The sequence below is a fragment of the Perissodus microlepis genome, chromosome 23 (assembly GCF_051167445.1).
Source record: "Perissodus microlepis isolate ML-2025 ecotype Zambia chromosome 23, ASM5116744v1, whole genome shotgun sequence".
Taxonomy (NCBI): Eukaryota; Metazoa; Chordata; class Actinopteri; order Cichliformes; family Cichlidae; genus Perissodus; species Perissodus microlepis.
The window spans coordinates 27,913,539-28,035,434 of record NC_140482.1 but is presented as its reverse complement, the minus strand read 5'-3'; the positions used below and the strand labels follow the sequence as shown (position 1 = coordinate 28,035,434).

Below are 121,896 nucleotides of genomic sequence, written 5' to 3'. Positions count from 1 at the left end.
CAATAAAAGTGTTGGCTGAGTGCTTTTTTTTTCTCTTGAGAGCTCCTCAGTCTGGCACTGGCTTGCTGACATGCTCACTCAATAGTCATCACTACGTCCGGAACCCAAGCTCTTGACAAATACCATTTAAAAAAAAAAAAAAAAAAAAAGAGAGAGAGAGAGAAATCCAAGTTTGCAAAGAGATTTTATGCAACATCACTATAACATATGTTAATACAAGATGCTTAATACACGGTATGGCCCTCTCTGAAAGCTTTGTGCATGGACTGCATAAGTCTCTGGATCTGAAACAGTCACAGGGCGGGGTATTGCAGCAAGGATGGCAAAAATACAGGCTGGAGTTCTTCATTTCAGTCAGATGATCACCAACAACAGATCAGAGATGGAGTTGTGATGGAGGTAGCAATGATGAGAGTGTTGTGCATACACTTTTTGTAGATGAAGCCACTAGCTTGAGAACGCAGTAAACAGAAAACAAAAATTCTGAGATGAACAATGAGTTAAATCAAATGAAAACAGATCCATCTTTTTCCACTTATTCCGGGCCGGGTCACAGGGGCAGCAGCCTAAGCTGAGAAGACCAGACCTCCCTCTCCCCGGCCACCTCCTCCAGCTTGTCTTGGGGAACACCAAGGCATTCTCAGGCCAGCTGAGAGATATAATCTCTCCAGCGTGTCCTGGGTCTGCGTCAGGGTCTCCTCCTGGTGGGACATGCCCAGAACACCTCACCCAGGAGGCATCCTTGTCAGATGCCCGAACCACCTCAACTGGCTCCTTTCGATGTGGAGGAGCAGCGGCTCCACTCTGAGCCCCTCCCAGATGGCAGAACTCCTCACCCTATCTCTGGGGGAGAAGACAGCCACCCTTTGGAGGAAGTTCTTTTCTGCCACTTGTATAAAACATCATGTGAAATACTCAAAGACGACAGCTAAATACAGCTTCTAGTTGCAGACAAAGGAGGATCAGAGATGAATTACAATGTAGAATATAACACCCCATAGCTATCGTCCATGTCTTTCTATTGCTGTGCTTTATTCTGCAGCTGTTCATCAGAGTGTTACATGAACTACACCTTTGCACCTGTATGCTCAGCTGTAAAAACTGTATTCCTACAGTCTCCTTTTCACTCAGCAACAAGATTTTCAGTTTCTTCTGTTCCTTATATAAACTGCCACATATCCATACAAGCTCAAACTGAATTACTACAGTGTATTTTATTATATCTCTTTGAAAATAAATTAGTTTTTGTCTTATTTATAACTTATTGTTCTCTCCACTACTTAATCACAGTATTTGACTGTACTGGACAGTCAAGTACCTGGACTGTGACAAGAACCACAGCTACAGCCAGGTCACGAAAAGCAGAACACTAAGCCAGAAAAAAGAGAAACAAAATGTGAATCAGACAAAAATTCCAAAATAATTATAAGCAGCGGGGCATTCATGTGTCACTGTGTCATTCCTTGAACTTCTCAAGCCACAAGAAACCAGAAGTGAGTCACTTTGTGAGCAAGATGTTGTCGGAATGATGAGGAGGAACAGGAAGACATCTGTACTGTGGCTTTTTTTTAAAATAATGAAGTATGATGTTATTCAGTCGTCATAAAACACAGATAAAAAGAAGTTGTATTTGTTCCCATCCATTGGTGAAGTGTGTAGCAGAGCATGATAATCCACTTTAAGTGTTGTAACATAACAAGTGAAGCAAGCAGCAATTGCTGGTGCTGAAAAATGAAATGCCAAAAGGTTTGGGGTTATTCAGCCACTTAAGGCCGACTCCAAAAGTGAGTCAATCTCCACATTTGCTACCATTCATACATCCAAATCTGATCACTTCTGGCCTCTCAAAAAAGAGGGTGATGTCCATGAACCAGTTAGTTACCTCATAATGGCTAAAATGTCCATCTTGTACATAGAGTCTGTGGAGTGAACATACAGAACAAACAGTCAGTGAGTGAAATGTGAAACTGTTGTATAGATTTGTATATATACTATAGTGTATAGTATACTCCTCAGTAGTGTACTATACAAGTAGGTGCACATTCCAATGTTCATTATTTTGTACATATATATATATACTTTAAGTGTTGTATTTTGCATAGTACAATGCAAAATACATTCAATACAATACAATGCATCACATGAACATTATCAAGCCGTCCTAAAAGAACTTCCACATTTTCTGACCTCTTGTTGTTTTCATTCACATCCTGTTACAAATCATCCTGAACCATCTCAGTTGGATTTCAGTGATTGTGGATGTCAGGTAATCTAGTGCAGTGCTCCATCACTCTGATTCTCTGTCAAACAGCCCTTACAGAGCCTGCAGGTGTGCTTTGACTCACTGATGAAGGGCCCACGAACTTTAAATGGGATGGCATATCGCTGCAAGATACTCTGGTAGCCCTGCTGGTCATGTGTTTTTCTGAAATCGGGAAAGAAATTTAACAAGGTCTCCCCGCCCCATAGCTCGCACATGTTGTGAAACTAAATCTGCTAGTTGTTCACAGCACTGAACAAGTGAACTTTCGCTTGTACTCCTTCACACAGCCACTGTGCTGCTCCTTTTTCTCATTATTGATTACAGTGAATTACTACAGCCCATAGAATCTGCTAGAATGAGGAGGGGGGTGAAACTGTATATGGGACTGATAACTACTGATAGTTGAAGTGGTTCAGGTCATTGTCCACTTTTAAAATGAACAATGATCCCACTGATGAGAGCAAAACCACTGGTGGTCAGGTGTGAACAACCGTGGGGATACTATGAAGGGAAACTAAGTTGAGTGAGCATGATTTTGAGGGGAGAAATACACAAAGAAGAGTTTTCTGATGTTATTTGGTGAACTTAATTAACTAAAGTTTGTCTTGAACACTGTTTTATGAGGAGAATAATAAAACAAAATTCAGAATCTATCAAATCTAAATGTAACAACATAGTCTTTGTGGAAGGAAGGTCAGAATAAATTTAAATCCCTTTTGAAGGTGAAAAATGTAAATACTGCAACATTTTCTCAAAGAAAGCCCCCACTGAGTTTTGTAGTCCCTCATTGCTTGATACTGCGCACAATAAACCAGTTCGAAGTTCAAAGTCAAACCCATCTAATGACTGCCATGAAGACAAAGGCAGGAAAAGAACTCTATGAATGCTTGAAAATAAGTGAAACATGCTCTAAGCCTGCAGCATGTATCCTCATTTACGTCATAACAAAACCGGTGATTCTCTTTCTTTTATTTTTATAACAGTGAATTTCTTTAACATCAAAACACCAAACACCATCAACCTTATCCACTTCGACTGTGTCAGCACATGGATGCAGCAAAATTTTGCCCTTTAGGTATGGTGCCCCCATCAGGATGATCAGTGTTATGAATACTGCCACAAAATGTTATCAGACCCTCTCACTGATTTGCTCTCTATATGGTAACGTTATTAATTCATTAAGTACTTTATTTCCATGACTTATGTAAAAGTTCCTGCATGATAACCAGTTTTAGGATTTTGAGGTGAGCGTTACTGATTTGAGCTAAACAGTGTAGGGACTGGAAACTGAATATTTTTATACGCTACTGAGGTCTCACCTATTCACAAAGGTTATTTGAAGACTGAGGACTTGATGTTATGTCAAAGACTATAATTATGCTGTTTGCCTACACTTACACAATAATTTTCCATGAGCTAAAGCATGAAAATGCAAACTGAAACCAAGTTTGAAACAAAATGATGGTATAATACTAGCAGACTGTTGCACAGAGTGCTGTGGCAGGGTCAGAGTAGCTGACTAGTTTACATACATAAAGCCAAATGCACAACAAAAATAAATATAGAAAATGTCATCATTGCTTAAAAGCCTTGGCTTTTCTCTGAACCTTTACCATTAGCACTGGCAGTACATCATATTTTGATCCAATGCTTTATGCGCCTGGGTCCTCGTGACATAAGACCAATCAATGCTCTTTTTAGACGTATTTTAGACATCAGAGCTTGGAGGTAGTAAAATTCTCAGATAAAGCAGAACAGCGGCAAAATTTTATTTACAGGTTCACAACAGACTAGAGAGCACAATTTACACAGTCGATGTCCTTTGTTAGTTGGTTGGCTGCCAATTGATTTTAAAGTTCTTTCACTTATTTTTAAACCCTGAGACGATCTAGTCTTTCACCATCTTTCATCAACTTGTCTGACATGTTTCAAATCAACTTTGCAGTCATTCACAAGTGTAGAACAAGAAGCTGAGGTAGCTTTTACCCTCTGAGAGGTACAAGCTGTCTACAAGCTGCAAGTGCTGATATCATTCAAATTGAAATGTATTTTTGTTTTCTGTTTTATTTTAATTTTTTTTATTTACCATTGTCTTTGATAATGACTGATTGCTTTTAGTTTAGTTCATGCCGTTCCTTTTTACTTTACATATTTTAGTCTTGTGGGGGTTCTCTTGCAGTTAGTTGCAGCCCTTGTTTGTACTATAATGGACCTTTGGGAAGCTGTACACTTCTCCTGTTCGAAACAAGTAGCTTCAGCTCATTTTTCTTTATGACACCTCTCCTTTTAGTTCAGCTTTCTTCTGATTGGCTGCCTCTTGAAAACAAAAGACTTAAACGCTAGGAAACTGGGCTGCTGTGTGCCAAGAGTAGCAAAAAAACAAACCCATTTTGGCTCAAAGGCATTACTTGTACATATGCTGACTCATTATTTAAAACTCTTAAAGCTAATTATCACACTATGTCAGTAAAAGAAAATATAGAAAAATCCATAAAGTTTGACCAGTTGATCGAGTTAAAAGTCATTTAATGAGTGTTTCACTGAGATTGTTACTTCAGAGGAGCATATATTAAGGAATGCAGTGCTCTTGAATTTGACAGGATCTTTCCTTTTATTCAGGTCCAAAAAATCTTAAGAGATCTTCTATTGTAATGTAGGCTAGACACATTTGTATAACAACTGTTATGATCCAATGTTGTCAGTGTTTTGTTTTATGCGTGACTCCTCCCACCAAAGGATGGCTGTGGGTTTTTTCCCCTTTTCTCTTTTAGGAGTTGGACACCTGGGCGTGCCTGCTGAGTAGTTGGGTGGAGTGTTTTCCTGTCCTTGGATTGGATAATTGGCTAATCACCTCCAGTATTTAGCTACCTGATGACAGCCACCTGGCCCCCTCTCTACTAGCCTCCACCATCCAACAAATAGCATGAGCTTTTGATTCGTTTTTTTGATAGAGTGTTTTTGCCCAGTGGGTGGGTGGGTGTGTGTGTGTGTTGGTATCTTAGTATCTTAGTGCTGTAAATAGATTTGTAAAGTAGCAATTGAGTATTTTGTTCACCTTGTATTAAGTTTTCTCCTGTTTTTCATGTAGAAAGGTAGGTAAGTGAGTTGTCTTTTGTTTGGTTTTCATTTTGTGTAGGAAAGCGTAGGGACCATTAGGGAGTTTTGTTTGTTATTTTTTGGCACTGCTCACTGCTGAAGCAAATAAATGGCTGCTTAGCATTTTAGAAGATACTATTGTTTGGGTTCTTGCTTTGGTGGAGCGGGAGTGGGCCAATGTCTTGTTGCGTTCAATACACGTCTAGACAAAGAACGTAACACAACTCTCATCAAAACAGTCTCTTACCCTCTTTCTGTCATCCAGTTGCAAGGAACCGTGATTTTTGACCGTGCTTTAAAATGTAATAAACAGATTAGCTCTGTAGTTAAGACAAACTTCTTTCAACTAAGGCTCCTCACTAAGGTCACATGACTTTGAGAGTAATACACACTTTTATTTCCTCTCGTTTAGACTATTGCAACTCTTTATATGTTGGCTGTGATCTAATATGACACCTGCAATCTGTTCAAAATGGTTCAAAATTCTTTGTTCACAGTTTTGCTTTTTGTTAGGTTCTGATTTTTTTCAGTAGTTCTATAGTATTCTTTGCCCTCTGTTCTGTTTGAGCATTATCTTGTATGTAAATTTGATGCTTCAGCATTTCCTTATTTGGTATCAGCGTGGCTGTGTCTCAGAAGGTAGAGTCACTAATCAGAAGGTTAGTGGTTCTATGCCAGTCTGTTCCAGTCTGTACCTACCACAGGTGTTGCTCAAGTATCCTCGAGCACTGAATGCCTAGTTTCTCATCGCAGTGGTAATGTTAGATAGAAAGCACTTAGGAATGGAAGAAAGTACTTGTATGAGTGAAAATGGCTGATTGAGGCTTTTAGTATGAATCACTTTGGGTGCTCAAGCAGAGAAATGTGATATAAAAGAAGCAATCAGTATTATCAATCATTTCTTTTTTTAATTTTGTGTTTTTCTTCCTGTCCCATTGTTTAGATCAGCCATCCCCAAAGTCAAGAGTGCTGTGGGCCACTCAAGAATCAGAAAGTCCCATGCGGCCCACCCAGTCTTAAATCTTCACTCTAATTAAAAGACAAGTGAAACTGATGTTTTGCCTTTTTTTTTATTCAAAAAACATAAACAACATAGGCTGTTGGCTATAAATTGCTAATGCTACCCAGGCCACTATGTGACCCGTCTGTTACTACACACAAACCTCAATATAACAGCAGCAAATTTAGAATTGGAGTAATGAGTAATATCACAAATTTTAACAGTTTTTGTTTAATTTTTATATCAATCAATACATATATTAATAGTAGATAAATATCTCACTGTGCATACTCGTGAGTCATTTTAAACTGAATTCCTGTTAGTACTGTGGCCCACCTACAGTAACTTTGCAGCCCACCAGGGGGCTCACTCTTTTGCAAACAAGTGGTCTTGATTAAATGCAGCTGTGTCTCCTTACCCTGCTGTCTCCATTTCCCTGATTACTCTCATATGTATAAATCATCCTGTTCTTCTCCTCACTCCTATTAGCATTTTGTTAAGCCCCCTTTTGTGTTTGTTAAAGGATTAAGAACTTAGTTGGATTTAATTTGTCTTTATCCTTACGGACTCCTCATAGTAGACTTCATATCAATCTTAAAAAGATGTGCTTTTTTCTGTCCTCCTTTTTTTTTTTTTTTTAGTTTTATATCTGGATTTAATTCCATGCACATCTTAACAAGTAGAAACCTGCCTTTGTTGTGATAAAGAGTGAACCTTGCTGTTTTGGAGCATGTTTTTAAAGTTAGTTTTCTTTCAGTATTTGTCTCTTAATTCTGAACAATCTGTCTGTACCTACCACAGAGAAAAGCCCCCATAACACATGGTGACAGTATGCTGTGCTTGACGCACATAGTTCTTTGTGTGTGTGTCTGTGTTTATGTTTTTTGAGTCCCTGAAATGATGTTTGGCAGACTTTGAGTGGGCTCTATATACTTTTTCTTGTCAACCTTCTGTCTGGCCATTAATTGATAAGTGCAGCTGAGTTGGTCGCCCATACAACAGGTTCTCCCTATAGAGATCTTCAATAACTGCTGGGTTCATAGAAAAGACTCAATATAAAAGATGGGTTTAGAAATTATGTTTAAAAATAAAGCCAATGGAGAAGTTTCATAAAACTGCAGTCTTTCTAATGGCAAAGAGTGGATGAGTCATCTCCCAAAATCAGTTGGATTGTATAAAAGTCTGAGGGTAAAACAAATAAATGCACCTCTTGACCATGTTTGTGCCTTTCCAATCATTTTGAAGGCAAATGCCTCAAGATAATGTGAGTTTTGCTGTATTAAAGGTTTATCACAGGAGTGTTCATTTAGCATTTGGTCACTAATGTTAAAAAAACAAACAAAAAATGTTGATCACAAAAGTATGAAGCTTACATAAAGTTCTAGTCATATAATTTTTCCAAAATACTGTCCAATGGTCTGGTAGATTGATGCAAATTTTGGACTTTACAATGTGTATTAATGATTAATTTAATCAGTCAAATGTATTTAAAGGTGAAGCGTTTGACTTGATTTCTAAAGGATTGTTCTGCTCGACGAGGAGGAAAAAAAGACTAAAGTGACTGAGCTGGAGCATTGGAGTGGTTTTCCTTTTTTATTCAGTGCAGAAATGACAGTTGCCTTACATCAGCAGGTCTTGGGTTTGAATCTAGCTTGGACGTTGCTGTGTTGAGTTTGCATGTTGTCCCTGTGCCTGCATGTGCTCTGTCTTCGGCTTCTTCCCACTCTCCAAAGATATGCTTGTTACGCTAATTTGTGATTTTTCTAAATTGACCATAGATGTGTATGTGAGAGCATTTCTGTCTTAAGTCCAATTACGGCTCCCATGACTCTGAATTAGATAAATAATGGAGTAAATGGACTGATGTGTGGATACTCATATCTATGCATAAAGCTCTCAATTTTCAGTGGCCAAAAGACATTCACTGTAGGTCAAACCACCTTTTTCAAGACTCTTTCACATTTGTGATGTCAATTCAGAACAATGTGAGGGCTTGATGATCAGGATGAGTGCACCAAGTGCCCTCTGAATGCCAGGTAAAGAAGCTTGTAGCTGTGAAAGAAATCACTTGCTGTCTCTCATGTCTCCATTCAGAGTGAAGAAGTGAAGAGGATAGATAGTAACAGCATTTAAATCAACTCAGGATGTAGAGTGGGACTGCAGTCCTTCCATTTTTTTTTCAAGTCATGGAGATTTTTATAAGGGATCATCAGTGTGACAGAATGAACCAACATTTTAGTCATGGCTCATACAGATCTGCTGAACTTTGAAGAGACAAAGAAAAAAAGTGAGACAAAAGGCAGGTTCAAATATAACACATAGTAAAACAAGAGACCACTGGGAAGCAAAGACGTAACAGTGACAATTTTGTATGGTGTGTTATGCCTAAAATCATCAGTTTTGTGGATTGTCAAGAAAAGGAAAGGTGACAGAGGTCATTGGAGATATGCCCAGACTGGTTGGAGCCGAGAGAAAGGTAAGTCCACTTTACAAAAGTGCTGAACAGAAAAGGTTCTCCACATGCAAAATCCATCCAGTCTTGTGAAGCATGGGCTTAAAAAACAAAAGACCATGTCAGCCACAAACAGAAGCCTGAGTCTGCAGTGGGCAGAGGCCAAATAAAAATGGACTTTAAAAGACTGCTGCAGATAGTAGGCTTGACAACACAGACAACAGCATCAATCCATGGACCAAACCCGCCCGGGGTCAACAATCCAGGCCGCTGATTGTGATGTGGGGAATATTTTTTTTTCTGCACACTTTGACGCCCCTTAATTGCAATGAATCATGGTTTGAAGGGCACAGTCTCAGTGTTGTTGTAACCATGTGCATCCTATTATGACCACAGTTTACCAGCTCATAATGGCTGCTTCCAGCTGGATAACACGCCATGTCACACAAGTCAGCACTTCAGTTTTAAAATATTAAATGTTCGATACAATTTAGCATTAGGTGACTTTTATAATGATATCAATTTTAATAGCAGGAAATAAACTAGACGTATAATTATTTTATTTTTCTCTTTTTTGCCACATTTTTCAAGTAACCTATATTTGACAGCAGCATAATAAAACTGGAAATTCCATTTTTATTAAACCACCATAATATTTGTAGGGGGCCCCATACCTGCACGCTTATAAACAAAATTCTGGAGGCACCCCTGTGACCTTGGTCTCTTTAGCACTTTTACAGAAGAGATTTTGGTATCGTAGCGCTATGCTTTACTTTCATGTTAAAATAATAAAACGATAGATTTAATTTGATTTAAAACGCTTTCACACGGCATTTCCTGACCAGGAAAGCCGTAAGAAGGAGATTGGTCATGATTGCCGCATCTTAAGGTACGTTAATGCATGTTTCCAATTCACCTAGCCCACCACTGTGCTTATGGTCGCAAGATGACAAGAGAAATGCATCTGGCACGTGCTTGGCGCACTTGATTGTCACCTGTGCCATGAGGGCAGAGCCCTCAGCTTCGAATTGTCTTTATATGTGGTCAACAGCTGCCTGCTTCCTGAATGCATACTGCAACTTAATTAGGTAAATCTTTCCAAATTTATCATTTAGGTAATGTAGTTGATCATTAACATAGATTAGTTAAATATATCGGGGATCGGATTATACGAATGTACTGTGTACCATGACGACAGGGTGGGGGAGATAGAGAGGGAGTGTGAGTGCGGTGCAGCTTCTGGATCACACTGTTTGACGGTGATGAGAAGTTGCGGCAGTGGGAAATGGACAGAATGAAACCGGGTTTTAATCACCGCGCATCTGGCTCTCCGAGTGCGCGCAGTTTACGTCTGACATGAGTTCGGACTGCGAAAGTTACTACACCGAAGAAAACGTGCTCGTGGAGAACTTCACGTGTCCGAAAGCGGACGGTGACACCACGGCACTCTACTGCTGCGGGTTCAGTGACTTGAAGTACTGCTGCGCTGACCCCAACAGCTTTTTCCCTTACGAATATGGATACATGTGGTGGCTGAGGTAAGAGCATGTAAACTCTTAAATCACTGATGAGTGTTTCATAGAATTTTCAGATTTATAGATGGTACATGACATTGATGTAAATCAACATGTATCAGGCAATCTCCAGAGCGCAGTGAGAGCAGGAAGCATGCGATGCCAGTTTTCTGGCATCTCTTGGATTAAACAGAACCGCAGAGGGAAATATAAGGTAAACGCGTGCATGGGTTGAAAAGCGCAGAATCATTTAGTGTTCCTATTAGTGCTTTGTATTTAAGAGCCAACTTGTTGATGACATTTTGCGTCTCGTGTCTGTTTAACTCCAATCGTGGTAATTGGCTGTTATAATGAGAGACTATAGACTAGAGGGAGTTTTGAGACAGAGAACACGGGTAACCTTTAGAACAATTTAATAGCGCAGAGACGAATTTCAATGAATCTGAAGTTTTAACTGCAATACGGTGCAGAGGAAATTATGGAGGTGTACCACAAACAAGCAAGCAAATGATGGAAGATAAATTAATGACGCTGCTTTCACGCATGCACGCGCATACTTTTCTATTAATCATTTAAAGTAAATGAATTGAAACTGAAATCAGAAACACGGAAGTAAAAATATAAGAAAAAAATGTAAATGTTCAAATCTGATGTAACTTCTGAAACAGTAAATTAGAACTGTTGAGTTTGTTTGTTTGTTGTTTTGTTTTGTTTTTTTGTGCTCAGGGGCCCCTCTATGCTTGATGTTCAAGAGATATGGTTAAACCAAAATTTGCCCCCAGGATTATTATACATAATTGGATCATTTCTGCAATTTGTGTTATCACTCATAAGCCACAACATAAAATGGATGCTGACCCTGAAGGAAAACAGGGGCTTTGTGTCAACTGCAAGTTAAAACCAAGAGAGCATGACTGGCATGGCATGGTGGCCATATTAAGTTGCCATAGGCAATTCAAGTTGTGGACAATTGTCAATTAAGCCCAAGCACCTAGACACTCTTGCAATGCCAGTAGGGGATGTAGAGGGGCCATGTCGTCATGTTTCAGTTTTCCTATTTTGGGTATTTAAGATTTGTGATTATGTTCTTATTTTGTTCTCAAAATTAATGTAACATATTTCATAGCCCATTTTTCTATTTCCTTTTTTAAAATATTTGACAGTAAAATATTACATTATCCTCCATTGTTCAACAGTGGGGAGATTCACATACCTAAACCTTGGAAAAGAACATCATCAAAAGAGAGTGCAACATCACCTATTCCGCACAAAAATCTCAGTAGCTGTGTATGTGTAAAATCTATCCTTGCTTTCATGTCTGTGGGAGTTAAGGTCAGTGAAACTAGCCAACAGCGGCCACCGTATGGCTACTCTGCATCATTATGTCATTATATGTAATAAGAATTTCAGTGAAACACTGGTGCTTTAACACTTTTAAGCCACAGAGTATGCATTCATGTCATCATGCAGGAAACAGAGAGCATAACTCGCATACTCTGCTGCTCATATCTGAATCATTCTACCAACTCAAAAATCTAATGTTTAGGACATCTTGTTCCTTCCTTTGAGAATGTAGTAAATGTGCTTGTAGTCTTTAGTGTGGGGGAGAGAACCGAGAATAATAATCAGGCTTCTATTCTGTGATTATTTTATTTTTTTATTTTTTACTTCAAGTACATTCTATACTCTGGATTCTCAGACAGTAAAGTAAAATTTTAATTAGGAAAGATGGTGATTTTCATCAGTTCTCACATTCTGCCTGCATATACACTGCATATATACATATACTGTCATTTTCATGATGCTGCAATTAATTATGTAAAGTGTTAATTAACTATAAATGTTCTGCATAAACAGTGTTTCCAACTGAGAGGCACCTTTTCAGGTTTCGAGGGGCACATCCAAAGATGTTTTTAAAGACGTGATTCAGTTGAAAAAGAAACGTTTTGAGAAGAGGTGTCAAACGTAAGGCCTGGGGGCCAGAAAAATCCTGGCCAAGATGCCCGCTGGACATCTTTGGAAAACGTGAAGGAGGGCATACATTTTTAACAATATTTTCACAAATTTTACAGCTTGTCCTGCTGACAAACACTTTCCATTTATACACACCAACAGTAATAAAGTAATAGATAAACAATTAACAAAAAACAATAGATACACATTGTTTACAGTGTATTCAAATTGAAACAAATAAATAAATAAAATATCTAAATATGTACGTAAATCATTTGCTTCAATAAATGAACTACCAGAACCTTTTCTCTACACATTGATTTCAGTTGAAGCCCAAAGAGTTGCACAGACAGATTAATTTTATCAACTAAAACAGCATTTCTTTATCATACGGTTGACACTGCACTTCTGTTGACTTCTTTTTCTTATATTGCGATGTCTCAGAGATTAAAGTGCAGTTAAACCTCCGTACACCGAGAGAAAGGGGAGTTTCCCTTTGATCTTAAGTCCAGCCCACCTAAGATCAAAGTGAGCTGTATGTGGGCCACAGTGTAAAATGAGTTTGACATCCTTGCTTTAGAGGCAGCTCTTTTTTAAAAAATTATTATTTCTATTTGACTTTGCATCAAAACCGGGTTTAACATGTGGATTTTGCATTAATACATTTTACATTAACATGGAAAATGCATCTCCCAAATATTAAATAAAATATCACTGCCACCTTCCAGTGGTGATTTGCTGCTAGAGCCTGGTGGGTGGGCAACACGTGCAATCCCACACATTTTGTGAGTTCCTGCTACGCCATTAACTAACATAAATAAAAACAAACTTAAAGGGGACATATGATGCTAATTTTCAACTCCACATTTTCATTCTTGCTCTCTTGGGTTTGATGCTGCCTTTCCGTTCGACGTTTGTCTGCAATGAGCCATTTTAGCTCCTCCCCCCTTTAAGGCCTTACTCTGACTGGCTGCTACTAATAAACAGACAGTTTGGACAAAAGGTGGGTGAGGCTTCTATGGATCGGCAGAGGTAAACATTAGAATCTTTCAGTTAATTATTTAATGCTCACTGACACGCTCTGCAGGGGTGGGGGCGGGGGGTAAGCCACAGAAGGTCATTGCTGAAAAGGCTAGCTGTTTGTGGAGTGCTGTATTGAAACACACTAATGGAACGTTGGTAGGAAAATGTACAAAAGCTACAGGAAAGACCGCAGCCTTGAGAATTGTCAAGAAAAATCTATTCAAGAATTTGGGCAGGCTGATTAAATTTGGAAATCCTAGAGTCTGGAGGAAAAGGCACTGAATCTAAGCTGTTTGAAGTCCAGTGTGACATTTCCAGCCATTGCTGACCATGTTATTACTGTGCTTGTGCATGGACCCTTTCGATTCTCTGTGGGGTATTGTTAAAAGGAAGATGAAAAACACCTGACTCATAAATGTAGACGAGCTGAAGGCTGGTACCTTATCAATTTAACCCGAGGTTCAGTAACACCTCAGAACTGCCACGAATAATTTGTGATAAAGAAGCCCAAGCGAAGTATTGCCTGTATAAATGCATATACATTTCTGATGTTGGACATTTTGGTCTTATGATCTTAAGGAATTATTCTAATAATTTAAGACATTGTATTTCTGATTTTCATGAGCTATAATGTCATATTTTCCATCAAAGTCAACGCCTCACGGCAGTTTTTACTGAAAAAACTTTAATTTTGAGGTCCAGACCTCAGTAACCTCATAACTGGTTTTAACAAGGGGCGACCATGGCTCAGGGGGTTGGGAAGCGCATCTCTAACCGGTTCGATCCCTGGGCTCTGTGTCCTGGTCGTTCTGTCAGTCTGCCCCAGGGCAGCTGTAGCTACAACTGTAGCTTGCCTCCACCGGTGTGTGTGAGAGTGAATGAATAGCGGCATTGTAAAGTGCTTTGGGTGCCTTGAAAAGTGCTATAGAAATCCAATCCATTATTATTAACCATGGTACTGATATTAACAGTGCTGTGAGGTTAAGTTTGAGATTCAGAATCACTGCTTTATAGCGTGCTTAAGCAGAGGCTACATGTATTCTGAATTAATGAATTTTATTGCATTTGCTGTTTCTCAGAATTAGTCCTTTTTTCACTGTGCTTGTGTCTCATAATAGGTTCAGATTCGTTCAATAAGTCCTTAACAGAATGCATTAAGAAGAAGGCCAAAAAAATAAAGGAAAAAAAGAAAATCACTCCATTCACTAAGAAAAACATCCTGTACTACTGGAAGTAGAGCACAAATAGAAAAGACAAAAGGGACAACACTGATTTACTTAAGGAGGATTGAAAAAAATTATGGGATATGTCAGTGGTGTAAGAGTTATGAACCATAGCGTTGAAGCCAAATGATTCATTCATGCTACCTGAAGTCCACTGGAGTGCAAGATAAGAAGTCTAAAAATGTAAAACTCAGGGTCTTAGACCCTCAGTCATGACATGGGGAGGCTATTATTGGCTTTTCTATTCAGGTAAGTTTCTATGGCGTTGGCAGTTGTTTGGGACCATTGTCACACTGAAAAAACAAGCCATTAGCAGTTAGATGCTTTTTGATATTTGATATTTTGATGCATGTTCAATCATCCAGTTAGTAAATCCCAAAAGTTGATTCTGTTTATCTGGACGTAACGTTTTCAATGGGAGAAACATCCAAGTGACGTATTCGGTCTCAGCTGACTGCAGGTTTCCCCAGTCTTATAAACAGTCCAAACTGTACTGTTGAAAATGTTACATTCAGATGAACAGAATCAACCATATGCTTTCCAGATAGTTTTGTATTGTGGATTTAAATCTAACAATTCTTTTCTGCATTCATAGTTACATACATTTTTAAAACAATTTGCAAATATTCAAAACTGCCAAATTCTGAACCCACAGTTTGACACTTAACAAAACCGTAGCACACGTAGCATCAGTGCCTAATAATAATGATCTGCTGCCAGGTTGGTATGAGAACTGAATGAGCTGAAAATGAGGCTGAGGAGTCTGCAGTGGTCCAAACTCAAATTTCTGACCTTCATGAGACTCCATCCAGGTGCTTAAAGCAAAACGCCTGTATCCATATTTGTGCGAAAGTAAAATAGCAGGTGTTCAAAATGCAGTGAAAAGAAGCAGGGATGATTGTGAAGGTGTACCCAAAATGATTACTACAACAACTGTCTGCTTATTTTTCTTAACTCTATCAATAATGCACAATTGGAACAAAGAAGAAAATATAAAAAAGAACAGACAGTGATAAATTTCAAGCAGTGACTCTTGATAAGGTGTACACATACCAGACAAGCAGAAATTTCCCCCATCACATTAGCCTCCATATTGATCTCTAAAAGAAATTAATGATTTGTACTTTGTTGTAGGGGAGCTCCTAGTAAATGATCCTTGTCCTCCTCTACATCTCAGCTTACTCAGTGTGCCAAGTGACATCAGTTTAGGAGTTTGTATTCTGTTTAACTTTCCTCACATATGAGCACAATGGCAACATTTGTAACCAGGACTGGCGAACAAAATAAGCAGTCCGGTAGTTTGTGTGAACTGGGTAACCATGGATGAGCCAAAATTGACAGCCTGATGTTGTTCATCCTGTACATTTCTAGCCATCAGCAATATTGTTACCTCTCTGAGCTACAGTAACCAGGAAGTGTTTTTCTGGTGTGTCTTTGTTCTGTGTCTTCTAGTCTCGGAGCCCTCATGGGTCTCTCAATAGCAGCTGTGGTTCTTCTCGCCTTCATCATCACTCTGTGTGTCCTCTGCTATCTGTTCATCACCACCAAACCCAGAGGTCTGGACAATGGACTGCCGCTGCGAGCACCAGGTACAGAGTGAAACATATCAACAAAATACACAGAGTTAAGTAGAACTGGGCCTCTGACAAAGTCAGAGCCAAAGGTGCTGAAATACATCAATTAGTATCTTCTCTATTTATGATTAAAATAATGCTCATTTCTTGCCTTGCCTTGGTTTATGGCCAGTCTTTTTATTTTATTATAGACATTATTAATCTACTTGATGAGCAAGAAAAAAATCCCAAAAGACTTCTGATGAACATATTCATAAGCACAAAAGTTATTACTACACAACCAATGAGAGATGCTTTGCTTTGGATCGTTTCTTGATCTGGAAACAAAACATTTTGCTATATTTCTTAATTAATGAAGCATTAAACTGTAGAATGCATCAGCCACAGAGTGTGGGTGGATGTTACAGTTGAATTTTCAAAAGTTTTATCTCAAATTTGTGCACCGAAATATGTCCTAATGTGTGACGGGAAAGCACAACTACTGTTATTTAAAAAAACCTGGAAAACCTTTGACAAGACAGCCGAACTTTGTTGCTGAGTGAAGAGGCAGCCTTGTACTAGATAAAAATGTTTGCAGAACTGTGGTATTTACATTTCTGTTGCATTAAATTTGGTGGAGCTGTGTTTGAAACGTTTTAGAGCAGGTGTTTTGTAACCGCTATCTCCAATTCAGTTTTGATTTGGCTCAAGTTTGTGTTTGGGCAATTAGAGGTTTTCTGCCTGGCTTTCTTTCCAAATGATTTTAAGTGTCAGTAAAACGGTTTCCATGTTGTGCCTGGACGACTCTGGGAGGGTTTGGGTGGATATTTGGGTGGATATTTTGAAAGATCTTTTTTTTTCATTTATGTGGGCTGTTTGAGAAATGGCCACAGTATAATAACAGAAACAACCTGGTACTGGTACAGTTTGTCATCACCTTTTTATTTGTGGGAGCAGACTTGTATGGAAAGTGGAAGTTGATGCAGTGACTACAGCTCTGCAGCTCTAGATTGCTTTTAAGTCTCACTGTGCACATTGTTTTGATTTTATGACTCACAGCTTTACCACGGTCACTCTCACTGCTATTTTTTTTGAAGAGCTTGTGCTGTCCTTAAGAGAGGTTCTGGTAAATCCATTTTTGCTATGTATGCAGGACCAGAAAACAGACAGTTAATTAATAATGACCTACATGTTCATCCCACTATTTATTAGACATAAAAACAAACTGAAAATAGAGTGAATAACAGACTTTATCGCCAAGACAGAAGTTAAGTTATTTTTTTCTTCTGTTCACATGCTTTATTAGACTTGTATGTTTTTGTGATGACTCCAGCTCATGTAGCTGGTGTTGTTATTGTAAATGTATTTGTTCAGCTTCAAGCCTTCCCTTCATATTCAGGAAATATGCAAAAAATCTTCTGACCAAACAATATATTGAAAAAAATTGGCATCATTCTGCTTCCAAGTTTGGAGACATGTTAATCAGTGTCTGCTGTGAATTAAAATATGCTGCTTAAACCAGATATCCATAATCACATGAATCACACTCCTCCATGCTTCAGGGTGGAAAATACACATGCAGGTATCAGGTTTTCACTAATCTAATATCTCTTTCCTGTTTTCCTTGGTCTTAGCACTTCTTTTCTACTTCTTGATAGTTTTGCATCTGTGCTTTTAGTTTCCTGAAATTTCCCAGATTAACTAATGTGCATGTATCTAATGTGCAAGCACTTATGGACTGTTTTTGTTTAAGATATGTCACACTTTTTCTTAAAAACTTTGTTTCCTATGTGTTATTTCATAGTTTTTAATGTCTTTTGTTTTGTTCTACTCAAAATGAGTTGATATGTTCATCGTTGTTTCAACCCTGTTGTTGATTTGGCAGGTCTAAGATTCTTAGTTTGAACTTTTTGTGTGCATTATAGCAGTCCCTTTGAAGATTTAGTTGTGTGCGTGCTCAGATATTAAAGCTACCTGTCTCCAATCATATTTAAGGTCAGAAACTGAATCTGAACAAAGAACAATGGGGATGGAGTTCTGAATTTAAGAAAGAGACATGTTGTCATTCTAATAATTTGCCACAAACAAAGCTTTAATTCCACAAGCAGACACGAAGTGCACAAAGTGTGTAACCCCTGTCTCCTGTGCTGTTCGGCTTTGATCATGCATATAAATTATTAAATATCTTTAATGTTGTTTTCACTCGAGTTGCCTCATTAGATTTCTGCACAGGTCTTCACACACATCTACAACCTGCTCTTTCATTCACCCCGCTGTGCGGTTTGTTGCACCTGTTAGACACTGCTGTCATTATAATTGGTTGATGAAGTTTGGGGACATCATGTAATTCCAATCTTCCACTTGAATGGAGGTCCAGTCTGCCAGAGTAATTGACAGCACTGGTGTGGGTGTGCAGGGCATTCAAAATATCAGAAACTCTGTCCGTCCACTCACTTTACACAGGTGGCATTGCAGTCAGAAAAAGAAATATTTGCATTTTATAGTGATATCTGTAGAGGCCGTATAACCTAACTCAGTCGGAAAGCTCAATTTAAGGCTTAACGTTTCAAACAAGATTAACATTAAGGGGTGAGATGGGGGATTAAGATGTTCCCAATACTCTCTGGTAATTTATCATTAGCCAAGGTTGAAGTCCACAATTTGAAAAACAGCGTGTGAAAACAGATTTCTTTCTTTATTTTCTGTGAATTTGTAACTTGAAGATGTCACACTATGTAAACTCTTTGAATTACTGTGGTTTAGTAACAGTGCAAAGAGATAAATAGTAACTTGTAACACATTTGTAAATGATCAAACTTCTAATTACAAATGCCACTGGGTTATCAAGTCCACTGATCACAACTCACATAGTGTTAAAGTTGTCTGGCTGACTCAACAGGTTACTCCCCAAGATATGTGTGCCTGTGCTGAGCAGGGGAATATCTGAGACAAAATAATGTGCTGTTTATTTGCAGTTTATGCGTCATCAAGTGTTCAGTTAGCCATATTTTTCTGACATAGCTGTGAGAGTGATTGTGGACAGTGAAGTTGTTGCCAGTTTGGCACACTGCGTTAACACACAACGATCTCTACAGCAGCTGGGTAGCGTACTGGAAAGACTATACACTTTTTGAGTGGGAGTCACAAGTTAGATTCCCTGGGGGTCTTGGCTAGACCAAGCCCTGAGATGGCGTGGCCACGCCTGCAGCCTGTCTGCTTGGACAAGCATTTCACTGCATGTTGTACTGTGGATTGTGTATGTTTAAGTAAAATTTGAAGTTAGGATAACAAACATGTCTTTGGTTGGCTTTTCACATGCTGTGTCACATAAATAGCAAAGAAAACACATGAATTTGCAATATCCAACAAAAAACTCCACTTCTGTGTAAAGTTTGAATGTTCTCCCTCCCATGTCGGGTAATCTGGCATGAATGCTGGGTTAATGGGTGATTCTAAAGACTGCTGATCTGTCCTGGGCATCTTGCTCTTTGTAGGCTCCAGCACCCTCATGACCCTAAATTGGATCACTTAGAAAACTGATGCTTAAATAAAGATTGTCTAAATGATCATGCATTTTGGTCATTCTTGTTGACAGCCAGTATCCATGCAATATTATGGACAGTTACCTCATCATGCTGAAAGTGTGATCTTGTGTTAGTTTTTGTTTCCCTGGTGAACAGGTAATCTCTGATTTCACTTTACAGATATCATCAGCGTTATCAAAGTAAATGGTACTAAGTGGAACCACAAGCCTTATCTTTTCTTCTCTTGTCCGTGAACTTCTTCTTCCAGGTTCTACATCTAGCCCACAAGCACCAGGGCCCAGTAACAGCAGTGTCCCACCTGGTCCCCAAGGCCTCAGGAAACATTTCCTGAGAGGCAGGCTGGACTGTGACAACCAACCCCCGGACCCTGACCGCCTTTTCCAACGTTGTTTCTTGGCTACGGTTACGTCTGTCAAAGTGGAGGGTCCTGCTTAGCCAGAGTTATTTCTTGGTGTTTCTTGGCCGCCTACCTGTCACCACTTCACTATAGTTTTCTGCATTATAACAATCCAGGCTGAGCTGAAGTTTGATCTCCACATAATTACATTTTGTCATGTTTGATTCAACAGAACACAAATGCAAACATTTCTGTTTGAGCCCTGAGACAAATTTTTCCTGTTTTAGAAAAAGAACAAACTGAAAAGGTTTCAGCTGATTAAAAATGTAGCCAAAGATGCAAATGTGATTTTGATGGCGTACCCTTTTGCATGTATTACTTTTAGTTTGAAGAGTCACAACTATTATTTGTTGCACTGAAACCCAGAAGTTATTGTTCCACTTAATCAACAGAGACAGCAAAACCTCTGATTGGAAATCATTATTTTGCTGCCTGTCCCAAAAGGCGTTATAGTCGTCTTGAAGGAATACAACTAAACAGTGCAATTATAGGCTGCTACTTTATGGATAGTTGAATATTTATATGCTGGCAAATCACCAGCAGTGAGTATTCAAAAGAATATATTTACTGAAAAATGTTGATTGCACATTATTTAAAATCCACAGTTTGAAATGGCTTTAGATGGATGAGCTTACTTCTAATACATTTCTTTAAATGATAAGTAACCCCAACATGGACCTTGAGGGGAGAAAAAACAAACAAACTCATTGACTCGTTTAAATAACGGGGGGTTTGAGGTGGGGTGGGGGTGAGGGGCGCACTGAGTTTGCCCACATGCTGTGTGTTTGATTTATTTGAGCCATTTCTTCTGATTTAACACGGTGGCTCTAAACTCAGTGAGCACAGTGTGAAGAGACATTCAATAAAGAGAGGGCTTGAACTCTGAGTTAAAATGAACCCGAAGCATCTCACTGCTACCGAATCCTGTCGGCCTTTTTTTCTTTTACACATTTTAGACATTTTTTAATTTTAAGTCCCTTTAAGCATATGACAGGTAACATTATTGGCTTTGTCAATCTCTTAAAATGGTTTTTGTCTTTCACACATGGGTTACTTTTATGCCAATTTCTCTCATGGAACATTGACACACAACACTCATGACCCCGGCTATGAGAGCTAAAGTACATGTGCAATTCTTGCCAAACAGTATGTTCAAAAAACCTGTTGCACTTTTGCCAGTCAGCATTGTGTTTGTTTACTGTAGTGAAGCGTAACCGTTACAACCACCACACTTTTGAAAATGTTGTTGTCCCCAGCATTGTCACTAAAGAATGGCCGGGTGCGTATATGTTTGAACAGTGCAGCAGCAATAGCTGCTCCTGCCACTCCCAATCAGGCTTTCATAAAGACAGAGCTCTTTCAAAGAAAAAAAGATCATTTTTATTGAAAATGAGAAATTCCGTTTTTTGTTTGGCCTTTTTCTCCTTTTTTGTTGAATGATAGTGGACCAAGTTTATTTAAAAATAGGATAAGACAAAGCTAAGTGATAGGAAGTCATAAATAAATGATAAAATAATGGCGAAAAGAGAAAGAACCAAAGCGAGATGACAATGACTGAAGGAAACACACAGACTAAATGCACAAAAAGGAAAGTGACAATAAGACACAGGTGAAGTGAATCAAGACAGCTGAAAGAGACGCAAATAATTTGCACGAAGAAACAAAGTACAGACAAAGAGAACTGCAGGACAGCAAAGCGAGGAAAAAATAAGATGTAACAAAAAAATAACCATGACAGATTAACATTTGTGATTTTAAAGGAAATGTCTACAAAACTCCAAGATCGATCACCAGTATCAGGTCAAATGTTCACTCTGGGGGCTACATTGGTTTGTTTTGTATGCATATATTTAGTGCTAATTAACAAGCCAAACTAAAACAGTTGGTGATCATTATTCTTTCTTAGCAACTACACCTTAGCGTTGTCATTGTGAGCATGTTACAGTAGTATTAGCACCTGTCTCACAACAATGCTGTGCCTTAAATTCAGGCTCACAGAGCTGTTAGCATGGCTGCAGTCTCTTACTTTACTTTACTTTGTTGTATGAGAAACTATAGCCATCCATGCAGACCTGAAATACTGGAGTATAAAGTAGGCACCATGCATGTGGTTGATACTGGCACTCCAGCTCGAATGGCAGCAGTTTGTCTCTGGCAGCTGCCACTGCAGAGCAGAGCAGAGCAAGGGTGTGTTAAAACTGCATTTAAAGCAGTCCAACTGTACATTGTGCTTTGTTCAGCAACCACCAAATGAAAAGAAAGCTACGGATTTTTCTTTTTTTTTCTTATGTGCCTTTTTTGTTTGCTGTTTTTATTTGTTTTCAATCCAAAACATTTGGATTATGTGATTTGACTTTGTAATTTCAGTGTTTTTGAGTCAGCTGTAGGAATGAAAACTAGGTCTGGCCACACTTTAATCCATCAGTGTTGTTGTGCTTTGCTGAGTGTGAAAAGAATCTGGAGGAATTTCAAACCCACTTGTATATCTCCCGTTCACATTATGGAACAGTTTGTGTTTACTTTGCAAAGAAAGAAAGAAAGAAAGAAAAATAAATCAGCTTTATGTTGTAGTTGTGGGTTTTCATGTTAATGCAACTGCTCAGTTTATTTAAATGATAGATGTCAGGCTTATTAATGACCTCATTACAATAAATTGTTCTTATTGTTGAAATGTACTTACAGAAAAATGTTTGGCAGCTCAAGTGCCTATTACTGATAAATAAGTTATTAAAGATTATGAAGCTATATGTGTGTGTGTGTGTGTGCATACTGTTTGTTGCTTTTATTACATAGCTTTGAACTTACTACACTTTTTTTCAACATACTTTTTTTCAATGCTCATCGTGAATATTTTATAGTTTGAAGCACTGGAGCTGCTGTTGGAGTTTCACTGGTAATTTACTCCCTATTATAGGATGTTTTTATGAGTCATTCATATCAAACCACATGTCAGAAGAGAGCCCCGCTCTTTACATTTGCAACAGCACCATCAAGACTCCAAATGTCTTTCCAGCAAACTCTTGGTCCTCTGCAATCCAAGCGCATATTTTAGTAGTAGTTCATGGTTTCAAGTTATACCTAAATGTATGTGTATGAATATGAAATTTGTGCAAAACAGTTCAAATGTAGCCACAAATGTTTTTATTTTTAAAGCAGTCAAACTTGAACCTCTTCATCCAGGCTTCAATGCAAAAGCCACACTACCATCTTCATCCTCTCTGTGTCTTACAAATACAACAATTTCGGTTCATTAGACCATTTTCACTGGTGTAGTGTTCACCTCATGGTGTCCCTTTATTTTTTTTATTTATTTTGCCTGATTGCCACAGTCTATTCCAGACAATTAATGTTGATGTGTCTGCTGCTTATCTGCTTATCGACTCTTACCTGGAGTAAATTTAATTGGTGATTTCTGATGCTGGTAAAATGAAATGAATTTATCCTCTTATCTACAGCAAAAACGGAAAAAGGGAGACATTCAGATCTTTCTTTCCTGTAGTGATGTGAGAGCCAATTTTATCACACTGTTTGATGATTTTTGGAACTACTTTTAAAGAAACGTTCTTGAAATGGTTCAGACTTATTTACCTTTTGCTTACTTACCGTCTGATAGTAATCATGGTGCCATGAGTTTGGTGGTCTTACAAGACAGGCTATCATTTAGGCGAAATGAGGCACTTTTTCACGACCCACAACATCAATATATAAACATCTTATAGTTAAAATTCATTCTTGTAGGTTAGTCAAATAAGTGAAATTGAACAGGTGTTGAGCTAATCTGAGAGACCGGGACGATAGTAAGGAGCTGCAGCTCAAAGTAGTGAGATCAAAAACTGAGTGAGCAGGTGTTACAAATCTTTTGAGTGATGCCTCACTTAATGGTAATTTTTAGTTTATATGTGTTAATATAAGGCACAGCAGCTCGGTTTCATGCTTGTGCTTTGATCTTTTGGAGGCTTCCAGACAGTATGTGATGTTTAGTGGGGATGAAGGTTCAACCCTGTCATAAGTGTGCAGTGTAGTTTCACTAGTGGAATGAAAAGTGTTGCATGTGGAAGGTGATGCAGCCAAAGAACTGCAGTGAATTTCTTTTGAGATCACAATAATTAAAAGATGTTTCATTTTGAGGCTGTTTAAAAACACTCAGAAAATGAAGTATTTCATTTTGGGTACAACAGCTTGCCACTGAGGCAATACCCTCTAAGGTACTGCTGCTGTACACTTGACAGGTAGTGCTCATTTGTACTCTTGTAATTTGAAGCTACCGTACTGAGACCAGTCTGAAGCCTAGTTGGTTTGGAACAGCACTTAGCATGTCAGATCCTTCACTTGGATACATAATTAGCACCAAATGTAGGGAGAGGAAGTAGGTGGCAGATCTGAAATGAGTCATAGTGTACTCTTGTTCCTGAGGTTTACTCCTGCAGGAAGCGCTAGTTTGATCATTTACGCAGACTGCAAAACTACCAAGGGAAAAGGTTTCATATTCATCTTCAATCTTACTTAAGTAATAGCATTAACCTGAAGTGTTCCATAAAAATGATCTTTCTGCTTATTTCTCGAACAGTGTAAAATTTCAGTCTGACGGGGAATTCAAATTCAATCCATCACTGGTTTCATTGTTTCGAAACAGATGAGCCAATCATAGTGAATGATGACAACAAAATCTCAAGAAGTTGAAAGAGGCCTCTCCATCAAATTATATCGGTATTGGCAGTGTACAGAGACACGATTTGAACTCACAGCACTTTAAATTTCCAGCCACACGCAGATGGTTAAGTAATACAATGATGATGAAAATAAACAATGAAATGTGAAATTCTGCTTAAGCAAAAAGAAAGTTGGAAAGGAAGCAATAACGCAGGACTGAGGAGCTGCTGTATCAGATATAGAACACTGATTCATAAAGACAGTATGGTGTGTGTAGGACTGAATGAACTTACTTTATAGTGCCATGGTGTAATTTGTAAATGACTTGTGGCAGGTCAGCACACTGGATGGATGGATGTGTGGGATGGCACTGCTCTCTGGCATAGCACTTATCCAATAAGTGGGTCTAATGAATTTAAGGAGAGGCATGAGTCATTTCAATAAATGTTCTCCTAGTAACACCACAATGAAACAAACAAAGGAAGAGATTTGGGTTGACAAAATGCTGGGGAGACTATTTTTGTGTTCTGACCAGACAGTCAGTACTGCTCTTTTTCAGTCCTTTCCAGTGCTATAGGTATCCCATCATTACAACGACTTTCCAACAGCAAGTTCTGTTTTGTCCTGACGGCCATTCTTTGATTGAGGTTATAAAATGTGTGGCCTTTTAGACATAAGTAGTGACTTTGCTAACTGATTTAACACATAGAAGGACATGTGTAGGCAGAATTACAGGATGAAAAAAGTCTTCCACGTGTGTGCTGCATCAGTTTTGTGTGTTCTCAGTCTGCTTATGCAATGGGATTCAACTAATCTAAGTACTGAGAACAGCTCAACTGTAGAGCAGGGGTAATATCAATCACAGGGACTGATGTGAGTTAATCAGTAGCATTACTTGCTTTTAATTACTGTGATCCTGTCAGCCTGAAAATCAGCTCAGCTCAATGAACTGCTGAGTGGGAACAAGAGTTAGAAAAATCTCTACATTGTGATAAGAGAGAAACTCAAGCCGTAGAAGTCCAGCTACTGACTTTGCGCCTTGAACACTGGCATCCCGAAACTGGTGTTTGATCTCTCAAGAATTACCTATGCTGAGTACTCGCCACACATGAACTACGTTGGTCTTACACTAAGTAAAACGTGAGGGAAAAGTTATCATAATCATAGAGGCAGATAGAGCCACTGCTGAAATAAACTGGAATTAAAAAGCAAATGCAGGGTCCTTTTTTCCTCCAGTTTTTCACAGCTGAGTCAAGCATTGTTACAGACCTAGGGACAACCTCCACCTTCAAGACACCAGCACCCCGCAAACGTTGGCCTCTCTAAGCCACACTTGCAAAAACTGGTTAGAAATAGTTTAAGGACCGAAGAACAAGAGGTGTTGACCTTACCTGAGCTCACCAGCAAATTAAATGGCGACATTCAACTGCAATCCCAGCAGTTCACTTCAGTGCTATGTCACATAATTCCCTTCTAAACAGCTGGCAATTACAGGCTCATATAGGGTGTGATATTTTTAACTCTTTAGCCTACAATGCTGTTATGCTGTATCGGCAACCCACTTTAAAACCCAACTTTACCCCAGATCCTCCTTTTAATGTATGTACTCACTTCACTAAGGTTGAATCTGTCATCACTCCTGCCTGATTTGCTCTGTTGTCTTGCTTCTATGAGCATACAAAAATAGACTCCATTATCCAGAAACAGCTGTGCTCTCTGTAAGTCTCTGAATAAACCATTTCCAAATATAGATCACTGCAGATCAGATATAAAATATAGTCTTTTGAGTGCAGAAGTGCTGACTGAAATCAAATTGATTTCATGTATATTGTGGATTCTTTTGGCACTGTAACAATATCTCATCTCCTTTGTTGTCTAGCACTATCATCAGGTCAGAAATTCAATTTGTCCAGTGATTTTGTTTATGACAAAATACCTGCAAAACAAATGACATTCCCATTTGTCTAATCTGTATGTTATCATGCTAGATTCACTGCTGGGACTATGCCCAGTCTCACAGAGCTGCTAGTGTGACTGAAAACCCTTTCTTTCTTTTTTTAAAATTATGGAACACCCCCATGATGTTGAAACTCAAAAACAAGATTGAATGCTTGATTTGAGCTTCCTCACGGGAAACAAAATGTCCTGAAGGGGATTCTATTTTGTCATTAAAGAATCAGCAGCCTGATACAATAACAGGTGTTTTCTTAGCACACAGGCTGATAATAAATAATGTTGACTGGGTACATGCAGAGCTAGCCTGGCACAAGGACATGAAAAAACAACATAAACTCAATAATACAGAACAGCTCCAAGGCCGGGGCCATTGGTGACTCCAGCCCTGTGTGGGAACTAGAAACAGCATTTCCTGTCAGCTTATTGAAGACCAAGAATTGCTAAAATGAGGTCACGAATGTTGCACACAGCTGCAAACACAGAACTCTAAGACACTCACTTTGCCAGTCACCGGTCTCTGAAGGATCCAAGCAGCTTTTAATAGCTCTGTCACACCAAGCGACTGACTTTTATGCTGCCACAATCTGACACAGGGCGGAAAAAAGTGGAAAAAGACAGACTGTGTTTATCTCCGGGATGTGAGAAGCCAGAAGAAGGCAAAAAAAATAATGAAAAACCTGGAACATCTTAGTGTGATCTGCACTGAACCGCTGCAGGCAGCCAGATGCAGGTACTTCATATATGGATCTGTTTGTTTAGTTTATTTGCACAATTCAGCAGCATCTGTGAAGCTATTCCGAAATATCCATAGAAAAATGCGTGCATTTAATTGAATTCCTTTGTCTCATAATACAAAAAAGATTATCTCAAAACTTCTGATAGTGGCCTCACAACATTTGAAAATAATTAGTAGAAACTCAATAAACACAAAGCAGTTGTTAACGATTTTTTTGTCTTTGTCTTGCTGCTATTGATCGCTTGAAAACTCTGACATAAGAGCACGATGTAAAAAAATAAAAATCCATCTTTCATATTAGCAGCGAAAATATGTAATCATATATAGACAGAGAGACTATATATTTTCTTAATTAACAGCAATTCAGATCACACAATATACTTCAGCGTGTTAATATTGCTTAATCGGATCGTCACCTTCATAGCAGAGTGGCGCAGCGGAAGCGTGCTGGGCCCATAACCCAGAGGTCGATGGATCGAAACCATCCTCTGCTATCACATGTTTTAAAATCAGCGCATGTTAAATTTGGTGTAAAATTAAACATGCTCATCATAAAGACTCACATTTACCTGCTGCATCGCACAGGGCCAGGGTTACCTCTACAGTCTGTTTAAGATATATTACTATTTCCATTTTGCATTTTCTTGCCATTCTACCATGACTTTTGTAGTATTTGTGGAATTATAGAATAACTAAAATAGTTTAACTTACTATTATTACCAACAAAACAATACTAATGTGGAATGGGGGAATGGAGGGAAATGGGCGCATGCTTGGACACAGAGGTATAAACAGAATAGATCGCAAATTACGAACCTACTTTGATAATGAATAAAACATAGCAGCCAAATAGCTTTAAATATAATTAAAGTAAACATAAAATAGCAAAGCTATTTTGAGTAATGTACAGAGATAAAAATGGACTGAATGAAAAAAAAACCCCATAACGGTGCCCATTTAGGACACATACGCGTAGCATCTGTACTGAACTGTAGGTGGCGCTCCAAGGAGAACTTTCTTACTACCAAGAGGAAGAAGACGGAGGCGGAAGCTCTTCCATGGAAACAACAGACGCTTCTAACTCGTACTCGTTTATGTTTACGTAGTAGGTGGGATACGGAAATAATGTAGTTTAATTGGGAACTCCTGAATGTTGCATAATTGATTATTAACTATACTGACAGGAAAGACATCTAAATGAGTCTATGTCGAATTTTCTTTGTGCAGTTTGAAGTTTTAGCTTTAGCTACTTGCTAGTCAACAGTAGTCTCTCGTATGCAGGATAAATGGTGCCCAACATGGGTTAGCTACTGTGGAAATTGCGTACAAAACATGTGATATTACATATCGAACTGTATCAAGGAGCAGTTTGCCAGAAAGTGAGTGTTTTAAAAATGTGGAAACTAGGCGGCCGAAGCTCCGCTGTGGATCGAGCTCAGGCGTTGCTGTCCGCAAAGAGGAGCAACGGAGGAGACGCTCAGGGCTCCAGGCAAGAGTCCTCATCCAAAACACGGGTATGTACCGAGTTTTCTTTAGCTGTCGCCTTCCCCCCTTTTTAAGAGCTGTCTGTTCTTACACGGGAAAGTTACCTTGTCTGTGGTAAAATTAAATTTGAAATTCTTCAGCATCATAGTTAAAAGCGATGAAATAATTTAATTTGTTTTCTTGCGTTACGTTTGGTAACAATAATAAAAGAAACTTTATTGTAACTTTACTCTGATGCAATGAAATTTTGCATATAAGATAAGATAACCTTTATTAGTCCCACACGTGGGAAATTTGTTTTGTCACAGCAGGAAGTGGACAGTGCAAAACTTATATAGCAAAAATTAGAATACAATAAGAATAAAATACTGTACACAACTGTACAGAAGAGAATAAAATAAAATACTATATACAGTAGAATACATAGAATAAAATATACAATAGGATAAATATAGAATACAAATGCTGTATACAACAGTAAAAATACAACTTTGTCAGAAAATAGTATTGCACTTAGTCTTATTGCACATGTGTGGGTTTGTGTGTGTTTGATCAGCTGCAAAAGTCTTTGTTGTTGAGTCTGACAGCAGTGGGAAGGAAAGACCTGCAAAATCTCTCCGTCCCACACCATGGGTGCCGCAGCCTGCCACTGAAGGAGCTGCTCAGTGCTGTCAGAGTCTCCTGCATGGGGTGGGAGATGTTGTCCATCAGGGATGACAGCTTAGCCACCATTCTCCTGTCACTCACCACCTCCACTGGGTCTAGAGGGCATCCTAGAACAGAGCTAGCCCTGCGGATCAGCCTGTTCAGTCTCTTCCTGTCCCCGGCAGAGATGTTGCCACCCCAGCAGACCACACCGTAAAAGATAGCTGAGGCCACCACAGAGTCATAGAAGGTCTTCGGGAGTGGGCCCTTCACTCCAAACGACCTGAGTCTCCGCAGCAGGTACAGTCTGCTCTGCCCTTTCCTGTAGAGGGCTTCTGAATTATGAGTCCAGTCCAGTTTGTTGTCCAGATGAACACCAAGGTACCTGTAGCTGTCCACAGCCTCAATGTCCATACCTTGGATGTTCAGTGGTTGCAGTGGAGGATGTTTGTGCCTGCGGAAGTCTACCACCAGCTCCTTGGTTTTACTGGTGTTGATCTGGAGGTAGTTCAGCTGTCACCAGTCCACAAAGTCTTAGGTCAGTCCTCTGTACTCCTTGTCGTCCCCATCAGTGATGAGGCCGACTATTGCAGAGTCATCAGAGAACTTCTGCAGGAAGCACTGGGTGGAGTTGTGGGAGAAGTCTGCAGTGTAGATGGTGAAGAGGAACGGAGCCAGAATCGTTCCCTGTGGGCCCCCCGTACTGCAGATATGAATAAACAAATAAGTTAAATCTAGATAAAAATGTATAATTTTAATGAAAATGATCAAATAGAGGTTTTAAAGTGGTTTTGCATTGCAGTTCACATCTCTGAGGGCGGTATGTATGTAAATTGCAGATTCTGTGGGTGTAGTTCTACTCCTTACCAGTGCTTTAATGGAGCAGAAAAATGGAGTGTCATAGAGGTTGTTTCTCAGCTTGTTGATACTAGTTTACAGCAGTGGTTCAAACAGGCTGTGAACACGGTGGGTGGTATTTTTGGTCCTTCCTTTCAATAGCAACACTTCAATGTGACATTCTCAGTGGTGCTCTTGTAGAAATTTACCAGCAGATTTTCCATTTAAGCCTTCTAAAGAAGTATTTCTTGTGAGATACTATAAGTGCATTTGAGCTCTTTAAATAGTTATTTGATTTGTGTAATTTTAAGTCTTTCATATTTTGATGGAATCTTTAATCTTTCCTAAAGACCAGCTTTATTCTATGTATCTATCTATCTGTAAACAATGGATTATATAGTATTCGTATTAAAGGTATGATGCCTTCTCACTCTGCCTGGATGGACGCTGCTGGTGAGGCACCTGCTGCTTCGGTAGCTGCTAAGTAGGACCTTTGAAGCCTACATTACATCCTCTTGCTGCCTGGGCGGGTAGGTGGAGGCTGGCGTGGCGTGGTTTTATGGGGAAGCCAGAGGTCAAAAGCTTCACCCTGCTTCTTCCTCAGGTCGCTAACCTGCTGCATAGCGGTTAGTGCCTCCTCAAACGATCCCCTAGCTCGTGATGGCTTATACGGAGAATTCATAATGACCTTGTCTTGGCCAGGAAGGCTGGAGAGATTGAGCCTTGGGGTACCCTTATCCAGCAGGGAGCCCATGTCCTGAAACAGCTCAGCTTGGTAGGCTGAGAGCAGGATGACCACGTTCAGATTTTTTATTGACTGCGCTTGTGATTTATAAACCTTTTGGTACATGGAGGCTGTGAAATACTCCATCTTACCTGGAAGGTTTGGTCCCACCGACACAAGTGAACGTCTGTTCGGATAGAGATGAAATGCCACTGACTGCTCCACGCTAAAAAGTGAGCCCCAAAATTTCAAGAAAATGTTTAGTAATGGCTCATCTTCTTTATACACACTGGGACAGCAGTCATGAGCTGCTTGATGGGTGCCTGGCGAGTGGGCAATATTTTTCTGTCTTACAGATCCCTCTCCTCCCCCCTGATTGCCATACAGGCAATGCAGAGGGGATGGGGGTTTTTCTCCGAGGTCAAGGGAAAGTAGGTGACACCTGGGCAAGGGTGGGACACGACATCCTTAACCTTGCCGCCACTGGCGTTACCCTGAGAGGATCCAATATCCATAATTACTAAAGGTTAGATTTGACAACTAGCAATAGCCACAAACACAAACCACAAGCTACTTGTCTAGCTAGTTTTTTTTAACATGCAGTTTGCAGCAACACAACAGCTGCTATTATAACAAGATATTTCCTTGACAAAAATATATAATTACATTGTAAAAGATGTTCCTGAAAACCAGTAAAACCCACATTCGGACTACCTTAATGGCTGTGTCAATAAACAGATTAATTGAATTATCCTGGTCCAGGACTGCTGAGGAGCTCTTAGAGAATGAGAATGCTTGGTGTGGGGCCAGTTAAGGGGTCAGGGGACCCCGTATCCTTCAAGTGATTGGTCTGTCTTAGACAGATGTGGTAGTACTGGAGCTTCCATGACTGGTCATGCCAGAAGTTGCTTCCCAGTGAGATCCAGAGTGAGGTTTGATAGAGATGTCATTCAAGTCGTTGTGACTCTGAAGTATAATTCACATGTAAGAGCAGAATGAGGTACTACAGTAATTAAATCTTAAAGCACTTCTTACATAAATATAATCTGTTTCTTTGTAGGTTTCTGTAGGTGAATCTTTTAAACCCAGATCTGCTCCCCCCGAAACACACAAATTATTCTCAGATCTGAGCGACTTGTCCTCAGTCAGTTCAGCTCCTGAGTCTGGAGGGGATGTTAAAGCTACGGATGCTGAAAAGAACCATGGAAGAGAACTGGATTCAAACAAGGTAACTGCTAATTGTTGCTGTATCTCAATAATGGAACACTACACATTAGTGTTGTTGAACCCAGTAAATCCAACTTGACATGAATTGTATAAATTTTTTATTAATTAATTAATTTATAAGTTTTTGGTTAGGGTCTCAGGCCGCGGAGCTCTCTGGGAGGAGGAAGTAGGTTTTTGAAGAAGGCTCCACCACCAACAAACAGCAGCCAGTCACCCGTCAACAGGGACCAAATGCACCCTGAATCTGAATCAAGGTAAGATTCAACATATAAAAATGTGGTTATTAATTTGCACAAAGAATAAAACGTTTTCTGATGTGAAGTTACCTATTTTAATATCGCTGGTCAGAAATGCATCATCTTCACGGCGTGCCACTCAGACTGCATCCTTGACTAGACTGGCTGAAATTGAGAGTCGCATCCGGAGCCGCAAGCAGGCGCAGGAACAGGCCAGACAGGAGACAAAATCTGCCCTCATTCTGACTTCGGATTTGGGAGTGTCATCATCAGCACCAGCAAGAGTCACCCAAACCCCAGAGACATCTGTGCAACAGTCTGTACAGTCTAGCAGTGACCAGAGCCTGAGGGGAACCCATTTCCTTAAGAAGAAAGCAGCTGGAGCTCTTGAAAACACTAATACATCTCTTACTATGGCTCCAAAAATGGCTGTAGATGTTAGTGTGAGAGTCAGGTCCAGAGCAGCAGATCGTATAGCATCTTCAGAGCGTTTGGAGACAAAGTCAGTTAAACTAACAAGTGGTGTCAGTCTGGAAAGTGATGAAGAAGACATGAAGAAACTGCTTGGAGACTCGCTGGACTCGACAGACTATAGCTTCTTAAGACCTGGGAGACCTTCCTCCATGAAAAAGTCAGATAAGGTACACTTATCGGTTTTTTTGCTTGGTTCACTCTCATTACTTACAGCCTATAAACTGACAGCATCATTCTGATAGGCATGAAAACAGTTTTAATAAGAAAAAGAAACATTTTGAACCCAGTTTTAATAAAAGAAAAAGTTGTTTATTACAGGAAATTGGAAATTGTCTAAATTGAATGATTACGCAGGCAGAGCTAAATCATTTTAACATAATAGACAGACTTTTATGCATGACAGACTTTCATTGTGGAAATAATGACAAACCACATTCACACAGTGGTTGTTAATCATGCCAGACATGTATGTGGTTAAGACATCAGGCTGTTTTCCTGCAACCTGCACATTAAGGGTTAGAGTGAAAACCTGATAACGTTTTCACTTTGATGGCTCAGAGACACCGTTTTATCAGCTCAAAGCAGCTGTGCTTTCTACTCATACAGGTATTCCTCAAAAGCAGTCATGAAGTTCACTCCACTCCACTTACTGCCGAAGTAATTCCTTCACCACCCTCCAACACAGCACCACCTCGCTCCTCTGCTTCTCCTTCTAACCGGAGTTCTCCTTTCCGATTCGCTGGCCATGCCCAGGCCCACTTCAGCCCCTCTGTGCTCTCGTCTTCTTCCTCTCCACCCCGTGTCTCCTCCCCACATCCTCCGGAAAGACCAGGCACCTCCTATAGGCCAGAAAGCCCACAGCGATCCCTGTCCTCCCTCTCAGGACGCAGTGAAGTGCTCTCTCTGGATGAGCTTTTCCCTGTGGAGACGGGATCTGAACGCCCACTCAGTGAGATGAGTTCAGTTTCTTCTGAAGGTGAGAGGTGCTCATCAAATGCATTTAGTCCTAGTGTTCAAGAGTTGATTGGACTCAGCTGTGTTCTTTGTGTTTAACTATTAATAGCAATCTAGGAGTATGATGTATTGATCACTCCTATGAAAGAGAGGGCAACATGGCGCTCATTCCTTTGTACATTAATGACTTTATATAATAAAATCACTAATGTCCAAATGAACATCTCATTACTGCTCGTATAAAAGAGAAGGTTACAGTGTGGTCATTCTTCTGTTCAATAATGAAGTAATGTTATACTTGAAGAAAAATTATTAATGACAAAATGAACTCACAGGATGAATCTAATTTGTTTGGCAGTTCTTGGAAAGCTTTTCATGAAAGCAGAAAACAACATTTGTGCTTTCAGAGGGAAAAAGGGGAATAAAGCATGTATTATCAGTGTCTCGAGAACCTTTTTATTGTATCGAGCCACTGTGAGGTTTAACAAGCTGCTGCATTTGATAGTGGATTAATTTGATAACAACAGGAAAAGAATAGATTTTATCTTCTGATGCACAATGGCAAACACAGGTATTAGTTAAACCATCCATCTTTCAAGCATGCAAAGAATTAACTTAGTTTAGACTATCTGTGTTTTGGGATATTCTTTTTTAAAATTATATATGTATAGATAGTTCTTTTTTAACTATTCCTAGGTAGTGAAGTGCTTTGTAAAAGTACAAATAATGTAATAGTTTAGTTTAATAACTGTGATCTAGTGTCCCTGTCATTACCACATGGGAGGTACAACTTCTAGGCCCAAAGACATATTGATAATATTCATAATAAATGTACCTTTACCAGTAATTGATACTGTTGGAGCAGTATGCTACTGGCAGTCATAGTGACCTGAGCTTTATTTCTAGTACCCTGACGTGCATTGTGATAGACTCCGATATGTCCCAGTTTGTCACATAAACCAGTGTTATGAGATTGTCTCAATTTACAAGTTAGCCTCTTTTAATATTCAGTTTTCAGTTTTTAATCATCAGGTGTTTTTAGTGTCTTTTTGTAGCCTTGTGCATTGCACTGCTAGCAGCTATAAACTGAGTAACATGTTATAGTCGGCTACGTGAATATACACTCTAAATTCTGTCATTGTGGTTTTATGTTTCTGCAGACTTCAAGATTAATGTGATGACACTGGATGACCTTGCACCTGCTCGCCTTGAATTTACTGCAGAAACGCCAAGAAAACAGGTGGGAAATGACAGGAATTAGTTCCAAACAAGTATAAAGTGAAGAAGAAAGGAGAAAGTTTGCCATTCAGTGTAGCATAATTTAAAGAGGACCTATTAGTCTCATTTATAGCACCATATTTGTATTCTTAAACTCTGCCAGAGTAGCTTTGCATGATTCAGAGTTCAAAATAATCCATATTTATTTTCGACTCATCATATCTGTGCCTTGGTGCAGCCCCGTCCGTTCATACTCACTCTGAAAAAAACCCATCCAACCAACTCTGCTCTGACTGGCTACCCCTCATAAACTCATGATTTGAGCAGTAGGTGGCTTGGGCTTCTTCCACACAGAGTTGTGTGCCAGAGATGACCATATAAGACTACACTTGAGTTTTTGGCCCGCATAGATGACTTGCACATATGACCTGACTAAACTTTGAGCATTTTTAAAATGAATGTCAGCCACTGTAATGGTAAATGCATGAAGGAAAAGAGCATAGCAGGTCCACTTTAAAGGAAATATTTGTTGAATTGCACTCATTATATCTATGAAAACATGTTATACACAAAGTCAAAACAAGCTTTGAACACATCATCAAAATATCATCTTTTCAGATATGGGGAAACAGGTGTGTTTTGGACCACAAGACATAATTGTTGCAGTTAAAATTATTATAATTCTGATTTCCTCATCAGCTCCAAATGGAACATCCAGGTAGTTGGCTGCTAAATGCTTCACTATGATCCCTAGCTGTTGCTTACTTTGTGTGCTGTTGGGTTAGGACTGCTGCTGCCACCGACAAAGAGCAGCAATGATTACCAGAAGAATTTGGTTAAATAACATAAAATAAAAACAATGAGTTTAATGAGAAGGACTTCATTATAGACACTGGATTTGTTGTTTATATAACACGAATAGCTGGCCACCTAGGGAGCCACCAGCTAGAGTAGTGTCAAAGAAAAGGAAGAAATATTTTAAATTGCTCTTGATGTGATTTCACTGACTGCCTGATGTTCCTTACGGCATTAAATAGTGAGAAAGAAAGCGCAAGGAGCTGTGACTCAGGTATTAATCACAGGTTCCTGATGTTATGTGCAAACATTATTCCACAGTGCACACACTAAATAAATCCTAATCAGAAAAAGATAATAACTGTATGTATGCAAAGTTGTATCCTTGAGTCTGTGATAGTGATGAACGATAATCGACACCCTGAATTTAATGTAACGCCACTGATATTAATGCTGGAGACTCTAAATTCTGTCCACAAGGACATTTTCTCCTTGGCGTGGTGCACTGAAATTTGCATTAATAACGAAACCAAAAAATCTTACATCATAAAACAGCCATGTGTTAAAGCCTCACATTAATAACCACAAGCATTAAAACACATGTGCAGTAATCTGGATATTTACATGTGATATCCTAGGGGATATGATTATAAGTTTGTTTTCTGTCATATCCTAAATATGATTCTTTCTCTGCTCTAAAATGGTCAAAAAAAGTTCTAAAGATTTATTATAATAAACTAAATAAAAATAAACTAAATAGAAATAGAAATTTTATTCCACTGTGGCAGTGGAAAAATGAACCTTTGACTAAGTTTGAATTCTAAGAGGCCCACAGAAATGAGATGGTATAAATGTTGCTTCCTGGACTGAAGAGTGAGGCCAACACATTTTTACGTTTTAAATAGACTGAGTATAACATTAGCATTTGTAACTTTTTTAACAACGCTATCCTATACAATAAACCTATATCATAAGATACATTTATATAGAGGGAATCAAACAGATTCACTCTATATTCTAGAAGTATCTGCTAATTAGTGCTAAATAACCACACTAATTAGCTGTGCTAGAAAGTTCAGTCACCTACACTAGATTACAAACTTCTTCTTGTGTTGTACCGCACACCAAACCGTATTATTACCTGTATTATTATTAGTGGGGTGGCTGTAGCTCAGAGCAGGTAGAGCAGGTCATCCACCAATCAGAAGGTTGGTGGTTCGATCCCTGGCTGCTGCAGTCTGCTTGCCAAAGTATCCTTGGGCAAGATACTGAACCGCAATTTGAGTGGATGTGTGAATGTTAGATAGAAGCAGTTAGGCATAGAAAACATGCTGATGTAAATGAGTTGATAAGACATGTTGTATAAAGTGCGCAAGTAGAAAAAGTAGAAATGCTCCAAAAATGCTAACAACACAAATACTGTTGAGTGGTCCAGTTTACTGGTGGTACAGTTGACTTTAATTGAAGGAGGTGAACCAACTGACAGCTGTTCTGCTGAGATATATACAGCGAATTATAGTTATCCTGTCTCAAGGAGATAAATGGGGCAGTAGTAATGCTCCTATTCTTGAGAGGATGAACCTACATTTTGAGATACTCTTCAGCTGGAGAAAGCAACTGTTTACTGCATTTTATTGTGTTTGTCAAATTTCCTTGCATGCAGGTGAAGGCTGATTGTTAGTATACGTATAATATTCTTCAGGGGACCCTTTGTCTGAGATCTCTAAATTCTCTGAAGGACTCCCTAGACTGACATCTTTGCTTTCATGAAACAGGGTAGCCCTGTTCCAGGATCTCCAGACAGAAAGCAGCAGCTACACGAGGAGGAACAGCAACAAGACCAGCTGCTGGATTACCAAAGTGACTTTGAGAGTGAGAGCAAAACAGAGCCAGATTACAGTGCCAGTCAAGTGTCAGAGGATCTGCAGAGAAATGGAGGTGAAGAGAAGATGGTGTCAGAAGTCAGAGATGGGGGTTTGGATTCAGACATGTCTGATGGGAGGACAGAAGATGATTATTCGAGAGCTTTCTCAGAAGCAAGTCATTCCTCCACCTCACGGACCTCAGATCGCAGTCACACTTCCAAGTCAAACAGCCAAGGCAGAAGTGAGGACTCCAGATCGTCATTATTACTTGAGGGCCAGGCTTCATATCAACAGTCGAGGAGATGTACTTCAGCCAGAAAGGTTTTAAAAGAGACTGCAGTGCAGACCCATTCTGGTCCACTGGCTTCAACATGGCCAACAGGTTTGTCTGCTACACATAGTATTTGTCTATCTAAGATGTGAGAGAGACCACCATTTCTCACCAAAATTCCTTTAAATCATCTTATTAAGTAAAAGGAGATCTTGTTTGTATGAAGGCGCTAATCTGAACTTTATCTTGCATTGTTCTTTGGATCTAAGAGTAAAAGTAAGTAAAAATACTTATTTACTTTTTAAAATCCTGTAACTAAAATGCCAGAGTAAACTGATATGCCTGAAGCTGACTTAGAAAGTCCACAGAATCCACAAACTTCAGAGCATTTTAAAGGTCAGGCTCCGTGGCTTCAGGCATGTGCAGAGAACTAGGAATAATTTTGGGTTGTTGGACTTGAGTGAGCGAGATAAAGAGTGAACTTAGCTGTGCAATACTCTGTAGGTAGGTAGGAATTTTAAATTGGATCCTTAATGCAACAAGTGTCATGGGAGCAGCCATTTGGCATTTGCGTTGCCTGCGAGCACTGGAAGGCAGATTTAATGAGTGACGAAAGCAGTGAATTGCAGAAATCAGTACAAGTTAAGATGAATTCATGAGTGAATATCTGAAGCTTCTTTTCACAAAAGAAGAGAAGCTTGAAAGCTGTTTCACGTTGGTGTTGATTGACAGGGACTAACATAAATGAGTCCATGATTATGTATGCCGATGTGAAAGAGAGAGGTCCCCATTTTCTGAGTGGGCAACTAGAACTTATATCTTATCGCATTGACCTTTAATTTTTTTTTTCCAGATATTCCTGCTGTGGACCCTATGGTGAGCATGACCTACATAAATCCTTCTCCAGTGGTCACTCATACCCTCAATGCAGAAATGATAGAAGGTGAGAACCAATAAAACGAAATAAAATACAAAATAATTAAAAAAAACATTATACATTTTTTAACATATGTACTCTTCCCATGGTCGATGTTTAAAATTTTGCTCTTTCATGTGCTTTTTTACCCCTCAGCTGTAAAAGTCTGATTGGGTATTGTTGTCACCCTGCCAGGCGGGCAGGCAGGCATGCTGTAGGGGTTTTCAAACTGATACCATAGAATCACCTACAAAAAATTTTCAATCAGTTTGAATCTCAGTGACATTGACCTCAAAGTCAAGGTCAGAGGTCAAGTTTTCAGAAAATCTTATGAATGCAATAACATGAGAACAAAGCGATGTAGTATTTTAAAATTCATACCATAGGTGTACCTACTAAGAGCCTGGGGTGTACTAGTACATCAGGCCAATTATGCTCCTCATTGGTTAAAAAAAGTGATCATGATTTTCTCCAAAATGTTTCAAAAATAAGATTTTTGATGGCATTTTCCACATGATCTTGCTGACAGATTAACTAACAGACGGCTCTGAAAACACACTTTCACTGAGACTCTTCACTTTGTCAAGAAAACTAGAAAGTTGTCAAATTTTGGATTTGTCACACTGATAACAGAAAATCTTTTAAACCTGGATCCAGATGGTAATTCTCAGGGATTATTAGGGTTTGTACAAGGATGATGGCAAATTTCAAGTGAGTCATACTGATGGCTGTGGTGGGGCCATTTAAAAAAAATTTATGAAGCTGTAGCGCCATCTATAGGTGGTATACTGGGAGACAGTGCCTTCCAGATCAGTTAAATAGTTAACGACATTTTTTGTTACTGTCATTTAAACATTCAGAAATATTTCAATTTAACCCTGCAATGTGTATCCCTTGGTTCTCCATCAGCAATCAGCACCTTCAATCCAGCTGTATTTGTTCTCAATGAACTGCTAAAACAGCAGCTTGCCATGACAAGGCGGTTCATTGAAAGCAACCGCCACCTGCACTCCAGCCTGGTGCAGAGTCTGGAACCACCAAACTACAGATATACCACTCTCGAGGACACCAAGAAGGTAAAGTATACTCACGAACTGGCTGTGAATAACACTTATCTGTAGCTTTTTGGCTCAGTAATGGAAATAACAGACATTTAAAGTGTACTCATTGTACTAATTTTCAGCTCATTATTTTTATTTTTCATCTCCACAAAAGTAATTTCAAAACAATACTGGTCAAAGTGTGACTTAGTGAAACTTTCCCCTCTGTTTTCAGCTTATCCACATGCACAGATCTCCCAAACTGACAATGAAGGAAGCTTTAGAGGAGGTACTGCAGGAGATGAGAGAAGACCATTGTATGTGACCACTGTGATTGCAAGGACCAGAAGCTGGATCGTGTCTTTATTTTTAAAGACATTTTTATACACATTTAAAAACTTTTTTTTCCTTCTCAGTGGAAAATTACTTTATTATTCATAAAACACTGCGTGGAATTTTATATCAAGTGTCAAAATCAAGAGCTGGCAGCCAAATCCATCACTTTAGGTTCTTAATACTGGAGTGGACATTATAAGGCTGTGGTCTGCTAATGTAAAGATGGGCACACCTCCACAGCACCTGCAAGTTAAGGTAACTAACACAGAATGCAACAAAGTTGAAAGCTGATGCTGAAGGTAGACAAATTCATCAGAAGTGAGAGATTTAATAGCCTTAATAGTTATTTATATGCCAAAAGACAACTTCTGTTTTCAAAGAATGTGATTTTTGAATTCATACACCATCAGTGATTTGGAGTCATAGGTGGAGAATGGAGGCATCAAAGTCACAGAATTTAAAAAAAAAAAAAAAAAAAAAAAAAAAAAGGCATGGAGTTACAGCACATTTCTCAACTTTAATTTTTATGTGGAGTTAGTTTCATGGCCTGCATTTTTAATGAAATTTAAGTTTCATTACTTCTATATCAGGATGCATTTGGTTTTAATGCTTGCCCCATGCAAACCATGGATGTCATATTCATGCTTGTGAAACAGGTTGTTGGGTGTATGTAAGCCTTCTTGTAGAACTGCACTCACAATTCACAAATTACTATTAATTACTTGACTGTATTATACAGACTTGTTTTTGTTGCATGATTGAGGTGGTCATGTAGACCAGATGAAATGAATGGGTTTAAATGGACACACCAAACAGATTCTTAAAAGCACTTTCTAAGATTTAAAGAGACAGCTTAAGCCAATAATCATTCAGTGAAATAAACGCTTGCAAGGGAAGTAACAAAATGTTTATTAAAAAATTAACACATACTGTACGGTGTTTTTACAGTTACCAGTTTTTCAGTCTCAACCACCAATATTAACTTGAATTACTCTAACGGCAAGTGCAGAATTGAACAAAATCTAAAGACAAACTTCGATGGCAGGACCCAGGAACATTTATCGGTGATGTGGGAAGGTGAAGGTGTGTTGATGGGGTTGTTGAAGGCACAAATTCAGGCTGTAGTGTGAGTTGTCAATATGGGTCATTGAAAGGGTAGAAGGGATGTCCGGCATCCCTGGGAACACGCTTTCCTTCCACCTGCAGTAACAAAAGGGGTTTTTTTGTTTGCATTTTGCAAGTTCATGTGTTAATTCTTGACATCAACTGCTTTTTCCTATTTAACCAAAACTGTCTGAAAATACGTATTCCACTATGGCTTAGCTGGTAAAAATCAACAACCATCTCCTTTGAATAAATTTATTTTTTATTTTTTAAAAATGAGCCAACTTAATAATTCTTTAATGACTTTATTATATTCAATGAAGAGATGGAACATTTAATATTCATATAATGAACATTTTCCAAATTACAGGTTTCCAAATCACACATAAGAGCTCCATAATCCAATATAAACTAACTTCAACCCACCCCCAACTTCATAATCATAGGATAGGTATAGTATTTTTATTATTTTCAGCTCGTATTTACAAGATTTACACAAACGTTGTGCACAGTGTTGCATCTCTGTCTCTGCTCTTCACTGTAGAGCTGATGTAGACAGTAAGAGCTACTTAGCGGTTATGTCCCAACATAAAGATTTATTAGAGTACTGATTAAGTCCACTTACTTCGATCATTGGTACGATGTAGCGCCAGCCTCTGGTCAGTGCTGCGATACTTTTCATTTCTTCTGCTTCAAGGGTAAAGTCGAACACCTGACAACATAACAAAACCCTTTACATACAACACAACATACCTCACTGTAGCTGGACCACAAAATGTAACATTTATTTAAATCTCACTTCACCTGTATGTTTTCTTTGATGCGGGACTCGGTCACACTCTTAGGGATTGTTACGACTCCACGTTGTGTCTGCCACCTGGAAATACAGGATTTGTGTTGATGTGAAGCTGCTGGAGGGTTTCGTCACCATACCAGTGTGCATTTCTGCCCAGAGCATCAAGCACACAAGTTTTATACAAGTAGTATACTGCTTTTTTTAGCTTTAGTTTGCTGTTTTAAAACTACAAATGTGAGTAAAGGTGCCATGCAGTACACAGTTTAGATGCATACTGAGCTACAGACTAACAAGCTGAATCTGGATGTGTTTTTGATGATATCATTTGAAATGTAAAATTGGAAACCTTAAGAAACAAAGAAGGTAAAAAGGTCGAAGATAAACAGACACAGTGTGATCTTTGCTAAAAAAAAAAAAAATGCAGAGTACTTTTGGATATTCTGATCTATAGATTTACCTCAGGAGAATCTGAGCTGGAGACTTTTTATATTTCTCTGCAAGGGAAGAGATCACAGGCTCCTCCAGCAGGATGGGTTCGTTCGGATGTTTCCAGGCTCGATCAGCAGACCCCAGTGGACTGTAGGCCGTCATCACCAGGCCCCGATCCCGACAGTGGGCCAGCAGCTCTACCTGGGCCAGATAGGGGTGGCACTCTACCTGTCCAGCAAAAATGAAGCAATACCAGGGTCACCTCCGGCATTTTACAAACACCTTTTATTACCATCAACATCACAAACATCCTGTACCTGAAGGACAGTTGGTTTGACACTGGCGACCGACAGGATGTCATCAATCTGCCTGCTGTTGAAGTTGGACAAGCCAATGGCTCGGACAAGACCCTTTCCCACCAGTTTCTCCATGGCAGACCAGGTCAGCTTGTAGTCTGTGTCATCATATAGCAAGGTGCCATCCTCCTTTCTGGGGAAAGCAACGTCTCCTCGTCTAGGAGCAAGCCAAGAAGGTCTCAAAATACAGGCTTGTTTATCAGTTTGAGCATCAACTAACTTTTAAGAAATGTCATAATTTTTTTATAAACATTTTTTTAATGAAGTAGTATAGTTCTTGTCAAAATCGTTTTAAAATCTAACTATTAAACTGTGAGCAGATTAACTTGGCATAAGATAAGATATACAATAATCCATCAGTTATCTTGATATAACAAAGGTGGTTTTGGGAACATAAGCTAACTGTCTCATTATTGGACCATGTGGAGGCTGAGCTCACTGAAAGGCGTAAGGCCAGTGGATGAGGTAGAGGTCCAGGTATTCAAGGTTCAAGTCCTTCAGGGTCTTCAGGAGGGCTGGCTCGACATCATCTGGATGGTGCTTGCTGTTCCACAGCTTGGATGTGATGAACACATCCTCTCTTCTTAGGGACTGGAGCACAGAACACAATAGATATGAATTCTTTGGTTTTTTTGTTTTTAAAGACAGTAGTAGACCAGACTGGTCAGTAAAGTCTGACAGGTCTAGAATCAGTTGCTCTCAGGGGACACATTTTATGTGCGTTTTTACTGGAGCTTTGAACAGTTTGGTGAAGCAGTTCTACCTTTTCGGGTCCGAGCTTTTCCTGCAGGGCTTCTCCAATCTCAGCCTCATTGCCATAGATAGATGCACAGTCAATGTGGCGATACCCAGCTTCCAGTGCCCAAATAACTGCTTGTTTCACCTGTTAGAAATAAATATACAAGTTTCAGTAAGTACCCATACACGTTCTTAATGTTTGTACCAAAAAATCTAAACTTAACATCCGAATCTGCTAAATTCTCAGACCAACAAGTGAAAAATAAATGGGCTGCAATTACCGGACATAAAACAATACTATGTTTGACTTTCATTCACTGGATACTTAGAGCTTATCAAAAGATTTCTTGGCAACTTGGGGGCAGTGAAGCATATTGATAGGAATTTATGGGCAAAATCAGTTTAAATGTAAGACAATCTAAATGCAATAAACTGTATTTTTTCCCATTTCTAATATATTGAAAATAATATATGGTGAAAATAATGTGTCTTCCCCTCGTTCCTGTCTACTCTTCATTACTACCCTGTCAAATGAGGGCAAAAAATTCCCCAAAAATAATATTTTTTTAAAAATAATAAATAAATAAAATAGACAAGAAAAAAAAAAACGATCCAAAAAGCTGAGAGAACTGCAGAGTTGAATTTGTAAAAAACAGAAAGCACTTCTCAGTTTACACATGCCAATTTAATTAAGGATACAAAAAAAGTGCAACTTTATTGTGTGACATTAAGATGAAGGAAAGGGGTAAACGCAACGCCGTTTTAATTTATTAGAAAGTCACAAATGGCTTAAAAACAGGAGGACAGAAGTGCAGTTTCTACCTTTCCAGGCTCACTCTTCCATGTTCCCAGTCCAATGAGGGGCATCTTGCGCCCTGTGTTAAGAACTGCAAAGTCATTCATGCCTCTCAGAAGCACCTTAAAAAGAAAAGCAGAGTAAGAGCCAGTCAGTGAGACCTGCTCAACTCAGGTGGCTGTGAAAAAGTAGGAAGTGTGTACACCATTCGGTAGTTTTATACTGCATAAACTGAAGACAAAGACAAGGATGCACACAAACACAGGTCTTAGAAACTGACAGCAAAGGAAATATATGACGGTGTAACAACAGTATGTCACAGTTTTCACAGTATAGCATTATTATTGATATTCTCAGGTAGAATGACCAATTAATGCTTTGAAAACAGAGTTCAAACCATTAATGAGTCCAGCAGGTACAGCTGGACAGATAAGATTCTTGATCCATATACTTATTATCCCAAACATCACAGTCAAACAAATGAATATAAATAACAGCTGAAGAACTGGTAGAGCAACTGTCCAACTAGTAAAAGGAAGATCCAATTAAACTCATATTGACTGACAAATGCAAGGAGAGACTGTGCAAAGCCTTTATAAGTGATATATCAATATCAAAATTTAGCTTAGATTAAACAAAAGATCACATGATGAGAATGCAGCCAGAACACTAGAATTAAGTTTGTATACAGGAGTAAAAATATTAGCTTATGAAAAACATTTCTGAATTGAAAGCTTGCACATCTTAAAGTATGAGAATTTCCAAAGTTGTTTTTGCACCAAAGGGAAAAAAGAAAAGCTGAAAAGGAAGCATGAAAGGAAATGAAGGCTGCTGACTTGCATTTTCAACAGCTAGAGGGATGTGATCATTCCCCTCACTATATAAAAATTACAATACTTTAAATAAAAAGACCTGAAAGTAAGAAACTTGAGGATTTTTCTCAGAGTTGGATTTGAGATTCAACAAAGAAATTTCTCAAAGTGCACTCACACAAACATTAATTATACAAAACCCATATATGCAAAATTGATTCTCATCTAATTTTGAACACCATAGAAACACATCTGCTTTGATAATACCTACCATAGATGTGTATCAGTCAATAAGTAGTGCAAGCCCGGATGTGAATGAGCTCAGTGTGGCAGCGTGTAGAAGGAACTACATTCCTGTTGATCCAAGACACCTGTACCCGCCCTCTCTGACTCGCACCGCCTAACACAAACACTATCTGCTTGTTCCACGTTCCCATTCCTCTGACATCTTCCACTGATGGCATAAATAGTAACTGCTTTCAGCTGCTTCCGTATTCACCAGATTTTTTTTATGTCTTATGTAATTTCAAAGGGATTTGTGTCTCCTTCTGGGTGCCTGCTAGGGATGTTTCACTTGTTAGGCAAATGTGTAAACTACTACACTATGAAGCCACAAAGTAAAAAAAAAAAAAAAAAAAAAAAAAACTCCACACAACACCACATCAGTTCTGGTGGCTACTTGGTGCCTTTTGAGATTTTGAAGGCTTGATCACTAGATAGCAGAGGGTGCTGTAACTTTCCTCGGAAACAATTTATAGTCAGAATCTACAAATCATCTGTGAACTTCTTGGTTATCATCTATCTACTGACATCAGTAGCTTTCACTAACAGGCCCACACACTTTGTGGTTCCCACGTTAATGTCAGCTTTTAAGCACATGATGTCTTTCTTTGAAAGCATTATAGAGAGACACATGACACTCTAAAAACTGAGTATTATTGATAGAAGTATGATTCCAGAGGGAAGAATGGCAGTTTCTTTATTTTGGCTGTTGAATGCATGCATGCAGTTTTATATCCAAATGACCACTGAAATGGCTCCAAAAAAAGTGGTCGCCTACAAGGTGCATGCTGCTTTTTGCCCTTTGAAATAGTTCTATTGTTGGTTGAAGATAAAGAAGAGGGAGAGGTGGAGGCCGTGTTTAGAGGCAGCAAGAGAGAAGGCATGGAAGGAGATGCAAAGGGTTGGTGTGACACATGAGGTTGCAAGTGATAGGGTAAAATGGAGGAAGACGATTTGCTGTGGAGACCCATGAGCGGAGAACTATGCAGAATAACTGTTTTCCCCCTTTTGTTAATCATCTTGTGGGACCTCATGGGGCTCGTCAGGTTGGGAACCTAAAACGTGCCTCCTTTGGCTGAAATCTCAGTTCAAAACAATCTTGTTACTTGTTCAATGCCCTTGATTCATTTCTGCAACACCTTTAGTAAATCCATTACAACTAGAACATGACTTTTATGGTTATAGAGCTATATTTTGCCCTGTTTCAGCAGGTCTGACGGCTCTTTTTGATGTCGTATGTTAAACTTGTTTCCCTTTGCATTCTTTTTTAATTGCAGGAAAGGAAAGCGGTGTTAATTTGGTTTACAACTCGACTGACCAATCTGCAAAAACACCAATATTTTCCAGATCTTTCCAAAAATCCCTGAAAGTCAGCTGGTTTTCTGGAAAGTCACGCGCCCTGCCACACCTCAATACCACTGTCCTCGCGCTCACTGTCCTTCGACATCAAAAAAAAAAAAAAACTGCTGACCCCCCGCCTCCCCCTTAACAGATCTGCAAAAAAGGAGTGACGTTTGTATTATGTAGCAAATGTTAGCAAACAATGCTACACTTAGTAAAGAGGGGGCTACGGTTAGATAAAGTATTGTGGCTGTGTGGTCACTCGGTGGCTTCGCTTGTTGCTGAGATTGTCTTCAGGAAAAAAAATGAATGTAACAGCTGCTCGTTAAAAACAGCAGCCGCCACACTTTCTGTTGAAATAACAGCCGGCTGCTGTTGTAGCTTCTATTGAAGCCAACTCTCACATTCTCTCGCGTTACTCCCTTTAAAGTCGGTTTTTAGTAGAAGTCTGCACACACTCACCCTGCTGCCGAAACCGACACACAAACGACACAGCGTCTGCTTTAGGAGCTGACACTTCAGTGACTGCATGCTGTAAAATTATATGACGTGAATTCTCCTTCATGGCTCTGTGCTCACTTTGATTCGTCAACTTACTGTTTCAAGGTTTTAAAAGCTGCCGACTTCAGTCAACGACCTGTTCCGGTTGTCCTCCTGCAGCGTAGGACCACTGTGCAGAGAGTGCTGTTTTCTGCTAAATGTTCAAAAACACCACCTCATCTTGTTGACGTTTTCCTTTTCCGGTATGATAGTTCTTCCATTTCCGGGGAATCTAAAGGTAGTTCACAGAAAAATAATAATGATAACGTAAAAATGCAGAAACCGTTTAATAGAACGGGAAAAGGTCTACTCTGAAATAAAGTAAAAACTATTGGATAACGAAATGATCTTAATTTAAGGGCTTTCAAATAGGTTACTAGCTTTAGTGGCTTATATGCAAACATATATTGGATATCAATCCAAATGTAATTTATCTAGAGAACAAAAGAAGCGATGTTCCATTTCAAATTTACGTCGTTTTTATAAATAATAAATAAACAAATGAATAAAGTCCTTCGGATGTCCCCAAGTATGTTATTATGTAGTGGGATATTAACGAATATGTATGATATTTTATCAGTGATTTAAAAGAAAAATATGGGTTTCCCCATATGGGTTTTTCTTTCTTTTGGGGCATATGGGTGCCCCAAAAGACAAAACTGCTGTGGGCTCTGTGTGGACACATCCACCTGAGACGCAGGTGGGTCAAATGTGGGTTTGCCCTGCTCATACAGCCCCACAGTTCATCTGCTTTTCTTAGGCGTGATCAGGAGGGACAGGATTACACAGTCCTGTGAGTACATTCGAGAGACAGTTGAGGCTGAGCAATTTGGAGACAAAGTTAGAGAGTCATGTGCAGAGGAGGGGTAGCGGATACAATGGACGGAGGATGTTAAATACTGAGCTGCCAGACAGGAGGAAAAGAAGACCTCAGAGGAGACCCGTGGAGGTATTTACACAGGACATACAGAGTGTTGGTGTGACAGAGGAGGATGTTAGGGATAGAGTGAAATAGAGGCAGATGTACCCTGTGATGACTCAAAAAAAAAACGGTTAAATATTAGTTAATTTTTTTTTTCAAACTACGTTTTAGCTTATAGTTTAATTTTAGTAAACCATCATATATTTATTTAATAATCTGAAATAGAGTAAGTACACTCCCTACCGGTAGGGGGCAGAGTGCTGAAAAACATGCACCACCAACAAGGAAGGAGGCGGTAGAAACGGAAGTAAGATCAATATCAACAACCTAAGTTTACAACTCAAGTCGAACTTCGCTGCAGTAGCGGATAACATTTCTGAAGTTATTGTTATAACTTCGTACGCTTTAATATTGTCCGGTGCATTATGGGGGAAGCTTCAGCCCGTGCGCTGTGGCGGCGGTTTATCTCTGTGCTCAAACTCAATGGCTAGTTTGGAGATAAGTTAGCTCACTTTCTGTCAGCTGACTGGCTGGAACTCACTTTGGCCGTCTCGGGTAGAAAACTGTCGTCTGATATGCTCGGATATTGCTTTCGGGTTAGTTTGAACACTGACGTAGGCTTAGTCAGAGAGTGTGCTCGCTGCTGTTGACGCGTCCCGGTACAGTCGTCTTTGCAATGATCCTGCAGCTGCTGCCACCAGTCATCTAGCTGGCTCCTCTCCTCCTGTCCCCCTCCCTTAATGGCTCACTGCGGCTCCTCCGAGCCCAGCGCAAAGGTACAGGTCCCGCACCCGGACAGCATCCTGCCCCCACAGGGCGGCGTAGACCAGAGCATGAAGCCGGTGCTGTTTGAGATCTTCGGCGAGCTTTGGACCGTCCAGTCGCGTCTCGGCCAGGGAGTCTCGGCCTCGGTGTACCGGGTCAGTTCGGGCAGAGCCACTGCAGCTGTGAAGGAGTTTCAAGCCGACACTCAGGGAGGAGATTACGGGTATCACAAGGAGAGGTCCGTGCTGGAAGACATCCAGGGACATAAAAACATCGGTAAAAGCCTTATTTCACTTGTGTAAAACGTTTGCTCTCATGTGGACCATTAAAACAGTTGCATAACAAACTACTTTTCTTTTCCTGTATAGAAGCACAACCTACCTAATCATTCGTTTACAAAGCAGACGTAGAACAACCTTACATATCTGAAAAACTGCCATTTCAACAGTACATGTGTATAAGAGATCAGAGTGGATCTACAACAGCGGAAAAGATTAATAGGAAGCATTTTTTAACCAATAAATGTGAAATGTATTAGAAAATCACTACCTATTTTTTGCAGTATTTGCTTAGAAAACCCAGTCATCTGATTTGTCCCCACCCTAGTTTGTTTATTTCCTTTATAATAACTCATGAACTCTTATCTAGTAACATGCTAGTCTTCAACACCTTCATCTGGCCTTAAGTAGTTCTTAAAAGTTGTTGTGAAAGCTTAACTTCAGTGGATTGTAATAATCCATTTATGTCATGGGGATCATGTCTGTACAGATCAGCAAGATGGTCTTATACTGGTATGTCTTTCTGCTGGCATTGCACTGTTATTGACTGTTTTTGTTGAAAACCTCAATGAAGTTCTAAGTAATATAATTCTCACCATGTGTGTAACGATGCATTCTTTTCCCCCTTTTGTTTCCCAGTCACACTGTATGGAGTGTTTACCAACCACAGCTCTATGGGTGTGACCACACGCTGTCTTTTGCTGGAGCTCCTGGATGTCAGCGTGTCTGAGCTGCTGGTGAGGCGCAACAGTAGTACCCAAGGTGTAAGGTAAGTGAGGTGATATCACTATTGTGTGGAGTAGTGATTTAAAAAACAAACAGGAATAGTTGTTCCACATATGACAGTAACTCCTGGTGACAGCTATCACATGTAGACAGTTGTCTGCAAAGCTCTACATAGGACCGAGGCACAACCAAGCCAATCCCATTACTCTGTCTATGGCAGATTCAAATCCTTACCGTGTTTCATTTGCATTTTCCCCCCATCCTGACACTGTCAATAGTCTCTGCAAATGACAAAATTTTATGATTTTGATTTATACATGTCTACTTTTCAACTTAAACTGTCAAAAGTTGGTGGCATTTCTCATGGCAGTAGTTTCTATATTTACATTACAGACTCTTGCAAAGTTATGCGTTAAATCTTTTATTACCTTCTAAATACATTGGACAGTAACATAGTTTTCTTTTCCTAAAACATGAAGAGAAGGCTTCATGTTTTGCTATACTGATGTACTGTGTCAAAACCTCATTCAAGCAGCACATAATGCCATCTGCTGGTCAAACAAATATGCTGCATGTATTGTGGCTGTACTACAACATAAAGTGACATATTGTGGGATAGTTTGACAGCACTATTTATCAGTTGTTGGGAGTGAAGATTGTTCAGTTTTCCTTTTTTTTCCCAGATTTAATACAAGATTTTTAACAATATAAACAGCATCTGGACCAGTGATCATGTTATATAATAAATAATGTTAGATTTTGTTATTGCTAAGAGGATGTGAGCTACCTGTGTAACATCCTAGTTCAACATTTGTGTTTAGAGCCCAGCAGGGCCACTCCATGTGGCTTGTCCAGCACTGTGCCAGAGACATCCTCGAGGCTCTCGCCTTCCTTCACAAAGAAGGCTACGTCCACGCAGACCTCAAACCACGCAACATCCTCTGGAGCGCTGATGATGAGTCCTTCAAGCTCATTGACTTTGGCCTCAGCTTCAAACAGGGAAACCAGGTGGGTTTTTGTTATTATTCTCAATATTTTAACCTCAACAATTTATTCCCTAACATTAAAAAAACATGATGCAACGACTGAAGTTAGAGATGTGTCTTTTTACAGGAGATTTTCTTTAACTTTAAATATTGTTCAACAGATTTTTAAAAAATCCAGAAAAAGGTGGATGTGGTGGAAGATACAGGTTCATTCAATAGTGAGTTTGGCACTGATTAGGTGGGTTTTGACCACTTTGCGATGGAAACTAGTCTGTGGTTTCCTGCCGTTGTTGCAGGATGTCTGCAGGTGCAGAAGAGACTAAAGAGAGGTCTAGGTGTTAGAAGACATGGATACCTCGGGAGACTTTGCGTGGCAGACTTAGGGCAGACGAAAGAAAGCTGACAGCCAGTAGCGGGCTGCTGAAAGCAGACCATGAGAGAGCCTGAGCAATTTGGAAATAAAGCAGCTGTTGTTATTCCAAGCTTCACCTTATGAAGGCATTGAGAGTTTTTCCTCTTATTGACAGAACTTCTTAACACAAGGCTCTCTGTTTGTCTTATTGGTTGGAGCTGAACCAACTAGCGATTGAGTTTAAGCTTTTATGAATCAGTCTGTATCAAATGCATTTAGAGCACACCATTTGAAAAGAAATAAATGCACTTAATAGAGATGACTAGAAAAAATGTTTTGTGCTCATTTTGTTTTTATGTTAGCTAAAGATAAAATAGTGTGTATTTAGATGTGAATGTTAATAAAAGAGGATCAGGGATAGCTCTGTTTGTGAAATTACGACATCCTTATCTTGCAGGATGTCAAGTACATCCAGACAGACGGGTACCGCGCACCGGAGGCTGAGCTTCAGAACAGCCTGGCTCAGGCGGGGGTGGAAATGGAGGGAGACTCGGGCTGCACGGCCGCCGTCGACCTGTGGAGCTTGGGCATCATCCTGCTGGAGATGTTCTCAGGAATCAAACTCAAAGACACCGTCCGCTCGCAAGAGTGGAAGGTATGGCAAAGCTATCTAATAACACAGACCTTTGGTGCAATAGAAAGACATGAGCTTACACAGTATGGTTTTCTGCCCTGTAGGATAACAGCGCTGCCATTGTAGACCACGTCTTTGCCAACAACAGCCTGGCATGCCCTGCCATCCCCGTCTATCACCTCAGAGACCTTATTAAAAGGTAAAGAATCATCCACTAAACAGTGAAGTCTTATCATGATGGCTCCGGTTGTTGACTCATGTTACTTTGTGTCTGCAGCATGCTTGTCACTGATCCAAAACAAAGATGCTCAGCTGAAACTGCCCTGCTGAGCCCATTCTTCAGTATTCCCTTTGGTAAGTGTCAATATTTGAGACATTCACCAAGATAAACACAACTCTCTGGTGTGTTATACTTAGGTGTGTGTGTGTGTGTGTGTAACAGCACCTCACATTGACGACCTGGTTCTGCTGCCTTCTCCTGTTCTGCGTCTGCTCAACCTAATCGATGACAGCCACCTGCACAATGAGGATGAATATGAAGGTACAACAGCATATTTTTTACTTTGTTTTTTTTCCATATTTTTGTGTTGCTTCTATCCTTCACTGATTTCTCAAAGCTTTATTATTCCATCGCTTGCCTCAGTTAAGTAAAAATGTCGGATTGTCATTCCCAGATATCCTGGAGGACATGAAAGAGGAGTGCCAGAAGTACGGATCCGTGGTTTCTCTGCTCATCCCCAAGGAAAATCCAGGGAAAGGACAGGTGAGTCTTTTTGTTCTTCTAAAGCTGCTTTTTAAACTTTCCTTCTAAACAAATACAGCTTTTTCATACCTTTCAAATGAATTGAAATCTGAGAGGGTTTTAATCTTCCGTCATTTTACAGTTGCTGTATTTTATTAAGAGAAGCCTTGAAAGAAAACATTACAGTTCACACTTCCTTTGCTGCTGCAGGTTTATATTAAAACATCTTTTGTTTATTTGCAGACTTTTCATCTCACTGTATATAAATGTATATCTATAAATGCAGTTCAGAAGATTGATTAATAATGCAGTCATTACAGCAGAAAATGATGACACATTTATTTTAAATTTATTTACCTTTATTTTAGCATGAAGTCCCATTAAATCAGATGTTTTATGAAGGAAAATTGTTTGCAGCTCATTATCTAAATGAGTTGAAAGCATGTATTCAGCATAGCTGTAAAATACAAACGAATGCACCCACTAAATCTTCATTTCCCTTCTGTCCACAGGTGTTTGTGGAGTATGCCAACTCCAGCGACTGCAAAGAGGCTCAGAGACTGCTGACAGGCCGCACCTTCGATGGAAAGTTTGTCGTGGCTACCTTCTACCCTCTGAGCGCCTATAAAAGAGGTTACCTCTATCAGACTGTCCAGTGAACTTTTAAATCCTCAATTTACACCTCAGCATAGTTTGCATGTTAAAAACACAACTGCAAAGGTCACCAATGAGTAGCTGCCCTGCAGTTTAAGCTCTTTCAGATATGAGTGAGTGTAGTTCTCCATGCAGTTTTCTACAGCAAATCTGTGTTTCATGCAGAGTGCAAACTGAGCTGTGGTGAGCCTCCGCCTTCAGTCTGTGTGCTCTTTTTATCCATCCAGTGCTTTAATATATACTAGATCTGTCTCATTTAATATCTGTTAGCCAGAGGCCTGCGTTCCGGGGACCGCAGTGCCTGTTTGAGCTTCCATATCACTTTCATTCACTCATAAAACCTCCCATCAGAGTTGCAAGATGAAAAATTACAGCTGCATTTAAAAACTTCTAAAGGACATCTAGATAGAGACTTTATTTCATCAGCTTTATACAGAATGCTGCTAAAAACACGTAGCAGATGTTAAGTAGTAATTTAAAGGCAGTTTTATGCATCAAACTCAAAACTAATGACAAAAACACCCTGAGAATCACACCCCTTCAAAGTGAGAATTTACTGTGGTGAAAGCAATCTGTTAATATTGCCTATTTATATATCTTTTTAGGTTAAACATTTTAGAGGAAATGACATGGTACCAGGGGAATATCCAGGTGTCTTCTGCCTGTTATCAGGGAGATATTGTTTGACTAATGCTTCCACTAGCTGGTAGTTTTCACTCACTAACTCACTGCCATTATCTGAGCAAGCCGAGGGGTCTCTGCACCCTATCCTGTAGCCTTATGCGTCATAGCCTTTCATTTTAAGCCAATGTGCTCTATTATCTATTTTGATTATTTTCATTGTGTGTGAAACCTTTCAGAAAAACATGCAGTAAGCATAGTTGTTGGTTTTTTTTTTCACTGCAGCACACAAGCAAGAAAATTAAGAGATAAAACTGAAGAATTAGTAGGTAAATAAGCCTGTGAACAAAAAATGGTTCCAGCAGAGGCGAAAATGTTTTCTAACTTCCTCTAACTTGAGCCAGTGATGTGTTCCGTTTACCTCGTAATTTTGTAGTCCGGAGCCAAAGCATTAACCAGATATTGGATGCAGATGTGTGCAGTGGGACATTGGAGATTACCCTGATCAAGTGGTGTAAAGCCACTACCTGGAGGATATTTGTAGCCTCTTTAATTAGGACTTTTTTTTTAAGACAATCTTGAGTTGGTACAGTCCGTGTTGCTGTCATCACTGTTTTTAAATCTTGCACATTGTGGCTTTAAAGGCTGTGCAGTACTGTTGCAAGGTGAAGGCTACTGTACTAACTAGATAAGGTTTAATATATGACAAGCTTCCAGTGTGTTGGTGCATGATCCAGGTGATTGATTGTACACTGCCAGCCCAGTGTTGTAGCATCATCGTCCTGTGGTAGTACTTTTCATACTAAAGCCAGTTTCTTGAAATGCTGCTTTTTGCATGATGAGGGGAAAAAAAGAAATCAAAACAAAACATGTAGCCTTGAGATAAAGATTTCCTGGAGCCAACAAAGTTAATATTTCGCATCTTTTAGCAGCAGGTTTTGGTGTTTTTGCAGTGGAATGTGTTTTTTGTTTTCTTGGTTTTATTCTTTTCCATTACTGGGTTTATAGTAAACACCAAGACCGCTCTGAAAGTATTTTGAAACATCAGACAATTTCTACACAAGTGCCCTATGACATTCACAGGCTAGCTAACTAACCAAAATGCTGCTATGACAGCTGATTGTGCTACAGCTGCATGTGCTTATAGCTAAAGCCTTTGCTGATGCCTTATGAAATAACCTTCCAGCACTTTTAGTGTCCACACAAATTAAAGTGGACTGTTACCAACAATAACCTGGATCAAATCATTTTCTCTATTCCTTCATTAGTTGCTCACTGCTAATTTTTCTTCTTATAGCCTAAGTAGCTATTAATCAAAAGCTCGAAGCTACATTTGACAGTGCAGGTGTTAGCTGCGGTAAACACTAATGCTAATACTGCAAGATTCTAGAAGTGAAATTCCCGTTATATTCTTCATGTTGATTTTGATCGTGAGCTGTAATTTTGTAACCATCTAAAGCAGACTGGCTACAGGCGACAACATTATGAAGCAGTGCTGTGTGCTCCTGTAGAAAGCAGATAGCAACCTTGTTTTAACAAAAAAAAAAGCATTTTATTCATAGTAGAGTAAAATGGAAAAGAACTACTTCACCCACAATCATGACCCAAATCCTCAAATTCTGACTTGAATCCTTCTTGAAATGGAAAAGCCGCAAACAGTGATTCCAGGCAGGAACAAAGCCCTTTACTCTATTGAGAACTTATACTTTACTACATACGCAAACATCAACTACAAAATATATTGACAGCTATTATTTTACAACACTATGATGGGAAACACAATTAAATTCAAGAAGGCTGAAAGTTGTTTCCTCTGGAATCTGGGGTGTGCAGTGCATTGTGGGATGTCTAGTTCCTTCTCCGTTAAAAGTAACTTATGCGCATATTATTGTACCTTTTGATTTTTTTTTTCCCTTTATTGTTTTTAACCAAAGTAAATATTTTTGTGGTTTTTTGTTTGTTTGTTTGTTTTTTATGATTCCCCTTGTAGCTGGTTGGCTTGGTTCGAGGCTTAAAACTCTTTAACTTTCTGAACAACAACATGTAAAGTGCTTTGAGTGCTTAGAGTAGAAAAGCGCTAAATGCAAACCAGTCCACATCAGTGGAGAAAATGAATGGGATATTCACTTCTAGAACCGGAGCTCTTAGAAACATGGGTGGTTACTGTTGAACTAGCAACAGCTAGCAACAAAACACCTTTGATTATATTAAACTGAACAAAGGTTTTTTTGTTCAGTTTTTTTGCTCAAAGTTACCCTTACAGTTGACCCATTATGCTTTTCCTTGTTTTCTGCCACAGAGGGCAGATTTCCATAATATATCTTGTGTTTTGTGAGGGTTTGCTAGTCAGAAGAAATTTGGCTCCAAGGGAGAGGAAACGATTTGTTTCAGACAGGGTGGACTGAAGAGTAAGGCTCAGTATGTGGTAAAAGGAGTTATTCTGAAGAGTGAAACATGCAAAGTCACTGTATTGGAGTCCAGTCATAATGATATTGAGCTGGCGTAATAAGTTTTCTTTAAAGTCTGGTGTGTGAAAAGCAGCAGCTGGGTATGCTGCTGAAACATAAAAACGTGATAGAAACCAGATGGTGACGTCAATGAGGAGAATAAGTTTATGCATTAATACTCCTTTTTTTTTTTTTTTTTTTTTTTTTAAATATAATCCAGTTTCATTTGGATTATACTTAAAATATAAACTGAAAGAGAAACCACAGCGTTATCCTTGGAAAGGTCTAAAGATGTATTTTTCTACAAACTTTATGTTTTTGCCTGAAATGTGAATTCCAAAGTTGAGAGCATCTCTGTTGAGTTGAGAGCTGAGAGCATCGCTGCCCTGAAATCTTGATTTTTAAAACTTGAGTCCTTCCAACCACTTTATGGTAAAGCAGGTTGTAGATCTGTGTCATGTAAGCACATTATGTAACTGTAAAACAGGGATAAATAAAAAAACACCCCACATCTACTCACCCAGTCAGATTAATTAATTGGCTTACAACGTGTTACAAGGAGAGATTGAATATTGTGAATGAATTTCTTGTGTATGTGGAAAATAGTAAGCTATTCTCCACCTAAAATGGGCTGTAAGGGTGGTTTCACTACTCATGAATACCGACTGGGGCCATCCACAGTTTCTTTTGGACTGCCAGCCACAACACACAATAAACTAGAGCAGCACAGAGACGAAGTTAAAGATGTTCGACTGAAAAAGAACAGAACATGAATCCACACTGTTGTCGTTAAAGCGCTGCAACATGGTTAGTTTCATATCAGTTGAGTTGAGTTGTGGTTTTTACTGTTAGTAGTTTATAGTGAAAAGGGCAAAGCAGGTTTGTCTGTGGCTGCACCTTCAAAATGATAATGTGACCAGCTGGCTTTTATAAACGAATAGAAATACTCGTTGATTTTATGAAGCGTTTGTTACCTGAATGTCTGAGTCCAGTGCTGCTCTTTATTTCACTGGGAGCATGAATATAAAAAGAAAATGCTTCCACAGAGCTGTGAGAGAGAGACGTGGGGGGAATCCTTTGGCAGTTTTAAATGTTTGAGTGGAATATTTATTCAGGTTGCAGTTTTTTTTAAGGTGTTTGCTGATGGTCATGTGAGCTCTATGATGCAGAAACAATGTTTTTTGAGTTTGTTTATGATTTTCTTTAGGTAAACTTGCAGTGTGGAGCTTCGTCTCCCATGTCTGGCAGTGGAAGTCATTTCATCAACACTGTTAACGCATGCTGACCATGACTGTTTTTAGACACATCATCAGAAACTCTTCTTGGAAGTTTCCTAGGTTTTTTTTTTCCACTTTCCTCTACTCTGTCTGCATTACTGTGGTTGCTTAACTCTTCAGTTGTGGCAACCCAGTTATTGCTGGGTAGACATAAAACACGTTGCTACCAGTGCATCAAATTTAAAACTCCGGTACTCTATGAGCAATCATAAGCTTAATAAGCTTTGTGTTTAGAAAGACCTTGAATGTGTGCCACAGTCCAGCTTTACATTTTGAGATTGGGTAAAGTTTATTTAGATTTTTGTTTTTTAATATATTAGTTAAAAAAAATTTTTTCTTTGCTCAAGGCAGAAAAGACGCTCAGCGCCGCCTCATGCTGCTGGCACTCGCAGCAACTCGAGCAACTGAAAACGTACGCTGGCCTGAAAGTAATCCACAGATGGTTGTCTGGCGGCATTTTTGAAACCCTGCAGATAGGAACTGCATTTATGTACTTTTATCACTCAGAATAGAGCAAAGTGTGAGCAAATCAGAATATCCACGGTAGTGTTACGCCTCCTGTTTACGCCCTCTGAGGCTTGTATCTCTATCTTGTCTCTGAGGCAGCTTCTCACTTAAGACTTAAATCCATTATTTTGTCTTGATAGACTTCTTAGGCACTCAGTTAAGGTTGTTGATTATAAATTTCTTTTCTTCATTTGCACGACTGCTTGTTGCAGCACTAATGCACACTACTTTATGTGCGAATGCATTAGTGTTTGAAGTATCTGGTTCTCTGTGTGTGTGTTTGTGGCATTAGAGCTCCTTCGAGTATTTTATGATGTTGTTCAGCAGACAAATTATTATTATTATATTAGGGTTCAGAGGTGGGCGGTGATTTTCTTTGTCTTTCTTCCAGTTAGCTGTCCCACGTTTAACCTGCATTTGAGTGTGTATGCAGAGGATTTTGATCCTTCTTTTCCCCCTTTTTTCCAATTTCATCCTGCCTGCTCTTGTAGTCTTCCATCCTTCTTCCCAAATCCAATGCTGTGATTCAAATGTGGCTCATAAGTGTTTACTTTTCCAACTTTTTTAAGTTGTAAAAAATGAGATTTGTTCTCTGCATATTCCATCTGCTTCACTTAAATTCTGGGTTTGTTTTCCTTGTAGCTGCTAGTGAATCAAGGTGCAGCTTTAAGTCAGTCCATTTTCTATATTTCTGCCATCAAAGATATATTTTTTCAGAGTGTACTTTATCTTCACTGCACATTTATTGTGCATCTAGATAGTGTCTTATATGTGTGCACACCTGTGTGGAGGATGAAATAGCAGTGAAAAAGTTAAAAGGCTTCTAGCTGTGTGCATGGCGTGATGTGTAATGTGTGCTGGGACTATACTGCTCCATCAGCATGTGTGTGGTGATATGGCTCTATATACCAGCTTGCTTGCAAAGGCAATCGAAAAATCCTTTGAAATGACAAACAGGGAGTCAGTTTAGAGCTGAAGAGTGAGTGAATATGAAAAAGTGCCGCCAGCTGTTTAATCTTTAACACAACTGTTGTATGATGTCCTGTTATTGAAAGCACATTATCAAAGAATATCTTGAAATTCTTTACAGCACAGCAGATAAAAGCTGAAGATTAGATCAAATATAAAGAACATCAGCTGCTTCATTTACACAAAACATCAACTGACAGTGAAATGAGCGAGCTAAACGTAAGCAAGAACACTACAACAGTAGAAATGTCCTGTTGGTTCAGTTTTTTTGCTGAATTTGAATTTAACATGCTGCATATTGACAAAGTGTTTAGAAAAGTGTTCTTCATGTGAATAATTGTCATTTTTCTTTTTAAATCTTTTAAAGCTGCAGTAATTGTTTCATTTTTTCAAGCTAGTAAATCCAAACAATAATTCTACATGGGTTAAGGGAAAAAAAAAAGCTCTGTGGAGCTGAGAAGACAGTCACTCCTTATGACATCTTTCACGTTACCCTTTGTCATTTGACAACAAAGACACTGATTAGTGCAGCTTTAAAAGTGTGTTTTCTGCACAAACAGGTCCCAGAGTACTGACCTGAGTTTTCTTTTCTTTTTCTTTATAATATCTGACCAACTACTGTTGTAAAATCAGGTTTGGGTATAAATGCCAAGCAGGCAGCACAATCTCTGAGGGCTCAGAAATACCAAATCCAGACCAGAGTACCAGCTGAGTGAAACCAAATGATGTGAGAAGCGAGAAAACTTGCACAGTAATTGTTGTCATTTCGAGTCCGAACAACTTAAAAATAAATAAATAAATAAAGGTCTTTTAGTGTAATCATTTAAAGAGTCGAAAGACAATCCACAAGACAAATGTTGCCTTTGTTTTTGGTTGAGGCCTTCCTGTTGATTTTATGTTTGAGAAGCAGTTTACTGAATGTTAAAGTTAGATGATCTTCCAGAGAGCAGTGGGTCCATTTGAAGCTCAAAACTGACTGATTGCTCATAAATCACAGCGATATGAGGATTTCTGTCCTCAGTGATGAGTCCTTCTTACTGAATATCCCACCGGTCACTGAAAACAGATGATTGTTTTTGATTGTTACAGATCGTCTGCTTAGAGAAAGCACAATGTAAGAAGGTCACTGTATGCAAGATGCATGCAACACGTGTGAACCTGTGTGTGTTAATCCATTCTATAGAGCCTTCCAGATCACAGTAACCCATGGCACTCACTGTGTTTGAGTGTATCACAATAAAAACAATGCTTGACTTGAAACTGCAGTCTGTCTGGTGTTTTGGGACTCGGGATTTTCTCTCTTTTTCTCTCAGAAGTCTTAAAAAGACCGCTATATGTTCATTTAACAGTCCAAAATGAAAGATGGTTGTTATGTCCAGTATAAAATGATATTTAATAAATTACATTACTGGGATAAAAAGTCAATTTGTGTCTTTTCTGCGGTTCATTCTGTCCAGTAATATTGAGTGGAATGCCTCTTAGTGGTCACTGTTGGAACTGCAGTCAGCAGGTACAGTGAGAAACCATCTCAGCATGGTTCAAACTCGGGAATTCCATTTACCAGATTGATGAGGTTTGGTTAGAGATCCTCTAAGGTCTTGTACATTAGTAATGAGGTAATTGTATTAAGAAGTGAAGATGCCTCTTGGATAAGAGGTGAAAATCTTCAAAAAAAACCAACAACTTGAAGTTCAGTCGCCTTTTTCTCAAGCTCTTAAGACTAAAGGTAATTGTGTCGTTAAACTTAAAATCCAGGTTATTCACCTTTGAAAATCTAAAAACGAATGCTTTGATTCCCAAACCTTTTCCTGGGTTACTTTCCCCAAAAATATTTCTCCAACTCAATGGGAGGATCCAGAATAATGTTCAGGTAAAAACGCATATCATCAGCCAATCCTTTGTGTAATTTATTTTGGTTTACGTAATTCCCTCATTCTAATTTCACTGATGCACCTCAGCCATCAGTGTTGGACATGTGTCCTGCGTTCTGCACTTACCACCTGAACCAAAGCATTTACAGTAGTGTAAACACAGGTAAATTAAATTTTAGATGGACATGCATACATACGTACACATCGATGGTTAGGGTTCAGAACCAGGGAAAAAACACTGATAATCCCCTGATGTGTATTAGTTGTGTCCAACATTAAAAATAAATGACTAAACATCCTGACCTGATTCTCCCAGGAGTCTTGTGAAAACAGACTCAATGTCACTAAATATCTTTCTTCTTTTCATGACCCCAGTTTCACTCCCCATCCATTTTATATGCCACTATTGTATGTCATTAACTTTGTGTCATTGCTCCAGTAGTGCTTTTTTGTGTCTATCACTTTTATCTTCTCTTCTCCTTCCTTTCCCAGTTGTGTCAGATGGCTGCTTTCCATGCACCTGCTTCTATGAGGGAATTTTTCCCACCACTTCTAGTGGATTTCTCTATAATTTTCCATGTTGTCATTTTACATTATAAAACTCCCTGAGATGTTGTGTTGTAGCGCTGAAGATACAACTCATGTCAGAAAGTGGACAAATGCTATAAAGACAAATGCTGTCAGATTTTATTTAATTCAAAGTCCGATTGCACTTGGTGACAATCTGATTAAACAATTGCTGAAATCACTGATTCACTCATATTGTAGTTTCTGTTCTGGCCACTGTCACGTGTTTCCTTTGACTGCCCATCACGGTGTAGAGAAAGGAGGTGATACATCTTTACTTGGTTGCTCCTGTAATAAAAAAGAAATTTTATGTGGATTTGATCAAATTTTCTTTAGACTAATCAGCACAGAAGGACCACAGTAACAACTGAAGATGTGCTGACTCTGTTTTAGTCGTACTCACTTCCACGAATCCAGATATGTTATGAATGATCACCCCCTCCTGCTGTCTCTTCATCTTACTCGTCCTCCAGGCTTTCCCCACAATCAGCATGGAAACCACCAGCATGAGTCCTGCCACTGATCCAGCGATAGCTATGACTACAGTGGTGTTATTGACAGCTCCCTGTGGAGCTGCTTGATCTGCTGCCTTTATCGGTCTCTCATCACCATGGACGACAGAGTTGGGCATAGGCTGCGGCTTCAACAAGTCCGATATATCTGAGGGAAGACAAAAATGGCAAGGCTAACCAAACAGGGGTGGGTCATAATATTTGTCTCAGAATTGTAATTCTGATCAAAACATTGTGGTTCCCATCTGTTGTCTAAAAGCTTCCTCACCTTCCAGACTGAAGAGGAAGAAGGCGTCGTCTCCTTTGATGAAGTATCTGCTCCTCAGTCTGTCGTGGGTGATGAAGCTACTTGTTCCTAACCCTGGGCCTCGATAGTAATAACTGCCATCAGACTCAGTTATTTTAGAGCCCACAATCTTGGGATTATCCCAGAAGAACTCAGTACCTGGAGAGAAAACATGGAAACGCAACAGCTCACTGAAAACACGGAATGACTTTGCAAATAATTAGTTAACCTGTTGCCCTGCTTCTTACCATCAGAGGACATCCTCGCAGGGTCGGTGGTGATCATTCGGTTCATGTTCATGTGCTGCCTGATGTCGGACTGCTGATCCATCAAGGTCATGGTTACTTGGTGCCATGGACATGGCCACTTGAGATTGTTGTCATTGGGGCCTGAGGTCAGGTGGAAGTAGATGGCCATATACCCTGGATTGCTGCTTTGCCCGTTTAGGTAAACACCTACCTGAAGAGGACAGGGCAATATGAAGTACTGAGCACTTTAAAGGTAGAGATGAGCACTTTGTAGCTACCACAGGGTTTCCACGTTCATTACCTAATGTACACTGGTTCAAAAACCTTTTGTTTCTCTCCCATTTGAAAAAGACAGGCTCTAAAATAGTGACTAACTGTATTTGAACGTCAAAAATAAACAAAAATAGTGTTTTATTTATTATGGAGGACCGTACTTTGAAGTGTTTCCAGTTATTTTTAATGCAACAGAATTAAAAAGATATATAAATATTAAATAGTAATTAATAGTAATTTACCTCGAAGGTGTAACCTGTTGGTGACACAAAGCGAGGGCTGCTCATTCTCTTTCCAGCTGGTGTGGTGGCCAGCAGCTCGTTGATGCCACGGATGTGCCAGATGTGATGAGGACACTTTGTGGATGACAGGTTGATGTCATCCAAAGAGAAACCTCCCTTTGATGGATTCATTCCCCTCACGCCCTCGAAAACCACTCGGGCCTTCTGTGTCACGTTCAGGTTGATGTTATGCAGCTCCCAGGAGCCCATGACACCTCCTGCAAAGATGGAAAAACAGATGTTAATTCTTAATTTATCAATTATATCCGAACTTTAACACATCCGTGTATAAAGTTTTTCATTCATTTAAAACTCAATTTAATTGTTCTTTTTACAAATCTCGGTTAAATGTATTGATGCTTCGCTAAGTGTCACCAAATTCAGAACTTTCCAAATCACACCTTTAACAATAACCTTCACAATCACAACTCGGTCTGTATGTCATTTCTTACCTGAAATGCTGTGGAAGAGCTTCATTTTCCCGTTGGGGTTGGCCTTGTTGTACTCTCTCACCCAGATGTTGAGAACATCATCGTCTGCCCCGGAGTTATAGAGGAAGAACTGCAGACACTGGGCTCCAGATTTGGGATAAAGCCAGCGACTTTCCAGAAAAGCACGCTTGCCAGGTTGTGCAGAGGCTGTGCTGAAGTGCATGAAGTAACCTTTCCCTGGACAGCAAAAATCAATGGTGATATTAAGTATCAACATTGTGATGTTATAGTAAATCTGATTGCCTGTGAAAGACAAATAATTGTTGAAATACTGTATTTCCAACAACTACAGATGCTTGATGCATCTCTCTTCTTTTTAAGGCATCTGCTTCTCCTTTTGTCTTTTTCTTTTGCCCAGTTTCCTCAGATTTTTTAATGACTCAACATCTTGAGATATGCCAAATTATCAGCTAATTGAGAATCAACTTCTTGGTGCAAAAACATTATCTTTAATTGTCTTTAGTATTTTTCCAAGGTTTGACTAAACAAACTGAAACAAATGATGTATTTTTGTAACAGACTTCTAGTAACAAAGTGCCTACAGGTACAATTTAAATGGTTTCTTTGCTAAATTTTCTGTTTTGTGTAGACACAACACTAGTTCATCAAATTAGTTAAGTGCTTTTAATGCTTAAATGAATAATAGGTCAGTGGTTAGTGGTTCAACAAACAACAAAGCATTCTGCTTACAATGGTCATGTAGAAGGACTGGACTGAAACTGAGTGAAAAAGCAGCCAATGACGAAAGAAAAACTTTGAAAGACCTTCAGAAAGCATGAAAAATTATTGCTCAACACCACTTTAAAAATCACAAGATGGACTCAAATTTAGATTATTTAATATTATTATTTTGATTATGGAATCAAAATATAGAGAAATTAGGAGTGTCATGAGAGTTTTGCCAAGTACTGTACAGACTAGGCAGTAGCAGTAGTACCTAGAGGGTACTACCTCAGTAGCAAGCAGTTGTGCACCTTAAAGGTACAATAAAGTACTTTATTTTCTGAATGTGTTAAATCTTTCACATTGAAAAACCTTCCAATCTGTTTGTGAAGTCCTACAAACATTTTTCTCATTGCTTTCTCTATATAACAACAGGATATACGTTTGAAGATTCTTAACAGGCATCAGTTTGTATTCTCTTGATGCACCACTGGTATTAAAGCAGTGGGATACTGGGTTTGTATTTTTGTTGTTAGCACAGCAGTAGTTCAACTTAATGAATAGAAAACCAAATAAAGAATGATTCTCTCTTTTAGTGAGATCAGTATTGAAGCATTTTATCCTTGCCGAGTTTATCGTATAAACACTTGCAAGTTATTTTTCTAACAAACTAAGCGTGTTTTTGTGAAAACAATAAATCCCTTTATCTTGATTCCAGTCTGAACTTTGCACAGGTCACTGCTGTAAATCACCTCAGCTCTCTTTGTTTTTCAGATACATGTAACCAAAGCAGTAGCTCTTAACTCAGATAAGAGCACACAGGTAATCATTCCTTGGAACTCTCAACATCTCTCCTCAGACATCCCCACCCTCCACAAACCAGAGTCCAGTTTTTGAAAGTGCACTAAATGTTTTTGTAGTGCAAACTATTTATTTAACTAAGGGAGAACTGTTGGGATTAAGAATCCCTTTGTGCATGGAAAGATCCTTCCATGAAGGCTTAGCATAATAACACACATTTTTGTGATTATTCATGGTTACCTTTGCATTGTCCCAAATTGGTGAAATCAGTCTGAGGTCCTCCAGCCACTGAAGCAAGCTGCTCCCACTTTGCATCGCCAGAGCCCTGAATCATCCCACAGATGTTCTCCTCCTCAAAATTACAGCTGTCCACAAAGGTGGAAGACGTGGCTGTTGAGAGGAAGCAATCACACTTTCACTGCTCGATCTAGTCCTATGGACAGAACACTGCCATTTTCCCTCTTTACAAAAAATACGTTTTAACTTTGGCGAAAAAAGATGGCTAAAATTGAGAAATTAGCAAAAAGGAGAGGAAGCTGACACTTTTAATATAAGGTCTTTAAGGTTTTGTTGGTATAATTTTATAATCAATATATTCTAATTATATTATATCATAGTATAGACACAGAGAAGCTGCATTCAGCTTTTATGCTCCATATATCTGGAACAAACTCCCAGAAAGCCTCAGATCAGCTGAAACACTCAGTTTATTTAAATCCAGGTTGAAGACTCACCTATTCTCAGCTGCATTTGAATAAAGCACCAAATCCACACTTTTAAGCTTAAATTTCAAAACTTACATTTTAACTACTGATTTTATCTACTGTTCTGATTTTATCTACTGTTTTTTTAAATCAATTTTAAATCGTGCTTTTTATTGTTTTTGTTTTTTAATGTCTCTGTAAAGCACTTTGAATCACCTTGTTGTTGAATCGTGCTATATAAATAAACTTGCATTGCCTTGCCTAGTATAATATTTTTATTTTATGGAAACTTGTTTTGCAAGAGTTATTGATGTGCTCTGCTCTCTTCAGCTGTGTTATCACAGATCCAAGTTTTATTGGGCTGCATTGAAGTCTGTTAAAAAGAAACAAAGTGCTGATAAAGAGCCTGACAACTAAGTTGTGATAATGCAGATAAACAGGAAGAGTACAACCATCCACATGTGGCTATATTATGATATAATACTACAAAAAGCTTCTAGGTCTAGAAAACAACTCGCAGACTTCCAGAGCTCCCGTGTGTTGACCTGAAGACAGGAAACAAATCGGCACCTGCGCCGATCACCTGTGCCTTACATAACACTGTACAGTGTAGCGTGAGGAAAGTTAATCTGTTGATTAAACTATGGTTTACTATTAAACTATGAAGACTGATTATGGTTTATTGTCCAAGATTATCAGTGTATAATCTCATCATTTTCTGCCAGACAGACTTTAATCTGTGCAACACTGCTTGGTTATCATTGGACATTGGTTTTAATGAACTGATTCAATTTATTGTTTGTTCAAAGTGCCATCGGTCACTGTATATTCAATATACGTGTAGAATTCTTGGCTACTGTTTTACAACAACACCCATGATGTGTTATGAATTTAAATATTGTTTCCCATCTTCATGCTATTTCCCATCTTGATGTTCAGCTGATGATGACTTAAGAAAAACAGGAAGATATGAAAATGCTGAAAATGAGCTAGATTAGCTTTCGCTGCACACTGAACACAAAGAGCAAATGTTTCTTTCATGCTTTGTTTCATGATCTGTGCTTAGACATCTTTAGAGTTCCTACTTGGAATCTCATTGCTTTAGTAAATAACACATGAAGTGAAAGGAGATTTTCAGTTCTGTTTGTCTGCTACACTATGCACAAATTGCCACATGAATTTTGCAGAACTTGTTGTTTGGGTTGAGTATGGGTAAATTTTACATTTCCTTGCCATAATTGTCTAAATTGTTGGAAAATGCTCAAAGAGTCACCACAAACAACAACCTCTTAAAATATTTTCAGTTTTCGCCCCATTTAATACAATAATAATCTATTTCAGGTGATTTTATCTAGTCCAACATGTTAGCTTAGCATGCTAATCCACGTTAGAGTCACTTAAGAGATTTTTATTGCATGACACAATTAGTATTTCATTTGGTTAAACTGTTCTAAGAAAAAAAGGCCATTAACACTTAATTTATGACATTAATAGTTCATTAGCACTCATTAGTTTTTGTGGTGTGGAATGTTTTCTTCCTCACCTTTGAATATTCTGTACAGTTTCTGCATTTCTTGTACTATATGTGATTCATGTCTGACAAGTTGTCATGACTCACTGCAGTTGTAGAGGCGGTTGAGCTTAGTTAGGTCACTAGAACTGAACCCCATCCTCTGGCCAATCACATCCATGAAGTGGGGGATCTTTGTGACGATGGTCGGCTCTGAGCCGATGTTGAAGGCCGTCTTGCTGTAGTGCATCACAGAACCATAGTCATAGGGAACCCCCAGTGCGCTGGACACTGTGTCATCATATGTGTTGAAGTTGTGCTCTTTACCTGAGGAATACCAGGAAGAAATTACCCTTATTTGACACAATATTTCAGTTGTCTGTCATTATTCTGACAACAGGGATATAAGAGAAACACAAACTCCTAATGGTTGTATAATCTAATTCTAGTTTAAATGAGGTGTAATTCACACTTGTCACTCTTACCGGACTCAATCTGATTCCAAATGATATCGACGTAGTCGTCACGGTCAGCTCTGGACTGCTCGTGCCAGAAGCCGAGAGCATGCAGGAACTCATGTTCAACTGTTCCCAGACTATCACAGTTGCTACCAATGGAAAGCCCCTGCTTCCCCACATGCCGGTTGCCAACAGAGGAGAAGCATCTGTAGAGGAAGAAATCTGGATGTACAAATCTCTAAACACACAGATCTCCAGTCTTCCAGGCTCAACTCACAAACTGCGTGACTATTAGCAGAAGGCAAACAGGTAATACAATTAAAGCTACCACTAATAATGTAATTTATCACTTAATTATTGTGTTTTTTTTAGATTTTGTAATTGATTTCATTTACCAGTTACTGGTTATGTCAAGTATTATGAATTATGTTTATTTATGTCACCAAGTTGTGTAAAAGTTTATGAATATATTTTGTATCATAAACCATAGTAATATATATATATATATATTTTTTTTTAATATATTAGAACCATATTTATAAGGAATGATCATGGGAATGATTACCAAATGTTATTGTAGTTTCTTTAACAAGCCACCAGAAGGTTGAAGGCTGACTCACCCATTGCCTTTAAAAACAGAGATATAGTTCTCCTCTCCTTTCCACGGCGAGAAATCGATGCAGGTCTTCAGTCTGTACTGATCAAAAGCCTTCAGGATCACTCCCTTTGCATTCATCTCTACAAAGTGCAAAATAAAATAGAGAAGCATAATGATTTGGTGCATAGAGTCACAACTGCTGTGAATGAGAGTTTCCAGAATGTCTTACCCAGGCTGTCCTCTAAGTAGTAGGGGATGATTGTTGGCCAGCGATATTGATCACCTATGATGGAGTTTCTGTCGGATGTCTAAAGGGAAACACGAATACTGTTATGTTGTAAAAATGCCCGCTAAGCCAGTGAACCTTCTTTTATCCAGCTTTAAGACTCTACCAATTACTAAAATTTAAAAAATTAATTTTATGATGTAATATAACTTGAAACTAGTGTTCGAGCCTGTAATGAAAACTACAAACAACTGGATGTTTTTTGCAAGCAGAAGAGACACCATCTGCGTGCCATTAAAAGAATATGCAGATTTAAATCATTTTAGCACTGCCATCACTTTTCTGACCAAGAACTTATGGTCATCTTCTATATGCAGTCTATCTGTGTTTTCATTATGTTAAATATCATGTGCTGGTTCACTGACATCAATAGAAGGAGATGTTAAGTTCCTAATTTGGTCCTATAAGCTATTTCAGAAGATAAATAAATCCAAAGTGACCAAATATAACATCCACAAATGTGGCTAAAATGAGTCAACAAAGCGAAAACACTAGAATCCAGTCCGGCAGGAAACGGTACAACATGACAAAGTACTGAGGGCAGACAGAAACCATAAATACACAGAAGATAACAACGGACGCGGAAACAGAAATAAAAGAAAACACAGCTTGCAACAACCAAGGTCACAACACAGGAAATTTAATTAAAATTTAAACACAAGAAACAAATGACTATCAAAATAAAACAGGAAGCGACTAAAAAGGAAATCTCTATCATCTTGGACAAAGATTTGGCAAGATACAGGAAGACATTAGGAACGCTAGACTAATTAAAACACAAACAATCAAAATTCGAAATAATCCTAAACACTAACAGAAACAAGATTACAAAGATGGTAAAAACTCCAGACTTAACACAGTGGCACTACTAAAATATAGAAAAACCCAAAAGAAATAAAAATATAAAACTCAGGATTTTCATGACAAAGGATAAACTCACTTTTTCCTGAATAATATCTCCTTCCAACAGGTCCAGCCCAGCCGCTAAAGAGAAAACAATAAAATAATTTCACGACTCCTCAGAGAGAGACATTATCAAGCAAAATGAAACAAGAACAGTGAACGAGAACAAACCTTCATTGATGTTAATGATGTCCCAGTCATGGCCTTCGTCAACATCAATTTCTGCAGGTAAGGAATCAGTGATAATAAGATAAAAGGCCTGTGAACTCTAATAACATGAACGCAGAATTGGCTGAAAATGGTTGTTTTACTAAAGCATTAATATCCAGACAAGAGTAATACAAAGAAGTATATGGAACAGTGACATTATAAGTCCAACATTCCTTCAGTAACATCAGCACCTAAAACATAAGGTTTAGCTCACCTGTATCACCGGTTAGTTTGGCTGCTGTCTGTAAAGTAAATTAGAAGGCACAACAATCAATCAAAAGAGAAAACTTTAATGTTATCCACGTGAAACTGAATGGACTCAAATCCTGTCTGGAAATGTAATAGATACTTTCATTGTATCCACATGAAGAGGTTCTCTTACCAAACCCAGAGCAAACAGTAGAATGATCCACCTGAGCTTCATGGTTCCAGCTGCAGGGCGATGCTCTCTGAAGGTCTGCTGTGTCTCAACTAAAGCTGTTAACCTGTTTTTGTGCTGAAGAATTTCACGATCATTTTATGACTCAGGTTGTTAAAGATTGTGTGGTTACATAATTCATTATTAATTTGATCCATCCATTTTCTACTGCTTATCTGAGTTCAACTCATGGCGTCAGGAATCCAAACACTTATCTGGTGTTGTTGGAGCAACAGTAAATAACAGGTTTGAATTTTTGAAGTTTAGAAGCACAGGAGAGACTCACAGATGCAGATGCGGCTTTACCGCAGAGAGACAGTGACACAGATTTAAGATAAGATAAGACTTTATTGATCCCACGACGGGGAAATTTTTGCGTTACCTCAGCTCAGGTACAGATATCAGAAGGAAATACAAAAATACAAATAAGTACCTGCACATGTCCATGCACATGGAAGGTCCATTATGCATGAAGTGGTGACCGTGGATGTTCACAGTGTCCAGTGAGTCATGACATCGTGATTGAGGGGTTATAGAGTCTAACTGCTGTTGGGATGAATGATCTGCGAAAGTGCTCCTTCCTGCAGCGAGGGTGTTTCAGTCTCTGACTAAAGGAGCTGCTCAGCGCACTCCCAGACTCGTGCAGTGGGTGATGTGGGTTGTTCATAATGGATGTCAGCTTTATTAACATCCTCCTCTCGCCAACCACCTCCACAGACTCCAGAGGACATCCCAGCACAGAGCTAGACCTCCACACCAGTTTGTCAATCCTGCTCCTGTCCCTGTCTGTGCATCCACTCCCTCAGCAGGTCACTGCATAGAAAAGGGCAGATGCTACCACAGTGTCATAGAATGTCCTTAATAGAGTCCTGCAGACTCTGAAGGACCTCAGTCTCCTCAGCAGGTGGAGTCGACTCTGGCCCTTCTTATACAGGATGTCTGTATTTGTAGTCCAGTCCAGTTTATTGTTGAGGTGAACACCCAGGTACTTGTAAGAGTCCACTATCTCGATGTCTTTTCCTTGGATGTTCACCGGTGTTGTGGGGGGTGACTTGCTCACACCAGCCAACAAAGTCACTGATGACCCCCCTGTATTCCTGATCATTGCCATCTGATACGCATCCAATGATGGCTGTATCATCTGAGAACTTCTGTATATGGCAATCGTCCGAATTATAACTGAAGTCTGAAGTGTAAAGGCTGAACAGGAATGGTGAGAAAACCGTGCCCTGTGGTGCCCCCGTGCTGCAGATTACCATCTCGGACACACAGTCATGGAGCCTCACATACTGTGGTCTGTTGGTAAGGTAGTCGACGGTCCATGCAGTCAGCTGTTTGCCTACTCCGGCTCCCTCCAGCTTCCCTCTCAGCTGCTATTTCTGCTATTTACATAGCAGAAATCTTCTACATCTTTTGCGCCTCCATGTTTCACTATGAGATGGCGGTCGACAATAATCCTCACTTCCAGGGCCCGTCTGATCCGGAGAGATACAGTGTTTTCATGTGACCACAAAATGTGCAGCTAATTCTAAATTGCTCTCTACAGTCCACTTCATAATATCTGAAAAAGACTAAGTGTATATTCTTGTTGTTTTGTGGGTTTGCAAGTGTGCAACATCCATAAATGTCAACTTTTTTCAATGGCCTTCATACTGGGTTTACCAGTGTGGTGAAAGATTTCTTTTCTCATGTATTAATCACATATTTAATCATATCACATTAGTTATAGTAATATCACTTTCTCACTTTACTGTAGTAAGAGCACTCCTGTCACTAGTTTGCATGCATGTGGAATGTTAACACAGTGAGGCCATTGTAATGGGAGATATTGAACAGATAGTGGGACTCCTTCTCCTTATCGGGGATGTAAATCCTTAGGTGACGGCCAAGCAGAAAACAACGTCATAATTCTCTCCCCCCCCCCCCTGAGAGGGGCCAACATATAAGAGTTTGTGGAATGTTCTTTGTCTGTGTCTGTATATAAGATGTAAGGGCGGCGGCCACAATTCAGAGATGGTCCAAGTGTTTCACTGGGAAGCTCTCTCTACATTGCAGTGTGTTTATTAAACCCACTTCAAATCAAGCTCACTGGTTGTGTTGCAGGTTATTGTTAAATTTTCCACAACACCTGAAATGCTGTTTTATACAAATTACTTTTAGGCCAATTTAGAAGCTCATATCTGCTTGTTGCATGACATTAACACCTGTAAAAATATCCAGCTCTATATTTTTGTTCTTGGACTCTTCTGTAGTGACTTTGCATCATTCACAGTTTTTTCCCCTCACAGTTTATCCTTTTACTCTACCTTTAATCAACTCTCTTCTGATTGGAAGCCCTCCCCAAACAGATGGCTGTGGGTGCTGTTGGTGGGCGTGGCTTCTGTTTTCTGAACTAGTGTTCTGTGCCTGAAAAATGGGTGTTTGGAGCTGTCTGAAGCCTGAACTTCAATTACATGTACAATCAGTTTATCTGCAACCTAAAAATGGAAAACACATATAAGATGATATTACTGCAATTATTGACATTTTCAGAGTATTATGGAGGTGTGTACTACGTTTTTTCATGTACTTAATCAGCACACTTTCATATACTGATTATATTTGCATTGGATACAGTGATCTGTGATGGTGAATGGGATCCAGACTTAAACAGGGCCTATGAAACTGTTATAAGGTGTCATCTTAATGTTATAATTAACACAGTAAACAAATGTCAAATATTTAGGTGTAATAAGTGGTTTGAACTGACGGTTTTATAAAGGCCCTATGGCTCATATATGTGGATACAGTGACCAAAATAAATGAATAAATAACAATCTTTATTAAACAGTCACCACTTCTTTTTGACAGGCAACTTGTGTTTATTTGGTAGTACAATCATTTATGCAACAAAATGTTAGAAAGAAAATGTAAAACCAAGTTGTTTGTAGTATAACATGTGAAGCTGTGACTCCTCTATATTAAGCCCAGCAGTCCTAATTAGGAGGCTGTAAAGGATTACCACCAATTTATCCTTTGCTCTAAAGTCAAAAAGAGTGAGATTAATGTGCTGTACTTGGTAAGCAAGCTCGGTGATTTAAAATAGATAAAAAATGTTCGGTTAATGGTTGATGAAAAGGTTAATTGATAACCTTTCTGTTTACCATCATTCCTCTTAATTCCAGCTGTTTTCAGTTTATTTTAGTTTAACGACCATTTCTCATCTTTCCTCCCACAGAATCATTAAAAACACATTTCAAAACTCACTTTACTTAACACTGTATAGCTGAATCAGTTCAACCTGATATGAAAAAGGAAAAAACAAAATCTCTCAGAGAGACTATATAACTTGCAAAATACCTGACTTATTGTGCAGAAAGAATTCTGGTTTTACATAAGTGTGGCTTTAAAAAATGATTGTCAGGGTTTGATTGTTTGCTAAAAGTAGATTTTTAAAAGACAAACATTCTGCAAACCCAGAAATTCTGACATATTTGTTACTCCTCAGCTGTGAATAAATGAACATCAGACTCAAAATCTGCAAAAATTGTAAAATACCAAAGACTTGAAGTGGTTTCAGAGTCATCAGCTGACTGAGGGAGCTATAAGAGCTGTGAGATTATTATATTATCTTATGCCACGTTATACCCCTAAAGCCAAAAAAATAAGATTGTGAGATTTCAGGCAGCAGTCACTTCACCAAACCCCAACATGATTTCCAGTCAGTTTAAAAACCTACTTCTAAGAGACAAGACCGGTTAAGCATTTGCAGCCTTTGATATATGGAAACCACAATAATTTAAATAAAAATGTTTGATACTAAGCTAAAGTTTAAGAACTAATCTGTTCTTAAGGAAATAGTTTGACTTTTTGGTCAAATAAATCTCAGTTTGAATAACATAAAATGCTACTATGTCTTTAGCCTATGCTAACAATGAAGCTGTAACCAGTAGTTTCTTATGCTAGGGTAAAGATAGGAAAAAGCTCGCATTATAAATACTACTAACAATCATTTTAAAAACTATTTTTTTAAAAAACCTATGTCAGCTTATTGTCTTTAAAGCTGCTGTTTTATCTGTTACATGACTACGAGGGTTTCCAAATTCATAGGCTGCATCCTCCTGAGGCCGCATTTGTAGGCCGATTACATCACAGTGACGCAAGGAAGGCTGTCCAAATTCATAGACTCCTCCGAATGCAGCTGACAAATGCGTCCTCCTTTTCCCTGAATTTGAAAGATGAGTCGGGATATCCTTCGTGACCCACCATATCCCAGAATTCATAGCGCGGCCCAGCCAATTCCAGTTTCCGACAATGGCGGCAGCTACTTAGTTTTAATATTACTCTTATTACTCGTTCTGGGTCACAAAATAAACTTTTAAGATATTTTCAGGTGAGAATGTAGCTGTGTAAACTTCAGATATCTGCTCGGTTTATCAAGATATCTCATATTTGCAAAAGTGCTCCTTCGTTTTCGGAGACATCTGTTACCCACCAGCTCAATAGCTAGCCGGGGGTCACTGCTCACTAGAGCTGGCGATAAACATCGTTTTCAGATCCCCGCTGTCTTTTGCTATTCAGGTTAAACATGATATATAAGTCACTTAGATAACTTAAAAATTTTATTGTTTGGCTTTTTTCAGTGTTTTATTTGTTCCTGAGTAAATCGGTTTGGCTGAGATTAAAGTTATAGTTTTCACACAGCTGAATAAATCAGTCAAACAGAAAACCGATTAAACATTAGTGTGTGATGATTGAGAATTCACGCCAGTGTCCTGTTATATTTTAGGTAGAAAGGAGAAGACAGCCGAGTTTATTAAACTCCACCAAGACAGCTAGTGACGCAAAACTGAAGGCTAGACCGTTCAATTCACAACCGCTCACTTCCGGCCTACCCGGCCTTCGGAGGACCCGGCCCACATAGACCGCGAAGGCTGGGTCCTCAGGAGGATGCAGCCTATGAATTTTTGACACCCCTAATGACTAGGGACTATGCTATGTCTGTATGCTAGTTTTTAAGCTAAGATGTTTATGCTACGTTTCCATAAAGACAATTACAAATTTAAAAAGCAACTGGCAGGAGGGTTAATCTACACTTTTCTGAAACTTGGGTAGCTGTTTCAGTTGCTTTGGCACTACAGCGACCTTCTCATCCAGCTCTTAGCAAAAAGGCTAATAAGAGTATTTGCTAAAATATTTAACGAATAGACATATAAAGCAGAACAGGCACTTAAATATGTATGTAACAAGTGACATAAGTAAAAATCCTGTGATTTACCCACAGGCTCCACTGGAGTCAAGCATAATAACAAAGAGAAACGCTTCTTTGTGATTGTCAGAAAATGTTCGAGTCATAGCGTGTCAGCTGCCACAGACAAACCACATCTCAGCCTTTTTGTGTTTCAGTCTTGACACCATGACTCTACTTATTGCCCCTTGTCTTTGTAGCCTCGAAACCCTTCACCTCTTGATGCGGCTCAGTCTATCGCACACGACGGACAGGTACTGAGTCAACTTCACCATGGCAATGATGACGCTTCCTCCAATCAAAGTGCAGGTGGGCCAGAAGAGGGAGTGGAAGACAGCGATCTGACTGTAGATTTGTGTCAGGATGGCGCTGTCTGTTTTGTCTGTGCGGTCCACGAAACACTGAAGTGTGTGCTGAGACCGAAGACGCTCAGAAATGTTCTGAACCAAGACCTGCATGGCTGCGTAGTCCTTACGGCACTTTGGGATGTAGAAGCACTGAACGACAGGATAGAAGAAGAGTGAAAGTAACAGCTGTGTTTGGTAACTCTTTTAGATTATGCTATTAGTGTAAAGTGTACTGCTGTTCTCTCATTTTTGCTGTGTGCTGTTTGGATGGAAAAGTGCACACCAAAGATGCCAGCAATTACTGAGTACCTCAGGGTTGTTGTCCTGCGTCTCCTCGTTATGGAACAGTCGTACCACTTTTCCAGATGAGTTAAGGCTGACGTACACCTGGAGACAAGGGTAACGAGACCTCTTCCAGCACTCTGTTCCACAGCTGTATGAACAGTTCACATCCCAAACTATAGTGGAGTTGACAATAGTGCAGCTTGTCTCATCGGTCCACACGCTGGAGAAAAAGACAAAGACTCCACTTGATGTTATGAGGATATGCAGCAGAAAGTTTCCAAGGAAACTTATTATTCACAAGACCTTTCTTAAATATTACTGAAATTAATTCAGCCTATTACCTGTCAGAATAAGAGCGCAGGATGGTGATTCCCACAACAAAGTACATCATGATGGAGAAGAAGACCATGCTGAGGCCCAGCAGGATGGCTCTGTCCTCTCCTGCCCTCAGAGCTGTCACTGTCTTCCTCCTGTCCAGGACCTCATATTCACGAATCTTCTGGTAGATGGATCTAAAAAAGGTGAATATTGATGAAGCATCTCCTCCTAATTATAATTATAATAATAAGCAAGACTGAATTTAAAAAAAAAAAAAAATATATATATATATATATATATATATATATATATATATATATATATATATATATATCACACCTGCGATCAGATCTTCCATCTGTTGCTTTACTTCCTGCCCACAGAAACATTCTTTCTGAGGAACGCTCAAATTGTAGTCCACAGCTGCTGCCAGATGTGCTGACCCAGCTGTGAAACATACAAAAAGTAGCATTTAAGAACCAACACACCCTGCAAGATATAATTTCTGTTGTCTTGACAGTTTTCTGGTCAGCTTCAGAAGGTACTTCTAGATTGATCTGTTGGTGTTGAATGCACACATTTAAAAAAGAAAGAAACAATACTTAGATTCTTACCAGCTGTGAAAGTGTGGCTGATACTGTATTGTGCGCATCATCACACATTTGAAAGTAGGAACTACCACAAATGTGTTTGTCATTACATTAGTGGGTGTTTGCCTGTCTGTGAACAGAAGGTGGGTGTGTACTAGGATTTGTCCTAGCTAATTACTCTTCTCTAGTTCCAATCCAACCCAGTCTCACAGCAAAACACGTAATAGACACGCCAGACCACCGTGTTTATTTCACGCTGCAGTACGACCAGGGGGAGATAATATATTTAAAATCAAAAAGTTGGAAGTAAGCAAAAACATATGAAGTGCATTCCAGGGTCCTTAATCGCCAGAAACAATTAAACTAGGAGGCTGCTATGTATACATGAAAATACTGTAATAATGTGTGTTGAAACAACTCTGCATTTCTGTCGACATCATAGGAGAACTATGAACAGTTCGACACTCAGTAGCAAAGGATTAGTAACTCTAATGTTCCACTTTATTGTTTCACATAGATGTTCTGGTGCAGAACTACAGGCTACCATTGACACATTTTGTTAGTGCAATCATACCTCAACCATTCATACTATAGTCACAAAGCCTTATAGGAATGTAGCTGGCTTTAACATGAAGATGAAGCTGAAGATGGGCTTATTTTAGTTGAAAAGTCACTAATATCAAAGTTGGTGTGATCCTATCACGAGGCAGTCTTTAGAGACAAAACATGTCTTGAATACTATGTTTCCAATGCATTACTGTACTGCAGCAAACATCAGTAGGTGAGAGCAACCCCAGCTGTTTACAGCTACAGACCCAGTTACATTAATTGCTGACACACCCAAGTTTATTCATCAGTCATTAATAAGAGTTTCAAGCTTGCTCTGAAAGGTATATGTGTGTAGCGTGTGATGTTCTAGGACAGTAAAAGGTAAAGGTTTGCCTTCATGGCAACAACATCCATGCAGGGAGGATGTTTAATGCAGGATTTTCATGCAGGAGACTGGGATTTGTGCCCCATGAAACCAAAACTCTGTGTTGACTTATTACTGTAAGACTTATGAGACTTATTATTCACACAGTAGGTGTGTCCAGGGTCACATTTTTAAAATATTTTTACAGATCTTTTAACATCAGTTGTGCTAGTGTTAAAACAATATTTTTTATTGCTAATACCTGACAAGGACATGCAAGATTGCATTAAATTCATCAGTTCGCCTGCAGTTTCTTTTTACACTGTAAGCTAATATAGTATGAATGGCACTTACATTGTGTCTGTGCACGTGACTCAACTGAGAACATATGTGGGTCTGATTTATGAGTAATGAACGTGTTGACTGACTGCATGCCTACGCAGGGTGCCATGTGTTGTCTTCGAGTGTTATATTTGTCAGCTATTTGGACACTTATGTCTGTAAATTAATGGAAAAACTCCACGGTCACACACTGCCCACTCCACATTGCACTCATTCCTGTGCAGTTTAAGACCTCCTGCACAAATAGACACCACACTGTCCGTAAAAGCTGACGTCACCAAGGTCAGACACCATTCTCACCTGAACCAGAAAGAAACATTATATTATGTAAATGCTAGTGTTATTTTATAAGTTATAGCACCATTTTATAGTTTAGAAGATGTGATCCAAGTAAGAGGTGTGCCCAGGAGATGAGATAGAGAGCAGAAATACAGACAAACATTTGCAAACCATTAATAGGTTGACTGAAAAGCTCTGTAAGAATGCACAGCAAGTCAAGGACATGATCTCTCCAGGATGTTCACAAACATCTGAAGACTTCATGACCAAAACCACAGAGGATTCACCACAAGCTGCAAACCTCTGGTGTCACGGTCGATCTGTTTGTTATTGGAGTTTTCCTGGTTTCTATAAATATAAAGTAAAGGCTTTTGGTTTGGGTTGTTTCTTTGTACCCCGGCCTCAGTTATGTTGCCCTTTATAGTGTTCTGATTTAAATGTGGTTTCCCTTGATTTCTTTGTATTTCAATAATTATTGTACTATCATGAGTTTGTTGATATTTTAATATTCTAGTTTCTGTTAGTACCTATGGTTATTCTATTGGGTTCCTTGTATTTTGATTTATTGGTTATGTCAATAAGTCTGTGTCTGTTAGTTGCTCTATGCTTAGTCACTCAGAGTGTCTAGCCTGCCCTTGTCTTCGTTCTTTGTCAGAGCATGTGTTCCTTGTGGTTCCCTGATATTTTTGGATTTCTGTTTGTTGGCATTTTGGACTTAGCCTTTGGTCTTGGTTTGGACTCTGGATTCAGTGTGAATAAAAGGCTCACCTTTTGTTAGCCCAGCCTGCATTTGGGTCCTAAATCATAATACATGTCAGATGGTAAGCCTTAGCTACAGAAAAACAGGATGCGGTCCACAAAAAGATTCAAAAACAACCTTATAGAGCACTATAACATTTTTTTTAAGTTTTCTGTGAGCTCTTAGGGCAGAAGCAGAAAAAAAATAAAACTAAAGAGGTTCATGTTCATCTTGTGTTTTTTAATTTCTATACAAAAATTGTTTCAGAGACGAGAACAAGCAGAGAAGCAAATCTGCTGTTTGCACCTGTCTACTTAAACAGAAGTGGTCAACATGACAGCGCTTAATATTGACTAAAGTATGCTTCATTACATTCACATTCACGCCAGTGCACACAGTCTGTTAAAAAATCGGGCAATGGCTGATAAACCATGGGTGCCTGAGTCTCAATATTTACTTATCTTGTAGGTGTGTGTTGTACAGTTGGTTGAGGTGAACAGTTACAGACCAGCTTTTTAGCACAGCACTGTGGGGCTCTTAGTGGCAGCTTAGCGACACTTTACCTTCACTGAAGTCTACTCTGACGATAAGACGATCAGTGGTGGGAAATGTCAACACTGGAAGCAAAGAATCCCGTTTTATGACTGAAATGTGAACCACGGCCTAAATCAGAGGTTTCCAACCTGAAGACTGAGGTATTATTCCAGACAAAACACAAAGGACTGTAAGTCAACATGGCTTCATGATTAAAAGCTCCAGGCCAAACAAGGTGGATTTTGGCCGCAAAGAACAAACAGAACAACTACAAAAGAGAGTAGACAAAAAGTAATGATGTGCAATGGTGGCTTATTAACACATGAAAAAGACAAGAAGCCTAGGAACAACAAGTAAGTCTGCACTCTGAGAGCAAAGTGCTCTATTAAGATAAATTGGTACTATTAGTGGTATCTTTAAATATCACACAAGTGCCTGGCTCGATGCTGGGCAAGAGTCATCTTCAAGTGAATGTGAATCTGTAAATCTCTCAGGAAGGAAGGAAAAACTTGTTCTAATAGTATCACTCTTTCAAGACCTGTGAGTAAGGCTGGTGTTTCATTATACTACAGTGGTATTGCTGAACATGCTCAAGTACAGAGTCTCTGTTAGAGCTCAAGGCTCTGTTTAAATAGGTATTTGCTTGAAATGGGCATGGACTATTTTGAGGCAAGCAATACCACAATATAACAGAAGACTGCATTTCTTTTTCAAAGAATGACTTTGTAAATGCAAAATGTATCAATTCATCTCATTCTATTAATAAGGAAATAATTACTTTTTTGTTATAATTAATATAAAAAGGTACAAACATATTCAGTTCTGCACATTTAGTATGTTTTCCTGCTTTGTTCACCTAACCTGAGCAAATAAATAACTTACTATGTAAGTACAGTCCCAATATTATTATATTATATTAACAGTATCAGCAGTGGGGAAAAAAGATGATGAAAAAGAAATAATAAAAAATAAAAATCACTTACCATAAATAAATATATTTCTATGACAGTATTTATAAATGGTATTCTTTTATTTTATTACTATGTAATTATCCTTCTTCTTATAGCTTTAAGGTAAGATATACTTCCTTTATCTTGCTGTTTCACAGCATTAAACACAGCTCTTAACAGAGCTTTAAAACAGTAAACGCTTAATAAAATAAATACACTATAACAAGGCAAAATAGCTTAATCAGGTAAAACTTATATAGAAGAAGTGAAATTAATATAAAATTTAAGAACTTCTTTGAAGAAAGTGTAAATATAATATAAAAAGGGCTTAATAATTAATAACAAATAAATTCACATATTGTGGTATGAGGTGGTAACGTATATGTCTCTATCTGTGGCAGAGAAGATGAGAGCCATCTGATATAAAATAACTGGCTGACATTTAATGTGTAAATATTTGTCTATTTTTAATTCAGCTTTTCCTTGAAAATGCAAATAAAGTAACAATACTTTTACTTGAGTTTAGTATCCCAGGACTAACACAGACAAATATGCTATATTGTAACAAATAGTTCCATACTGATGGTGGTTTAAATGAAAATACTAAATCTAGAGAAGAGGATGCATTGCTAAGATTTTATGGCTCCCACCTGAGCAGTGATGATGAAACAGAGCTCACCTGATTTCTGATGGCGGTGTTGGATAAAAGTCAATGGTCAGACTGTCAGAGCAGTTGTCCCCTACCATGTCACCTTATGCTTCACAACACCTTCACCCATTGGATAATTTAGCTCTTTATCTAAAGACTGCTGCCATTTAATTCTATGACTGATGCCTTACAGAAAGCCTCAGCAGTGCTTTAATTTCTCAGTAAAGCCCAACAAGAAGAATATAGTTAAATAATTTTCTCATACATAAAGCTCCTGTTGCTGTTTTCAAATTGTCATTAATGTAATTTTCTGATCGATTGTTCTAAAAATAAAAAACAGCAAACTGTCAACGGTGATCCATCGAAATTCTGACCCCCCCTTCTCTGTGTCTGGGGCGAACAAAGCCTCGTGGCTCTGTTTTTGACTGCTGCTCTGTCTGATGGGTCAAATCTCAGTCACTGAGCTTACATCATCCTCATCTGCATGTTTTAGGGTGGTTGTGGGAGGTGTCCGTGCTGCATGGAAGGGAGGGGCACTGTCAAGTCTCTAAGTCATGGCTTCTGGTGCGACTTTGGTCATGTTGGATTTTGAAATGAGCACATTAAAGCAGTTTTTATTTTTTTTTTTAGGTTTTCAAAAACAGAGAGCGAATCATTCTAAGCAGTGAAGATCCTGCTGAAAATCTGCAAACGCTGTACTGCAAGAATCATGATGTTGGAGCATAAACCATGATGGCTGCCTTTAATACCATCTACTGCTAGTGCTTAGGACTCTGTCAGCACTTTATGATGCTTAGCTACATATCTCAGGAGTATGACTGACAGAACACTGACTGACTTTGCCCTGATGGACCTGATTTATGATGCGGGAACTGAAGCTTTAGTGCCAACTGGGGAATGCAGAATGGATAACAATTTGGAGGAAACAGTTTGAATTTTATTTTTCAGTCACACTTTTTGGTTGCATATTATAGCAAATTGGTTTGGTCTTGGTGTTGCGTATAGTTTATACTGTCTTTGTGCCTGTTTTATGGCAATCCTGCTGCTAAACATCAATATCCCATTTAACTGGCCATGTTGTTGAGCTTTCTTTTGCTCTGTTGTGTTGAGTGCTGCTAGGCCTATCAACATTTTAGATATATTTTTGTTCTAATGGAAAGGTTAGTGCAGCTTTCAGAAATGAAAGCACAAGGCCACTGGGTTTAACTAGAAACAATTTTACAATTAGTTCTCATTCTTAGTATATTATGGCTCCTCTGAAACAAAGACATTGTGGAATTGGCTTTAACTTGTATTCTTTCTAATGACCAGCTGTAGGTTACAAAGAGTTGTCTAACTGTATAAAAATCTACAGCAAGATTAACATCCATCTCCAAATGCTCTGTAATTCTGGTAAATAATTCCCACAATGCATTGAGTATTTCTTCTTCAGTCACTTTTCTCACTTACTATGTGTTAATAGACCTCTCTGCACTGAATCGTACTTGTTATTAATCTCCGTCTGTCTTCCGCAGCATGTCTTCTATCCCGTCTTCCTTCTCTCAACCCTCAACCCCTCCCTGAGCCTGGTCCTGCCGGAGGTTTCTTCCTGTTAAAAGGAAGTTTTTCCTTCCCACTGTCCCCAAAATGCTTGCTCATAGGGGGTCATATGATTGTTGGGTTGTTCTCTGTATGTATTATTGTAGGATCTAACTTACAATATATAAAGCGCCTTGAGGCAACTGTTGTTGTGATTTGGCGTTATATAAATAAAATAAAAATGAACTGAATTTAATTGAATTATGGTTGATACCTTAGGAGTGTGGAGCATCTTCTATTTCTTAGTCAAATATACGTCTCACTCATCTTTCCTGGCTTTGAAACATGCTGATGACACTATGCTCAGCTTGAGGCTTCACACAAGCACTTCACAGACTAGTGGGCGCTGTCATGGTGGCTCTGTCAATGTTTTTTATGCAGTCTGTATTCCAGCCCAAGGTGCTTCGGAGAGTGGGAAAATTTATGTTAATATTATAAAAAAAAAAATTTTATATGAAAACAATGAATAGAACTTTGTAAGAATAGAAACCTGGAGAAAATTATGCTGCAAGCAATACTAGACTATAGAAACCACTGACGACCAAACTGGAAATGAAATGCTTAAATTATAAAACTTACTGCATCGTATTTGTTTTTAGAGTTTTTATTATGTTATTTTTGATTCAATTATTCTAGTGCTTTTTTTCAATCTTATACAGTATTGTAACTGACTGATTTCCTTCATAATTTTCTTAATGCTGTTTTTTCTATACTGCCCTCATCTAATGTCTGGCACCACACAGAGTGTGAGCATGTGACATGCTCTGAGTTTGACCTTTAAGTGACAGATATTTGAAACAACAGCTTTGCATATGTATGTCCGTGTATAGCTTTGTATATATTTTTAGTATTTATCACATTATTTTACCAAATATTTAAAGCACGACAAGTATTAAATTATGGAAACAGAACCAAAACTGTTGAATGCCAGAGCTGTTTTCCATGAGGTTGAGTCAGGATCATATTCAGATTTCTTTACAGATGCATGGCTGAATAAAATTCTGTGCACAAAGACAAACAAGAACATCACAATAAAACAGGATAGTTGTTTTTTTTAAATAAAGTGCAGCCAAATAAAATAAAATAAATCAATAGGTTAAGATGTTATTACACATGTATAGAACTAGACTAAAAGTAGTATTTGCAAAATAAAAACTATGGCTGAGGTGTTCTCAGCTATTGCACTGTATCCATGGGTCATGTATTAGTATCATGTGCATTGTGAATTTAATCTGATGGCAGTTGGTTTTAGGTAATCCTAAAAATCTGTATATTATAAAAAGCAGAAACTCATTGTTATTTTTCCACTACTCTGTTAAAAAGGTCATGGTCAGCATGTCCACCAGAGGAATGTAGTCTTATGTGGTCAAAAATACTGCCATGAACACATGCTCGGACTTGGTGCCTACATATTACTGTCCTCATGTACATGATGCACACACACGCCTACACATGCTGGCTTCATCTCAAGCAGGTCATAACCTAAGCACTTGTCTCTCTTTGACAACTTAAACCTCTCGGTGTTCCTGGAAGGCAGGAGCGTCAGGTGGTATAGCGATACCACAGGTGCTGCCATTCTCTGTGACAGGGTTAGACACAGAGGCATGCCTACACGTACACACACACACACACACACACAAAACCCCTAAATCACTTCTTCACTCTTAAATTTAATGGTTTCTGTAATGTGCACTCGCTTTCTGTCACCACAGAGCGACCATGAAAACAGATTTATGTCGCCACTGAGGGTGTGTCTCAGCAGTGATGTCATGGGTCTGTTTCTGGAAGGTTATTCGGATGGCATCTGTTCAGTGTGTGTAATCTGCAGTTGTCTTTTTTCTGAGTGGCTGCTGAGCAGACCGTGAAAGCATAACACAGCTGTTCAGCTTTGTTTAGAATTGAAATTCTGCACTCTATAGCTTGTAAAATACGTAATGTGACTGAAAGAACTAATAAAAGAGGACTAAACAGTAAAGATGTGCTTGTGATGTAAAGCCCAGGTGGATGGCCACGTTGTCTCCAAAAGCAACTAATTGTTTATGGCAAGGTCATTTATGCTAAATGGTTATTGTGACAGGATTTTTTTCACCTAGGTTGAAATCATTCTACATTGATGCATATCTTTTTGAACATTATCTATTTGTCTTTTTTTCCGTTTAACTGACCCTCGTCATTTAGAAGGCAGATATGAAACATGAGGCAAGAGAAGCTATGGTGGCATTCATCTTCCTATTTGGAAGTAGACCAGGGGCATTACAGTTATGTGGCATGTGCTTTAGCAATAAGGCTTACATCAAAGGGTACATTGAATTTCAAATGTTTCACTTTTATAGTAACTGCTAGAAGTAGTAATCCCTTGTTTGTTTCATAATTGCAGGAACTGAGGATCATTGTAGTTCTTACAACTCTGTTTACAGGGTCTTTTCCCCTTGACTTTAAAAATGGAGGTGCAATGTGATTGGTTAAACAAGTGTAGGTTGTTTACTTGAAGGCACAAATGCAGTAGCCAGCAACCAAAATTTTATCCATGTAACAGTTGTTTATTTAGCCTTAGATGTGTAATAAAACAAGAAGAAATTAACCAGCTGTGAAGACCTGACAAAGACGTGTGACAGTGGGAAGGAAGAACTCCCATTTAACAGGAAGACACAGGACCAGGCTCAGGGAGGGAAGCAAAGCAATGTAGCGCAAACGAGATTACAGCAAGGTACGTATTAGAAATCAGCGGTTGGCTATTACATAACTGGCTGACAAGTAAACAGAAAAAATGCTTCAAACATATGTAGCTCTCAGGCGACCTCCTCCAGTGGAAGGTAGTCCACAATCTTCGGTTTCCCAGACATGGATTAAGTCTAGTCTTAAGTCTAAAAACTTTTTTCAGTGGAAACTTTCATTGAATTTCCCTTTAAATCAAGAACTAGGTGAAATGGACAATATTGGTTGACTTCAATGGTGGATACTGGTCCATAGCTCAATTTGGCTTTGCATAACGCCCTATTTGCAAGGCATCAGAGACCATTCCTGTGAAAAAGAAACCTCCATTCCTGACCCATATCTGTGTTTCATGCTATGCACATTTTAATCCAATTTGCTGAAAAATCTCTCTGAATTTGAAATTTTGAAAGTGTCTGGTACACTCAGCTAGACATCTCATGTTACTAATAGGCTGCCAGATAATAACTGTTGAGTCACTTGAAAGACATTAAAATGTTCCTTAATGCATGCTGCCATCCATCTCATCCGTCTCATCATGCTTTAAGATTTTACTCTTATAATGGAAATGGAGCTTTCCATTTGTTTGAATGGGTCCCTGTGGTGTGTAGAGATGTGAGTCACGATTTTTATAAAGAAACACAGCCTTCTCTAAACCTTGAGTTGGAGAGAGGCAGAAAACGTGAGCAGAGAAAACAAAAAACAACCTCAAATCACCAGGTTACTATTTGTCATTTGGGACTAATAGCCACTGCAGGATCTCCTGTTTTTGGTATAATAAGGGAGGTAATATGTGGTCTTTATAAACAGTAAACACATGTGTGATGATATTCACAGGTCATCCGAGCAATTATTATAAATTAGTAGATCTGATGATCCTAGGTAATAATAGTCCGGTGAGATTTGTAAGATAAAATTGCAAGTTCATAACTTCATATCCTGATAATCGAGGAAAAATTAATCTTCCCATTGAATGTTATTTGCGATTTCCTTTCTCTATGGAGCTAAAAGAGGCCACCCAAACACATGAGATATCAATGGAAAGACCAGGATGTCCTCTATTTAGTCCATCAGGACTTATTAGGATAGCTCAAATAAGTCAAAAGATATAGACCAAAAACAAATGTTTATTACAGAGGACATAAATGAATGGGTTGGTTCTCAGGAGAATATAAACAAACAATAAACCACATGATAATATGAACATTCACTGTTTTTCTCATCCTGTAGGTGAAAAAGTGAAAGAGATGGTAAAGCAGTTTGATTTACTGTAGACTGGATTAAAGATGCTTCATCTGGCACATATTTTGTTGTGACTGTTACAATGACTGCTAATAGAACAGTGCAGACAGCTGGTGTTAATGGCTGAGAACCAGACTCCGCGGCTCCTCACGGCGAGGTAACATTAATGGAATGATCCAGACTGCTGGAAAGTCATTTTGCTGCATGTAATTAAATTAACAGCTACACTTTACAGTAGCTCTGTGGTGGCATCATTCAGTCCAAATATGGAGAAAACATTTTGAGACTATATCAAATTTATATTTATATTTTTATTTTTATTTGTTTCCTCATGTGTATATTCAATTCTTAAAAATGTGACACTGAAGGCAGCAAAATTTATGTTCTCGTGTGGACAGGAGCTATGAGGACATGAAGTCCTATCACATTTGAAGTAATGGTGAACAAAGGGAGAAGGAGAAAACAAACAAACAAACTCAAACTTGAATTATGAAAGAAAAAAAAACTTCATTTTTTCTAGAAATATAACAACCGTTTGTACAATTTGTAGTTTGTATGAGCCGCTTTATAGTCGCCATGACCACCAACAGCTACAAATGTATTATTTGCATGCTAACGTTTGTATTAATCCGTGTTGTCTTCATATATAGACAGAAAAATGTAGGTTTGGTTAAAAAAAAGTCCCAAAACATTCACAATTGACTTGCTGAAAGATTCAAAAAGCTCCACAGAGCTGAGAATAGAAAATTAATAATAATAATATTATTCTCTGTGGGTTTGTCACTGTGGGTGACCTCTTTCATACTGAACAGAGTCATTTGATCAGTAATATAAATCATTAATACAGCCTCTATAACTAATTTAAAATATAGAGCAACCTTTAAATCAGAAGTCTTTTCTCATCTCTAGCTCCTGGTTAATATGTCATATTTTCACCATAATAGAAGCCCACTAGAATGAGTCCTAAAATAGAGAAAATGAATTTGCATTTGACACTTTACATTACTTTACCTTTAATTACCCAGTTGGTGACTTTTGACGGTGTTTGAGTGGAAAAATGAGACTACAGGAGCTGTCAAGGACAATCAGCAGCATTGTACCAAACACACAAGCTTAGTGGTGCCAGTGCTGAAGTCATGCAAGCGTGTGATTTGTTTGTAGCCCCGTGTTAGCATTTTATTGCAGGCAAGTACATTTTTGCTTGACTATCATAGAGGTTGCATTAACTTGTGATGATAATCTAGCTGAACCAATCAGAAAACATACCTTAACACCCTGCTATAGAAAGCCTTTATGTATTTTTTTCAGTGTTTAATTTAAACATTGTTCCTCAGCCGGGCTGATACGCAAACATCGACTCAAATGATCAAGCTTCACGTCAGACTTTACAGCCGTCATAAAAGGAATAGCATCTCTTTGTTTTCTTATCAGTGATTGACAAAGGCAGTTTTTACACAGCTGAGACAGAGGAACTTCACTTAGTGTGGAAACTGCTCTGATGCCAAGATTGCATCTCTGTCATATTCAATAATCCCAACCCCCTCTGAAACCTTTAGCAGTGTAATCAAACACCTTCCTAATCCACAAATATATCACCAGAGGACTCAGTAGCTTCACAAACAGTTGTTCACTTTGTCTCAGTTTGATAAATTGTCTGAACTTACCTTCAAACACAGCTGCAGTCAAAAAGTTTCCTGGCTAGGTGAACATTTTGCATTTAATATCCAAGGCTTCATCAAATAAGAGTCCTCTAGACTGAGCCAACAGGCGGTCCATGTCTATGAGGCATGGAGCAGCTCTGGCAGCCTTCAGCATGCCTCCCATACTGCAGACTGAACAACAGCCAGAGGAGCCACACTGCCCCTCACTGCTCCCACTAATAATTAGTGTGTGATGATGATTGTGGGATTTAGGAGAGAGAGGGTGTTTGGTGCAAAGGGAAACAAGAGTGAGTGACAGGAAACAAACTAAGAGGTGAAAAAAGAACAACTAAGGTGATGGGAAAAATATCTCTTAGAGAGTCTGCCATGTTAATCTTTAAAGGAGCAATTATTCTAGATGTTTCCTGAAACATCTGTCAGCTGCTAGATGCTGATCAATGAGTCTGGGGCAATCTGGGCTATCTGTGCTGCTGGGCGCCCTAAGCTGTTTAGGCCTTGATGATTAGTTATTTGGTTCTAAATCAAGACAGTTAAATTAAAGGGGACCAGTGTTGGGTGTAATGCACTACAAAGTAATAGATTACGTTTTTGTTAAGACAGCAGTGCAACTCATTATTATACTAAATTCAGTAATCAGAATACAATTCCGATTATATTTGTACTCTTGTTACAAACAGCTTCAGATATTTGCACACAGGCCGCTGTTTTCCGGACATACAAAAACGAACACATCACTGGCTTTTGAAAATATCTGCGCAGACTGCATGTTAACACAAAGCTATTGAAAAGCCCAGAGTGATGTTAAAGCTGAGTGGATACCAATTCCAGCCCAGCAGCCAAAGCCTGATCTTCAGCAGGCAGTGATGAGCAGTCAGTCTGCCCTCCCTCTCTCCCAGCACTGGTTTCTACAGTAGAACACAGTTGTGATTGTTTTGAAGTGTCTTCGGGCTGGTTTTCAATTTTTCTTTGTACTAAATCTTCAACACAAAAGAAATATTGTATGTATGGGCTCTTTAGGATAGGGACTGGTGTTAGTATGTGTCACAATGCATGTCAAGCCAGAGAGTTGGTTAGAGAGTAACACAAAAGTAATGTAATGAATAGTAACACAAAGTCACAAAATTACTTTCTTGGTGAGTAATTAAGTAAAGGAATACATTAAATATGTGTAACACATCAAAGTCACATTAAACAGGGCCAATATTTCAGATAATAAAGTCAGGAGATGCACAGTTATTTGCTCAGAGCAGGAAGCTCAGTAATCAAATGGCTCTAAATTTACACTTTACAATTTTCAGGTAGTTTTTTTTTTCTATTCTTGACTGTGTTTGATGTCATTGAGTGGGGGTGTGCTTGATATGGTGATCTCAGATACACAGCACTGACTATCAACACAGAAGAAGAAAAATAAGGATTATTTTGAACTGTGAATAGTGCAAAGCTACTCTAAGAGAGTCCAAGAATAAAAGGTTCAGAGTGAGCAGAACAGATCCTCTTTAAAGACAGTACTCATGGTCAGGTACTACCTATTCATGATTATGTGATGGTGTTATTACAACTGAACCTCTTAACATTAAACAGACTCTCATCCCATCCATCCATCTCTACATGGCTATAACTAATCCATGGTGAGAAAAAATGCTATTACTAGTATTATTATTGTTGTAATATAATTTATTTTCCAAGAACATTAAAGATTATTGTTGAAATTCTATATTTAAAAAACAAATGTGTGGAATGAGAGACATCTAAATGTGGATGTGGATGTTTAGGTTCTATAGAAAAGTTTTTTCCAGTACATGTGTTAGTCAGATTCTCATAATCTGACAGTAAAACATGTATTTTATTTGTGTCATATAAACATAAAGCTAAAAAGAGTGAAAAGAGTTTAAAAAAAACAAACAAAAAGGAAATGCGTATGATCTGGTCTGGACCGAAAGGAGAAACAGAGCAGTGATCTCACCGTGGGGTGCAGTGGATGGTGGTCTTTCTGAAGGTCCTCTGGTGTAGCATGCTGTTGCTGTGTTTATGACTGACTGAGTAGCTGTGGACTGGCTTCACAGTTAGTCCACACAGTCAGTGAACTATGATATGAGGTCCACAGGAAGAGGTGGAATCTTATAAACAAACAGAGAAAGAATCGTAGGAAGTGGAAGCTTTGGTCACCTTCCTGGTGGTGAAAGATGTGCAATTGCAACTACAGCCTTCCATCCAGTGAAAGTTGATAGTTTAATGCAAATTTTTTCACAGTTATTCAAAATTACAAAACTTTTTTGCAAACTTGATGCTTTAAGCTTGAGCTCTATAACCCATATTTTATTCACAACAGAACATAGGGAAAAAAAATCACTTTTAAGAACATTTTCGCTCATTTTCAATTTGATGGCAGCAGCACACAAAAGTTGTGACAGCTATGTCGCATCGCCTTTTCTACTTCAGTGTGTAAACATCTGGGAACTCGGGAGATCAGGACTTTTGAGCGACGATCGTTATCCCATTCTTGTCTGACAGTTTTTTTACTTTTGTGGGTGATAGGCTCAAATATCATAGGCATCCAATACTGAATTACAGCATTTCTCGAGATTCTCAGAATTTTTTGATGATATTTTATACTGCAGATGATGAGATATTCCAAAGTCTTCACATTATACATTGATGAATAATATTTTGAAACAGTTTCACAACTTGTTGTTTTTTGTAGATGCACTGAACCTCTGCCAAGTTTTACTTCTTTTTTTATTTTATTTTTTTTTAACCACCAGCAGGCAAAGACCAACTTGTTTGCTCAGTCACGCTACAATAATAATAGGATGGCAACCTCCATGAAACTAGGAAACATTTATGGTCCAATGACTGAATTGAATTTTATTTTTGTGAGAGAACAATTGCAGGTAGCTGCACTGTTCAACTGATCACTGAGAGGTTGAGGATACAAGACCCTCAACTTCTGAGCAACCACTTTTGATTGCAAGTCGACTGCACAGACATGGTCTGGCTCAGACTTAGATTGCGAATGTCTGTAGCGTCACGCGCCCTGACAGAGAACGTTAACCTCAACATAATTCACCATGAAGCTGGAGTTTTAGCTGAAAACACTTTCAGCACAGACAGCGGGTACATTTATAATTTAGCAACTGTTACAATCTTCCTTTTAGAAAATTAGCTAATAGCAGCCTTAGCTTATTAATCAATTAGATTGCTTAATGATTGTAACATTATTTCAACGGTTCAGCAGTGTATGCATCACAGTATGAATTTTATTTCATGAATGAGAACATGTGTTTTTAATAGGATGTTTTTTGGAATCTCTCTCGCTTGCGGAAGCCACACAAGGGACAGCCAATCAGAAGAAAGTGCATTTTTAGGAAAGAGGGGGCTTTTAAACAAAAAAGGCTAAATGCTTATTTCAGACACAGACCTTAATCGCTGCATAATCCACTTTTTTTAAAAGCTTTGAATCACTGAAGGCTGTTGTAGAGCCACAAGTTCACAAGGTAAAATTTGTGGAATACTTCTTTAATTTAAGTTACTTTAAAAAACAAAAACAAAACTGCATTACATGTGGAAACGAAACTCTGCTACTAGGAAAAACTGTTCATGCAGTCCATGAAGTAAATTTAGAATGAGAGGCGCTCTTATTATTTTTACCACTAGGTGGAAGCAGAAAGGAGGATCTGACAGTGCTGCAAAAATTCAACATGGTTGCAGTTTTGACCAAGGCTCAGCAGGGGTCAGTATGGAGTTGCACATGTGAACAGGAGCAAGATGCTGTTTGTCCATAGGAGGCACTGTATCCACAGCCATCCCTGTTCTCTATGTCACACACAAACACATGCCGTGTTTTGAAACAGGGTTCACTCAAGGCTTAACTTGGCATCCCATTTTAGAACTCCACCCTTAACAGCTCTAAATGGACTTAGTGACTTCACCCCACCCCCGTCCTGCTGTGTTGCTGTGTGTGTGTGTGTGTGTGTGTGTGTGTGTGTGTGTGTGTGTGTGTGTGTGTGTGTGTGTGTGTGTGTTTCTAACACAATGTGCAAGAATCTGGGAAAGCAGAAAAGACGGAGAGGAACTAAAAGGCCAAGACATTAGGAGGAAATGTAGGTCATCAAAGATATGAGCGAGGATGAAGTGCAGTGAAGGGACATTGAGGGAGACAAGGGGGAGGATAATAGACGAGGACAAGACACCTGAAAGACTCCCAGCCCTGATGTGGCCAGAGGCAAAGGAACGTCAGGGGCAGAGAGACAGAAAGAGTCAAAGAGGGATGAAGAAAGAATCAGAATCAATAACAAGTGTGTGTGTGTGGGGGGGGGGGGTCTGACCAATCAAAAGCAACCATTACCTCTCCCCTTATACCTCCTCCCTCTCTTGTTATACAAAGAGGTGACCTAAATACTAAATCTGCCAAACTGTTGGAGAAAAACTAGGAGGAACTGCTTCCTGCCTGTGTGTGTGTGTGTGTGTGTGTGTGTGTGTGTGTGTGTGTGTGTGTGTGTGTGTGTGTGTGTGAGTGTGAGTGAGTGAGGGCAGTGTTGGGGTTGTGCTAAATGTTGCATCAGTAATGAAAGCCATATTATTGCAGCTCAAAGCTTTTATTCTCGCCTGTTGGCATAGCAACTACTGAGCCAAACCAGGATGATCAAAGAGGGTCTGATTACAGTGTTTGCCTGAGTGTGTGTGCGAGTGTGTGCGTGTGTGTGTGTGCGTGTGTGTGTGTGTGTGTGTGTGTGTGTGTGTGTGTGTGCGTGCGTGCGTTTATGTGTGCGAGTGTGTGTGTGTTTCTGCGCTTTTGGGGGCTTCATACACTGTTGGATATACAGAGTAATATATAATGCATCAGTGGTGCAAAATTGCTCGAGTTTGATAAGAACCAGTGGTGCCAGCGGTACATCAGTTCCATAGTTTAATGAAGCTATCATCTCAGTGAGATCAGGTATCAAAAGAAACACAGTTTGGTATTTTAGCCCTGAAGAACCAGGATGAACGTAGGTTTGTAATAACTTGATTATTTTCCCTTTTGGTGCAGACTGCAGACAGGCTATAATAAAAAATTAAATATGTCAGAAAGTGTGAATGTTGTTATATTAATATTAATATAATATTAATATTATGCATTTTCAATCTGTGCAAACAACACATGCATTAAATGTCATTAAAAATAGAGTAAAAATTAAAACGTTTACTTGATAAAGCCTACCTAGAAAGCTTCATCTGCAGACTATAGTGAACAGACACAGACCTGCTGATTATAACATTCCATAAATTCCATTAAAAAACGCTCCACCAAGAACCACCACCACCAGTGTTGTGAGGCTCAGTGACCAGACACACAGAAATAAAGATGACCTGTAATAAATAAACATGAGGCTGTGAGGAATAAATCGCTTTTTTGCCAGGTGTCCATTTGAGGAACTCTAGCTTAGAAAACTAGCTTAGTATTTATAACAAAAAAGCAGACTGGACATTAAAGATGGTGTCTACACTGGGATTTTTAAGCTGTAATAAAATGTAATAAAAAACACATAATTCTGAAATTCTGAATTGAACCTAGTCCTTATGACGACAGCTGACATTCCCAAAACCTGTGTGGATGCTTGAAATACAGTTGAGGGTGAATTAAAGTCAGATGGAGATGAGGATGAACTTTTATTTGTGTTTTATACTGAACATGCAGATGCCTTAAGTTCTACAGATGGTCATTTTAAAATGAAAACACAGCTGATTAAAAGTGTTTTCTTACTGTTTACATTCACAAGAAGGGTTAGAAGAGATTGGATTTTTTCCCCTCTGTTTCCCTGTGGGTGGTTTGGTTGGTAGAGAATGGCAATGTTATTGTGTCAAGAAGCAACCCCTGCAGGATCCAGCAGTTTGATGAGCACATTGCAGAAGAGACCTAGTCAATACAAAGGTTTAAAGGAGCTCCCCTTGATATGTATTTAAAAAAATAATCAGGTGATCACCAGCTTCTCTCGTCATTTGCTCCCTGTATGTGTTTCTGGCAATGGGAGACAGTCCCTTACATCACAGATAAAATACGTTGGCTGAGATTATGCGCATGTGCACACCATTCCCACAGATGAAGAAATGCGTTTCCGGCTTCAAATTAAAGAGCTATAAGCACTCACATCTGACTAAAAGTAAAAAACACACAACATGAAGAGACATTTAGATTAGCTGTTCAGTTAAGCAGGCTGTAGAATGGTAGGGCGTCGGGAGAGACTCTTTTTATGTGAGACCCCTATGTGAATTCATAGGATGCTTCTTTGCCCCCATGACATCTCCATGACATAGGCTTGTGCCGTTTTGAAGCACACTTGTAATATAGTGGATTATCAGTCACAAAGTGGCCCTGTGTTAAGCCACACCCTGTTTTAAACAAACATCAGGAGAAAGTTAACTGGGATAGTAAATCAGTGGAGCAGTAGCTTCATTTTCTCACTGTTTTACATTATGCAATTGGATTATTGGGGGGGGGGGCTGACTAAAAGAAAGAACCCACAACCCTCACTCCCACTAAACGTCCAGTTTGATGGCACAGCTCGCAAGATGAATATGCCGTATGAGGCTTTGTCCAAAATATTATGTTAATTTTCATTAAGTCACAATAATAACATTTTTTTAAACAGGATTTGAATTAGTAAAATACATTTTGATGTTATTGTACCATGAATAAGTTTTTGTGCCTCAAGCAGCTGCTTGTGAGAATATGTTTACGTTCCTGTTTTGATTTTATTTTGCTCTTTTTATCTATTTTAGTCAGTGTTTGTAAACAGGAACCATCAAGGGAAGGTTCCTGTAAATCCATAATGCTCAGGTTTTAAGGGCAAAATTGGTTTTGTGGAAAGAAAGTGAAATGCCATTTAAGTTATGACATATAATCAATGCTATATCTTTGCAAAAACAAAAATAAATTCATGGCTTTTGTTTTGTCTCGCATCTTGTTAATCTAGGACTGTCTCACAAGTGTTGGCTAGCTGAATTTGCAGCTCTTTTCTCTTCAGTAGCGGTAAAGGCAGTGAACACGGACTCGATGCATTTTGGCTTTGCTCATTGTTGATACACAGTCTGTAGTCACACCATACGGTAATATATTCTGGCTCGATTTTGTTGATACATTACAATTAATAACACACAATGTTTCAACAGAGCTAATGGCCTTTGTTGCATTTTATTCTCTGTGGTGTGTCTAAACTAACACCATAAAGACAGATAACTCTTGTTTATTTTGTCTGTCAGGTGAAAAGCATAGAGTCAGTAATGTGTAACTGAAACCACAATATCTGCTCATGTGAATTAATCGAGCCAGTCTAACAAAGAAGAATGAAAAGAGAGCAGGTTTATTGCTTTTGCCAGCTGAGAAAAGTGTGTGTGTGTGTGTGTGTGTGTGTGTGTGTGTGTGTGTGTGTGTGTGGTGTGCAGTGTGCAGTGTGAAGAGTCACTTTGGGGGTGAGCCTGGTATTACAAAGTTATAAAAAAAACATGTCATCATTTCTCAGAAACCACAGAGCCGGTTGCCATAGGGATGCTGCAGGGAGCTCCTCATCCTCCCACCAATGGGCTTCAGCGATCTGTTACCGCGGGAAACCTGGCTTGTTGCCTAGGAGACCAGTGGCTATGTGCTCCAGCTTAAATGAGAGAAAGAGCTGAAACACAGGGCAAAAAAAGGTTCACAGAGATATCTGGGATTACTGGTGTGTGGAGGCAATATCGATCTCTTAATTGAAAATTAGATATCAGCCAATGAATGTAGCAGTTATATTGATTCTGGTGTTATTGCACTATTTGTCACTGGTACTGTATACTGTCTTTGTTTGGTAATATAAAAGGAAAATATCTAAGTTATATTTAAAAAAGATGATAGTTATTCAGTAATATTGTCCTCAGTTTAGAAAGAATGAAATGGAAGTGATGTTTACTGATGCACCAACTGCTATAGTGTACCTATCTTTACTTACCATTGATTGAGATCAAACAAAACATCAGTCAGAGCATAAAATATAACATAATAGTATCAAACTTATATCTTCCATTGCCTTGTAAAAGGTGACAGGCTCTTTAAAACTCACATTTTATAATATTCCTTACATTTTAAAAACCAAGAACTGGTGGAGCAAAACATGATTGGGTGAAAACAGAGGTTTTACAGTTTTTATAGGTTTAAATAGAAGTGTAGGTAGACAGCAGAGCAGTGACTGATACTAGAAAAGGTGGTGGAGAGTGGCAAAGCCAGAGAGAAAATCTGCCATTCAGCCCCCAGAAGGACTGGCTGGCACATGAAGACAGTCTGGACCACAAAAAGGACAAGTTAGCAAATAAGATATCCAGCAATAGTTTCCAGAAACAAGAGAAGTTTGAGGCATTTTCTACCACAGCTGTTGAAGCAATCTATCAAAGACTGAATAAGAGAGTATGTGTGTAGATGTCAACTAATTGTTGAGCTATGAGCAGGTCGAGGGACCAGGACCAATAAAAAAAAGGTCACTGTGCCCCACAGGTTACCTTTACTTTTAAAACTGAGGCACGGAGTTTGGTAACAAAAGACTTAAATACTCACAGCAGCAATAAGTAACAGCAGCACAACTAAGCTTATGCTAATTATTCATTTAATAGTACCTCCGTGCATCAGCCATGGCAGAGGTAACTAGCACAGACCCCACTGGGGCTCAGCAGCTGATGCTTATATCTAACAGATCAGACTTCTCAAAGTATCCAAGTACCCTTCATGTCTCATTGGAAAAAAAAAAAAAAAAAAAAGGTTAGTGTGTGCAGCTAGCTTTACATCATAATCTCACTTGAAAATAGAAAGGTCTCGAGATTCTGCACTCCCAGTCGGTGCTGCTTTGTACACTGCCATCTCAAAGACAACTATTGACTGCATTTTTGTAAATGTGGTTACATTTTCCTATGAGAACTCTGTGTACAGCGTTTTGTAGCCGTGCATACCGTCCTTGCAAGTGCTGAGTAGCCTGTAAAGGTATCCCAGTGTTTATTCATTGATTAGGTTTATTAATTTTATAGACCTGCCTCTCACAGTGCTGTCTTAAATGTGAATTCAGTGGTTACTTATGTGCATATTAGTTTATATCCTCTTCTTTTGCACACAAAGTAATTTTTTCAATGAAAAATGAGAGTGAGGTGAGCCAAATGCCCCTACTGAAAGTTTGCTGTTTGACCAGGTCATATGATCTGGCCCACACCCCAGTTGAGCCTAAAGTGTGGAAAAATAGTAAGAAAAAATACAGATCGTTGGTCTTAAACTTTCATTCTGATATCTTTTATTTCAGTTTTAGTGCTTAGCAGAAAAGGACAGAAATCTGGCATCATTAAAAAAAATACAAGTGATGAGCGGTTTTACTTATGGTAATAATATGAAACTTTTCTTCATCAGTCTTTATCTAAAAAATGCCCACAGATTAGTGAGTTTCTAGTTTGAAGTTACAAAGTCTGTATTTCACAGATTTGTGGGGAAAAAAAGCTCCAGATGAGCATTTTATGTGAAAATACCAGCGCCAGGAAAACAAAGTGTGAGAGGACGTATTCAACACACGATGAATTATTGATAAGTGAGCCATCTGGAGATGCAAATAACCTCCTACTTATTCACCAAGGACATCACCTGAGTGCGAGACAGCACTGCAATGCAGAGGGAAATATTACATAGTGTGTTGTATTGCATTGTGCCACAGAAATACATTGTGTGACTAAAGCTTTTTGCATTTCAAGGTTTTACAGGGAGTGCAGAATTATTAGGCAAGTTGTATTTTTGAGGAATAATGTTATTATTGAACAACAACCATGTTCTCAATGAACCCAAAAAACTCATTAATATCAAAGCTGAATGTTTTTGGAAGTAGTTTTTAGTTTGTTTTTAGTTTTAGCTATTTTAGGGGGATATCTGTGTGTGCAGGTGACTATTACTGTGCATAATTATTAGGCAACTTAACAAAAAACAAATATATACCCATTTCAATTATTTATTTTTACCAGTGAAACCAATATAACATCTCCACATTCACAAATATACATTTCTGACATTCAAAAACAAAACAAAAACAAATCAGCGACCAATATAGCCACCTTTCTTTGCAAGGACACTCAAAAGCCTGCCATCCATGGATTCTGTCAGTGTTTTGATCTGTTCACCATCAACATTGCGTGCAGCAGCAACCACAGCCTCCCAGACACTGTTCAGAGAGGTGTACTGTTTTCCCTCCTTGTAAATCTCACATTTGATGATGGACCACAGGTTCTCAATGGGGTTCAGATCAGGTGAACAAGGAGGCCATGTCATTAGTTTTTCTTCTTTTATACCCTTTCTTGCCAGCCACGCTGTGGAGTACTTGGACGCGTGTGATGGAGCATTGTCCTGCATGAAAATCATGTTTTTCTTGAAGGATGCAGACTTCTTCCTGTACCACTGCTTGAAGAAGGTGTCTTCCAGAAACTGGCAGTAGGACTGGGAGTTGAGCTTGACTCCATCCTCAACCCGAAAAGGCCCCACAAGCTCATCTTTGATGATACCAGCCCAAACCAGTACTCCACCTCCACCTTGCTGGCGTCTGAGTCGGACTGGAGCTCTCTGCCCTTTACCAATCCAGCCACGGGCCCATCCATCTGGCCCATCAAGACTCACCCTCATTTCATCAGTTCATAAAACCTTAGAAAAATCAGTCTTGAGATATTTCTTGGCCCAGTCTTGACGTTTCAGCTTGTGTGTCTTGTTCAGTGGTGGTCGTCTTTCAGCCTTTCTTACCTTGGCCATGTCTCTGAGTATTGCACACCTTGTGCTTTTGGGCACTCCAGTGATGTTGCAGCTCTGAAATATGGCCAAACTGGTGGCAAGTGGCATCTTGGCAGCTGCACGCTTGACTTTTGTCAGTTCATGGGCAGTTATTTTGCACCTTGGTTTTTCCACACGCTTCTTGCGACCCTGTTGACTATTTTGAATGAAACGCTTGATTGTTCGATGATCACGCTTCAGAAGCTTTGCAATTTTGAGACTGCTGCATCCCTCTGCAAGATATCTCACTATTTTTGACTTTTCTGAGCCTGTCAAGTCCTTCTTTTGACCCATTTTGCCAAAGGAAAGGACGTTGCCTAATAATTATGCACACCTGATATAGGGTGTTGATGTCATTAGACCACACCCCTTCTCATTACAGAGATGCACATCACCTAATATGCTTAATTGGTAGTAGGCTTTCGAGCCTATACAGCTTGGAGTAAGACAACATGCATGAAGAGGATGAAGTGGACAAAATACTCATTTGCCTAATAATTCTGCACTCCCTGTATATTGTACAGCTACTGAAAAGTTTATTGTTTTATGAGGGCTGAGTTTCTCTTTTAAATCTTTCCACCATGAAAGTCCGAGCACAACCCAACGCTTTTAGAATGTTGGTGCATCCAGTAAAGACTAAAATTACTTTTTATAGAATGTTTTTATACATTCTGTGGTATCTGCTGAAATTCAGCAATATTCCTGCTGCTGACTCATGTTGAACAGCTGTTATTTACTCTAAGCGGTTTTGATTGGGCCAAAGTTAAAATGTAGATTAGAGATTTGTTTCCCATTGAACTGCAGGATGTTCATTTTGTCCTTGCAGCTATGGAGCTTTTAAGTGATGAATTTAGGGAACTCCATGGATAAAGTCTGGTGCCTGTTGTGCTCACTTTCAACTCTTTGAATGTAGCTGTCAACCCAGAGAGCTATGGCCATGCCAAGCAGGGAGTCCCACAAATTCATCCAGAATGATTGGTGACTCTGTTAAGGGGAAAGCTGCCAACATCTGTCTCTAGACTCTTTATTCAAGTCACTAATTATGCACTACTGGGGAGGTTTTATCTTTGCTCTATTGGACCACTTGAACTGAGACTGCTCAACTTTTCTTTTTATATTTTCTACTAATACCTGACTAATAAAAGGAAATACAAATAAGAGATACATAATACATAATAAGTACATGTAAAATATAAGTTGTTTTTTTTTAAAGCTCCACTCTTTAAAAAAATCATACAAGCCATTATACATCCAGTGTTGGGAAGGTTACTTTTAAAATGTATTCCACTACAGATTACAGAATACATGCCCCAAAATGTATTTTGCAACGTATTCTTTTACGTTACTCAATGAGAGTAACGTATTCTGAATACTTTGTATTACTTAATATATTATCCTGCTTTTTACAATTACATGAATGTACTATTGCTGTGTGATTTATTACTATAACTGAAGGTTACTCGCCATACCAATACCAACTAGATTTTTAAATCTTAATATAAAATGAATAACAGTCAGGTGGACATTAGGTAAGGCTGCACTTTTTGCAGCGATCTCGTATAGAAAACTATTCCGTGCATATATAAAACAGGTCCACGGCTCCGAACCGTAGTAAAGGGACCTCTGGCTAATACGTCGGAAGTAGGGGTGACATGTGCCGCGAGACTGAGACACAGGCTTTAGAGACTCTTAATGGTGTTATGTTTGGGTTTCCACCGGCGTGGAATTACCAAAACTAGAGAGAGCACAGCCTAATATATGAAACAGGAAAAGACTGCCGTGCAATCCATTTATTTCAACAAAGTAACTGTATTCTGTATACCACCTTTTTAAACAGTAATTGTAACGGAATACAGTTACTCATATTTTGTATTTTAAATACGTAGCGCCAGTACATGTATTCCATTACTCCCCAACACTGTGCATCCAATGGCATCAATTAAAAATTCAATTTTTCAATGATGTAACAAAGTATACACACAATATTCAAATTGCCTGTCTGACATTGTTTAGGTTGCACACCTTCTTGGATCGAGTTTTGATGCGTCCCGTAAATTGTTGATCGGACTGAGGTCTCAGGCTCCAAATGACAATCCAAGGTTTCCCAGCAGAGCGCTGAAATACGTCAAGACGCTGTTTTTTCATTTCATGTTTCAGTCGTAGGTTTTTGAACTTTGTGCAGTTTTCATAAAGTGAAAAGTGGAAGTGGTATGGAGTGAGAACAGTTATCTGGTGTATGCAATTAGTGAATATTTTCCCACTCAAAGATGTCATTATGCATGATAACTTCCTGTTAAAAACAAAGTGTAGATATTAGCTTGCCTTTTTAAAAATATTTAGGATATGGCAACAGTGTCGGAGTTCTTTTAAATTTTACACCAAAACATAAATGAAACAAAGAATGATTGATTGCCTCGAAACCAGGAAACAGATAGCTGCAGGGCATGATGCAGTAATGTACTTTTAGCCAACTAAAATAAAAGATAAGCACATCAGTACAAATAAATATTTTAAATTAAAGTTAGCATTTTTTCATTAATACAACATATGGTATTACTATTTCCTGACAGTCACCACAGACACCACTAACTGGTTACAAGTGACTCTTGAGATTATTTTTATGTTATTTACATTTGTGCAAATCCCTCTATAGTAAAAGTAGCAAAGCAAACACTGCTTTGCGCGCCCTCAGTGCCCTCAAAACCTTTACTGACAGACCTGAACACCACATCAAACAGAATGCTTTCCACTGAACTCAAGCGATTTGACTGATGTCAACAGTGTCAGAGTTTATTTTCCAGTAGTCTACTGTTACCTTTGATGAGCGAGCAGTGCCTGAATATGAAATAGAAAAACATATACAAACAGTAAGTGTGCTACATGAAGACCAGTCACTTTAATGAGTCATGCACCCTTTCTGATGCACAAGGTTAACTAAATACTAACTTTTGGATATTCAGTGTTTTGTTAATTGAAACTGAAAAGCACTTTAGGTTAACCAAAGAAAAATTTTCCTACTTAAAAAGAAAGAGAGAAAAACACTTATCCACACTGCACACACAGGTTTGGTGTTTAAAGCATAAATTTGACCGTAAACGTCTTAAATTTTGCTTCAAAAATGAAAGTCCCCATTTCTAAAATTGCACCAAATTATGAGCTTCAATAAAAAGGCATAACTGATTGTGGCTTTGAAAAGCCTCTGAGTCATGCCTGGCTTACATCAGGATATTTTTTGATGCTTGAGTCACTCTGGTTTTATCTTAATAAGAAAAAGAGGTCAGTCTGATCCCCTGAGTGAGTCCATTTACAAAGCAGATAATTAATGGCTCAAGACGTCTGAAGAAAAGAAAATGTATAAAAGGTGGATGTTGCTTCCAAACCTGGAAATGAAAGCTGCTTCAATGGCCAAAAGGGGGCGACATCATTGGTGTTTGGGAAAACTGGCTTCAACTCCCATCGCTGTGACCTCAGTAAACACTTTCCGGTCATATTTCGTCCATTCATTACATTTTCGACAGAATTTTGGTCACCAAGAGTCACAAAGAAGGATTATCCATTAATGGTCATGAATGAGTCGTTTCATAGTCTGATCCATCCCTTATTCGTCAAGTTTGATTTCAGAACACCAAGATGTTTAGAAAACTCTCAGCTTGAGGCTTAAAGCCGGGACTTTGATAAGAAATGGGTGATGTCAAAGTTGCGTCTATGTTTTATACTGTCAGTGATAACCTAATGCCTCAGTTTTCCCTTATTAAGTCACTTATTAAAATACATTTATCACAGTACAACTATTGTCATAACTCATAATGCTAACAGGCCTCTTAGGTTTACTATCTCACATTGATGTGGTACAGAAGGCCGTGGGTAGTGTCTCTAAATCACTGTCAGTTTTACAGCTTTCTGAAACACCTATGGCTCTGATGAAACAGTTTGGAAAAACACTCCCTGGACAGGATCTATTCCAGATCCAATGTTGACTGGATCTGTACATTTAATTCTCCTGGCCAAGACTAAACAGAACAAGGAAATGACTAGATTTGATCCAAGACCAGCAAAAAAGAACTTAGCATTGAACAGACCTCATCTTATCTTGATGACCTTGTAGTACCATATCACCCTATTAGAGCACTTCGCTCTCACACTGCAGGCCTACTTGTTGTTCCTGGAGTATTTAAAAGTAGAATGGGAGGAAGAGCCTTCAGTTTTCAGGCCCCTCTTCTGTGGAACCAGCTTCCAGTTTGGATTGAGGAGACAAACAATATCTCTACTTTTAAGATTAGGCTTAAAACTTTCCTTTTTGCTAAAGCATATAGGGGTGGATCAGGTGACCCTGAATCCTCCCTTAGTTATGCTGCAATAGACGTAGGCTGCTGGGGGATTCCCATGATGCATTGAGTATTTCTTCTTCAATCACCTTTCTCACTCACTACGTGTTCATAGACCTCTCTGCATTGAATCATACTTGTTATTAACCTCTGTCTCTCTTCCACAGCATGCCTTTTATTCTGTCTTCCTTCTCTCACCCCAGCCAGTCACAGCAGATGGGCGGCCCTCCGTGAGTCTGGTTCTGCCGGAGGTTTCTTCCTGTTAAAAGGAAGTTTTTCCTTCCCACTGTCCCCAAAGTGCTTGCTTATAGGGGGTCATATGATTGTTGGGTTTTTCTCTGTATGTGTTATTGTAGGGTCTACCTTACAATATAAAGCGCCTTCAGGCGACTGTAGTTGTGATTTGGTGCTGTATAAATAAAATTGAATTTAACTGAACATCCAGAGGGTCTGTGATATGTTAAATGATGAAAGTGGCTTTTCATTCCTCTACATATTAAACCAAAGTAAATAAAATGATTAGCTATTAACAATTGAATTGTTTTTCTATACTGACAACTGTAACTGAAATGGCTTTGACACTGAATAATTCTTAAAAACATTCTCACTTCTGAAGCAATTCATGTCTCATCAGTGTGTGGTACATTATCTCATATTTACAATTTTCTCCACAAGATCTTGTAATTACGAGATATTAGGCTAATCTGTCTTAAGATGGATACTGATTTTTGGTCATTTAAAATTACGATATATTGTCTGAAATTATTTTTTTAATACACACTAACCATAAACATTTGTTCTGTGTAGTTATTCATTAGTCCTTATAAATGTTGGGGTCATTGCTCAAAAAAAGCAATCTATACAATTACTTGTTACTTTTCTTAAAAGTAATGCAGTACATAACTAACTAATTACTCACCATTAATTTTTTTTATACACTACTCTTTGCGTTACGTACTCTGTAAAATGACCTAAAACCTAAAATATTGTCACATAATTACCATTTAACAGTATAAACCTTGTGTATATTGTGTCTGGGACTGTGTTGGTGTTACAGTCCCAGACACCAACACAAATCCCCACACTAAGAAGGACACACATGGGATTATTCTTTCAATTTTAACATATTAAAACTGAGTAATAAAAATAAGACTAATGTCCAAAAATCAGCTGATTGTAGTGGGGTGGGGTGGCCCATTTATTGAGATGAAGAGCAGGATTTTTTGCAGAGAGTCAATAAATATCTGAAAATGACTCATCTTTTTAATTTGTTTTAATCACTAGTTCCAACTTGTGATTCCCACAGTGAATGATTGTCAGGCTAGGACTGATCTTTCCACAGAGGAGTGTGACTGCTGCTCCGTATCATATCATCATAACAGCTGTGGAATCAGTTGCAAAGCCAACAAGCTGTGAGTGAAACATTTCTTCAGCGATGCCCTGCATATGAAAGCATTCTACCAGGATCTCACAGATAGTAGTGCTACTGCATGATTGCTGTTCATCTAATTAAAACAAGACGTTGTAGATGTCACATTCAGACAGGGGAGACTGCAACACCACAGCAGAGCTGCACAGTAGCCATGCAGAGAGTGATGAAGAGCTGACAGCCAAATAAAAGCCCTGAAAGGTGACCAGGTGAGAAACCCTTGGAGATCCGTAAATAAATTAGCTGCACTGTGTTAATGTTTCCTCCACAGGTTCGCTAATCTAAGGCCTTGAAAACGCATCTTTTTCTCTCCCTTTTGGCCTTGCGTCTACACTGAGACGGCGTTTTCGGTCATGGAAAACAGAGCGTTTTGAAAACGCTCTCATACATTTGAAAACACCGTTTTGTGACCAATGAAGCGGAGGGCATTAAACAGCAGTTGTTTTGTTTGCTCTCAATTTTGACAGCCCTATTATAGATGTGGATGAACAACTCCGTGAAAACAGATGAGAACGATAGTGTGGACGCGGCGCGTTTTCAAACGTATACGCCATTTTCAAATTTATCCAGGCTAGTGTGGACGTAGCCTAAGTCTTTTACAGTGGTAACCTCTTGTAGTTTTGTTAACTAACAACATTTTGTCGCTATAATTATCATCATAAAACTGAACTGAACAACGAATAAGCTGTATTGGGTAAGGATTGCATACAAAAGTAACTGTTTATCCACATTATCTTGTTTTCATAATTGCTGGAAGCTAAAATTGTAACTGAAATTTTTCACAAGATCACATGGGGCTTTAATAACATCAAAGACATTTATGAAATTATAAAACTCCCACACATTAGTACAAATCTTCAGGTTTCTTCTTTTAGAGGTTAGTTGAGGTTATCACCAACTTAAAGCCCTTTTGCACTTCAGTTGGCCCTTTTGCAGGTGTAACTCAGATTGGGATCTTTATAACAGGATCTGACAGTTGGATAGGAAGAGCTAATAATGCTGATGGAGTTTAGTTAGGAAGACTTCTGAACATTTACCTCTCCTCTGTCCCCGTCAACCTCCTTCTGGCTCCCCGTCTGCCTCCTGCTGAATATTTCAGGTTAAGACTAATGAAGGGAAGCTATCTGTCTTTCACTGCTGCAGGAGCTTTAAATAGAACAGGAACATCAGTTCACTGCTAGCAGTCCCACAGCTCCGTCTCTGTGTTAACCTCACCAAATGGCCTGGCATCATTCGAGCACACTGAGAAATGAATGGGATTATTGAGCATGGGAAATCTGACAGGTATGAAACTGACGATGATATGAATTGCAGGATCAAAACAAGGAGCCAAAGCGAAAAAATTACTGAAGCTGTGCTGCAGTTGAATGATGAGGTGGGGGCTCAGATCAGATGGATGCGTTTCATCAGGAAGCCTGGCTTTGTTGTATCCCTGTATGGTTGGTTGTAATTATACAGATTTATATTCATTAAAAGAGGGTTTTTTGGGGGCATTTTTTGTTTTCATCAATGTGAGAACCAGATGGAGAACTGACATCTGAGTGTATTATTTTTGTCAGGGCTTTTTGCACTTTAAAGGGATAGTGCACTATTTTCCTTTATTGTTCAATGGTGAAATGCTTCTTTTGCTCTTTGGTTTTTATGACGATTAAACCAAAGATATAAAGCAACATGTGCTTATCCCAGGGCGTAAAATGGTGCTGTTCTCTTGCTGCTGGCTTCTCTATTTTATCACATCTTTTAAAAAGTCCACATTTTGAGGCTGTAATGGTGGCAGTAGAATAAATCCAACTTTTTTCAACTTGTTTACCGTGGTGTACCATCCTGTTTTATATTTTGTTTTTACTTGCACAGGTCTTAAAAACTGAAAAATTACTTAATTTGTTATCTTAATTTTATAATGTTCATGAAAAGATTGAGTCCTGTCTGTCTTTTAGGTAAAAATGTGATGCCAAAGGATTCTTCACAACATCCACATATGAGTTTATAGTAATACATATTGCACTGTTACCATGAACCGGATGATTTCGACACCAACACAAAGGACATATTCTGTGTGATTTGGAAATAATCCGGTCATTAAGTCTGACGTCACTAGCCGTGTCTGGGCCTAAACTCCGCTGCAGGTCCATATATCAAATGATCACTATGGCATTACTGAGAGTTGAAAAACTGTCTAAAGTCTTTAATCTTTAATAAAATGGTCAGCGTTCTGCTCTACCAGGTGTAACAATTGAGTTTAACATCCAGGCATCCATGAAAACGGAATTTATGGCATTTAACGGAGTTAGAAGTTAGCAGGAAGTTAGCTCACTAGCTTCTATCTAAATACAATATAGCATGTCCTGACTGCGGGGTTTTGGAAACAAATTAAAACGTACAGCTCTGTTATCCCTTCCAACATAAATGAAGACAGAAAACTAAACAGCAGTGACGTTTGTAGGGTTACTGAAGTTTGGCTAGCTTGTATATAATGATGTGCTACGTGACCGCTAGCGACACAGCTATGTTAGCATAATTTAAACAAGCTAACTTTTTTTCCACTCGATAAAAGTTAACGTGAGTGTTCTCGGTGGTCAGGAACAAATATAATTGCATGGCAGGATGCTGTAAAAGGACCAAACTTCAGCCAGGAGAACAACTGAGATAATCCATCCACAATACGAGGTTAGTCATTCATATACTGCTGCATGGGCTGGGCTGTAGTTACATCCTAAGGTTTTAAAAGCTGAGCTTAAATAAATGATTAGCGGTAATAAAAGCCGAGGGAGGTCAACAGTGATCACTGACTGTTTTAGGAGCTTTTTGAGATTAAATAGAAGAAAATACAAAACATTAAACATGTTAACAACACAAAAGCCATATTAAATGCAGACTACTTTAGGCCCGGAAGTAGGATTCGTCACGTCATCACTTAACGACCGGATAGCAGCTTCGACACAATATCAGTATTTCACACCCTTCAAAATGAATGAGATTAAAAGATGTTTATTATTGACCTCTAAAAAAGTTGAGGATGTTGACTGTGGATAGATCCAGGCTGGCAATTTACCCATTTCCTGTCTTTATACCATGCATCAATGAGCCAGTATCTACTTCTTTCCATGGTTAAGTCTCATGCATTTTCATCACATGTTGCAGCTGTCCATTAACCAGTTCATTAAAACTTCTCCAAGTATATTTGGCACAGTGGGGCATTAAGATTATGAGTCTGTTGATGATTATGACTTTGAACATTTGAGCCTGTGGATATTCACTCGTCTTTGGAGTCAGTCTAGAGTGGCCGCTGGAGGTACTGCGATTTTTATTTCTTCTGCATCGGCTTCGTTTTTTCAGCTATGGAGGTTGCCACTTAGTCAAAAGATATGAAGTGCGTTAATTGAATGTTTGAATTTAAAAATAAAATGTGTGCGTAATAAATACCCTCAGCCTGAGACATGCCTCATCCTTCAGTGTGTGACGCATACGTTTCCATGCATCCTAACTCTAACCTTAACCCACAGTATCTGATGGTTAGAAATATTTTGCATTCTTCTGCAGATCACACAGGTCAGCTTTCAGGTTTATTCTGTGTGTTACGGCTCTAGCTGGGCCTCCTGATACTGCCCTTGTGTGGGCGTAGTGCTTTTCTCCGCCTCCTCCTCTCTTGCTCCACCCCTCTGTGTCTCTCTTGCTCTTCTCTCTCCCCAGGACACAGCTGCTGCTCATTGGACTCATTTACCACCTGGGCCCAGTCAGCAATCACCTCTCTGAGGTCGTATAAGCTGGGGATGAGCTGTGAGCAGGGAGGGGGGTGTTCTCTGGTGTCTCTGCTTTGTGTGTAGTTAGCCTGCCTGAAGTGTGGAGTTGTGGAAACAGTATAGCTGCTTTACGTGAGTAGTGTGGGCTTGTGGGCCTTGGCAGCAGTAAAGCCAGCTGCTGTTAGTGACAGGGTGAGCTTGTGGGCCCCTGGAAGTGCCTCGTGGTGTGGAGTTTTTGTTTGGTTGTTGTGTTCTTTGTTGTTGCAACCTTTTTTTCCCTTTTTCGACGTGTTATTGGTAATACGGCGTTGCCGGCTCCTAATGTTATGATTATCTATAATAAAGACTATTTTATTTACTAAAAACACCTGTCTGTTTTCCTTTCATTCTGTTCCGGACTCATTTGTTACTGGTCCCCTCACTTGCATGCCTAGACCCCTTCGGGGGGATGTAACACTGTGGAATAGTTTGTAATACGGTAACTCCCCTCTGAATGAATCCTGCGCTCCACCTGAGCTGTCAGATTTATCCAGGGATCACAAACGTATATCGGCATACAGTCTCCAGCTATTTCTAATAGAAGACTTCACCCTTATATCCAAACCATATCAAGTCTGTTTCAACTGCCTCTCACTGATCTGAACTGCCATACTGCCAGAGAAAAAGATGCATGAAACCAGAGCTTACATTGTGTTATTTTGGTTAGTGCACTTGCCCCTTTCAATGCTCCTGGTAGAATGCTGGCCTTTATTGTAATGAACTGGCTCTGTCTGTGTTGACACATTAGCACAGTGATCGTCCAGATTACTCATTATTTTCTCTTTTCCTCCTTTTCTTTGTCTCCTCAGTAGCTACATCTTTACAGATAATCACCAGTATAATCCTGAGCTTTCAGCGTAAAGTTTAGCAAACCCTCAACAGCGAAGTAATGAGCCCGACATGAGTCAGGGTTCATTTTAAATCCTGTCAGTGTCCAAAACATACATCCTCTTTCTCACTTCCCTTCTCTCCTCTACTTCTCACTCCCTCCAGAGAGACAGTAAAAGTCTTCAGTAGCACTCCATATCCAACTGAGAGACAAGTTGAAGAGACAGACAGACACCCCGAGGATTACCAGCTTGCAGAGATAAAGGCAGGCAGAGAAGAAGAGATGGCAAGGCTGCAACAGATTTCCAGATGGAAAAGGTGTAAAGGTGATTAAAACAGAAGCTTTAAAAGTTCAATTTAAGTTAAAATGCCCAAGCAAAGTTCACTGTGGCCATGTCAGTCCCGTTAATAGGGTGTGATATACTGCAGCTGCATATTGATTTATTAATATCAGCTTTAATGCTCTCCAGATTTATGACTGACATGTCAACACTCGTCATCAATCAGAGGGGAGCTGACATTTTGGTTCCGCCAGTTCCGGTCAAACCTAAATGAAAATGAAAGTCTTCATCATGCAGAATGTATTCTCAGGCTTTATTTGTGTGCGTGTGTGTGTGTGTTTGGGGTGTGAGCTGTGAGCACTACAGTGCTATTTATAACTGACATTGGCAGAGTTGCATGAGGACACTGTGCTGCATGAGGACAGAGAGAGAGCAGGAGAACACAGTGAACTGTTCACTGCATTCCTACATAAAATGTCCACATAGTGTAAACTCTCAGCACCTGTGTTTGTACAGCGTTTTGTACTTAATATCACCGCTGTGACAGAGGCTTGCGCTGTGTTTTAAATGAGAATCTTTTTGGCGGCACAGAGTAAATGTGGCACCACAAATGCTGTCATTGCTTGAGCAATCCACAGGAGCTGCTGTACACTACAGCCCCTCCAGCTAACAGTCTCCCACACGCCAGTATTTTAAGGCTTCAGAAATTATCCACTGACAAGCCAACTGAAATTTTCTGTGCAGAGACTTGGCTTAGGATCACAACTTTTAGATAGCAAATATGAACAGGCGGCCAAACATTAATTACTCACCTGTTGTCATCAGCACAATCTCAAACAGTCCCTTGGCTGCAATTTTGTTGTTTTTTTTTCAATATCAATATCGTTTCGTCACCATACTGTATGATGGCACGTGTCTCTACCTATTAGACGCTCAAGGCATGCGGTACCTCGCCAAGTCACCCTAAATCAACTGGCAACCTCCAGAGCTAAAAATGAAGTCAACACAGAGCTGCAAAAAACTGCAGTACCCCTAGTGGCCACTTGAGATTTCAAAAGTGATGTCTACTGTGATGTCATCCAGTCGTTTCTGAAGTCCCGTTTTGAAGCCTCAAGGGTGTCGGTGCAATCTTGGTTTCAAAAACCTGCTGAATTTTACCGCGAGCAATCTGTGTTAAATGAAAAGGAGTTTAATTCCTTTTAAATTTGTAAATTCTGTCCTCTACGCTTGACCCTAATGCCCGTGAGAACAGATACACTGATTGTATACTGAAGATGAAAATAATAATAATTTAGATCATTTTTAGCTCTTAACGTTGCCTCAGTACTTGCTTGCTTGTTTGGAAACTGAAGGAGCATTTTGACCTGGAGATGGCAAATTTTATATTTGGAACATGCATCTACTGCATTGCTCAGTGTCTAGTGACGTCTGTGAAAAGCTTTCTGTGCTTAAAGCCAACGCTTGACAGAGAGAAGCATCACTCTTCTTAGGAATCTTAATATATTAATTCATAAGCAAGACAAGTCAAAAAGCTCTCTGCACAGCCCACGCAAGGTTGAGAGTAGGTAGGTAATCAGAGAAGGCATACAGATCAGATGATGAGCCAGTTCAGGCAAGGGTCAGGATCAGGTATGCAAAAATGCTTGTGTAAGTGCTGTTCAAGCAAAAGATATCGAAAGATTAACGGGTAAAGCATGTGTAAGGCCGCGGGGAGCCTCACAGGCCTCACAACTAACATATGAATAATGCAGCTTTAAAGTGTAACTCCACACTAGTTTGTGTTTTTAGAAGGAGGTAAACATAGCTGCACTGACCTGGTTAGTCAGCAGAACCGCCGACCACACCCAGCATCACAGCTGAGGTTGTATTTCTGAGACCACACACAGCTTTGGTCGTATAGAAACCACAGTACACGTGCTGCACAGGGTGTGGAAAGTCCTCGTTGGAAGCCCATGTAATTACCTGGGTGTGGTTTCTCTGTCCCTAAAAAATGGACGATACTGTCCCATTAACACTTGGTATTAACATGTGCACACTTTTCATTCACACCACGGACTATATTAGGATATATATTTCTACTTTACCTATTATTACTTTATACTTCTCACATGTAGCACACAGTCTTCAAAAATGGAAATGCTCTGGTTTCTATGACAGGAGGTAGGATACGTGGTGCATTCACTCAGATTCAGTGGACAGCTACCAGCATTCTTGTCACATGGGGGAGTCGGATATCACACAGGCTTTGTAAGGGTGAGAGTCCTGGCAGTTTGAAGAGCCTTAAGTGTCTAGTCACATTGCATTAGGTATGAATCTTCTCACCTGCGCCTCTGTCGGGTAATATGCTGTATGTGTGAGAATGGCTCGTGAGTTCGTCCATATTTTGATCTGATCTCAACGGCTGGCTGACTTGTCAGCAACCAGGTGCTTTCCAAGCTGAAGTGAACCCTTGTAACCGAAAACATGCAGCTTTCTATCATGTATTGAAAAGGGTGTATTTCATTCCATACAACTTTTTTCTTGATCTTACTCAAGCTGAGTAGTTTTGTAGTTCAAATCTAAAGAACGGAAGTGAAACTTAAAAACGAAGCGGGACTTGGCTGCATTTAAGTAGTTTCAGGAAACCTCACAGTGGCTTGTTTGCGTTGGTAGGAACAAACAATGTCATTAAATAATGAGGGGCCACCGAGAGGTAATGGCCCCGTCTTAAAGATCTGCGGAGTTGTCAGGAAAGTCGAAGAAGTCGGAGGTGTTATTGCTGGATTCAGATTTAACAGCCAGACATGGTGAAATTTTGTGGTTTGCGTTTTATTTCACTATTGTTTTTCCTCATGCTGTTTGAATTTTTTTTCACAGCCGTTTTTAACTTTTGCATTCAGTCTCTAGTTAGGTTTGGATACTAAAAACTACTATGTAAACTGTTAGGTTTAGGAAAAGATGTGGTTTGGGTTTGAGCATGTCCCTTCACCTCAGTAACCTACAAAACTGAAAAATAACAAGATATGAGTGACAGCCCCGTCTTACTAATGCTAGAACCTGGCAATACACTGCGGGCAATAACTGAGATGCACAAGAAACTGCATTATTATAAGATTCTGGAATGAGAATGTCGCGTGTGCTCACACTTTGCTGTCCTCACTCCGGTGTGACTCAGTGTAATGCCAGCTTTTTTTCTCTTTTTTTACTTTCAAATCCAAATCACCATAGAAAGTAACTGTATCAGGAAGTAGCTGCTTATTTTAAAGGACGTGGCAAAGTCTGTTTTCACTTCTCCCCATGTGTAGAGCCACTTGCAGAGAAGCATGAGAGGTGCAAAGAGGTCACCGGATTTAAAATACAATGCATTATGGATGACAAGAAAACGCCATGAATATTTAGTCATGTTGGAGTTTCTCAACTATTCAACAGAAGGTCAATGAAAGGTAGCTAACCTCTGAAGCAGAGGAGCCAGGGGCTGTTCTGTCTATGTTCTAACAAGATATAAACTTGGAAAATGATAATATTTAGTCAAATCTCCCCCTGATCACCCCAGGGATTTAAACTTGAACTAATGTGTCTCTAATTGAACTAATGTGTCTCTAATTGACACAAAGTCAAATTTATCTTTAAATATCTGCTTTCAAAAATGTTTGTGATTCCAATAAAAAAGTCAGTGTTTTTATTTGCACTGTTACCCACTGCTTGTTCAGGGGTTGGGATTTCTCTCTGTGGACTTGTAAAGTGGTGTTACTGTAAACTGTGATGAGATTAGTTTTGTTAGGATTTGCAACTTTAGAAATAAAAAAATGTGGCTAAATTTTAATAACATTCTCAACCTCTGACATGTGACACTAATCACCAGCAACTTATATCTCATTAAATAACTTTTACCCATACATGGGTAAAATACACCCAGAACCAGTCCATGGATCAGTCGGTACCCGATGTCCTAAAATGAAAACTAAAAACCAAACAAAAGAAGAAGCAATAAAAACTGCTTCAGTGGGGTGCATGTGTATGTAAAGGGAGGCACACCCATGTTTTCTTACATACATGAACTCATTTATTTTTTACATTAAATAGCTGAGCAAACATTAGCTGTCCTTCCACTGATTTTCTTATCATGTGTGTGGACTCAAACTCCACTGTCCACTGTCCAACAGTGCAGCAGTGCATGGACCATTTCTCAGTCAGCTTCAAGTTAAGATTTCAATGCTCACAGAAGCTCACAGGAGATCTTCAGAGTAGACCACGGAGTGCCATCACCAGCTGCAGTTCAAAACAGTGGACTTAGTTTGTCCATCCTTAAGACCAATTTCACAACAGATACCTGATCAGCCTCCTCATGAACTTTCAAAATAAGACCAGGTGGAATAACTTAGTTCATTTGTCTCAAATGAGAAAAAAATATATATTTATAGCCTGCACAAGCATTTGATATGTGTGGGGATACATTCAAATATGTTCATAAATAATAAATATTATACAAGCTTTTCTTCAGTCATTGAAGCAGGTCTGAACTGCTATTGTATTAGCTAGTTTTGCATGTCAAAACAGAAATGATTTCATTTATATTCATGAATATAACAATGTATATGTACAAAGGTTTATCTGTGAATGGTTATTTTATCCATTTACTGATGCAGGCTTGTATTTCAAGTTAGTGCCAGCACACTCTTTCCCTCGCCTTGCTTTGACAACTGGGCTAGGCTCCAGCCACCCCGCAACCCTGAACTAGATATGTACGGACAGACGGAAGGACAAAGATCTTGATTTCTGGAGCGAGGACCCAGATCTATTTCAAAATAATCTGTCATGTCTACTAAAATTCTTGGATTTCAGCATGTTTCAGCTCTTCGTGTGTCATGTTTCCATTTGTTTGTTCAGTCTGTGGCCCTTTGCTTACAGTTTCAAAGTTGCTCTGGCGCTGTGACAATAACGTATCCCCTCTCCCCATCCCAAATGGACCATTTCATTACTTCATACCCTGCAAATTAAACAGTGTTTACATCATTGTTAGTGTGATGTTGGGTAGTCTGCCTCCCCCTTTTTTATACAATGGATCAAGGAAGTCGTGATATGGTTTGAAATAGAGTAGCTGGTGTATTTCTCAGAGGGAAAAGATGTAACAAAACCTGGTTTCCTTTCATAGAGTGTTGGAGCATTTATCCTTCCAAGCATTTTGAGGTCATTTGTTGTCTCCTGTTCATGTTTTTCCTGCACAAACTGACACATAGCTGACTTTCTGAGTGCAAATGGCTTGCAAATCTTGCACACTGTACAGCTGTTTTTCCTTTTAGCATTTCTGGGTTTGTTTGCTTAATTGGTTCTAAATGATATTGCATTTTATTAGAGAGATTATTTATTTTATTATTACTTTCAATGTGGCTGTGTTTCAGTTAGAAGAGAAACTGTAAATGATCCTGACAGATGAAAGAAAGATCAAATTTCAGGGATTTTTATAGGCCTACACTTAGCATTGTGTTTAAGTGAACTAAAGAGTTTAGCTTTAGGCTCAATTACATAAGCTGGCATAAATATTCTTGCATAAATATGTTGACAGTAAAAAGTCAGACCTTGAAACAGCTACATTTAAAAAAAAAAAAATCTGTGTCTCTTTGTTTTGGGATGCTGAGTGGGTGGAGGTGTCGAGTGAAGTCTGTCACCTGCAGCTACTCTCCTGTTTTTCTGACGTTATTATCCTCGGGTTGTTTCCGTGCTTTTCTGTAAAATCTTAAATGCAACACAGGTTTTTTGGGATAAGAGCCAGTATCTGACAGATTTCAAATATTCGGATCATCGTAGCTAAAACGATAAAGCATAATAGCCTCGTATCATGAAAATCCTCCGCTGCGGCGTGTGGTGTTATCTGTGCAGCTCCACTGTTAATCCCAGGATCAATAACTGGAGCCACTCTTTCATGATCGCTTCACGGTGGCCTCAATCTGTCACACGATATCATGTCAGTCCTCCACAGACACATGCATGCATTTTAGCTGTATGGAAGATCACACTTTAGTCAAGAAAAGAACACCAACAGGCCCGCGTCGCACCATTGCTGTACATTTGGCACCTGTTTTTATATATATATCTATAAAACTGTGAGATTATTTATGGTTTCTATGTTCTTTCTCGGCAGCAGCCTTAAACCATCCTTCACACTCGTGATGTTTACAACACAATCACATCTACTTTTCTTCTGCTGCAGCATCTTCAAAGGCACCTTGACTGGAATATTGGCAAGAGACGGTTTCTCATTCACTTTCCGTGCACACGCGTTCTCTGGCAGCCTGGATATTTGTGCTGGCACCATTGCAGCTCGCAGGTTCTCTAACATTTGCATAAAAGCCTTTTTTATTTTAGTCATCTGTGCAGAGTAGAGAGAGAAAAGCCACCTGGCAGGAGCTGCACTTTGATTATTCTGCTGACAAATGTAAAAAAAAAAAAAAAAAAGATGAAAGGATTAAGGGATATGCAGTTTTTAGTGTCTTATTTTGTTTTTTGAGTTTAACAGCAAACTCCTGTTAGGTTAGAAACATTATGTACCAACGGCCTCTAAACAAACAAACTATTAATTTGTTAATTGCCCCCATTTAGCCCATAATATGCAATGTTTGCTTTCTTTTTCCAAGTGCTTATACAAATGCAACAAATGAGAATTCTCTAAGGCAAATGAATCCATGTAGTAAAACTATCCATCTATCTATTTTCTTAAGTGCTTATCCAGCTCAGGATAAGCTGGTTAAGCACTGAGTTTCAGGCCCTGGATGCTTTCCCAGCTTTCACAGGGCAATAGGGAGACCACACCCTTCAGTGACTGCCATTTCCATCATCGGGCAACAAACTAACATACTCATATATCCACAGCCCGTTTGGACTCACCAGTTAGCTGCGCTGGCTCAAATAAAATCAAATTACTGTCATAGACAGAGCGTACTATTGCCATCACTATTTTATTTACAAGCTACACTATCCGGATAATCACACTAAAACCCACATTCAAAGCATATACAGAGAAACTCTTTGGACCTGAGTGGATAAGAGCTGCATGAGAAGTTTGATTCATTGTATTTTTAGATAGTATCAAATCACAAGAACAGTCGCCTCAAAGCACTTTGGAATTTGAGGTAAAGTCTCTACAATAATACAATAATTCTCACTTGGGGTCAACAATCAACGACCCCAAGTGAGAAAGCACTTGGCGACAGGAAGGCAAGTCAATAACACATTGTTAAAGAGAGCCAGAAATAAAAATAAGTAATGGCTGAGGCTATCTATGTCGCTAAATTCTGGAGGTGTGGCAACTGAAAAATTCGGAATCTCGTGTCAATTTTTTTTGCAATGAGCTCGGTGCATTAAAGATTAAAAATGTCAGATTCATTACTTTCAAATATGCAGGAATAAACAATGATTGTTTCCTGTCGTATTTAATTTTTGTAATTATTTTATGTTTTGTCATCACGCTGTTTAGATTCGGACTTAGAATTTGTTCTATTGAAAAAATAGCCGAAAGCATCAGTTTCACAGTCATAAAACTGATAGGCAAAATAACAAACCGTTGGATGGTGATCATTATCTAAACACTTTTCACACAGAGTTCCAGATCGCTTGGTCTACATCACCTCCTGCTTCTCGTGTTATTAAAGCTGAAGGCGTGCCAAACAGCTGCAGCAGCACTCCGGCTCTTTGCTCCCCTGAGCTCGCTGTCAGTGGCTGTTTCTTGTGCGACACGACTTCTTTCAGAGGGGGAAAAAAAAATGAAGTGTTAGCCCTAAACTAAAAGTGGCAGTGTGGTGAAAAAAATATCAATAGCCAAGATAAGCCTTGAGCATTTTCAAATGGCCTGGTATAAAGTAAGTTACTGCAGATCCCTGAATGCTAAATATAAAATTGATTTGGTGACAGTATGAATTAGCAAAACCTTTTTTTCTCAGATCTAGATTCAACCTTGGAATAAACCTTGACTTCTATGATGAATTCTCTCAAACCTCCCAGTTTCTGTCATCCAGCCCAACAACTGTACAGAAACAGACGTACCTCTGCTACTCTGCTGGCACTGAGCCCATCTCCACTTCTTTCATATACACCCTCTGCTTCATACCAGCTATTTCTGCTGCTCTCATTCTGTATGCCTCTCCCCATCTTCCACTGTGTTTATCTCTTTGTGTGTGTGTGTGTGTGTGTGTGTGTGTGTGTACGCGCGAGTGAGAATACGTGTATCTTTCTTACACATCCGAACACTCTTTCATTTCTTGGCTGCCTGCCTGCAGAGATTCATCATTAATTCATCCAATTTCTTAATGTTCCTCCTCTTCGTTGCCTTCACATGGCCTCAGTGTCCCTACCTCTTCAGCCTCCCACTGGCTCCTCTCCACCTGCACCACTTTTAGATTGAAGAGCCTTTTTCTTCTTTATTTCCTCCTGTGTCACTTCTGAGTAACTCCATACTAAGTGTTCTCAAACTGCAGAGAACATTGACAAATGGTGGCCCTCTATGTGCAGCATACAAGTGAAATAGATTTCATGTATGCACAGGAACAAATAGTTATGTACTTAAAGAGTTATAACCTGTTACTGAGAACGTCAGAATAAAGTAACATGATATTTAGAATCCCCACATATCATTCCCTTCAATACAAACAATGGCTGGAATAAACACTTGGAACTATAAAAAAACTATAAAAACTAATGGAACTATAAAACATTATCCGGTCTTTAAGTCATTAGCCCAGTCTGGGTCCAAACTCCGCTGCAGGTCCCAAAGTCAAACAATCACTCCGGGATCACTGAGAGTTGAAAAACTGTCTACATTCTTTCATCTGTAATAAAATGATCAGTGTTGCTGCGTTACCAGGTGTAACAATTAAGTTTAACATCCAGGCATCTATAAAAACGGAATTTATTACATTTAACGGAGTTAGAAGTTAGCAGGAAGTTAGCTCGCTAGTTTCTATCTAAATATAATATAGCATGTTCAGCCTGAGGGATTTCTGAAACAAATTAAGACATACAGCTCTGCTATGGCTTCCGACATAAATGAAGACAGGAATGTCAACAGCAGTGATGTTTTGTAGGGTGATTCAAGTTTGGCTAGCTGGTATATAATGATGTGCTTGCGACACAGCTATGTTAGCATAATATAAACAGTGAAGCTGGAGGATGAATGCTAACTTTTTTCCACTCGATAAAAGTTAACGTGAGGGTTCCCGATGGTTAGGGACAAATGCAATCGCATGGCAGGATGCTGTAAACGGACCAAACTTCAGTCAGGAACATCTGAGATAATCCATCCACAATACGAGGTTAGTCATTATACTGCTGCATGGGCTGGGCTGTTGTTACATCGTAAGGTTTTAAAAACTGAGCTTTAAAATGAATAGCGGTAATAAAAACTGAGAGAGGCTGTGATCACTGACTGTTTTTAGGGGCTTGCTGAGACTAAACAGAACATGATACAAAACATTAAAACGTGTTAAAAACACAACAGCCTTAATAAAAACTCGGAAGCAGGATTCATCACGTCATCACTTAAATACCGGATTATTATTACTTTCACCTTCAGATCAGTCTGTGGACCTTGAAGAAGAGGTCAGAGGTAAAATATGATGTGATATTTTAAAATCTTTTTCGGGTACTTTCTATATGTCAACAATACACACCACACTTGTAAAAATCATTGTTTCTAAGGTAAGGCTTTTTGTTAGTTTTCAACCAATAAATCATTGAGTTGACCTTGAAGACCTTGGCGGATGTAAGCCAAATTTTAATGGATTGTTAACACGACCCCATTCAAGACCTCTACAAAGTTTTATCAGAATTCAGACAAAACTTTTGGACTTATCTTGTTTACAGACAAAATGATGACATGCATGCTACCAAAAACATAACCTCCTTGTCGAAGGTAACTATTACCCGTACATCTGGTATAATACAATACACACTTGCTGAAGTACATCTATTCAAATGTTTTATAATGCAAGTGGAACTTTCAGAACCTGCTGATCTACTGGGATTTTTGCTACGTAGCCAGGGTTTAAAGAGAAAACTATCCAGTGAGTGGCAGTTTTATGAGCAAAAATGCCAGATGTCAGAGAAGAATGGCTAGACTGCTCTGAGCTGATAGGAAGGAAACAGTAATTCAAATAAACTCTCAATCAGTGTATGCAGCCGAGCGCCTCTGAATGCACAACACATTGAACCATTAATGGTTCAACCTGTAGCAGATGTGCACAGCAGCAGAAGACCGCAGCAGGCGCCACTCCTGCCAGCTAAGAGCAGAAACGTAAGGCTGCAACTCACAATGCTATAATGTCAATACGGACCAAGATCTCTGAGGAATGCTCCCAGCACTCTGTTGAATTAATGTTAGAATAAAATTAAGGCAGTTTTAAAGGCAGCTGTGGATCCAGCCCAGAACTAATAAAATGGTCTTTGCCTGTAATGATATAACATGTAATGATACAATGCCACTACTGTATATTTCAATGATCTTACTGGCTGCCAGGAGAGCTTGGTAGTTTACTGAGGGCCTGTATTAATTCTGAACCATTTTTACTTGTAATCATGAGAAAATATTCACACGTGATAACCATTAATAACAACTAACTCTTCAACAGGGCAAACAAGGAGGCGCACAATTATTTGTGAAATATAAATGATTTGAAACATACACACGCCTCTGGGTAATGCCATCAGTAAAGAGCACTCCCCCCTTTCATCCACACACGTGCGGCTCCAAAATAACAACACGGTGGTGGCAAATATGCAAACACCGAGGCTTCAGATGGAGTCAAGAAAACAATGGTTGGTGCCACGGTGGCTGCGGCCCTCCTTTATAGTCGCTCCAGGAGGAAACTGATTTGATTAAATTTGTTGATGCTGGATGTAAATCAAAAGATGCAGAATCATCCCATGTGTGCTTCAGTGTGACGATACTGAGTTGTGCATCTTTTGAGAAGCGCTAATGATTCTATAAACACAACCCAGCCTTTGTATATATAAAAGTGTGGAATGTAGACTTATGAAGGACGTGTTAAGGAGTCTAATATGAAGACAACACATATTTTAGAACACCGGATACGCGTTGAAAAACCCCCAAAAACTAATAACAAAGTCAAAGTAGAGAGCAAAATGAAATGTCACTTTAACCTTTACTGTTCACTCCAAAGGCAGGCTGGTCCCATTTCATTTCTTTCTGCTTCTTTTGCTTTCATCATCCACTATGAGGGAGACGAGGGAGGGAGGTGAAAGTGTCCTTGAGATGGTTTTCTCATGCAAATAAGTGCTGGGAAAGAGATTTCTGCCATAATACTTTTACCAGTGTCACTGCAATAGAGCTGGGGTGAAGCACTGAATACCATAGTGCAATCCCAGCTTCAGTACTAATGCATTACAGGATAATTAACATTACTCAAGCACGCTGAAGCTAAGAACATAATTTTGATACAGTTATGTAGTAATTTAGTAATTTAGGTTACTTTCTTTTAAAAAAACACACCTAAAACTCTCCACAGAGATAATGAAGAAAGGAAAAAGAAAAAATGAATGACGCTAGGCTTGAAGTGGTGGGTGTATACTTAATGTATACT

At 39.0% G+C, this 121,896-nt stretch overlaps 6 protein-coding genes across 8 annotated transcripts; 3 read left to right on the top strand and 3 right to left on the bottom strand.

The window, feature by feature from the left end:
• The first annotated feature begins 9,805 nt into the window (after nucleotides 1–9,805).
• Nucleotides 9,806–22,764, top strand: LOC146361665 (protein shisa-like-2A). Its single transcript, XM_084922331.1, has 3 exons — nucleotides 9,806–10,349; nucleotides 15,977–16,113; nucleotides 19,870–22,764. Exons 1-3 carry the CDS (start codon nucleotides 10,168–10,170, stop codon nucleotides 20,055–20,057), a joined length of 507 nt encoding a protein of 168 aa, XP_084778457.1. The 5' UTR covers nucleotides 9,806–10,167; the 3' UTR covers nucleotides 20,058–22,764.
• Nucleotides 22,765–28,400: 5,636 nt separating this feature from the next.
• c23h19orf44 (chromosome 23 C19orf44 homolog) lies at nucleotides 28,401–41,318 on the top strand. Its single transcript, XM_084920944.1, has 10 exons — nucleotides 28,401–28,875; nucleotides 32,113–32,280; nucleotides 32,412–32,533; nucleotides 32,628–33,156; nucleotides 33,596–33,965; nucleotides 35,104–35,183; nucleotides 37,732–38,203; nucleotides 38,946–39,035; nucleotides 39,918–40,084; nucleotides 40,284–41,318. The coding sequence occupies exons 1-10, from the start codon at nucleotides 28,756–28,758 to the stop codon at nucleotides 40,371–40,373; spliced, it is 2,208 nt and encodes a 735-aa protein (XP_084777070.1). The 5' UTR covers nucleotides 28,401–28,755; the 3' UTR covers nucleotides 40,374–41,318.
• Nucleotides 41,270–47,584, bottom strand: akr1a1b (aldo-keto reductase family 1, member A1b (aldehyde reductase)). Of its 2 annotated transcripts, XM_084920947.1 has the most exons (9): nucleotides 47,501–47,584; nucleotides 44,630–44,725; nucleotides 43,833–43,952; nucleotides 43,509–43,660; nucleotides 43,031–43,226; nucleotides 42,742–42,941; nucleotides 42,293–42,365; nucleotides 42,114–42,200; nucleotides 41,270–41,584 (listed from the first exon to the last, which is right to left on the bottom strand). In XM_084920947.1, the coding sequence occupies exons 1-9, from the start codon at nucleotides 47,567–47,569 to the stop codon at nucleotides 41,519–41,521; spliced, it is 1,059 nt and encodes a 352-aa protein (XP_084777073.1). In that variant the 5' UTR covers nucleotides 47,570–47,584; the 3' UTR covers nucleotides 41,270–41,518. The 2 variants fall into 2 exon arrangements, with proteins under 2 accessions (XP_084777073.1, XP_084777072.1); XM_084920946.1 differs by lacking the exon at nucleotides 47,501–47,584 and having other exon boundaries at nucleotides 44,630–44,719.
• A 283-nt stretch (nucleotides 47,585–47,867) lies between these two features.
• uhmk1 (U2AF homology motif (UHM) kinase 1) lies at nucleotides 47,868–60,718 on the top strand. Its single transcript, XM_084920945.1, has 9 exons — nucleotides 47,868–49,541; nucleotides 50,183–50,312; nucleotides 51,091–51,277; nucleotides 52,065–52,262; nucleotides 52,346–52,440; nucleotides 52,519–52,595; nucleotides 52,684–52,782; nucleotides 52,916–53,004; nucleotides 53,496–60,718. Exons 1-9 carry the CDS (start codon nucleotides 49,241–49,243, stop codon nucleotides 53,640–53,642), a joined length of 1,323 nt encoding a protein of 440 aa, XP_084777071.1. The 5' UTR covers nucleotides 47,868–49,240; the 3' UTR covers nucleotides 53,643–60,718.
• A 1,421-nt stretch (nucleotides 60,719–62,139) lies between these two features.
• Nucleotides 62,140–70,544, bottom strand: mep1ba (meprin A subunit beta a). Its single transcript, XM_084922370.1, has 15 exons — nucleotides 70,503–70,544; nucleotides 70,335–70,362; nucleotides 70,082–70,132; nucleotides 69,948–69,991; nucleotides 68,951–69,029; nucleotides 68,744–68,861; nucleotides 68,151–68,329; nucleotides 67,774–67,992; nucleotides 65,692–65,841; nucleotides 63,949–64,164; nucleotides 63,458–63,714; nucleotides 62,943–63,153; nucleotides 62,677–62,853; nucleotides 62,300–62,556; nucleotides 62,140–62,184 (listed from the first exon to the last, which is right to left on the bottom strand). Exons 1-15 carry the CDS (start codon nucleotides 70,542–70,544, stop codon nucleotides 62,140–62,142), a joined length of 2,073 nt encoding a protein of 690 aa, XP_084778496.1.
• A 2,849-nt stretch (nucleotides 70,545–73,393) lies between these two features.
• On the bottom strand, nucleotides 73,394–90,945 carry s100p (S100 calcium binding protein P). 2 transcript variants are annotated; one of them, XM_084920948.1, is made up of 5 exons: nucleotides 90,868–90,945; nucleotides 77,055–77,162; nucleotides 76,739–76,909; nucleotides 76,422–76,617; nucleotides 73,394–76,262 (listed from the first exon to the last, which is right to left on the bottom strand). In XM_084920948.1, exons 1-5 carry the CDS (start codon nucleotides 90,915–90,917, stop codon nucleotides 75,978–75,980), a joined length of 810 nt encoding a protein of 269 aa, XP_084777074.1. In that variant the 5' UTR covers nucleotides 90,918–90,945; the 3' UTR covers nucleotides 73,394–75,977. The 2 variants fall into 2 exon arrangements, with proteins under 2 accessions (XP_084777074.1, XP_084777075.1); XM_084920949.1 differs by lacking the exon at nucleotides 90,868–90,945 and adding an exon at nucleotides 88,908–89,355.
• Nucleotides 90,946–121,896: the final 30,951 nt, after the last annotated feature.

What these genes read in the sequence shown, in the direction of transcription:
- s100p (XM_084920948.1), bottom strand. Translation starts at nt 90,917, where the DNA reads ATGCTACACCAGAGGACCTTCAGAAAGACCACCATCCACTGCACCCCA. An exon ending in GATGGAAGATCTGATCGCAG is followed by an intron (nt 76,910 to 77,054) that starts GTGTGATATATA and finishes CACCTTTTTTAG; the next exon opens with ATCCATCTACCAGAAGATTC. An exon ending in CTGCGCTCTTATTCTGACAG is followed by an intron (nt 76,618 to 76,738) that starts GTAATAGGCTGA and finishes CTTTTTCTCCAG; the next exon opens with CGTGTGGACCGATGAGACAA.
- LOC146361665 (XM_084922331.1), top strand. Translation starts at nt 10,168, where the DNA reads ATGAGTTCGGACTGCGAAAGTTACTACACCGAAGAAAACGTGCTCGTG. An exon ending in GGATACATGTGGTGGCTGAG is followed by an intron (nt 10,350 to 15,976) that starts GTAAGAGCATGT and finishes TGTGTCTTCTAG; the next exon opens with TCTCGGAGCCCTCATGGGTC. An exon ending in ACTGCCGCTGCGAGCACCAG is followed by an intron (nt 16,114 to 19,869) that starts GTACAGAGTGAA and finishes TTCTTCTTCCAG; the next exon opens with GTTCTACATCTAGCCCACAA.
- c23h19orf44 (XM_084920944.1), top strand. Translation starts at nt 28,756, where the DNA reads ATGTGGAAACTAGGCGGCCGAAGCTCCGCTGTGGATCGAGCTCAGGCG. An exon ending in CAGAAACGCCAAGAAAACAG is followed by an intron (nt 35,184 to 37,731) that starts GTGGGAAATGAC and finishes TTCATGAAACAG; the next exon opens with GGTAGCCCTGTTCCAGGATC. An exon ending in CTCTCGAGGACACCAAGAAG is followed by an intron (nt 40,085 to 40,283) that starts GTAAAGTATACT and finishes CTCTGTTTTCAG; the next exon opens with CTTATCCACATGCACAGATC.
- uhmk1 (XM_084920945.1), top strand. Translation starts at nt 49,241, where the DNA reads ATGGCTCACTGCGGCTCCTCCGAGCCCAGCGCAAAGGTACAGGTCCCG. An exon ending in TCCGCTCGCAAGAGTGGAAG is followed by an intron (nt 52,263 to 52,345) that starts GTATGGCAAAGC and finishes TCTGCCCTGTAG; the next exon opens with GATAACAGCGCTGCCATTGT. An exon ending in AAAATCCAGGGAAAGGACAG is followed by an intron (nt 53,005 to 53,495) that starts GTGAGTCTTTTT and finishes TTCTGTCCACAG; the next exon opens with GTGTTTGTGGAGTATGCCAA.
- mep1ba (XM_084922370.1), bottom strand. Translation starts at nt 70,544, where the DNA reads ATGAAGCTCAGGTGGATCATTCTACTGTTTGCTCTGGGTTTG. An exon ending in GAGATATTATTCAGGAAAAA is followed by an intron (nt 69,030 to 69,947) that starts GTGAGTTTATCC and finishes GTTTCCCTTTAG; the next exon opens with ACATCCGACAGAAACTCCAT. An exon ending in TTGGAATCAGATTGAGTCCG is followed by an intron (nt 67,993 to 68,150) that starts GTAAGAGTGACA and finishes GGTATTCCTCAG; the next exon opens with GTAAAGAGCACAACTTCAAC.
- akr1a1b (XM_084920947.1), bottom strand. Translation starts at nt 47,569, where the DNA reads ATGCAGTCACTGAAGTGTCAGCTCCTAAAGCAGACGCTGTGTCGTTTG. An exon ending in AAAAGCTCGGACCCGAAAAG is followed by an intron (nt 43,661 to 43,832) that starts GTAGAACTGCTT and finishes TCTGTGCTCCAG; the next exon opens with TCCCTAAGAAGAGAGGATGT. An exon ending in TCAAACCAACTGTCCTTCAG is followed by an intron (nt 42,942 to 43,030) that starts GTACAGGATGTT and finishes TTTGCTGGACAG; the next exon opens with GTAGAGTGCCACCCCTATCT.